Source organism: Gymnodraco acuticeps, unplaced genomic scaffold (assembly GCF_902827175.1).
Source record: "Gymnodraco acuticeps unplaced genomic scaffold, fGymAcu1.1, whole genome shotgun sequence".
In the NCBI taxonomy this organism is placed as follows: domain Eukaryota; kingdom Metazoa; phylum Chordata; class Actinopteri; order Perciformes; family Bathydraconidae; genus Gymnodraco; species Gymnodraco acuticeps.
Window position 1 is genome coordinate 670,943 of NW_022991403.1, and position 125,715 is coordinate 796,657.

The following is a 125,715-nucleotide window of genomic DNA, read 5'->3' on the forward strand; positions in this document are numbered from 1 at the left end:
CTTCACTGCCCAGCCAACAGAAAGTAACCACTTTGATTTAACTAGGCCAGTAGGTAAGGACTTTCCACTGGATAATAACTGCAGCGATGTAATGTATATGTTTTAGCTGAATACATGTTTTTTAACCCTAACTGATGCAGTTAGTCACTTCTTTAATGTTTGTTCTTTCTGATGTAAAGTCAAGGTTGTAACTGTTTGCAATGGTTGTGTGGCGCTGAACTGTTCTTTTGATTCTTTTGATATATGATAGTAATTACTTGTCTTTCAAATTTGAAGGAGGGTGAGCAAGCATCTTGAGGAACATTCATCATTAACTCCTCCAAAAAATATAGTTTATTTAATAATAACACTGAATATGTGAATCATAACAGTGATTGACAGCTGATAGGAATAATATGATTTATATATATGGCTTTCCAAGTTAACATTGATTGATATGACTGCGATTAAATCAGCATGTACTTCTGCCAGGGGATGCCACCCCTGAAATTCTCCTGCCACCCTCTTGCCACCCCATGAATATTTGTCTACATCCGCCCCTGCATGACATCCATCTCTCTTTCCTCATCTGCCCATCCAATCACAGTTATCCTTCAGTCCTGTTTAATGTCTGCAGCCCCCCCGGGGTCAGTGCTGAATTAATCTCTCTGACGAGGACTTCCATCAGCCAATAGCTGGAGGCTGCTCCACTCATTACTACACACACTTTATTCATGCATAGACTTCTCCCAGGGAGGTGGAGAGCTGAGAGTCTGATGAGAGGGTATGCAGAACATATTAACTTGTTGATTACATGGCTTAGTTGAATACTCAATTCTGATTGGTCAATTCGGACATTTCAGAAGTTATTCATTTCACAGAGAGCACTGAGTCTGCCTCCTTCCTTTCATTTTCTTGGAGGAGCAACACATCTATGCTACAGAGCACAATACGATGACACCTAATAATCTAATCTTCTGCAATGGCCAAATGAAATCAGGTCATTCAGTGACACGTCTGATCAGAAGGGAAGTGACACCTGTCGTCATGTGTGTATTTGCTCAGTATGAACACCGTTTTTTACCCATAACTTGCTGACATTGTTGGATATTTCAAAGATGTTTTCTGAAACTGAAGGAAGTGCTGTTCATTCATCCTGAAGCTGCTTCAGTCACATACCAATACTAAACCAGTAACAGTGCTACTGAGGGTTTTTTCACCTTTCTTCTTAAATTATTTCAGCAGTTTTTTCCTCAGCTTTTTGTCCCAGTGTTTCTCTCCCCTTATTTTGACGAAATAAACACTATAATAAGTGTTTAGCTTTAACCACTGCAATACATCTATTATTCATTTACCTGCATTTAAATGAAATAAAGGGTCCGTAAGAGGGGTAAGGTTTTGCTAACGGTCAACTGAAACTGCAGTCACACAGATCAGGGCCAGAGGAAATGGGGAGTGGCATTGTAAAGGAGAGATTAGACATGATGAGACAAAAGTGAGAAAGGCTCCAGAGTTAGCATAATGAAAAGTGAAGTGAGATAAACAGGACAGTGAGTGTGGGCTCCGGGCAGCTGCAGATGAGAGGAGACACGAGTGTGTGTGTGTGTGTGTGTGTGTGTGTGTGTGTGTGTGTGTGTGTGTGTGTGTGTGTGTGTGTGTGTGTGTGTGTGTGTGTGTGTGTGTGTGTGTGTGTGTGTGTGTGTGTGTGTGTGTGTGTGTGTGTGTGTGTGTGTGTGTGTGTGTGTGTGTGTGGCATTCACGAGCCTGTCTTTGTGTTTGTCTTGCAGGAATGTCATGGAGGTGAAGTTAGTCACATAATGAGCACTAAGGCTTAATGATGGTCTAAAATGAGTATCATAGGATTTCAGATAATGACTTAGTTAAAAGTATTGCCTCTTATTTTAATGCTTATCTGTCAATATAATGTAGAAGAATTACTAAACTGGCTTTGGGCTATTGTGGCTATCCTTACAATCGCAACCGAGACAAACTTCCATAATTATGAAATGTAGCATATCACGATGAGATGACAAAAGCCATGATTCCACATCGAGCCAGGGGCGGCAAACATCACCTTCCCATCTTCCCACCCCCCTAATTCTGACGCCCTTGCTGAGATCAGACTAATATTTCACTCTGCCTTCCTTTGGATCTCAACTAAATACCTTTCAAGATTGGCTACTGCATCTCTTAGATTCTCCCTCTGGAGGGAACACAGGGATGTTAGCCTTTGCAGACCATTTACATGCAAAACACTGCAGGAAAGGGAAACCCCCGAGAAGCATTAAAGGGCCTCTTTAAGTCCATATTGAAGACAGATGAAGCCCTTTAAGGACTGCAGGTCGAGTAAAACACAATTAGTTTAATCGCTTGAGTCAAATAAATATACTAAACAAGGCGATTTTATGACTAAATGTGCTTGCAGAGGAAGCAGCTCAGTATCTCCAGGTTTCTGTCCTCATAGCCAGAATCGTTCCCGTAGCTTCCGAAACATGACTCTCCTGTCTGTGCTCAGCCATCATTGCGGGACAGGAACCGTCCAGCCACAGGCGGTGATTTAGAAAGCTGGGAGTGGCAGGAGTGAAATGTGTGCAGGGCTCATGGTTTGAGAGTGCAGTAATAAATTATTGGAGACGTTCTCTGCAATGCTTCAGACATTTAATCAGCCCTCTGATTTATAGTTCCTCTTCCCTGCTGCCGCCCAGAGCAATGCTCACTTTATTCAGCCTCTGCAACCTCCTTGTAAGTCAAAGAATGTGCTACTGTTTCCAGTCTGAGTACAAAATACTCACTTTCCCCTCACCACCCACATACACACACACACACACACACACACACACACACACACACACACACACACACACACACACACACACACACACACACACACACACACACACACACACACACACACACACACACACACACACACACACACACACACACACACTGGAGATCCTGCACCCTTAGCAGGAGTGGACAGATGTTTGATGTAAAACTAACACGAGTAGAACTAACAGTAGAGTCATGGCGCTGCACAGTGGGACATTTTCAGAGCCCCTCACCCCGTGAAAAGTCCACACTACACACAGTTTGATGCTAAAACACCCAGCATGCAACATTAACGTCTGCATGTTTAGTTATTGTGAAAAACAGTTTTGTTTTAGTGGCTGTATAACTGCTCCACTCTGGCACTTCAATGCTACACTCAAAGAAATACAATGTCACATGTGCCTAATTTTCTTAACCAGCTGCACAAATAAGCTAAGTATACTAGATGGGGAAAAGAGTAGGGGAAACATATCATTACTTTTTGTGTTCAAGCAAATGTAACCAAAGCATCTTAATACAATGCTTCATCATACAGTTGAGCACCTAGTGTTCCGGAACTCTCCTAGAGATCCTGTTATAGCTTGATGTTGCATTATGCTAAGGAAAGACAAGAAATGCATGAAAATGTCATCCTGAATTTGGGAAGCAAATATTGTACTTTGTATTCCACTACATTTATTTGAAAGCCTATGTTACTTGTTACTTTACTAAATGAGCTAATGCAACAGCCATTATAGGTTAAGAATATACAGCAACAAAGTAACTAAAACAAGATCGACATACCAGCTGTGATAGATGCATCAACAATTATAATCCAGTTATTAAATGATTCGGAAATGGACCCCAACTTGCAATAAGTACTACTTTTCAGACAGAAGTATACTTTGATGTTAATACTTTTGTAATTTTACTTTACTTTACTTTATTTTACTTTACATTTGATTGCAGGACTTTTTACAATTTACAAGAGAAAGACACACCATCGTTGTGGCAACTTCAAATCAGTTTATGTCCAGAGATGTGATATGTTTTCTATTATCTAATGTGTAATGCATGGCATCCCCCCGGTGTGTGAGCCCCTTCAGTGGGCTACATTGAGCCTTATTTCAGAGCACAGTCAAAGCCATAAAAAGCCCTGTCTGTGCTGGGTGTTCGTTACCTTTAAAATACTCATAGTGTAACAGGGTGACATTATCTTTGACGGTGTGACATCAATCACCTCCAGCTCGACATCAGAAAGACCCAGGAGCTGATGGTGGAGTACAGGCGGAGAGGGAGGGGCCTCCATCACCATCAGAGGGGAGGAAGTGAACAGCAACAACAGCCAATGACAGGCTGGAAAAAGCTCATAAGGAGGGGCTAACCATGTCATTGAAAATAAAGACAACCTGTCTGGGTGAATATCAGACTTTCACTTATACTTGCAACTGCAACTAGTCATGTGTATATTTGTTCAAATGTATTTGGGGATTTATTATTATTATGTGTGATCCCTGTAGGCCATTCAGGTTGTTTGAGCAGCAAAAGTAACAAGATAGAAACACAGGATAGTACAGGAAGAGTTCACACATGGAATAGTTATAAAACTTTTTTTTTTTTTAAATATATACCATTTGAATAATTATGGATATTTTAAAAATATACATGTAAGTACAATTCCAGGTCCAAATAGGTACACTGCAGGTTTTTATGAGTTTTATTACAGAGACCCCTATAATGTCCCCCACCCACTAACTGCAGTCATCTTAAAACCTCCCTGATCTGTTTTATATTACAACACTTCATTATTAAATGTCACAACCCTTCAATACCCCATAACCTCACACATGAATACATTTGAACATGGTTTGTGTTCCAACACTTTTACTTATATGGCATTTTCTTCATTCAGATTTGTGAGGCTTTTTATTGACAATATAGATTGTGTTGTGAAGGACTCAGCCATCCATTGAGGCCAGGTGCTGCTCACACATTGCAGGAACATCACCTCGGACACAATCTGACTCACAGATCACCAGCCAGCACCATGTCAGCCCCCACAATCCCTCACTGCCTCCACTCTCTTCTCTTCAAAGTCCACAGCAGGCCTGGCAGCTGAAACATCACACAGGAGAAACACACACTCAAGGCCTCTGTCCTCTCCAAAAAGTAAATCCTCACTTCTTTCAGATGTTGTTCTGCCAGCTCGAATAATGATGCAAGGATGCAGTCTACTGAGTTGACATCTCTAAGGTGTAGATCATGAGCACAGCCGTCTGATATAGACTACTTTTGTCAATCTGTTCAGTTTTTGTTGAGAGTGATGTTGAAGTGTTTGATTGTGTTATTATTTCCTCCAGCAAGTGCAGAATAATGACACGTTTTGCTCATGTGTGTTCAGACCTTGAATAGATACAATATGTAAAGTGATGCAGCTGAAATCAAACTGGATCAGTACCGTAGCTTGGCCAGGAATCAAGTCCAAAGTAACAGGTAAACAAGTCCATCCATAACATTCATAATCATATAACGAGTACAGTACATCCTTGCTGCATCATTTGACTCAGTGTTGAATCAGACTCTCTGCCATCATGTTCCCTGATCCTTCTTAAATCTTCTGAATGTGTGCTCCACTTCCTTGTGTCCTTCAGGGCTTTCTGGAGCTTCTAACATTCCCTCTTTGTGTTTTTATGACTCTGCTATTCCTCACCTGTCCATTAGATGTCCTCGGTGTGTTTCCCATGTCCATAAGCATTAAGACATCAAACCGTATGAACATTAACACAGTACTAATGTAACTTCATTAGGGTCAGAATAAGGTGTATTTACTATTTACCTTATTTATGTATGAGGAATTTGCTTTGGTGTACAATGATGCTACATAAACAGAATACAAGTAATGTATTTGGAAAAAAAGGAACAAATAAATTAATAATAAGTCAAAAGATATTTAAAAAAACTCAAAGATAAATGTTAACAAAAAATACAAATATACAAAAAAGTAAGTACAAAAAGAATACATGATATCTGACTGCTTATCATAATGTTCACAGATAATATTTAAAATGTGCATATATTAATAATTTTTTGTAATAATATTATTATAATAATTGTAATATTGTATATTCAATAGAGATACTCTAGTCTATACCATAGGTGTCTTTGTCCTGGGGACGCTGCATGGGGACATGTCCCCACCACTTTGCATCAGGATCATTTGTTAAACATGTTGTGAAAATAGCGTGCACAAAGAATTGTACACTTTGAGAGAGGTTTATTTTCACCAGAGAACATGTAGAATCTGGAGGACTGTTCTCACTTTCTGGGCGTGTCTCTGGTGACCCAAGTGGAGCAGTTTGGACCTGACACACGTTTAATATTAGAAGTCATTGAATAGAGAATAGTTTTGAAGCAGCGTAGCAACTATAGTTGTAAGCATATCTATTGGGGCTGCTTAATGCTGTAGTGTTTTTTAAATCTGAAGAATATCCTCATTACTTTTTTAAAACGTTTTAATTTATTTTTCTATTCCCGTGCAATGCCTTGTTTACATGCTGCTGTGCCACAAACATGTCTCAAAACTATGATACAATTAAAATATAGAACATAAATAAGAATATAAATATACACAAATAAGCACAATCAAAATATGATCATTTACTCTGACAAATAAAAATGTGGGAATATTTAAAGTGGCAGAGATATGCAGCATGTATAACATACAGCTTATAATGTGTGTGTAGGGAAGTGGGCGTGGCGTCGTAGCCAGGCAGTGACGTCAGTGGGAGCTGATCAGAGCGGAGTGGTGCTGAAGAGACTCCTCTGCCCCTCCTCTGCCCCTCCTCTCTCCTCCTCTCTCTCTCTCTCTCTCCTCTCTCTCTCTCTCTCCTCCTCTCTCTCTCTCTCCTCTCTCTCTCTCCTCCTCTCCCTCCTCTCTCTGCTCTCACTCACACCGTCGCTCTCTCCCTCCTCTCCCTCCTCTCCCTCCTCTCTCTGCTCTCATTCACACCGTCGCTCTCTCCCTCTTGCCCTCCTCTCTCTGCTCTCACTCACACCGTCGCTCTCTCCCCGGCAGCTGCTCGGTGGACTCTGGATTTCGCCGCCCGCAAAGATCGGTTTTAGCGCTCAGAAACAAAGAGGGAACAGAAGAGAGAAACAGAGCCGTTTACTGTCCATGTGGAAGAGATCTCTAACAAGTAAGTCTCCTCTCTTCTGTCTGTTTCTCTGTCGGGGAGCAGCAGGGATTACTCTACACCTTTACCGGGGTACACACGCTAATAAAGCCCCGGTGTTCCCTCCCGTTCCTCCCCTGCTTGTGCAATGCTACAGATCATCAGCCGAGCGCATGTCTCCCAGCCGCGCCTACATCTTACCCTGTGCCTGCCTGGGGCCACACATTTGATTCATATTTGCATGATCCCATTGTCTCTCTCTCTCTCTCTCTCTCTCTCTCTCTCTCTCTCTCTCTCTCTCTCTCTCTCTCTTCTCTCTCTCTCTCTCTCTCTCTCTCTCTCTCTCTCTCTCTCTCTCTCTCCTCTCTCTCTCTCTCTCTCTCTCTCTCTCTCTCTCCACACACACACACACACACACATACCATGTATACATCACTTCAGGGGACATTACATTGACTTACATGCATTTCCTGGAGCTTTATTCTAACCTTACCCTAAACCAAGTCTTCACCCTAAAATTAATGATTCCCCTCATGGGGACCTCCATTTTGTCCCCATAAGGGAGGCGAGTCCCCACATGTGACTGTGAAAACAGATTTAGGTCCCCACAAGTATAGTAATGGTAGGCCACACACATACACACACACACACACACACACACACACACACTCTTCCTTTGCATGAGATCACAACTCCATGCCTCTGGAATCACAGCACACTCTGTGTCTCATTACCCAGGCGTATGATCTGAACACCTCTCTGTGGCGTGGACCATTGACTTGGTGTTTTCTGTGTACTGGCTGTGTACTAGTGGCTTGAACTGGTGGTTTCACTGGTTTCCAGCAGGAGGCACTGGGACTGGTTAGTGGTGTGTGTTTGCTTTCTTATAGCTACAGCATCTCAGCTTGTGTGTGATCTGTGGAGTTGTGATGTTTAGGTGTGGCCCGGCGTGGCCTCTCCTCTTTTCCTTTCCTCTTCCCTTCTTCTGTTTCTCGTTGCAGCCTCCCTTCTCCTTCCATTACAGAAATAGTGCAATAATGACTCTTATGCACAATACACAATCTCAACACCTATGTTCACTTAGCTTTTCAAATGCTTATTTAAAAAAAAAATCTGTCTTAATTGTTTATGTCTCTGTATGTAATACAAACTTTTAGCAAACTTGTTTTATTTGTATTTGTCCTTTTGCTGTAACGCTGTAAATGTCCCCGCTGTGGGACTAAGGAAGGTTTTCTGGTTCCCTTCTGCTCTCTTCTATTCTCTTTCCTTGTTTCCTCCTCTCCTCCCCTTTCCTTCCTCCTTCCTCCTCCTTCTTGTCTCTCTTGGCTGATGTGCTGAAAAGAGTCAAGCAGCTGCTAAAACTGTCATCAACCTTTATCCACACACTGAAGGCAGTCCGTGTGATTGTCTCTTTGGTTTGCTCTCCTCTGAACATAAATTCAGTAAAGTGGCACTAGATGTAAATCAGTGACTGAAACCGTATTTCTCTCTCATATCAATCATATTTTAAAAGAACATAGTTCCATCCGGCTTGCTCATTTTTCACATCACCAATAGGTTTACACAAATATAGAAATATATGATTCAAATCAAATCAGCTCAGGTATCCTTACTTTGAGTAACTATCCCAAAATGCACCTCAGTTTATACAGAAAGCTTTCTGTAAAACACGTGGACTCAAATATCCCTGATTACACGAGTGTGACATCATCAGACGAATCTCTCCACCAACCATGCCTGCAACCTTTAGAACAACAATGTCATGTATCACTTGTTCATAGAACATTATGGTTATGTTCTGGAAAATCCAGATGTTTTGAACTGCAATCAGCAGCCCGGGAGCAGCTCTCGTGCTTCCTGAAGCCAACACATCTTGACATTTTAGCATGCAGGCAGATATGTGAGAGGTGACGTGCTGACACCATGACAGGGCTGCAGGAGTACTGTTATACATTTAGAGGATCTAAATATAGTGAGATGCAGAGCAGTATCTACAGTTTGTTTAACGGTTTGTTGCCTTACTATTCTAACATTTACCCAATGATCTGTGTTAGTTATCCTGAGCCTTTACCCCACGTTTGCCTTGTACACTGTGAGTTATTAAGAAACTTCTTGGCTTTGCAGCAGCCTTCCCAGGAGCAGAAGCTTCCAATGTGTCCACATCTTTAAACATGTCTGCCTTGCATGAAACATCTTAACCCTTACATGGGCATTCAATATTTTTGAAAATTAACTGATTCCTATATGTTACACCAATATCACACCGTTTGTACACTCTTATTACACATTAATATACCCCTATTAAGTACAACCCTGTTACACCACTGTTACACCCGTTACACCACATACCATTATTATACCCATGTCACACTATAATTGGACCCATGTTACACCCATGTTACACCCATATTACCCGTAATTACACTATTATTACTTCTGTTATAACACCCCTATTGTACCCATATTAAACCCATGTAATACCAAGATTACAATGTAACACTTTTAATTACATTTATTTTCAATTAAAACTATTTTTACACATGGACACAAATAAATGTACCTCCAGGGATACAGAAACCATTTAATTGTTAATATGACCGTTACATAACTTTCTGTTTACACATCAGCTCATTTATGCTGAGTGCCAGTTAATGTTTGAGGATTCTGTCCGCTTTTTGTTTTATCCTCTCCTCTTCTCTACTAACACGTTCTCTTTTTCCCCTTTCTTTTGTTTCCGCTTCTTCCCTATTTGCCAACCTTGTTTCCTCCTCTCCTTTCCCTCTCTCTCTCCTCTTTTCTTGTCTCATTTATATGTCCATATCTTTAAACATTATCTACAGACGAACCTTGTCATTCTGCCTCCCATGAAACTTGAAATGAAATTATTGCTGGCTAATTGACTTTCTGTTTGATATTTGTTTCAACATTTCTTTGAGAGTATGAGCATTACAGTATATCTGATGTGTTATCAAACGAACGGCCTAATTCCTCTCCTAAACTCTGAGAGCAGCTTTGATACTCAACATCTTCTCAACACACAGTTGTGATTTAACCTCTGAACTTGTTAGTTATTCCAACCCTGCATGATACGTGAGGATCAGTGAAGTGCTGTGTCATGAGGGGACCCCCCACATCCAAACCCTTTCTGTTGGTGGACAGGATTAAAAAGGCAGGTGGTTGAGTGGATGGCAGGTGGATGGGCCCCACAGGTGGAGGGGGGGGGGGTTCTGGAGCCCAGGGACACCTGATAGTGCAGGATCTGGTTTCTCTGCCTGAGACATCAGAATACTTGTTATAACTCTGCTGTGCACAGTATGGGGAGATGGGTTCACTGTGGGGTCCCATCATAAAGGCTCCACTCAAAGTGCATTGACTTGTATTAGATAAACCCTTAGGGTGAGCATTCTGAAATGAAAAGCCTCACTGCTCTTTCAGTGCATCCTTACAAACTGTTGTATGTGTTTACTAGATGTTTTATCTGTCGTAGACCGCCACTTTGGCCCCCCCATTGTTGTAGTCGGTTGAAACATTGGTCATAATCCAAAGTACTGTAGAACTTGGTAATAGCGCTAGATAAAGAATAGGGGGATTTAAATCGTTTTTATTTCTGATAACAGTTATCATTTCAGAAAAAATAAATAAAACTTTATTTACGTCACACTTTTTCATCTACAAAAGATAATGGTGATTGATGAAAACACTTTATTCCAACAGAAGTCTATACACTCAGAATGGAATAAAACAAGACCTTAAAACCTTAAAAAAGAATTTATAGCAAGCGAGCCGTCAGGTCCCTCTAGGCCAGGGGTGTCAAACTCAAGGCCCGGGGGCCAAATCCGGCCCGCAACTTCATTTTATGTGTCCCCACAAGAGCTTGCAAAGAATATAATATGTTTATTATACGGTTACATGCTACTTTACAGAAGCACGTTGCCCATAAAATACATGTCCCACAATGCATCTCAAATTTGACTTTTTCTCAGAATGTGACTTTTTTTCTTCAAAATATGCCTTTTTTCTTAGAATTTGCCTTTTTTTCATAAATAGATTTTTGTCTTCAAAATGTTACTTTTTTTTCAAAATGTCTCTTGGCTTTTCTTTTTAAATCATATTTTGACATTCTCACTGAATAGACTTGCAATTATTTGCAAGTCTAGACTTCTGCTTTCAGACGTAGTTAATTATGAAGTTATTACCCTATCCAATAATAATCCAATGCAGAGGCAATAATGTAATACAATTAGGGCTGTCAGTCGATTAAAATAGTTAATCGCGATTAATCGCAAATTAATCGCACATTTTTTTTCTGTTCTAAATGTACCTTAGAGGGATATTTTTCAAGTTTGTAATACTCTTATCAACATATGAGTGGACAAATATGCTTTATGCAAATGTTTGTTTATTATCATTTGAACAATGACAAATATTCTCACGAATATTAAACACAACAACCTCTGAACATTACAAATATTCGCCTCAATTCAACCTGGAACCTCTCTCATACAATAATACAAAGTGTGTGTGTGTGTGTGCGTGTGTGTGTGTGTGTGTGTGTGTGTGTGTGTGTGTGTGTGTGTGTGTGTGTGTGTGTGTGTGTGTGTGTGTGTGTGTGTGTGGCCTAGCATTACTATGCTTGTGGGGACCTAAATCTGTTTACACAGTCACGTGTGGCGACTCGCCTCCCTTATGGGGACAAATTGGAGGTCCCCATGAGGGGCATCCTTAATTTTAGGGTGAAGACTTGATTAGGTTTAGGGTTAGGGTTAGGCATGTGTTGGTTATGGTTAAGGTTAGGATAAGTCTCCAGGAAATGCATGTAAGTCAATGTAATGTCCCCTGAAGTGATGTATACATGGTATGTGTGTGTGTGTGTGTGTGTGTGTGTGTGTGTGTGTGTGTGTGTGTGTGTGTGTGTGTGTATATATACTGTGATGGATCGTTGGAGCTATGTGCAACTCAAGGCATATGCTCGAACGGGAGCTACCTAGACGCTGCAATCATGTTGCGCGCACTATCCGTGCTGAGTGTGCTGACTTTTCGTACAATGTCCCACTGTCTGGCTTCCTGCATAAAGTTAAGTTCTCGGCGCAGTTGTCGGCGAAATGTCACTCCTCTGTTTTCATTGAAACAGCTCCTTATATCCGTTAGCACAGCTAGCTAGCACCAGATGCTAACAACAACAATACACGTAAGGTGTGCGCGTTCTCTCTCTCTCGCTCGCGCCACACATACACATACCCTCCCGATGCCCAGTCGGTGCCTGCCGGTGAGCGTGGAAGTGTGGTCTTCCGCAAGTGGGCAGCAGGAGAGGGGCTGTCAGCCTCAGCTTGTAGATGGTATTTTAAACTCGATGCGCTCTGAAACTACGGGGCGGCCGAGGACAAAAAATACACATGCGTTAATCGCGTTCAAATAATTAGTGGTGTTAGTTTTTTTTTGCGTCAACGCGTTATTAACGCGTTAACTTGACAGCCCTAAATACAATACATTATTTTATATATATTAAATATTTATATATGTATTGTATATAGTCTTAAAGTTACAACCGGCCCTTTGACCATTATGCTGATGTGGCCCGTGATGAAATTGAGTTTGACACCTCTGCTCTAGGCCCTCTCTGAGGGCCTAAAATATTATACTAAATAATATTTAAAAACATTAAAAAATAACTTGATTTAATTGTATTTAAAACAACATTTCCAAATAAATAAATCCTTTGGATCGGCCTATTCAGTTTCTGTTTGAATGTGAAGGGTTAATCCGGCAGTGGCTCAGTCAGTAGGGGCTTGGACTGTGAGCCGTAGGGTCGCCGGTTCAAGTCCCCGACCAGACCTAAAATATGGAGTGTGGACTTCTACTTGGAGAGGTCCCAGTTCACCTCCTGCCCTGCCGTGGTGCCCTTGAGCAAGGCACCCGACATCCCCCTTCCCCCCTCACTCCCATTGCTCCCCGGGCGCTGTACACTAGCTGCCCACTGCTCCTAGTACTAGACTCCTGGCACTAGCTGTGTGCTCTGCATGTGTGACCATTAAAGAGGGTTTCATCCCTCCCAATTGAATGAAATGAAAGAAGCTCGTCTCTGCGAGTTACTGTGAAGATAGGAGCTGATTGGTGGTCCAGCTTTGAATTCACAGAGGGCCAGCTATAGTAACTGAACGAGAGAGTAATCATATCTTCCCTCTAAATGGGTGGGTTTTATTATCGCGGACATTATTACAAGTTCTGCCCGCTGTGAAGCTTTTCTTGTTTCCATAGCAACAACAACTTCCTGTCAAAAGCGTAAACTCGCCTTCAAAATAAAAGCATGTCCACAAAATAGGAAGCCAAGCCAAATTACACTTAAAGTGGACCTATCATGCTATATAGAAACATATCTTGTAGGGCCATACCTATACAAAACATGTCTGTGACATTTTTTGCTTAAAATACGAAACAGATCCCCCATTGTAGCCATGCCTCATATTGCTCATACCGCTCTTTTGAAGCCCTGTTAGAGAAACGCGGATCTTGGGTCCTTAGCTTGAAAAAAAAAAAAGACGAGGAGGCGGAGCTAATGCCTGATCAGAATTCTACCGGAGATAAAGCTAAATTCTGCTGTGATAAAACATCATCCTGTTTAAACCACGTCAAGGATTATTTCTGAAACAGTATGGAGCTCAAATGCTTTTTCTCTTGTGGGTTTATCACAAGGTGAGTTCTTTTTTTATTTCCTGCCTTTTAAACACATGTGCTCTCCAGTACAGGTTAGCTCTGAGTGTTAGCGAGGCTTGCTAATGTAAACAAAGACGAGATTACGTCCAAAACACGTCAGGCATTGTTTCTGATAGCAACTCTCTGTGGGTCCGCTGACGTCAGTTCGGATGGAAATCTGTATCCGCTCGTTGTACACCCGTTTTTAAAAGATTTGGGTACGGGGGGAAAAGAGAGAGGGTTTTATTTTCAGACACTGCGTGAGTTCCCCGACACACCGGGGACACATCTTTATGTTTAAAAGACATCACAAAGTGCATTTTGCAAGATAGGTAATGTAATGTAATGTAATAGGTCCCCTTTAAGACATACAACTGCAATGAAAGTAACAAACACAATGCAATATCCTTTTCAATTTCAAAGAACACAAATTGGCTTATTTACAGGTGTTGTTTTGTGTGGTAGAGGGTCGCTGCCATTGATGCGCTAGTATACGCTGTGACGTAATAACTCTTTTTTTTTTAGGGAAGGGGGGGGGGGTTCAGAGGGCCTAGGTATAAAAGTCACTGCTCGCCACTGATTAATAGTAATAGTAATAATGACTGACAAATAATTTGAATAGAGTTTATAGTCACAACCATTTCCTGCTTAGTTCCATGGCCAGACAGGACTGACTGAGTGTCAAGTAAATGTTAATTTGATAAAAGTTGAAAAAAAGGTTTTAAAGCAGAGCTTTCACATGTGGCTCATGTCTCAGTAACATGTTAGCCTAACTGTTTGAAATGTAAGCACTTTAGTTCCAAAAAATTCCTCTCTGGGGACATTAGTAAATTGCACACTTCCTAACCATGTTGACATTACATATTTGAATCAAGCTGATGCTTTTAGCGACTCACAACAAGTGCAATAAATGAAGAAAGATTCCTGCAAGTGAATTGACTTTTAACAAGTCAAACCATTGTGCTCTGCGTACAGTTCTGGTTTCTTACCGGCCAGGTGCAGCAGAATCAGGTTCGTTTTCACTGTAGGCTTCCTGCTGTCCTGACATCAATGGGGAGCTTGTTCTACCACTTTGGAGGCAGGATATCAAACAGGGGGGCTTTTGATGAGGGTCTACCTGGGTCCAACTCGCAGTGAGGGAGCAGCGAGCCGATTGGCCGATGCAGAGCCAAGTGAAACCAGAGTGTAGGCTCATGTCCTGGATGTTGAAGGCCCTGATCCACTCACAGCACGGTGGCCTGTGATAGTGTCTGATCCAGTATTAACGCCTATTTGTTTAGTTCATATTCATACAGCAATGTTTGGCTCTTCTGGTTATATTTCTCCCCCTGAAGCTAAAATCCCGTCAGCTGACACCCGGATCACTGTCAGGTTTCTCATGGTGTGGACAGTCAGGTCAAGCCTCAGAAAATAAAGTGTGACCTCGCCTGTAGAGCCGGCTTTGGCTCTTTGTTCAACTGAAGCTTTTAGCAGAATAGTAAGCATGTACCCAAATCCACACACCAACATACACGTGCATATGCAAGCTAATATGTGCAGAAACCACAGTTTTTTAAACGTTACAGAGGTCAGGTATATTGGTCCCCACATGTTTCCCAGACACACTTTATGGTGAGAAATCTGCTGAGTGTTGGAGTCAGACTCTCGTAGTGTTCATCTTCACAGTGTGCCAAACTCAGCACACATGGACTGGTGAGAGCTGTCTGTGGGCTCAGAGAGGAGACTGAGAGCTGTGGGATTAGCTATTTCAGAGGATTGTCTCCCTGATCCTCCACGTTTTGTTACGGCTGCTGCTGAAGGCCACATCTGCTCAGCACACTGCTGTGTACGCACATACACAAGTCATTTCATCTGTAGAAATCAAGGTCTGTTTGATTAGGATACAAGTTCTAGATAAAGCTTCGGGTTAAATGTTATATTGTTACCACCAAAACAGCTAACAAAATAGTTTCTATGTTTTCAACACATTTGGAAGGAAAAAGCAGATATTTATAAAGCGGGACATCCTAAATGAATTTGCCAGTAAAATGTAAAGATAGATTCTTAGCAAAGCTTTATAAAAATTAGGCAACAATGTCAAAGTTATTTCAGGAGTTGGGTGAATTTAATAATTTGGTTTGCCATGCTCTCTGCTGTCGAAACTATTACTGTAAATGCAACACAGTTTCTAAATTCAATTATTTGTATGCCTGGATTGAGATTATACCATACATTCATGCACATTCATTTCTGTTGTTCATACTTGCCAGTAAATGTATTTCAGTTTACATTTCTGGTACAAAATGTCCTCTGTGTTTATCGGTTAATCTACACTGGGGAAAAAAACACAAAAAAGGAATTTAGCATCAAAATAACTTAAAACTATAAAAAGGTACACATGCAGCTCAAGCCTCTTGATATCAAACACACACAACACAATGAAAGAGAAGAGGACAACACAGGGGTCCAAACTACTCCACATGTATTCAGTTTTTTTTGGGGGGGGGGGGGGGTCCCAGGGAAATGTATTACTGAATATCTCTTCCAGAGTAACCCAAACCCAAAATGCCTGTACATTTACAAATGACCAAGATATGCGAGTTATTGGGCCTCATGTTATTTTAGGATAAACTTTATTTAATTGTATTTGTCCCACGTCACTGCTTGTGACAGTTTGTGACAGCTTGTGACAGAAGGAGCAATTACAGCAAGATAAACCGGTTTTCAAAATGATATGACTTTTTTTCAGATCATTTATTGGAATATCCTAATTTCAATACACTTAGCTTTGTGTGTGTGTGTGTGTGTGTGTGTGTGTGTGTGTGTGTGTGTGTGTGTGTGTGCGCATGTGCGTGCGTGCGTGTGCGTGTAAAGTGAGATGAGAAGGTGCGGCTGAGCTAACAACGCGTTGGGACTCTAACCCTCTGCATAGTTCATTATGGCAAGAAGAGCAGCTGTTTTGCATTGAAGGACCTCACCCCATCATGTACACGTTAATAAGACTCATGTTAGGAGAACACTCCCTAAAGAGGAATAAAGACTGTGTTTAACTGGCAGCATAACAGTATATATAGATATCTTCATGTATGGACTATATCATTACAGCATGTTACTACTTTGGATTGAAATGAGACCCTGTGAAGCTGATTAGAGAGCAGCCCATGTATCAACATTCACTTTCTCTCCATCCTCACCCTCTCATTTCTACTGTGCGCTCCGTCCTTTCATGCTGCCTTCATGTGGGCGTGTGTCCTTTACATTTCTCTCTCCTCCACCATCCGCCATCCTCCCGTCTTCTCCGTAGCCTCCATCTGGCTGCTTGGTTCCCCACGAGCCAACACGGCAGCCTGGGCGGAGGTCTGCTAAACTCTGGTCCTGTTGGTGGTGAATAGTCCAGAGGAGAGAAGGGCTCTAATTATGAGAGATGGACATACTCTTAAACAGAGCTTGTGTGAGTTTGCTGCAGTTTAAGTCCTCAAAGTAAACGTTTTACAAGGTTTGAGCCTCACCCTGGTCCAGCTCATTCTACCGGGAACATAAAGCAGCTGTAGTGCATTAATTATTGAACCATTTAGTAACGAAAGCTATTACATAATACCCAGGAGGTGGACTTTATTTGTTGAAGTAATTGCTATTATTTAAAATAGATTATTATCACGTTCATGTTGATATTTAAATGGTACTGTGTTTGGAGAGGCTCTGATATTCAGAAAAGGTTCCTAACTTTTCCAGGTGGCTCCGGTTCAGCAAACACGCTGTCTCACTTCATCACTCCAGTAAATAATATATACAGAGGAACTATAGCAATGTGAAAAGGGCACCCTGGGAACTCCAAGGCCATGCCCTATCCCTCAATGTTCACACAAATAATGTGTGTTTGCTTCCTGTGTTTCAAATCTGCTCCAAAAGGTAACGTTTTCTTCATGTAAAACCAGTTTCTGTGCATGTAAATGGTCTGCAAAGGCGAAAATCCCTGTGTTCCCTCCAGAGGGAGTTTTTCTCCCACACACCCCGCCCCCTGCCTGAAACGCCTCCATTGGACTCCTTTGTTTACTTCCGTGACAACATGACATCACTATGTAACACTTGCACTCCTATTGGCTAGCACTCCAACACATTCTACATGATAGGCTCAGGGGAGGGACATCTCTTAGCGGTTGACCAATCACAACAGAGACGGCCAGCTAACCAATCAGAGCAGACTGAGCTCTGGTTTCAGACAGAGGGTGAAAAGAGGTGCTGCAGCACAGGCAGTATGAGAACAATAAAGAGCTTTCTGAACATTAAAGCATGGAGACATGTCCCAGGAGAGACACTGAATACAAACATGAACCTCAACATGAGCAGAATAGGGCCCCTTTAACATCTGTAGTTTTTCTGTTATCCTGCTGAAACAATCTCTAAATCCTTTTCATTTAAAGCTGTAGAAATGTATACCAGCCAAATGAGTCCCCCTGCCACCGAAGAATATTTCGTCTTCTTTTACCTAAAATCTTAAACTAGTCTCAGACGGCATTGAACACACGTCAACAGCAATATACAGCCACAACCTCTTATCTACACTTTACCCTGCTCATTCTCATATTAATAAGTACAGTAGTTCTAATTTACTGACTGAAGAACTTTCCAGTATCACACCTGAAACATCCATCTGTGGTAGCTGCAGCACAACTCTCGAAAAATCACACTCATCAGGAAGTGTGAAAAATGTCCCTGATCTACACCTGTGCACACTTTATGCAACATGTGTGTCACACAATATGGTATTTATTCAATTATACTTACGCTATATTAATGCTAGGTGTTGTTGTTGTTTAAATTACTTAAATTGATTAATACCTAAACGATACTGGCTTCTGCAAGGGTCATCTTGCAATAACAAATTATGTATATTATAATTATATAGAGATACGGCATTGTATTTTAACCCTTCAAACAGACTACAATATCATGTATTCAATGCAAACACACACACACCACACACACACACACACACACACACACACACACACACACACACACACACACACACACACACACACACACACACACACACACACACACAGGTCCAGGTCTCAGTTGGTCATTGTAACAGGGTCTATGACTCAGCATACAGTATATGATACACGTTGACCTCACTCTGTAGGAGATTACATAAACCATCTCATGCATCTTAAATATAATATAGCACATTTAAAAAGACAGTTTGTCCGGGTGGGAAAAAATGATTATGTCTTTCAATTCACCAGTAGTCCAAAATAAGAAATGTGATCTGAAAAGTCAGCATGTAAAGTCCAGCTGAACTGAATCCTCTGCAGACAGATGCTGACCTTTAATCACTAGCTTTGGTAAGTAACCGTATTTGCTCATGTGAAGTGAACGGCCCAAGATTATAGCATCAACATGGTCAAATTGGGTTTTTTCGGGAGGATTTAGAAAGGGGGATGGTTCCTCTTTGTAATCCATCTGAGTGACATTGGCTGAACGATATTTACTCTGGATTATATTCATTCGGATGAAATGTGTGTATCTTGTATCTAAAGTTACATTTAGGGTGGACAGCTGTGCAGTGGATAGTGAGTGTGAGTGCATGAAGGGGGGGTTGGTTGCCGGTCTGCTGCTGTTGGCAGGTCAGTGTGTGTGTGTGTGTGTGTGTGTGTGTGTGTGTGTGTGTGTGTGTGTGTGTGTGTGTGTGTGTGTGTGTGTGTGTGTGTGTGTGTGTGTGTGTGTGTGTGTGTGTGGACACGGAGAGATTATGTTTCCACCACTGGTCTTTTAGGGGACGCACAGAGCAGGATTTGGGTCGGGTTGAGTCAATCTTCCAGTTTCAGGTTTATATTTGGAAACTAAAATGTGTCATCTCTCATCCGTTAGTCCTCTTCTCTGTTAATCGATTCGATCACTAGAACCTGGTATGCTTGGGAGAAGTGGCCTCCACCCTGTCATATCTAGATAGGGGAGATCATTGGTGTTTGGTTACAATACAGTAAATGATTTCCTGCAATCAAATCATTTATTTAGCAGGGACTATCTTTCATCCGTAGTCCCTGGACACGTGTATAGGAAATAACATGTCAATAAAAGAGGCTTGGGAGAGAAACACAGGAACTTTTGCCTTTGCAGACCATTTACATGCACTAAAACCTATAGAGCACACTACAGGGAAGGGAAGACCCCAAAAAGCAGAAGAGGTCCCTTTTAATATGTAATTAAGTAATATAATAAGTAATAAATCAGACACTATGGTTCCATCATTTTCACTCTAACGCAAGTCTAATATAGAGAATCTATCAGGAGTAAAGGGAAAACAATACAATAAGTAATAATGGGAATGGGAACACTGTATTCCCTCCCCCACCCTTACTTTCCTTTTTTTAGTTTTTGCTTGTCCTTGATGTGTTTTTGTTTGTCTGTCTTGGAAAATATATAATGAAATCTAAATGGGAAAAAACGGATTAAATCATCGACACTAGATATAGTTCTTTATTTGTAATGTTTTACACGCCAGTGAAAGAACAATCCACACAGTGCTTTTATTAATTGTGTTATTACAGTCACTTGTTCACTTTTAGACTTTAAGATGGGTATTGTTTGAAATGTATGTTCAAGGTGTATGTGATGTTGTTCTGCGTATGATGAGTGATGTTTTATTTGCCGGTGCCAAAGACAAACGTTCACTGTTGTAAATCTAATGGACTATAAAGTCATCTGAATCTAAATGGACTAACTGACACTTGGCTCTCATTATTTGTCTGCAACTAAAACCATCTGCTTCCATGGTGCTCCTGTTGGCTGCAGCTATGCTTGTGTCTGCCTGAGAGATGCCCTCCTGCTCTTCTCCCAAAGGCCCTAATCTACTCCTCGTCTGAGGTCGGAGGTGCTTTGGGTGGAGTTGCGTGTGTGTGTCAGATGTGGTTGAGCTACAGTATTCAGCTTTAGAAATCCCTGGAGAATCGGCCACACACTGATAACAGGGGGAGGAAAGTCAAACAAACGAGTACATGTGACGACCACACAGTATCCATCTGGAGCTACACACTCTCTCATTAGCTGCAGGGACTATAGGTCGTCTTCTGACCTCAATGAGTGTGTGAGGGTGAGAGGTGGGGAGAGAGGAGGAGAGCAGCCCTGTGGCACTGAGGCAGGGTGGGCTGCGGCTCTTTCTCTGCATGTTAACCTGATGTGTTACTTCCTCATTATTCTCTTTTAGTCTCAGCCTCCCGTGTGGTGAATTCAAAGTGTTTGTGAGTCTGAGAGGATTCAAAAGGCAGAGTTGTGGATGCATACGTGCGCAGCTGGCAGCATTGATTAGGGGGAGGCACAGCTTCTGTGGAGCCAGAGGAAGGAGAGGAGACAGTTCGTGGTGCCGCTGGGCCACCGGCTGTCAGGATACGCTGCTTTGTTAGGGCTTTTCAGTGCAACCCGTGAACCCAAATGTATGCTACTTACAGACAAAACTTAACAAAGCTACACTTATTAATATGTGATGAATCCACAGAGAATCCACAGAGATTCACCACCCAGTCGGGATTTAAAAATAGGAAGTGTTTCGGCAGACGTGCACGATTTGGGCAGCTTGTTCCAAATTGTTGGAATAATAACTAAAAGCTGCTTTTCCATGTTTAGTGGTTATTCTCGGAACAGAGAGCAGACCCGACCCAGAAGACCTGAGACTCCTTGATGCTTCATAGTGATGGAGGAGGTCGTCTATCTACCTCGGTCCTAAGCCATTTAGTGATTTAAAAACTAGCAGTAGTATTTTAAAATCAATTATTTGGCAGACTGGAAGCCAGTACTCGAGCAGCAGCGTTCTGAATCAGCTGCAGCTTTCTGATAGATCTTTTAGTGAGCCCTGTGAATACACTATTGCAGTAGTCGAGTCTACTGAAAATAAAAGCATGGACAAGCTTTTCTAAATCCTGTTGCGCCTTACATTTTGAAACAAGAAAAAGTACTGTTCCATTTTCCCTTAATACAAAAAACAGCAAAAATAATCATTTCCAAATGTGAGCCACTGAATGGACATGTAATGTTCTCTCTCCCTCTCTCTCACTCTAACACTTACCTGTGTTTGTCATAGTTGAACTTTGGACCGTTTCCATGGCAACATCCGAAAAACTGATGACATTGTCAGCCAGCAGTCATTTGCTCCTATCTTCTCTCCACATTCACCGATAATATCTTCCTCTCTGTCCGTCCTTTTCACTGTTCTTTCCATCTATATAATTTGACCATCACATTTGTTAGAGCATGGATTTTTCATGATGATCAGGAGAAAACAATCACTGTCACTGTTTTTTTTTATTGCTACACGCATTCAATTCCAAAAGGCATTGGACAGTATTCAGCAGCTAGATTTTTTAAGGGTGCTTTCCGGAAGGATCCATATACCTGTGTGGCTGAAGTATGGAACATGCATAATGAACCAGGCAGGAAGTGCTGTCACAAGTATGATAAATAATATTTAGATCAGGAAGAGGCTTTGGTTGTCAGGGGAAATATCAGCCGCCTGTAGGGAGGAGGAGGCAGCACTTCTGAGACCGGGGCCTCGCTCCATCCCTGAACATAACATGCATGAATCTTTAAGGGTGGGGGAGGGGACCCATGGGAACAAACTCCATGAAGTCACACCACATACACCATGAGTGAGTTTAGACCCGAGTCACTGATGTCACAGCACGATGCAATAAGACTTTTTCCGCGACTCAATGTGGTTACACAGTGTGGGCTCACAATCTGTCTTTCTAAAGTGCTTATTAAGTTAAAATTAAACTTGTGTTGAAGTAAATTTAAGCAAATAAATGTATTTTTATACTGGCATTAAAGAGGCCATATTCTGCTGAGAGGAAGCATGTTAAAATGTTCTATGAACTTGAGGGGAAACGCAATATTGCCGTTGAAATTTGTTAAACCCTAGAAGGAAAACTGGACCAGCTGTGTTATTTCTCTAGATTTTAAAAGGTTACGATGCTATATATTTTGCAATGCAGGTTAAGAAATGATCCTTCTGATATGCCCCCCAAACACACAAGTGAGGTTAGCCCAGGTTTCTGTCCTGCTTAAAATATAATTTCTCTATTTCTGTTTGTATGTGCAATGCATGTGTTCCCATGTGTTTAAGGAAGTAATGAAGTGTAAGAAAAGGCAACACGCCCACTCAGTGACCTATGTACTAGTTTAAGATACGTAGGGAATAAAAATACTTCACCTTTGCTCAAGTTTCTCAATTTCATGTCATGTTGTTTTAGATCTCTAATGTCAGAGGTACACTCCACCTTAACCACAGTTGAGTCAGAAAAAACGAGGGGTTACGTATGGTAAACCTTGTTATATAAGCACAGGCGGAGCCCTCTACTGGACTCTATGGGTACTACCCCTTGATCATATCATGGAAGCATTCATCCACTGAGACTTCCAAATAACGTAGCCGAACCCGGGGCGGGCCTACCTGAATGTGCGTGCATCCCACCGTATAAAAGGAGGCCTCGCCTCCTGACTGTCATCCTACACTTCTTTTCAGCAAGCAGCATAGGACAGACAGGGCCCCAAGTAGAGGGCTCCGTCTGTGCTTATATAACAAGGGTTACAATACGTAACCCCTCGTTATATCTCTCACAGGCCCTCTACTGGACTCTATGGGTACAGTGGGCGGAGCCCCGATGTATACACTCGCTGTCATCCAACAACACCGTTCCACCTCACTGTCCCTGACCGGCTTTCTGGTTAGCAGCCACTGTGTCTTACTCACCTCTCCCTCGGTTGTATCCGTGGAGAAGTCTGGGCTGCGGCTGACAGAGCACACTCTGACGCGCTTACCTCGCGAAAAGTGTGCTCGGAAAACAGTGCTGAGGGCTCCCCCCCGTCCGCCCATAGGCAGACGGAGAGAGTCCCCAGCCCTGTATGGGCTCACTGTGCACCACCTCTCCCGAGTCCCTAAGGAGCATGGGGAGAGCGCAAGTGCCCCATGTCCCCCACACTCAGACACGCTTACCCCGTGAAGAATGTGTATGGACTATAATGTGGAGGGCTATCCCCTCCTGCCCTGAAGCAGGGGGAAAGAGTCCTTCAGCCCCTTACGGGCCCAGTGCGCGCCACGTCCCCCGGGACCGGGGCCCGGGAAAAAACGTAAGCGCATTGCGCCCGGGGAGGGAGTCAGATGCCCACTGACCCACAGCCCCCCTCCCTCCTCACCAGTCCTGTGTTGCCCCAGCAAGCACAGACGATGAAAAGGAGCCAGACATGTCTAAGAGATACAACTTTATGAAGAGGCCTGGCGTTGACCAAGACGCCGCCGTGCATATGTCCTCCACACTCACACCGCTGAATAAGGCTGTTGACACAGCCACAGCCCGTGTAGAGTGCGCACAGACCCCCGTGGGGAAGGCTCTCCCCGCCTGTCCATAGGCATTTGAGAGGCACTCGCAGAGCCAGCCTGCCAGGCGCTTCTTGGACAGAGCTTTCCCGATCACACCGCTCCCAAAGCACACAAACAGCTGTTCAGTGCGTCTAATGGCAGCCGTGCGCTCTAGATAACATGCTAGCGTACGCACCGGGCAGAGGAGGTGTAATTTAGCCTCCCTGGCCCCACTATCGGGTGGAAGACTAAAGCCCCCCCAACTGAATAGCCCTCGACCTGAACGCACTCCTTAGGCTCTTGGGCACAAAGGAGGGGTTCGGTCTTAGTGTCGCCCCGCTCTGGTCACCCCGGATCAACAAGCAACTTGGGCAGTGGCGTTTTCTCCTGGAGGCCAAGGGAAGCCAGGCTTCCCCTGTTTTTTTGGATTGTAGTTATAATTTTAATAAATAAATAAAAACACTTAGTTTGGTTTCGGTAATTTTTCTGTGCTGTGTGTTGCTGCCGGCCCGTCTCTCCCCCATTCTCATTGAGTATTTTACAAAGAGTGAAACAGCGCCCCTCTAGATGTTATGGTGAAACAGTAGATTGCACTCTCTGTTACGAGAGGAGGCCAGCAGAAATTGGCTTCCCTTGGTGAAAAAAAATGGAGGGATTGACCAATCAGCCAAGGCTCACGTGATGCCCCTGCCAACCTGTGATTAGTCAGGGCCATGCCAAGGGAAGCCAGAGGCGGCTGGCTTCCCTTGCCTCACAATCCAATCAAATCGCATCAATTTAGTGGTGCAGTGACACGTTCTAAAACCCGGAAGTAAGCTGCGCTCGGTTTCCCTCGACAAAAAAGCAATGGGATTTCTCCATAGGATTTTGGAAAATAGCTGGAAATAAGGTCAGTGGAAAACGAACCTGTTAGATAAATGCATGTTTTGTTAAGTCGGATAATATCCACATGTCTACCCTACTTTTATCATTTTCGAATCATAAATCTAATCGAGAGAAGATAGATAGTGTCACTACACCACTCTCACCGCCGTTAGAAAGTAGCAAGCAATTGAAGCAAGTGCAATTATGGAGGGTGGAGATTTGGCGTATTTAACCAAAAATAATTGTACTAAACTTCCGCTACAGCAGCAACAACAAATACAATCTGATGACAGGCCGATGCCCAAACTGGAGCTGTGTACAGCGAGGAAAAAAGGAGCGAATCGGACGTAAAACGTTAAAGGTCTCCTGATTTAGTTTGTGAATGAATGCTTATTAGAGTTTGGGCTGGAGAGTGCGTGCGGACCTGTCGGTTAGATAACAGGCTAACAGTCCTGCATCTGTATGATACAAATGTGTGTAAAATGATACTGGGTGCTGTAATCACTCATCTGGTTACGTTATTACATTGACCACCACACCCCCGACCCAAAAGAAAGGACGTATTATTGGCTTCCCCTAATTTTTTAACCGATAGAGCGCTTAACTCGGACACTCTCTTGGCTGACGTTAAGGCAAGTAGCAATGCTGTCTTCCACGACAGTGCTTTCAGGGAGGAGCGCTCCAGAGGCTCAAATGGTTCTGTGACCAGAGCCTCGAGCACCAGCGGCAGGTCCTACTGCGGGGCGGACGCGTACAGTACACTACTGGCCCCCTGTAAAAACCGCAACATCAGTGGTTGACTAAAGGCTGACCTGCCGCCAAATCCCTCATGGCAGGACGAGATGAGATGGCTGCTGCATACACTTTCACTGTGGAATGAGCAAGCCCTCTGTCCACCAGTAACTAAGTAAGTAAGTAGGACAAAATAGAGCCCAACTCACAAGATAGGGGCTCTATTTTCTGCTCCTCACACCATCGCTGGAATCCCAGCCACTTCGGCCTGTAACAGGCTGTGGTGGATCCAGCTCTAGCTGCCTGGATAGACTGAATAACTCTGTCAGATAATCCACCCTGTCTCAGCCTGTCCCTCTCAGGAGCCAAGCCTGGAGAGGACGGCCCAGAGTGGGTAACGCCCCTATTGCACCTGCCTCTTGAGACATCGCCCCCCAGAACTGGGGAACCGCCCAGGGCTGGCCCACCTTCATCTGTGTCATCTCTGAGTACCACGACGCCCCTGCGTGGTCCGGAGCCACTAGGATGACTGACAGACGTTCTCGCCTCACTCTCCCCAGGAGAGGGAGAATGAGAAGCAGCGGTGGAAAGGCGTATAGCAGCTTCCTTGGCCATGGCTTGTGTGCAAACGCGTCCACCCCCAAGGGCGGGTCGTCGCTCAGGGCCATGGAGAACCACAGGGCACAGTGGTTGTTGCGCCGGCTGGCGAACAGATCCACTTCCGCTCTACTGAACTGGGCCCATATCTGCTTCACCACCTCCGGGTGAAGCGCCCACTCGCCTGGCAGGGGCCCGCCCCTCGACATGAGGTCGGCCCCCCTGTTCTCCAGTCCCGGGATGTAGAGGGCTCTCAGAGATAACACCACCTCTGAAGCCCATAACCACAGTTTCTCTGCTGTGGTCAACAAGGCGGCGGAGCGGACTCCGCCCTGCCTGTTGATATATGCCACTGTGGTGCTGATGGTCACCAGATGCCGTTTGTGCCTCTTGGGATCTAAACGCAGGCTGGAGAACCACCTCTGCAGGCGGCGCATATGCAGTAACCCGAGCAGGACCACAACGTGAGCAGCCACCATGAGACCCAGAGTCTGCATAATAGTCAAAGCTGCCACTGTCGCCCCCTGTTGCAGCCTGCGAACCGCGCGAAGCAGGGACGCGCGTCTGCTCTCTGACAGGGTGGCGCGTAGCACGCCTGCATCGAGCACCACTCCCAACTACAACGCCTGTTGGTGAGGTATGGGGGTGCTCTTCTTCCAATTGATCGCAAAGCCCAACTTGGTTAGGTGTAGGATCAATTGGGCTGTTTGAAACATTGCCCGTTCCCTGGACCTGTCCAGATTAAAAAAAACTCTCATGCCATGGGCGTGCAGCGGCTGGAGCGCTGTGGCCACACATTTGCTGAACGTGCGTGGGGACAGGGAGTAGCCGAACGGTAGTCTGTTGTACTCGTAGGCTACCTTTTCTATTTTTAAAACTCATAAACAACCACTTTCCTTGCTGGTTTGGTTTCAGCAAATACACATTTCCCCTCTCAGCAGAGTGTGATACCATATGGGAACTCATTTTCACAAATTTTCCACAGATTTCCCTCGAAGGTTTATCACTCTAACCCCGTTGTGAAGTCCAAAATAACGTCTAAATGTTAATGTGAATTTTCCCACTGTGGTTTTTCTGTGGCAAAGCTGTCAAGGATTTTCATCTGACATCAAAACATAAATATGACCTTGCTACTGAAAACATGCTGGGATATTACCACAGGCACATGTCTTCTAATTAGGGCCACATGATGATATGTTTCTATCATCTTCGGCTGTTTGGGCGACAAGCCAAACATAATTAAAGTCCTCGGCCAAGCATGTTGGTAAAATGGTGAAAGTGGTCTGGGAACGCTGTGTGGCAAATGGATATCAAATATATTTTCGTGGCATAAATGAGAGTGAAAATGTTCTTGTGTGATTGTGTTTTGACAGTGGAACAGCAAGCAGCTGTAACACATGTAGAGCAAATCAATGCTGACCAATCTATATGTCAGTCTGCAGCCAGGCCACAGAGCAGGGCAGTGTGGAGTGTGTGTGTGAATGATGTATATGTGAGTGTGAGTTTTGGGGCTGGCATAGTGTGTGTTTGTTAGTACTTGTGGGAGTTGATAATGTGCAGCTTAATGCCCCAGTCAAATATTGATGACTTAATGTACGAGAGTGAAAACTCATGTCTGGCTGCATTTTCCAGGCTTGTTATTGTGTGTGTGTGTGTGTGTGTGTGTGTGTGTGTGTGTGTGTGTGTGTGTGTGTGTGTGTGTGTGTGTGTAAAGGCCGTTAGACTCACATGGGGGAGGGGAAAGGTCAGAGTTCAGTAGGACAGAGAAGCATGAAATTGAAAACGGAAGCAGAGAAAGACAAGAGAGAATGAGCGCTGAACGGTAAGAGAAAAACAGAAGGTATATGGTGTGTTTAATGTTGTGTTAGTTGTGTCTCCACATATTTGGTCCATCTGCTGTTCTGCTGGCAGTATTGTGTATTTGACTGTGTGATTATTTGTTATTACCGTCTATATGTCCTCTCCATCTGCTCTTGCATACAGCTTGTATAGAGGTTGTGATACAAATCTCTGGTGTCCAGAAAGTTGTTAATCTGATACTGCTCTATAACTCATCAATGGTACATTAGACGACCATACAGAGGACTAGTTTGTGTTATGTCATGCAACAGAGTTGCAGTGATGATGTATTTCTGAAGTACAAACTAGCATCATAAGGGCTCCCTCGACAAAAAGCACTGGGATTGTTGCATTGTATTTTAGAATATTCCAGAAAATATCATTTTTGGCAACACACGTTTTTTATACCTACAGGTTTTGTTGAGCAGGATAATCTCCACCTATTAACACCACTTTGTGATTTTTGTGATGAAGGTTTGGCGGTCTCATTTAGCTTCTTGTTATGATGCCCACATGTTTTTCAGCAAGGTAACATCTCCATATTGACACCACGTTCATGATTTTGGAAGCTTACATCAGAATCAGAATCCAGTTTAGTGCCAGGTACGTTTACACATACAAGGACTGTGCTTTGGTGTCTGCTGGTGCCAACATAAACAATCTAAGAGAATAAGTTGCAATAGTAGGTCAAACATTTTAAGATAATTAAAAGAAGTCTTTTTAAGAAACTATTTTAAAGAAAAGTGTAGGCCTACACCCAATTTAAATTTAAATATTCAAAGAACCTTAAAAGCTAAAAAGCTATTAGGACAATGAGTATATGACAATATATGGAAAACTGCATTGTATTATATTTTAAGATGGAGGGCTGTGCAGACATGTGTGCAAAAATGTGCAAAAGACAGTCAGAGAGCTGATCCTGAACATGGCTCACATTATATGCTATCACAAGAAGTAAAAAGCTAACATTAGGCTATAAACCACCCCGCTAAGCTAAAGGTAGCTATTCTGCTGTTCGGCGTGATGACGGTTAGCAGTCTAATTTAGCTGCTTAGCAACGGTCGTTTTTAAGACAGATAGAAGCTTCGAAGCTACACCAGTGAGGTATTTATATATTTATATTCATGTCCTAGTACATGAGGTGAACATCTCTTAGGCTTGTGTTAACCACAGATCTTATTTCAAGCTTCAAACCAAACACACATTCCCAAAAAATGTCACTTTGAAAGAGCCGGAACTGGTAAAATACTAACCTTGTTCCGTTTTTCAGGACTCATTCCTGCACCAAGCATATAGAGAAATGAAACCCATCACTCTGAGGTATTGAATCTGGAGGTATATCCACTGAAGCTGGCTGTTGTGGATTACACTGAACAAACAGCCACTCTGCACACATTAACACATTCATGCATACACACAGGCACGTGTACAAAAAGACACACACAAATTGCTCATCTGAGCTCGGCTGTCTGCACTGATAAAAGTGTGGATGGTTGGCCAGAGGCCTGCTGGGTAATTCTGATTTGATCTACTACTGACCTACTGAATGTGAACAATGAAACTGTGACTGCGCTGCTTTGCAGTTCTGAATTAGTGTATTGTCTAGTGGCTGCCATGCTGCTGTGATTGATGAGAGGGATATTATTATTTGTAGAAATAAGTAAGGAAGACATTAGTTAGTATTGTAATTGTAATTGGCTTTATTGAAGCTTTACTGTACTTTGCAGGTTTTCTTTTTAAACTGTATCTTCTTTCAATTATGAGGCCACTCAGTGATGAACACATACTGTTTCTACTTTTTCTCACGTCTCTCATAGGCCCAGGCCCTATTTTTTATTATTATTTTTTTTTTTATGATTACACATTTTTGTATTCACCCATTGAGAATATCCAAGCATTCAAAGTGAAATTTAAGTGAACAAATATCGAGTAGAATTAATGTTGTATGTGTTTTATCCATAGACTGTATATATAAAGGTTTTATCCTCTAAACCAGGCATCCTCAAACTACGGACTCCGGTCCGGATCCGGACCGAACCACCACTGTCTCCGGACTCTGAGCAAATTATACTTTTCATATGTATTATCTCTCTGTATTATATGTGAGACATCGCCACAACGCATTCGCAACGAGTCAAATTCTCCGCTATGTCCACTGCAAACAGCGCTCTGCATGTCTGACTGTTCCACTGTGTTCCACCTGTGTCTGTCAACGCTTTGGTCCAATCACATTCAGCATCCAGTCAGCGTTTTTTCCCCCCAAACAATCTGCGAATCAGAGGCACAGTAGGGCGGGTCTTCGCGGACTACGGGTGGGAAAAATGTGTGTGTCTCTTTCAACCTGTCTAAGTCAGAGCGAGAATTTAAAAAAAAAAATTCAGAGCGAGAGTTAACAGCTCATCTAGTTCCATCTGTACTGTAGCTAGTAGCCTAGTTTCACCTACTGGGGTGGCAACTGACACCCTAAAAATAGGCCTTGCCACTCCAGTTGGCAGCTTTGTTTTGAAAGAAAAGTTGTGGCTCATCGGACATTTATGAGAGAAAGTCTCTAATGTCCGAGTGCAAGTGAATGCAGCACAAGATGCACGTCATGTAACCCCTCCCCCGGTCCTGGCGCGAGCGTGGACATACGATTGGCGGCCATTTCATTTTGAACTGGACGGCGCAAAACGAGAAGCATTTGGACCCAAGCACTGAAGGAATGAGGTATTTGCGGTCTACAATGACAGAGAAGAGACTGTCAGTTTGGCTGTACTCAGCATTGAATCAAAACGTACTAAAGCTGTTGATCTTAATACGTTTGTGAGGCGTTTTGCTGAACAAAATGGTAATCGCCGCATTCAGCTGTAATATACATGCCAACTTGATGCTCTGCTCACGGATGAGCATACACAACTATTAAGATGATGACCTTACGTGTGTAAATATATTTTTTTCTTTGAGGGGGTCTGCCCCCAAAAAACTGTTTTAAGTCCTGAGAAAGTCAAATCAGACGGTGTGTAAAACTACACTGCCCAGCCAACAGAAAGTAACCACTTTGATTTAACTAGGCCAGTAGGTAAGGACTTTCCACTGGATAATAACTGCAGTATAAAAGAATGCATGACTGAAGTGATGGAGACCATGTTGAAGGCAAACAAAAAGAGGAAATAACAGGTCAAATCAAGCAAATCCCCTCTCAGATTCCACAGCAACCAGAAGAACATAAATACTGGCTGGTGATTTGATTCATCAGCTTTGTGATGGAATAAAAAATGCACAGTGCATTTCCTTAGCTGTGGGTGAGTCCACTGACACCACTGACAATGCTCAGTTGCTGGTGTTTGTGAGTTGTTATGATGAGGCAAAGGGGGAGTTTGTTGAAGATGTGTTGGGCCTGACGAACCTCAGTGGACAGACAAGGGGGAATACATTTATAAAGCAATAATGGGAATGCTGAATGAAAGAGGGTGCAGCTGCCTTTATTCATAACTGTGCAGCTCTTACACTGCGACTCTGAGGGGTCAAGCACAGACACAATAACAATGAAAACTGCTGCATACAGATTATTTTTGTTTTTGCAACATCGTGTTAAGAATCTTGTTGCAATTGTTTAAAAGTTTGAATGACCGTAATAAACGGACCTTTGTCTTATTGAAACATTTATTTTGGACCTTTAAGATTTGTATTTGAGTACCCCTGCTCTAAACGGAACTCATTTCCGGTAAAAACTGGTTGTTGGTTCTGGCGCGCGCCCAATTTGTGTTCTGTGAAACTGAAAAGGATGTTACATTGTTTTTGTTACTTTCGTTGCAGTTGTATATGTCTTAAATGTAATTTATGTCAACTTCCTGTTTTATTTAGATGCCTTTATTTTGAAGGCGAGTTTACGCTGTTGACAGGAAGTTGTTGTTGCTATGGAAACAATGTGATGGAGAAAAGGAGCAGAGATTAACGGAGAAAAGTAATATTTACATATAAAGACGGAGAAAGTAAAGTTTATGTTTAAGTTTAGCACCCCCCAAAGAGGCACAAGGTTGGTATTAACTATAATATAAAAATGTGGGTTGTGTCCTAATTCGTTTGTATGCGGTTTTGTAGCTTTGCTGTCTGTTTACAGTTAACATTTGGTAGTATGCTAAAGTGATTCTAATACAGATGGAGCCTAAATGTATTTGTTATTTTTGTGTCTTTATAGCTCTTACGTTGATATTGGAGATTTCAATAAATTCACATCATCAGTCAAGTCTTCGACCATTATTCGGAGGGAAATGCTACAACGATGCTTGGCAATGGGCATTATTATATATTATTATTATTATAGGCCAGGCCTACCTTAAAGTCATTTTTCCCCCTGGAAAAAGCTTGCCCACCCTATTTTATACAGGCCCGCCCTAAAGTACATTTCTGCCTACGTTACTGGCCACACATGATCTTTTTTTTACAAAAAGGTTGAGGATAAGGTTGAGAAACGACAAGGTGGACGATCGAAGTGTCAGTCGTGTGCAGTCGTGTGCAGCTAATGACACAGTGGGCCCTGAGTCTGAAGCAGGTTGATGTTACTAATGCTCTGAGCAGCCTGTGTTCTTGTCAAAGTCCAGAGGTGATGCTGTGTTGTTCTACAGAACTCTTTATTAGATCATGTACAGGAAAGACAAACGGTAAATGGAGGGCAGAGGGCCAGACAGTGCCAGGAAGGATGACGGCATGAAACAAAAGGTCATAGATGCAAAACTGTATGTCACACAGTTAAAAGAGCCTTACGGCCCGTCCACACAGCAGCTTTAGACGATTCTTCCACCGCTTCCAACGCTTCTCTGCCCATTGACTTTGAATGGGGATGACGTCACTTTTCATCGCTTGTCGCCGAACTGCATTGTGGGGGAGCGAAGCGAAAATTTCCAGGATTTCCAGGATGTTCAGGATTCAAAAGTTGAGCAATGTTCAACTTTTGAAGCTGAGCTGGAAGCGTCAGCCAATCAAACCCGTTTATGCAAATCTGACAGTAGAAGCTCTAGCCAATCAAACCGCGTGTAAGCAGGGAGAGCCAGACCGCAGTTCATTTCCTCATATTCCAAACGAGAAATTACGGTAGCAAATCACCCGGTTCTTTACGACCAGACTATTTACCGGGATACAAACCGGAGGAACCAGGCATGGAGGGAGGTGCCAGAGACAGTGGATGAAACTGGTAGGTTTTCGCCTGTTTGGGGAGTTTATATATATATATATATATTGCTCGCATAAAATCCCTGTTTTTTTTTGCTTTGTATGTCGGGGGCGGGAGATTCGTGTGATTGGTTGTTGGTCGTGTTGCTCGCAAAAAATCCCCAAGCTGTCAGACACGCCCAGCTCCAAGATTTTCAAGATTTGTTCAAAGCTGCTGTGTGGACGGGCCGTTAGTGTGCAAATTATGTATATCTAATTTAACCAAAAATCAGATTTTCTTTATGTATTTCCAATGTTTTTTAAAAGGTAGTGGTGGTGTACCTGTTCCGAAGTCTCCCAAAAACAAAGTTCATTTGAGAGCAGCAGTGTTGCTCAAGAGCAGGGGCAGCAGGTCCTGATCACATTCCCGCACTGATTACATTGGGTCTTGTAGTGATGGTATTATACGCTTCCGGTAACCGTGTTAACATCTATAATTACACTGATCGAGCAGACAGAGAGACGGAGACAGGAGGAAGGTGGAATCCCTTGATAGCTCAAGATACTCCTGGATATAAGGTGTAGGAGATAATTAACTTTATAAAACAGATAGAGTGTGAATGTTAAGCAGGGGCGGACTGGCCACCGGGACGTTCGGGACGAATCCCGATGGGCCGGTACTGAAGAAAATAGTTATTAATGAGATAATCTACGAATTATGTTTGTCTAACTGCTACACATGTATTTATACATACATGTAGATATTTATGAACATCTAAATATAGTTGTTAAAGGTTGTATGTCATTGATATGGGCTGGACACCCCTTTTCAATGATCATCATTGACTTTTTTTAACGAAATTAGGAGGGCCAGTCAGGCCACTAATGAGCTCAATAATTCACATTTATTATTATTACTTTGCAAAATTAAGAGTACTTGGGGTCTATTACAAAACCTTTGCAGGAATCGTCATGCATTCTGAATGTTTCTGTACTTTAAAAACAGGCATCATGGCTCATAATCGTGTTCTTGTTTAAGATTATTCATATTCATTTGTGAATTTAACATCCATATTCACTCTTCAAAACTGAAACAACTCAAACATTTTTTTTAAAGCATTGCAGGCCTAAAGCTCCATGTCAGTGACCTATATTTTTATTTCTTCCATCAAACTTTAAAAATGGCAAACCGCATGTTTTTAAAGATTTAATCTTTTAAGAAACAAAATATTAACTTTGAACAGAAGGGTTTAAAAACACGTTTTTAATCCAAATAAACTTGAAACATAAACCTATTTATCATTTCAAAATTCACTTTTATTGTCTGTGTGAAAGGCACAGTAGGCTATGAGCGAAGACATATCAACATTCAAAAATGACAAAGTCGTACAATATATACCATGTGCTACTATCTAGGATTACGTATGGCGAAAGGATTTTGTGTTTTGAATATGTAAAGAGAAAAGTTACATTTACATCAATTAAAATAAATGTATGGGAAGTATGATAAAATGAACATAATGTCAAGACATAGCCAATATACAATCAACATGCTTGAATATAAAGGCAAGAAGAACAATAAACAGATGAATATTTAGGTTTGATGTGTAAATTGTGATAGAGCAAACCATCTTAATACATCGAGCAGTCTAAGACAGCAAACTAAGCTTCTTTGACTGCTGCTAGAACACAGTTTTACCATGGGGTATTTCTAACAAGACCAAAAACATATACAAGGCTTCCAAAACAGAAGAAATCAACTCAATACCGTATTTTAATTTTCTTCAAAACGACAAAAGCACAAATAAAAATCAAATAACAATAACATAGCATAATGTTAGAAATATGAATATAAGACTAACAATTACAGTATGTTTGCTTAATGAGAATATTTGTATCTTATAAAATAATTCCTACAACATCTTCTGTATAACAAGTTATATTCGCAATGACCTAAAAATGGTTTTCAACGCACAAGGTAACCCTTCTCTTGCGTTAGGTCATACCCCCCTTCCCAGGCTATTTTCGGTCAAAATTGTCCCATTTTGATGGTTGACATCTCATTTGAACAGTCAAAGCAAGTAGAATCAAGGGGTGGCAGACAGAATGACCTCAGGGGTGAATTTAATGTTATAATTTTTTGCAGTAAGTTCAAAGATAGTGTTTACAGTACTTGCCATGTAGGCTGTGTTTACTGGAGATGGAAATGCTTTAGTTAGTGTTGTAGCTGATATTCTTCCTGTTCCAATGATGTATGGGATGTATTGATTTGATACAAGCAAGCCAGTGTTTCATTGTGTACTTTCAACTACAGTATATGGTCCAGCAAGTTCAGCATTCACTGCATTCACTGTGATGAATATAAAATAACGGCCCGTCCACACAGCGGCGTGCGTTGTTGCTTGCCGGCGGGCTTGTCTGACACTCGACCAACAACCAATCACATGAATCTCCCGCCCCTGACACACAAGCAGCGGTTTGATTGGCTAGAGCTTGTACTGGCATATTATTCGATTGGCTGACACTCCTGCAGAGGCGTAAAAAGTTGAACATTGCTCAACTTTTGCAGCGAGCCACGCCAGCAATGCTCCGCGTGGCTTCCCACGATGCAGTTCGGCTAAAAGTGGCGTCACCCCATTCAAAGTGAATGGGCAGAAGCGTTGGAAGCTTCAACGCTGTGTGGACGGGCCGTAAGACACTGATACGGTTTTCCTCAATGAACATTTATTGAAAAAATAAACATTCAAAAAAAGACCATAACAGTACATCAACATGGTGTGGGTGTGTGTGTGTGTGTGTGTGTGTGTGTGTGTGTGTGTGTGTGTGTGTGTGTGTGTGTGTGTGTGTGTGTGTGTTTGTGTGTTTGTGTGTGTGTGTATGTTAGTGTGTCAAAATCAGCTGTTTCTCGATGTATTTCTTAGAGGGGCATCATCCAAGCTGATCTGCTCGATATGCGGAAAATAAGTCCTTCCGATCAGTAAGTCTCTGTGGACACGGTCGGCACACGGGTCTCACAAGCTGCCGGACCGAGAGTTTGATCCTGCCTGTGGCGGGAGTAGGCGGTCTGCTCTTGCCTCCTTAAAAAAAAAAAAAAACGTTTTAATAAAACATGTATCTTAACAGAAAAGTAAAGAAACGTTTACAGAAAAACTAAGAATAAAAACTCGTAAATTATTATATAATTTATTTTAAACGTCAGGCCTACAGCATGGCCACAAACCCTATCTACAAACAGAGGCTCTGTCCTAATTACCTGATTGCATCCACCTGGGTTACTTGGCTCAACCAAATAACTTTATATCATTTTACTTTAAACCACACTTAAAGGAATAATATAATTATACATATGTACATGTCTACAGTATAGCAACTAATAAATGTTTTCAATAAATAAACATTCAAATGTGAAAGACTCTCCTTCAATTAATATTTAAAACTAGATTCTTGTAAAATCAGATTCTTGTAAAAATGTGAGTACATGCATTGTTCCATCTGTCAAGCTAAGATATATACATACAGTGGGGCAAAAAAGTATTTAGTCAGCCACCAATTGTGCAAGTTCTCCCACTTAAAAAGATGAGAGAGGCCTGTAATTTTCATCCTAGGTATACTTCAACTATGAGAGACAAAATGGGGGGAAAGAATCCAGGAAATCACATTGTCTGATTTTTAAAGAATTTATTTGCAAATTATGGTGGGAAATAAGTATTTGGTCAATAACAAAAGTTAATCTCAATACTTTGTTATATACCCTTTGTTGGCAATGACAGAGGTCAAACGTTTTCTGTAAGTCTTCACAAGGTTTTCACACACTGTTGCTGGTATTTTGGCCCATTCCTCCATGCAGATCTCCTCTAGAGCAGTGATGTTTTGGGGCTGTCGCTGGACAACACACACTTTCAACTCCCTCCAAAGATTTTCTATGGGGTTCAGATCTGGAGACTGGCTAGGCCACTCCAGGACCTTGGAATGCTTCTTACGAAGCCACTCCTTCATTGCCCGGGCGGTGTGTTTGGGATCATTGTCATGCTGAAAGACCCAGCCATGTTTCATCTTCAATGCCCTTGCTGATGGAAGGAGGTTGTCACTCAAAATCTCACGATACATGGCCCCATTCATTCTTTCCTTTACACGGATCAGTCGTCCTGGTCCCTTTGCAGAAAAATAGCCCCAAAGCATGATGTTTCCACCCCCATGTGTCACAGTAGGTATGGTGTTCTTTGGATGCAACTCAGCATTCTTTCTCCTCCAAACATGTCTAGTTGAGTTTTTACCAAAAAGTTCTATTTTGGTTTCATCTGACCATATAACATTCTCCCAATCCTCTTCTGGATCATCTAAATGCTCTCTAGCAAACTTCAGACGGGCCTGGACATGTACTGGCTTAAGCAGGGGGACACGTCTGGCACTGCAGGATTTGAGTCCCTGGCGGCGTAGTGTGTTAGCCTTTGTTACTTTGGTCCCAGCTCTCTGCAGGTCATTGACTAGGTCCCCCCGTGTGGTTCTGGGATGTTTGCTCACCGTTCTTGTGATCATTTTGACCCCACGGGGTGAGATCTTGCATGGAGCCCCAGATCGAGGGAGATTATCAGTGGTCTTGTATGTCTTCCATTTTCTAATAATTGCTCCCACAGTTGATTTCTTCACACCAAGCTGCTTACCTATTGCAGATTCAGTATTCCAAGCCTGGTGCAGGTCTACAAATTTGTTTCTGGTGTCCTTTGACAGCTCTTTGGTCTTGGCCATAGTGGAGTTTGGAGTGTGACTGTTTGAGGTTGTGGACAGGTGTCTTTTATACTGATAATGAGTTCAAACAGGTGCCATTAATACAGTTAACGAGTGGAGGACAAAGGAGGCTCTTAAAGAAGAAGTTACAGGTATGTGAGAGTCAGAAATCTTGTTTGTTTGTAGGTGACCAAATACTTATTTTACCGAGGAATTTACCAATTAATTCATTAAAAATCCTACAATGTGATTTCCTGGATTATTTCCCCCCATTCTGTCTCTCATAGTTGAAGTGTACCTAGGATGAAAATTACAGGCCTCTCTCATCTTTTTAAGTGGGAGAACGTGCACAATTGGTGGCTGACTAAATACTTTTTGCCCCACTGTATATCTTAGCTCTTAGCTTGCTCGTTCAGTTAGCATGTATGCTAACTGAACATGCTCAGTCATAGCATATATATATAAATATTTAAATATGTATTCTACGGAGCCCCTAAACGGACATGAAAAAAAAAAAAAAAGAGAGAGAAAAAAAGTTGGGATAAAGGGTTAGTATCTCGTGCGCAAGAGAAACCATAGTTCTCATTCATAACACTCCATTCGATGTCTCACTATGGGATGCACCTCAACGCGTATGCAAACAGAAGCATCAATCTAATTACGCCAATCCTGATTGGCTGGTGATCTTGACGTCAACGTCAGGGAATCCACCCACCCTTTAAGTAGCTTGCGCTACGACGCAGTGTCATTCAAACACCTCTTCTCGCTTCAGAGCACATCTAGACTTATCAGTAACCGGGCTTGCTTAACGGTCCATAGACTGAACCCAAAGCTAACATTCGGTCGACGGGCGCTTGCCGGTTACTTTTTTGCTTTGCAAGAAGACTGAGCAATATTAACACACCAGTTAATATTGTAATCTGCCTCGCCGTTCTTTCTGTCGAAATAACGGTAAGGTTTGATTTTTTTCTTCAAGCTAGTAACATACCTGTTGCTAGTTTGTTCTTCCCTCCACACCGACACCACGGTAAAGAGGACGTTCTCTTTTCTCTCTCACACCAGAGGAGACAGAGATACAAAAAAAAAAAGAAAAAAAAAGTTTTAACACACCAGTTAATATTCTTTAAAGAATAAAATCTACACCGTCGCCTTTTTTCCTTTCGGACTAACGGCAAGGTTGGATTTGTTCTCAGTAACGTACCTGTTACTAGCGTGTCCACTCCACGCCGACACCCCGGCGATCGAAGATGGACCCTTCTCTCCCTCACACCAGAGGAGTCAGGGACTCGGAGGCTCGGCTATGCGGCTGCGGGTTTAAGATTTCAGGCACAGACTCACACCAGGTCTGCTCGTCCTGCCTCGGGCTGGAACACGCCCGGGAGGCTATCGATAACCCCGGCTCGTGCGGGCATTGTACCCGCTTCACCATGAAGAGCCTACGCCGACGGTTAGCACGCCAAGCTAGCTTGTCGGGACAGGACCCCCTCATGTCCGCTGATTCGCCGTCCGGCAATAAAGACATGGTGGCGTCCGCCGCAGAGATTGAGCCCCGCGCTGTGTCAGACTGGGGCTCAACAACAGCGACAGCCGCTGAACCGGAGCCCCACGCCGTTTCAGGCTGGGACCCGGTGGCGGCAAGAGCCGCGAGAGCGGAGCCCCGCGCTGTGTCAAGCTGGGGCTCCCAATTGGACCTCACCATGGTTCCACCCGCGGAGGATGTCCTGGAGTTGGACTACATGGAGGACGAAGAGGATACCTCTGAGTTCCGCCTGTCTGACTCGGATGGGGATGACATCTTCGTTTCATCGGCTCAGGTTGCAAAGCCGGGAGCGATGTCCGCTCCCCCGGGCGAGAGCACACCGGCTTCGCCCGTCCTAAGCATGGAATTGCAGGCCGTGTGTCAACGCGCTGCGTCCAGGCTGGACATCCCATGGCCTGAAGTGGCCAAAGAGACCTCCAGATCTCGCTACGAGGGGAAGAACTTGCCCCAAGCAGCGAGGACGAAGAGGCATCTCCTTCCAGTCTTACCGGAGATGCTGGACGAGGTGTCGGTCTCGTGGAGAGACCGTCCCTTCAGCAACAAGGCCCCAATCCAGGGTGCCTCCTCCCTGGACTGTGACGGTATGGAGAGGCTCAGCCTGCTCCGCATACCGCCCATGGAACCGCTGGTGGAGGCCCACCTCCAACCGAGGCTGGCTTTGACACCAAGCAGGAACCCCATGCTACCGACAAAGGCAGACCGGTTCCAGTCAGCGATGACCAAACGGTTCTATAAAGCTGCAGCTTTGTCCGCCAGGGCTCTCAACGTCTCCTCGCTGCTGACCGCCTACCAGGCGGAGCTTTGCGAGGACATGTCGAGCAGACCTGAGCCTGCCGTGTGGGACGAGATCGCAGCGATCACGGACATTTGCCTCCGTGTGCAGCGCTGCGCAGTCCAAGCCACGGGCAAAGCGCTGGGAATGATGGTGGTACAGGAGAGAGCCAGGTGGCTCAACCTGACCAACCTTCCAGACCGGGAAAAAGAGGATGTTCTGGACATGCCTATTGTTCCCGAGGGCATATTTGGCTCCGCTCTAGCTTCAATGCAGCTGAGGTGCGAGTCAAAAAGGAAGGGAGACGAGGCTCTCCAGCTATGTCTCCCCCGAAGGGTCCAGCCACCACCTCCAATGGTCCCGTGGCAGGCCTTCACCCAAGCTGCCTCACGTCCTGCCCGGTTCAAAATACAGAAGCAGCAGAGAACGCAGCCCGTCCCGGGTCCCCAGCCCAGGCACGAGGTAAGAGGGAGCTGGCCAAGAAAATCTCCAGTCCCGGCAGCTGCCGCTCAGGCGCAGCCGACCCAGGTTTTCAGCCACCAGGCGAGGAAGAAGAAGCGGGCGGCCTGACAGCCTCCTCTCCTCTCCTCGATGAAGGAGCTGGAAGTTCCCTGTTCCCCAGCTCCAGAGCATGTTCCAGTGTTGGATGCTCATGTGTTTTCCGGGTGCCACCATGCCCCTATCTTCCCGCCGCCCCGAGTGATGCCAGAACGTCATCCTCAAGTTCGCGCCATCAGGGAAATGGACTTAACATCAAAGACAGCAAGTTCCGCTGCCTGTTTAAGTCACACAAACACATGTCATCATTGTTGTTTCAGAATAAATCATTTTCCACTGTCGTTTCCAGGCTTGAAGCCAAGGGCGCAGTCAATAAAAATGAAAAGAAAAGCAATAAAAACAACAGTCTGTCGTCTGCCCCGCTTTTGAGAGCGGCTCTGGCCTCTCTCAAATGGCGGACAATAGACGGGATTGTGAATGCACCACCGCCACGCGCATGCGCAGTGTCGGCTGGGGTTGTCAACCTGGGGCACCACCGTGTTCAGACACTAGAGGGCCCCATAACACAACAAATAGAGACGCTGATGGCAGACGACAGAGCTGTGACATCTCCGCTCGCTTTGAGAAGCGACAAGTGGAGGATGCTCACAGATTCTGCTTGGGTTTTCAAGACAGTAACACAGGGCTACAGGCTCCAATTCGCTGTCACCCCCCCCTCACTTCTCGGGCATTCTGTATTCACAGACCCGGGGAGAGTCGGCCCATATTCTAGAGCAAGATATTTTCTCGCTCTTAGAAAAGAAGGCTATATCGATAATACCCGCCGAACAGAGTCAGAGCGGCTTTTATTCCAAGTATTTCCTCGTTCCCAAACGGGGAGTTAACGGAATTCGGCCTATACTAGATTTGAGAGCTCTGAACAAATATCTCAAAAGATACAAATTCAGAATGCTCACTCACACATCTCTGTTGCGTCTCGTGCGCCAAAACGACTGGTTCACATCAGTCGACCTGAAAGATGCGTATTTCCACATCCCAGTATATTACCCACACAGGAAATATCTGAGGTTCGCCTTTCAGGGTGTCTGTTACGAGTACAGAGTACTTCCCGTCGGTCTGTCTCTCAGCCCGCGAGTGTTTGTACGGTGTACGGAAGCCGCGATAGCCCCGTTAAGACAACAGGGTATTCGCCTGGCAACTTATCTGGACGATTGGCTCCTTCTCGCACATTCGGAGCAAGAGGCTATTACGCAGACGAATGTCCTCGTAAAACACCTGCTCGACCTGGGTTTTGTAATAAACACAGAAAAGAGCATGTTGTCTCCAGCCCAGACTGTACTCTTCCTGGGCCTACGCCTGAATTCGGTGCCCTTTACAGCCCGCTTGTCAGCGGAGAGAGTGAAAGCCTTCAGGGCTTGCCTCGCTCATTTCCAGCCACGCAAATATGTTCTCTTCAGGTCATGTCTGCGGTTGCTGGGGGTCATGGCGTCAGCCATTCTGGTGGTACGACTGGGACGCTTACACATGAGGGAGTTTCAGCGCTGGGTAGCTGCCCTCAGATTGGACGCCGCGCGTCATGGAGCGCGGAGAGTGATGGTCACTATGAAATGCGTAATGGCTCTGCGCCACTGGCTACACCCGACTTTTCTAGTATGGGGCGTGCCTATGGGTGCTGTCCTATCGCGGAAGGTGGTCACCACAGACGCATGTCTGACGGGCTGGGGGGGTATATACGAAGGTCGACCTGTGAGGGGTCTCTGGAGCAGAGACCTCCAACGGTCACACATAAATTATCTGGAGCTTTTAGCGGTGTTCCTCACCCTAAAACGCTTTCTGCCTTTTCTCAGAGGACATCATGTCCTCGTGAGGACAGACAACACGACCACAATATCGTATATAAATCGCCATGGGGGTTTGCGTTCTCTCCAGTTACACATGCTGGCACGCAAACTGATCTTATGGAGCTGCGGACGTCTCCTCTCTCTGAGAGCAACGCACGTACCAGGAGTGATGAACCTCGGGGCAGATCTACTGTCCAGAGGTATACCACTATATGCAGACTGGACTCTACATCCAAGGATTGTGAGTCAGCTGTGGGTGCGTTACGGCCGAGCCGCGGTAGATCTGTTCGCATCAAAAGAAAATGCTCAATGTCAGCTGTTCTTTTCAATGCGCGAATTAAACGCACCGTTAGGCGTGGACGCGCTCGCGCACGTTTGGCCTCCGGTCCTTCTGTACGCGTTCCCACCCCTGGCTCTGATACCCCCAACTCTGACCAGAGTGAGAGAACAACGCCACACACTTATCCTGATAGCTCCGCACTGGCCTTCAATGTACTGGCTGGCGGAGATATATCAGCTGCTGTGCGGGCAGCCGTGGCAGCTCCCACTACGCAGGGACATACTGTCTCATGCGGGGGGGGGGCGATCTTTCACCCACACCCAGAGCGCTTGACACTATGGGCCTGGCCCGTGAGTGGTACAATCTGAATACAGTGGGGCTCCCTCAGAAGGTGATAAACACTATTCAGAGTGCGAGAGCTTCCTCCACCAGGTCTCTCTATGACTGTAAGTGGAGGGTGTTTGAGGAGTGGTGCCTTCAAAAAGGACACATCTCTTTTCATTGTCCTGTCGGGGTGATTTTATCATTTCTACAGGACTTGATCGATAAACACAGAGCTTTCTCTACGATTAAAGTGTACCTGGCTGCTATTGCTGCATGCCATGTGGGCTTTGAGGGAAAGACGGCTAGCCAACATCCTTTGGTCTGCCGTTTTATGAAAGGGGCTCACAGGCTCCTCCCGGTTTCCAGGTCACTGGTGCCCTTATGGGACTTGGCAGTGGTTTTAGATGGGCTCACTCGACCTCCATTTGAACCCCTGGAAGAAGCTGACATGAAACACCTGTCACTGAAGACAGTGCTGTTACTGGCTCTGGCATCTGCCAAGCGAGTCAGTGACATTCATGCGCTCTCTGTACATCCTTCATGCACTCAGTTTGCCCCGGGGCAAACAAGAGTGTTGCTGAAGCCCAACCCTGCCTTTATACCTAAGGTGGTTGGCTCATGTACCCCAATTGACATTGTGGCATTTCCTCCGCCGCTGTGTTCCTCTGAGGAACAGCGGCCGAATTTGCTGTGTCCAGTTCGTGCTTTACGCATCTTTATGGACAGGTCAAAAGAGTTTTGTTGTAATGACCAACTCTTTATATCCTGGGCTAACCCTCAGAAGGGCAAGCCCGTTACCAGGCAACGGCTCTCCCACTGGATTGTGGAAGCGATTGCTCTGGCTTATACGAGTCAGGGTTTGCAGGCACCAACGGGCCTGCGTGCTCATTCTACTCGTGGACTGGCTACATCCTGGGCTTTGTTCAAGGGTGTTTCCATCCAAGACATTTGTGCAACAGCGAGCTGGTCCTCACCGCTCACTTTTGTCCGCTTTTACAGGCTAGATGTCTCTGCTCCAAGTGTAGCCCGCACAGTGCTGGGCCCCGTGTTGAGACAGCGTTCTACCTGTTAAGTTCTGGTTGTTTTTGGTGATTTTCGAGATAAGCATGTCTAGCAATACGGGAGTTTCAATATCCCATAGTGAGACATCGAACGGAGTGTTATGAATGAGAACTATAGGTTACTTACGTAACCCCAGTTCTCAGAGTAACATGAAGTGAGATGTCTCACCAGACGGCCCTTCTTGCTAAGGCGAAGCGAGAAGAGGTGCTTATTTTGAATGACGCTGCGTCGTAGCGCAAGCTACTTAAAGGGTGGGTGGATTCCCTGACGTTGACGTCAAGATCACCAGCCAATCAGGATTGGGGTAATGAGATTGATGCTTCTGTTTGCATACGCGTTGAGGCGCATCCCATAGTGAGACATCTCACTTCATGTTACTCTGAGAACTGGGGTTACGTAAGTAACCTATAGTATTCCATTCCTTTAAATTGAATATTTAAAATACAAATTAGCTAAATAAAGACAATTACACTGCGCTAAACAGCCAAATCGACAAACAGCCGAGAACCTAAATAGTATGTAATTATATCTAAAACCACAAGACGTTAATTACCTATACTCGGTGCGCCATACTGTATAGAGCACACAAAAACAAACATTTATAGAAAACCTCCTGAGACCAGCGGTAATACGGCTGTGAAATATTGAGTAATTAGCTGTGAGCTTCCCTTTAGCTGATGATTAATAATTTGACAATTGATCCAGTCTAGTTGAGGAGCCAGGGCATCATGGGAGTTGTTGTTCCGCCCCGATGTTCCCAGAGGCCTGAATCAGCCCAGATCACTTTGTTGTTGATGGAAATTTGAAGCCATTGACAAAACCACAGTTCTTAATTGATTGACAAATAACCATCTAGGGAAAAACCTATGACATCACTTGTTTCAAGTTTAAACCCCTGTCCGACTATTTAAACATGAACTTAACACCTGACATGCCTCATCGTGTCCCCACACTACACAGACTCACACTTCAGGATGAGTGTGTCCTGTGTGTGTGTTTCTGTGTGTCTCTGTACACTGTCTGCCCGCCTCACTCGTACAGTTACTAAGTGCATGTGACTGGGTCACCATGACAACAGAACTCCCTGGAGCATGCCGAGAGCAGAGTGACGTCACTGGTGTGTGTGTGTGTGTGTTTGTGACAGTGTGTGTACAATACATGTGGCAATTGCTAAGTGATCTGCTAGTCCTGTAGAAGCTGCTGGAGTACTGTTTGCTGTGTGTGAGAAACAAACACTAGGCATTAGAAGCAGGCAGGACGTAATTACTCTGATGTGCATTCACTATTTTAGTTTCTGCCAGATGGTCTTATTTGTCTTATCAGTTTTCCCTCTGTAGATTTCTGTAGAGCTGTGTGTGTGTGTGTGTGTGTGTGTGTGTGTGTGTGTGTGTGTGTATGTATGTGTGTGTGTGTGTGTGTGTGTGTGTGTGTGTGTGTGTGTGTGTGTGTGTGTGGTGTGTGTGTGTGTGTGTGTGGGGGTGTGTGTGTGTGTGTGATCCCTGCTATGCTCCATACAGCCCCTGCTCTACATTGTACTGACAAACGCACCCACAACATACAGTACATTCACATGAACACACACATAATAGTTCTACATGAAGATACACACCCAAGCTATTGATAGGCTCACGCACAAAAAGTGAACACAACCCTTTTCATACTCACATGCACACGCTCACTCTGAGGCAGCGAGCGCTCGCACACAGTTTTTCTTCGGTTCATCCAGACAGACAGTATTGATCGGGGCTGAAGAGGAACAGTCATTTGAGAAAACTTCAGGTAACCGCAGTTCCCAGGCTGACGCGCCTTCATCCATCACTGCCCCATCTTCAATCTGTGTGTTCTAATGAGCTTCCCAAACAGTGAGGTGTGAAAACCATCAGGCGTGTGTAAGGTGTGATTTTAGCAAGCACCACCCCACAATGATAATTGGTTAAAGGTCAAAGGGATGTAAGGAGAGAGGGATGAAGGGGTCAAAGGTATTAAGGGTGGGAGGGAAAAAAGGATGAATGGATGAAATGATATAGGTAGAGAGACATGAGGGGTCGAACGGATGTAAGGAGGGATGAAGGGATGAATGGATTAAGGAAGGAAGAGTTGTAAGAAGGGATGGATGAAGTGATGTACGGATGGGGGGATGAAGGGGTGTAGGGAGGGAGGGAGAGAGATAGGGAGGGATGATGGGATGTAAGGAATGATGGAGGGAGGGAGGGATGAAGGGACATGGGTAAAGATGAGGTGAAAAGGGAAATGAATGACTGGAGGCCATCTCCTTCAATCTATGTTGCTTTTTGTCTCCCTTAAGTCTGTTAATGCATACTTGTTTATTGAAATACAAAAACCAAGAGGGAGTTATGTATTTATGTTGCTTAGTTCTATTTGTGGTCTAGAAATGAAGACAAATAAGGAGGTAGTAAGTAGAGATCTGCAGCCTCTGTGTGGTCACCAGCTGCTTATATCCCTCATATGTCATATTTCGTTTCATCCCATTCACAGGGTTCATTAAGTATGTAAATGAGGGAGAAGTCATTTTGAAGTTTCATTGCTTTTGGCTTATGGAGAGGCAAACTCCCACACTGCTTGATTAAAGCACCACTCATCAAATTGTACCCCGACACCGGCTGTGAGTTTTCCTCTCTCTGATATGTAAAACAGGGATGTCTGGGGATTCATTAATTGCGGGGCCACATAGAAAACAAAAGAAAATCTGAAAAACAATATTTACAGTGACTATTGGTTCACAGCTCTCATTTTTCAGCCAGAAGTTGGTCAAGCATGACTCGCCATAAGGACACAAAATAACATTTGTGACCTCTCAAATTCTCATCTCTTGCTCCACTGATTTATGTTTGTATCCATAGGTTAACTGACCATATGTAAAATGAAAAGTGTTGCTCAGAGTAATGATCTACTGAGAATTCGCAAAAAAAATTTAGTCCTAATGCCCTACAGTACAGTAGATGTTTTCTGCTTGTTCTGCTGCCCTAAAATGAATTCAATCAACCATACATCTTAACAAACTAAATATAATCATGTCATATGAGCAGAGAACTTTGACAATTGTCTTATTCATGATTCAATTGGGTATACTACATTTAAAAGTGAAATAGTAACACTAGTTTAACTTTAATGTTGATATTTTAAACCTCAACCCGGAGCATGACCACACTATCAATCATCCTGAATCGAGCCTGAACTGCAGAACTCCAATGTCCAATCAGTAGTTTATTTTGGACCAAAAGGGAAACAATCAGGCTCCTCTTACCTTCAGGCTTTGGGGGACCTATCAACACCTAAAGGTTTCATTCTGTACCTTTCTTGTCACGAACTTGGATACACAAGGATAATGACTCAAATGCACGACCCGGGAGTCAGAGGTAAAGTATAATTAATATACTTTATTTTGCACAAAAAAAAAGGTATACAAAAGAAAATCGCTCACAACGTGAGACACTAAACTAATAACAAGTTTCAGGAACATAAGATAGGCTCGAGTCAAAGATAAGTATTTCAGTGACGAGGAGAGTACTGGCATGAGGACAGGACGAACTGACAAAGAACAAAGGGAAGCTGGGGACTATAAACAAAAGGTAACTGGGCACAGGTGGAAACAATCAGGGGCGGGGCTGGTGCTGATGATGGCGGGAAAAACACACAAGGGGAGGAAGAAACAGGGCCTGAAATGAAAGACAAGAGGTAACTACAAAATAAAACAGGAAATGACAGACAAAATACATCAACAAAACTAACACATTTGACGAGACACAACATTTCTGGCCCATGGAACCAAGCAGCCAAGACATTTCTCTGGAGTCTAAAAGTACCAAATGCTTAGCCAGTTGACCCATAAATGTGGAAGGGATCGTTTTTTAAGATAAGTAAAAGAGGAGCAGTATACTCTGTACAATGTCGACATCTTTAAGAATAGAAACACAGACGCAGGGTTTGTCCCCGTTAGTCGACATGGTTCCTCTGGTGGCAGCAGGATTCAGGAAACACTATCTAATTAGCAGACTTCAGCTCCTCCGCATCAGCAGAACAACAACAAATGTATCTGTAAACATGTTTATGTCTGCATGCATAAGTCTAGTCTGTTCTATGGTTGTATGTCTGTAACAATGTGCATGTGATTTCTTGCCACTAAAATGTCTGCAATCATTCTCTTGGATCTTTTGCAGCCGCTGTGTATTTCAGCTCTCTCTGTAAACCCACGTGCTTAGGTATGAATTATGCACTGCTGCGTTTCCCCTGATAACACTAAGTGTGACAGTTTGAGCTTGCTGATATATCAGCTGTGATTGATGGGTGTTTTTCTACGTTTGGTTGATGATGGCAACTGCAATTCCCGAAAAGGCAATCCTTAACAGCATCAGAGGAAAACAGATGAAAAGTAGATGACTTTAAATGTTGTGGGTCATCAGATTTTTCCCTGCCTAATAAAAGAAGCCTGAATTGGAATGAGAGGTTCTCTCTGCCTTCAGCTGGCAGCTTCCACAATGTGATCCTAGTGAGCTGTCTGCCCGAGGAAGGCAGGAAATACAGCAGATCCACAAGGAAAAGCTCGACAAATACACTTTTTTGTTTTCGTGCCAAGAGTTACATATAAAGATCGATATCGCTCTAAGTAACAATCTTCTCATCTTACTTTGGAGAGGAGGCATTTCTGGAATGTCAAACTACTCCTTTAACTCAACTCTGCTTCCTTACATTTTCTGGGTCTTTCAACTGCGTTTTATCTGAGCAAACTCCATCATGTACATTGTAAATAATGCAAGCACACGATACCATCACACACTTTCTGTAACATTGCAATATGTGGCTTTTCTGCTGAATTCCTGTGGTATTGGAATAATCTGAAAAATGAGTTCCCCACTTAGTTGGACTGGTTTGTCTTTAGCTTTAGTGCTGTGTATTTTGGCCCGAGACACTTCGTGGCCACATTCAAGTGGTGAGATGAATGTGTGTATCATCCTCTCTACAGCACATCAATAGTAAAGCACTGTGCTGTGAATATACTGTGGTATATTTCCTATTCGACCATCTAACAGAAGTTGAAACCCATATGAAACCATTTTGTTGGTTTTTGTTCTTAAAACTGTTAAATGTACCCATGCTGGGGTACACTCTCCGTCACTGACTTTCTTTCTGCTCGCTTCATCCTTTGTTTATGCTAAATGCATAGCAGCGTTCCATAGATAAGTGCTTTAACCAATTACCATCAGAGTCATATTCACAATTTCAAATACAGAGTAAGTAAGGGTCATAACCTGTGTCTCAAGTAAAGAACAGAGATTGCCAGGAGGCTGAAGCTAAAAGGAACCTCTGTCTGTTGAACGCTAATCTGCCAGACAGTCAGACGTCAGTTCAGTAAGTCTTTCAGGCAGTAAAACAGTCAGCTGGAAGAACAGAATTAATAGAAGCTTTCACACCGGAGTACTTTTCCCAGTATAGTTCCGATATAGTTCCGAAAATGTGCGTTCACACCAAAGAAATCCGGAACTAGAACTTAGTTCATGAGAACCTTTCCATCCCCTTTTCAGTCCCTATAGAGCAGGTACTTTCATGGGAGAAAAAGGTTCCCATTTCTGATTGGCTGGGCGGATTGCAAACCACGCCCCGTAAAATGCCAAAAAAGGTTTTGTGAAGCCGCCATTTTATTTGCTCGCATTAGCATTATTAGCATTAGCATTAGCCCAGCGCACCAACGGAGAGAGACTAACTTATGGCAACACAAAAGAAAACATGGGAGCGGTGGAGATGAGAAGGTGTCGGCATTCTGGCGATTTACTCTGAAAGCTTCAGTAGAAGCTGCTGGGAGTCCCAGTAGCTTCTACTGAAGCCAGTCCCCAACTCCGGGGACTTCCGGCCGGGGACTTCGGGTGGCAGTATACGCTGTGAAGTTGTTTGCGGCCTGCCAGTAAACCCAAAGCAGAAGAAGTGGTCAGCGGCTTAATTTGCCTAATCCTCCCTCAGGGATGTATGTGTGAACGTGATCAGCTCTTTAGTTCAACAGAACTAAAGAGTTCTGATTAACTAAGTACGGCAAAGTACTTGGTGTGAAAGCGCCTAATGTTAGCCCTACTGGTGAGTCAGCAGGTCATTTATCACCTGGTCAAGCCGCACAAGAAGTAGTTAAACATGAGTGAAAGCTGTTATGTCAAAGTAAACCATTACTGTGAAGGTGTGGACTGTATACGATACGATACGATACGATTACTGATTCTTTGCTATTCTGATAGATACAGGTGTACTATTCAGAGGATTAACTTGTCAAAGAAAATAATGATAATGGGTCTCATAGTGGTGTTTGTACCTTTGATGTTCTTTCAATTGTGACAATATAAGGATAGTTATGATTTAATTTTTACTTACAGGCTTTTCTTAAAAATGTTTGTAAAATACATGGCACAATCATATTATTTGACAGTTTGACATGCTTTACTGGAGATATTGCCTTTACTCTATGTGTTAATATTAGGGCTGTCAAGTTAATGCGTTAATAACGCGTTAACGCAAAAAAAATTAACGCCCTAATTAATTTTAACGCGATTAACGCATGTGCCATTTTTTTGTCCTCGGCCGCCACGTAGTTTCAGAGCGCATCGAGTTTAAAAATACCATCTACAAGCTGATGCTGACAGCCCCGCTCCTGCCGCCCCGCATTGCTGCAGACCACACTTCCACGCTCACCGGCAAGGGCAACCGACTGGCCAACGGGAGGACCGGGAGAGACCTTACTTGTATTGTTGTTGTTAGCATCTGGTGCTAGCTAGCTGCGCTAACGGATATAAGGAGCTGTTTCAATGAAAACCGAGGAGTGACATTTCGCCGACAACTGCGCCGAGCACTTGACTTTATGCAGGAAGCCAGACAGTGGGACATTGTACGAAAAGTCAGCACACTCAGCTCGGATAGTGCGCAACATGATCGCAGCGTCCAGGCAGCTCCCGTTCGAGCATATGCCTCGAGTTGCACATAGCTCCAACGATCACACAAACACACGCACGCACACACACACACAAACACACACACACACACACACACACACACACACACACACACACCATTTGTATTGTATTATTGAATGAGAGAGGTTCCAGGTTGAATTGAGGCGAATATTTGTAATGTTCAGAGGTTGTTGTGTTTAATATTCATGAGAATTGTTGTTATTGTTCAAATGATAATAAACATTTGCATAAAGCATATTTGTCCACTCATATGTTGATAAGAGTATTAAAAACTTGAAAAATATCCCTCTAAGGTACATTTAGAACAGATCAAAAATGTGCGATTAATTTGCGATTAATCGCGATTAACTATGGACAATCATGCGATTAATCGCGATTACATATTTTAATAGACTGACAGCCCTAGTTAATATGTGCTGCCATGTAACACATCTTAACCTAACGTGTGTAGAACATATTGCAACCCAGTCTCACGGCATTTCGTGTTCACCAACACGATTTGTAATCTATTGATTCGTGTTCACCAACACGATTTGCCCCTTTTTTTCGTGTTGCACAGCACGATTTTAAAAGCAATGTATTTCTACTGCCTGCAGCACGTCTTTTTCTCCGGTCGGGTCGTGGGAGACCGGAAGCTGTGTGGTTCATAAAAACATGTTCTTACTCAATATCAAGCCACAATTATTGCTTTTATTTTAAATCGTATCATTTCTGACTTTTGTTGCCGTCTGTGAGGAAAATAAATGGGGCTCAGAGCCTCAGAATACGGAAATCTGTATTTTAAAATATTTTTTTCCTTCTAATTTGTTATTCTTTTCAAAATAACACACTGTTATTTACTCACCAATAACACACAATTATCCTTGCTTTTATTTATTGGTTTAATTCCATAATCTCTGGCTTTTTTGGCGTCCGTCAGGAACTGAATTTCAAAATAAAAATAACCGGAAACAGACGTAGGCCTATAAGGGACATTTCGAGCATCATTGCGATTGTCAACATTTCTGAGTTTAGGATGGCCGAAGACACTACACTACCCATAATCCCTAGCTATCGTTTAGGACTACAGTCCCCGTAAGGTTACGCTGAGCGTCAGACAGCTGTTTGAAATGGAACGAAACCACGCCAGACTATCCAAAACTGGAATCGAACGCCCTCCCCAGAACTACACATGCTGGCTATTGTGTTTCGCAAAATGTTCTATGGGACGTCTCTACTGAACGTTTTCTTTTTTCCCACAATTAGAAGTTGCCAGTATTAAACACATTGGTGTTATCAAATGTAAAACATATAATTAATAAATGGGTGAAAATCGCTTGTGTCCATAATGCGCAGCATTAATACCCACATGACAGCTCATTGTTACTTTGTAATTCTACTCCACTACAATTCAGAGGTTAACCTGGTATTTTTACTCCACTGCATTTATTTGAGTTACTTTGCAGATTCTGATTAATTATGTGAAATATAAACAACCCTTAAAGCAGACTTTAGTTACAGTAAAATTCAGGGAAGGTGATTGTCAAGTGCCAACAATCAGGAGAGATATTTGATAGTTGGTGCTTGAGAAGACTAAACATTTATCTGCAATTGACATGAATGGAAACGAGTAATAAAGTATATTCATTACTCGTTATTCTCTACTAATAGTTCATTAAAGACTGTATATTATGGCTATTTTGCACATCCCTTTCAAGATTTTCAAAGGTTTATTGACATATCATATACACAACTACGGTGTAGTTATGCAATGAATGAAACACTTGGGTCACAGGTTCCTCAACAAGACATCTATCAATATGTGTGTACCTCCACCATCAAACTGTCATATTCTGCAAATGTCTTATTCTATCTACATACATAAGAGTATAATTCATATGTATAATATCAGTTGAAATAAGTGCTTCAACATAGTTAATATTGCAGGAAAGCAATATATTAGACGTTAAGTACTTTGTCAGGCTTAATGTTTATCTGTAGATAGATACCCCCAAAGTGTTTTTCTTATTTAAAAGAAGACCTTAATCTATTATTTAATGTTTAAATAAAGGTTAATTCGTTTTTCTGTTTTGCACCTCCTCCTATTAATATCTTTGTACATTCTGCACTAAACTGTTTTATTGTAGAGATCACTTGGAGTATCTTCTTGATTTTTTACATTCTATATTTATACTTTCCCCCTATGAAAGTATGTACTCTTAATATTTTTTTTATCAAATATAACAATAATTCAATAACGTGCTTTAACCACTAGGAGGTGCACACAAGGTACACACAGCCATAATAACTTTGTATTATAAATGTAGGACACTTATGTTTTCGTACATCTGAAGATGTGTAGTTGTATGCATGCTTTCACATAATTTTACAGCATATTGCTATACTATTTCAGACTCAGTATTTACATTCTTACATTCAAAGAAAATCAGTAATATCTTTAAAAACTACAGTCCTTTTATATCAGCTGAGCACCGTTATGGTGTAAATATAACCTATCTGTGAATTAGATCAAATGTAAAAGTCAGCCGAATTAGTGTTGATACTGCAAGGAGACGTATTGTGTGAAGATACATTGAAGATGTTGTTTAATTGTTGAATATATTTATGATCCACGTCAAGTATTCAGTTTCGGCGGCATTTTCTCAGTTTTTCCAAAGGTCTTCTCATCAGGGCTCTATAAATAAAGAACTACGGCAGATCTGTAATATACAATGCAGCCGAACCGTGTATTACAATGCCGTTATGTGATGACTTTCAAAGAGAAAAGCAAGAGCGCTCGGAATTAAGTATTATTTTATTCTTTTAAAATGTTTTCCGGATTTCATATCATATAAACACCAAATCCCAGCATGCATTGCGGCTAAAACATCCAATAAACGAGCTTAAAACCATAGCTGAGGATCTTGGGTAATCGCTCGAAATGCCTACGTCTGTTTCCGGTTATTTTTATTTTGAAATTCAGTTCCTGACGGACGCCATTAAAGCCCGAGATTATGGAATTAAACCAATAAATAAAAGCAAGGATAATTGTGTGTTATTGGTGAGTAAATAACAGTGTGTTATTTTGAAAAGAATAACAAATTAGAAGGAAAAAAAGATTTAAAAAATACAGATTTCAGTATTCTGAGGCTCTGAGCCCCATTTATTTTCCTCACAGACAGCAACAAAAGTCCGAAATTATACGATTTAAAATAAAAGCAATAACTGTGGCTTAATATTGAGTAAGAACATGTTTTTATGAACCACACAGCTTCCGGTCTCCCACGACCCGACCGGAGAAAAAGACGTGCTGCAGGCAGTAGAAATACATTGCTTTTAAAATCGTGCTGTGCAACACGAAAAAAGGGGGCAAATCGTGTTGGTGAACACGAATCAATAGATTAAAAATCGTGTTGGTGAACACGAAATGCCGTGAGACTGGGTTGCATATAGTGAGCTTCAGCTGTGTGATTGATGGACCATGGAGTCATTTTGCAGTAGAAGTGACACTGTGTTAGCTCAATAAGGTTGTTGCACTGCTCTGGTGGTCCCTGTGGGGTATCTGAGGTTACACTGAGGTCAGCTCTCTTTGTGTCTCACTAAAGCCCTGACTGTTGTCATGAATGAATTCACCCATTCATTATTTATTTATACTGGTGGAATTGATTCTAGCCATGGTGGTTTGTGTTGGTAATATAGTTAATGGAAAAGCATTTACTGTCATCCGTGGGAAGAAAGACATTGAGATGTTTTAAACAGTAGTGTTAGCATCATTTTATTATTATCCTGTTTGTGACCATTTATTTACATTGAGAAAGAAAATGCACTGCTCACTTCCTGATGAAAATGTACCTTGTTGTAATGATTGGTAAAACATGGCAGAAGCTAAGCATAGTGAAATAGCCTTTGTAACAACTTCAATATTGAGAATATAGCTTATATCACTATATGTATCTACAGTTTATTTACAAGTAGGCTATATATCAACAATATTACATCATTTAAATGTAGACACTCAGCTAACCTAATGTAGCATTGCTATAGGCTCATATATGACAGTCGTTTATTCATCAACCCTTCCAGCAGACAGGAAACTAGGAAGGAAACAAGGACGTTTGTGTGTTTACTACATAGCTTATTAGCCCTGCTAGCTAGTTTTTAGTGTGTGCTTCATAACTTAGATAAAAGATTGGATTAGATTCATGTTAAAACTATTAAGCTGACATGAATATCAGGGGCATGTTTTAGAATCTTAAACATAATGTGTCATGGGAAGTGTGATAAGGAATCTTAGCTAGCTGCTTTCAGCTAGCTAAGTGATTTAAAACATTCACATATTATCACATATTTTTTTCTTGACTACATCTTCTTTCTTTTCAAATTAGGTTACATAACATGATACTTATCCTCCAGTCCTGAATTAATTAATGTATAGCGAACACATTTGCAATCTGTTGTTTATGAGCTTGAAGACCAAATAGCAGAGAACATATCAAGAAAATAAACAAGTTCTGCCATTAAAGATTAATGAGGGGTCCTCGCCTACAAGGATACTGGACAAGCATTTTCAAACACCTTACTGAGGCCTTGGACGTGGTATTGACACCATGTGCAGAAACTGCCATTTTTGGAGTACTACCTGGCCACCGAATGTTGAAGAGGAAAACTAAAGACAGTATAGCCTTTGCATCTATCTTAGCACATAGAAGAATACTCCTAGAATGGAAATCTTCTATACCACCTAAAGCATCTCTATGGCTTAAAGATTTAATGTTGTACCTGAACTAGGAGAAGATTAAATGTAACCTGAGGGGCTCCTCAAAACTATTTGAATCTGTCTGGGGCTCTATGATAGCCTACATAGCTGAACTTAAGACACTAAATTAAGAAGAAAGGGGGGAACTACGAATGTATGTGTATGTTTTTTTTCTTTTTTTTCTTCCTTGTGTCTCTTTTTATCTGTTTGTTTTTGTTATATTAATTTTTATTTATTTATCTGTTCTGTCTTTGTATACATGTATGAATGTAGGTACGTGTATGTATGTGCATGTGTACATGTGTGTGGGTATGTACACACACGTATGTGTATGTGTATATGTGGGTATACATATGTGAGTATATGGGTACAAGTATTACTGTTACTATTCTTTATTCCCTTATCTATACATTTTCTTTTAATATTATCTTCTACATTACTTTACTTTTACCTATACATGTATCTATTGTAGTTAGTTAGTTATTTAATTTACTAGCTAGGACCGGGAGGGGGGGAAAGGGGAAAAATAAATAAAAATATTGACTGTATAAATGTAAACTCATTGTGCCTGACTCAATAAAAAAAAGATTTAAAAAAAAAAGATTAATGAGGGTTTCTTAAAGAAAAAGTTAAAACACATAATATATTGGCCAACATTGGTTCTGTCAGGAATAGTTATTGGAGTAATTATTCTAGCAGATTGAGCTATCAAATTCAGTTGTAAGGTGTACATTGTATTTCATGGAACTGTATGCTATTGAATATGACTGCTTTTTTATTCTGTAGATCCAGTATAATGTACGATATTTATCTTCATTAGGAATACATTTAATGAAATGAACTAAGTTTGATGGGCAATAGCATTACTGAACATCTGGATGACCCATCAAAAAACAAACACACGTAAACAGAATACGATTATTTTGGGTACACGGTTCATTTTGCTCTTATGCTTATGTCAAGCCAATTACTGATCTCCTGCCTCTTGTTCCTCCCCCTCCTTATTCTCTTACCTTCTCCAGGTCCTGGGGAAAGGGTGATGTTTAATGGCCGCCCTCTCACATTGGAGTCCTCGCAATCATAGATCCATCATCAACGGAAACGCTCTCATCATGGAAACCACCTACCTCCAGACTGCCCTCCTAGACCCCCCCTGCAGAGCGTGTAATTGCTGAGGGAGGGGCAGTATTACTGAGACAAGCTTGCCTGTGAAGAAGAGAACAAAAACACACAAAACATGTAGTGTACCTCTCTGCAAGTAGGGGGGAGGGTCTACATTTTAGTCTGATTTATGTTTAATTTATTTTCAGTTTATTTTTTATCTCCGCAACAGATTTGTGTAAGCTTGTTAAGAGCGTGTATGTCGGTGTGGACATAGCGTGTGGAGAAAGTGACGGAGAGAAATACAGAGAGAGAAAGGAGGGAAGAGATGGTCCTCCACACCACCCCTTACTCCAGTGCCTGCCTGCACTTCCTGGATGGCCTGTCATGGAGCCTGGTGTTCCCCTGCTACTGGCTCCTGGACCAGCTGCTGGCTTCCTGCGTGGCCACCTCTCTGGAGAAGCGCCAACGCTCCCAGGACCCCTGCTCCTTCCTCACCCTGTGTGTGCTGATCACCGCGCCGCTTTACCTGCTCCTCTTCCTCGCCTCCCTGCCCTTCGCCCTACTGGGTTTCTTCATCTGGGCTCCCCTGCAGGCCGTCCGCCAGCCGTACCTGTACACCTACCACAGGTTAGTGATAACAATTTTCAGCATTAGTATGCTATGCATATAGCTTCTTAAAATAATGTCACTTGTACTGGAACTACACAGTGTGGTAATAATTGGGATTGATACATTGGAGAGTAGGGTTTGTGATAAGATTGAGGCCTTTAGGTGAGGTATGTTCTCCATACAAAAATATGGTTTCCTAAAAAACAAGTAATAACTCAAACTAATGGGCGTAACACACACCTAGTGTAACTGTAGTGTCAAACTATCTGGAAGATTGCTGTGCATACTGTACATGTAGGTTAACATACTAGCGCCCACCCGCCACCCCCGTCGACGTTCGCAATTTTCGAATGGGCTGTTTCCAGGCGAGCTCGATTCATTGTCGATTTGTTCCTGTACCATGCCTCACAATGATTTTCCAAATCTATTTGAGGTGAAAAATAAGCCATTCAGTTGCAGAGTCATGCTTCATGTTATATCTACAGTACCAGTCGTTCCAAAGGTTTGGAGATTTGATGAGGCAGAAAATGAAGTCATTATCTACTGTAAATAGTTTGCTTATGGGTCTGGCTTCCAGCTGCCAGGCTCAATCAGTTCCAGCGAGCGTTTGATTATCCAAACACAAACCAAAATGGCTACCCACTATAACCACACACTTTGAAATACTGTTCAAGCTCTATTAGCTGTGGGAGAGCAGCACTCTCTCTGGGTTACTTGCTTTTCTAGTGGTATCCTAAGTTAAATGTGACATTCCCTTTGTTATCTCTGTTGGTTTCCAGTAACTACTGTGTTGTCCCAACATTGATGTGATGATTGCTGAATGTTATACTACACTGAACAAAAATATAAATGCAACACTTTTGTTTTTGCTCCTATTTTTTATGAGATTAACTCAAAGATCTAAAACATTTTCTATAAACACAAAATAACCATTTCTCTCAAATATTGTTCACAAATCTGAAAAAATCTGTGATAGTGAGCACTTCTCCTTTGCCGAGATAATCCATCCCACCTCACAGGTGTGGCATATCAAGATGCTGATTAGACAGCATGATTATTGCACAGGTGTGCCTTAGGCTGGCCACAATAAAAGGCCACTCTGAAACGTGCAGTTTTGCTTTATTGGGGGGGTCTGGGGGGGTCCGAAAACCAGTCAGTATCTGGTGTGACCACCATTTGCCTCACGCAGTGCAACACATCTCCTTCGCATAGAGTTGATCAGGTTGTTGATTGTGGCCTGTGGAATGTTGGTCCACTCCTCTTCAATGGCTGTGCGAAGTTGCTGGATATTGGCAGGAACTGGAACACGCTGTCGTATACGCCGATCCAGAGCATCCCAAACATGCTCAATGGGTGACATGTCCGGTGAGTATGCTGGCCATGCAAGAACTGGGATGTTTTCAGCCTCCAGGAATTGTGTACAGATCCTTGCAACATGGGGCCGTGCATTATCATGCTGCAACATGAGGTGATGGTCGTGGATGAATGGCACAACAATGGGCCTCAGGATCTTGTCACGGTATCTCTGTGCATTCACAATGCCATCAATAAAATGCACCTGTGTTCGTCGTCCATAACATACGCCTGCCCATACCATAACCCCACCACCACCATGGGTAGGGTTGGGTATCGTTTGAATTTCCAGGATTCTGATTCCGATTCCGATTCTACTTTTCGATTCCGGTTCTTAACGGTTCTCAATTCCGATTCTTTGAGGGGCAGGGTAAAAAAATGATACATGCTTCTTCCACCAAAACAATTACATTTATTCGAGAAACTTTTACACAGGTTAGTTTACAGTAATATTCACATTAATCAGTCTGTTTATATCCACTGCTATGTAACTGTAACCTGAGAACCACTGAAGCTACAACAGTGCAACAATCTAACTTTTAAAGGAAACCCCCCCCATTTAAACAGTTCTTGTTGAGAAAAACAAGCATATCTGCCTTCTCAGGCATACCGGGAAGAAATGTTTGAACATTTTAAAGTAAAATGCTTCAATCTGGTGCACTTTAAGCAGAATTACTAGAGACTAGATCTAGGGGGTACAACTCTAAACACCCATATGAAAAAGATCGGTTTACATTTTAATAATTAAATAAGTATGTGAACATAACCAATAACCTACCATAGCCAATAACAAATACATGTAACGTATTTTATTTTTGTTGTTCATTCATATCTTATTTTACTATTTTATTAATGCATATTTTTTTATCTCTCCAGTTTAAAACGATAAGTCTGGTTTAATGTCCTATAGTATACATTGGAATGATTTAAAACCTGTTTTATCCCAATAATTATAAAGGAGTGCCTTGGAAATATGTGTTTACATAAATTGTGATCAAACCGTTTGAGACCCACTGAGATAACTTAGACTAAAGTGAACTATCTAAACACTCAGAGTCCTTTACCTCACTGAGCTGTAGTTATCAGCCTCTCAGTCTGACTGGAGAGGACTCTCCCTCCACATCATTGTAGAAACATTGTCTTCTTCCGTTAGAGCAGCTAGCACCAGATTCTAATAACAACAGCGCGTACCGGTGCACCCTCCCTTTCTCCCTCGCTCGCTCCCACGCTCACTCGCACTTTAGCTGTGAGCTGCGGGTGCCAGATAAGCCAACATCCCCCATTTTCATCACTTACAGCGCCCATCGTACAGGGCAAATGAAAAGTGTAACCGGGATGAAAAGGGTGTTACATTTACTTCAGTGGCGAGCCGTAACTTTTATACCTAGGCCCTCTGACATTTAACCCTTCACATTCCAACAGAAACTGAACAGGTAGATTCGAAGGATTTATTTCTTTGGAAATATTATTTTAAATAAAATTAAATGAAGTTATTTTGGTAAAACTAATGAAAAATGTAATGTATGGTAGAGAAATGAACTTGCTGACAGCAGGAATGTCCACCAGAGCTGTTGCCCGTGAATTGAATGTTCATTTCTCTACCATAAGCCGTCTCCAAAGGCGTTTCAGAGAATTTGGCAGTACATCCAACCGGCCTCACAACCGCAGACCACGTGTAACCACACCAGCCCAGGACCTCCACATCCAGCATGTTCACCTCCAAGATCGTCTGAGACCAGCCACTCGGACAGCTGCTGCAACAATCGGTTTGCATAACCAAAGAATTTCTGCACAAACTGTCAGAAACCGTCTCATGGAAGCTCATCTGCATGCTCGTCGTCCTCATCGGGGTCTCGACCTGACTCCGGTTCGTCGTCGTAACCGACTTGAGTGGGCAAATGCTCACATTCGATGGCGTCTGGCACGTTGGAGAGGTGTTCTCTTCACGGATGAATCCCGGTGTTCACTGTTCAGGGCAGATGGCAGACAGCGTGTGTGGCGTTGTGTGGGTGAGTGGTTTTCTGATGTCAATGTTGTGAATCGAGTGGCCCATGGTGGTGGTGGGGTTATGGTATGGGCAGGCGTATGTTATGAATGACGAACACAGGTGCATTTTATTGATGGCATTGTGAATGCACAGAGATACCGTGACGAGATCCTGAGGCCCATTATTGTGCCATTCATCCACGACCATCACCTCATGTTGCAGCATGATAATGCACGGCCCCATGTTGCAAGGTTCTGTAGACAATTCCTGGAGGCTGAAAACATCCCAGTTCTTGCATGGCCAGCATACTCACCGGACATGTCACCCATTGAGCATGTTTGGGATGCTCCGGATCGGCGTATACGACAGCGTGTTCCAGTTCCTGCCAATATCCAGCAACTTCGCACTGCCATTGAAGAGGAGTGGACCAACATTCCATAGGCCACAATCAACAACCTGATCAACTCTATGCCAAGGAGATGTGTTGCACTGCGTGAGGCAAATGGTGGTCACACCAGATACTGACTGGTTTTCGGACCCCCCCAGACCCCCCCCAATAAAGCAAAACTGCACGTTTCAGAGTGGCCTTTTATTGTGGCCAGCCTAAGGCACACCTGTGCAATAATCATGGTGTCTAATCAGCATCTTGATATGCCACACCTGTGAGGTGGGATGGATTATCTTGGCAAAGGAGAAGTGCTCACTATCACAGATTTTTTCAGATTTGTGAACAATATTTGAGAGAAATGGTTATTTTGTGTATATAGAAAATGTTTTAGATCTTTGAGTTCATCTCATGAAAAAAAAAAAAAAGAAAAAAAAAAGTGTTGCATTTATATTTTTATTCAGTGTAATTCTTCCATAATATGAGATAAAAATAGCAGTGTTTTTTATGGAATAAATCAGATCTTTTTAAAAAAACATGATAAAATACAAATACATTTGAGTTATAAGGAGGCCAACCACATAACAGAATCAGAAAAGGAAAAAAAAGAAATGTGTGAAAATGGAGGCTTCAGTGACCATAACTGTATTGTAAGTTAGTGAAAACACTATTCTACATTAGTATGTCGATTTGTACCATTAATGTTACTTTACAGGCAGAAACTAAGGGTGACTTTAATAAAATGGGATATTTAGAGCCCAGAGAAGCTGATCGGGCCATTTTAGTCTTTTATGCTAAACTAAGCTAATGTCTGCTGGCTTAACCTTCATGTTTAGCATACAGACATGAGAGTATCTACTTATGTGACCCGCCCAAAAAGGTTAACAAACATGTTTCTCTAAAATCCAGATATTCTTTTAAAATAGGTTTAATAGCGATTTGTGTTCCTCACAGTTTGACTTGACATATAATGTTGCTGCTTACCTTGTGCAGACCAGACAAACACCAGGCCGAGCAGGGCCAGGCCGGGCCGGCGGGTGTCGGGGAATGGAGGCCCCAGGGACGGAGCTTCTGTTTCTGCAGCGCCAACGTGTGCCTGCTGCCCGACTCCTTGGCCAGGTTCAACAATCTGTCAGACACCCACCGGAGGGCCCGCGAGGTCGGGAAGAGGATCCGCAACGGGGCCAGTCGGCCTCAGATCAAAATCTACATCGACTCACCGACCAACACTTCCATCAGGTACGGAGAGTTTGGGTGCTTTCACTTATGTCCTAGCAGTATACATTGTTATCATATTTATACATGTGTATATGTTTACAAGTAAGTGTGTATGTATGTATATGAACAGTGTATGTAAGAGTATATGAATATTTGTGAAATCATCCCTCGGTTTTATTCGACCCTTGACAAAATATGAACTCTATGCAGGTCATCAGTTTTAATGTAACTCTTAATATGTTACTGCTTAGTTGTTAGTTTGTCTTTTTTATATTTTTTTATATTTTGTATTTCAGTTGTATCTTCTTTTTCATGTTTTCTCAGCTGTGATTTATCTATGCTACATAAATAATATGAGTTTATACTCTGAACAAAGTTTATCTGTTTAATGAAATAAACTGATAAATAAAAAGTAAAAAAAGGGATTAAAAACATTTACTTTGATCATAAATTCCAATCAAACAAATCGTTATTTCTCTTCCGTCCTCAGTGCGGTCTCCTTCAGCAGCCTTGCCACAGGGTTCCGCCGTACCTCCTCTCTGGACCAGCGTCCAGACCAAACATACACCACCAACGGTCCGGCCGACACAGAAACAGAACCCCCCACCGAGTGCCCAATCCACCCCTCAGGTGCCCCAGACTGCCCCGTCCACCCCTCTACAGGAGACCAGGGTTCCTCTGACTGCCCCCTGCACCCAGAGGGAGAGGACACGGCGGCGGACTGCCCGCTCCACTCCGCAGAGACCAACGGCAGCTCAGACTGTCCTGTCCACGCCCCGGGGGAGGGTCCGGACTGCCCCCTGCATACTACAGGGCCTCAGAGTGGCCATCATGACTGTCCCATGCATGGGGAAGGGACCCCGACCAAACCTTCCTCAGATTGCCCTGTTCACACCTCAGGGGTTCAGATCAGCATCAGCGCCCCAGAGCCAGACCCTCAGGAGGAGGAGGCTGAGACAGGGAACCACAGGGGTGGGGAGCCGGCGGGGGGAGACACGGGCAGCATGACTGCCTCCAGGGAGTCCCTCACCCGTTACCATGGCGGTGACGGTGTAGGGATATCTTCCAACAACACTCTCTCTCACGTCCCTCGCACGTCAGTCTCTAAGCGTCCTGGGAGAAAACGCCGCCACGGAGACGAGACGTTCGACCACGAGATCTCCGCCTTCTTCCCTGCCAACTTGGATTTTCTGGCTCTACAGGAAGTGTTCGACCACGGATCAACCACTAAACTGCGGCGGCAGTTGCATCGCTACTTCCCCTACGTGCTGAGCGATGTGGGCCGCTACGGCTGGAAAGGATGCTGCTCCAGGTTCAAGTTCCTGAACAGTGGGCTGATGCTGGCCAGCCGATACCCCATCCTGGACGCTCGCTTCGAGTGCTACCCCAACGGGAGGGCGGAGGACGCTCTGGCAGCCAAGGGCGCGCTGTTTGTCAAGGTAAGAAACGTTACCTTCTCAGCCTCTTTGTCTTGCTTTTTATGTACAGTTGCACAATGCAAATTCCACCCATTAGAAATGTGTTGGAAGAGTTGGATGAGAAATGCAATGACCCTCTACTTCACCACAGCCAGAAGATGCTCATCTTAGCTTAGCATACAAACGGAAATGGAAAAAAAGCTTCTTTGGCTCTCTCTGTTAGAATTGTAGATGTTTAGGCAGCCTCACTGTGGCACCTTTTGTCTCAAAATAATCTCACATATAACACCAACCAAAAACTCATTTAAGTTAAAAGCGTATTTTGTTCAGATTTAAGTTAATGGGATATTTTTCTCTTGAAGAAAGGCAGGCTTTTAGTCACTAATTGCATCTAGTCTTTATATTTTTGCCTACACGTGCACGAAGGTGTACAATTGTCATTTACATTTTCAAAAACATTGTTGTTTTTTTGCCATGGTTTCGCTCTCACTGAGACCAATTTCAGTGAACATAATTACACTGCCTTAATTCTTGTTGAATCATTTCAAAATCAGACAGCATGTCATTCTAATTACATTGCAGATGTAACGGGGAAAATATCCTTGTTTCTTCCTCTCATTTCCTTTCAGTCTGATCTGAATTAGGAGCTCATGTTGTGCCTCTCCTGCAGCAGGAATGTGTCTGAGCTCTGATCGCTGCCATTTCAGACAAAAGCTAATCATGTCATCTCTGGTGCATCTCATCTGTAACTTTGGCAAGGCGGTAATTGAATCATTAGGTCTATTTATACTAAATGAACTTATAATACATTGTTAGAAAGTGTGAAAGAGAGCATTAAAGAGGGACAGAGAGACAGAGTTCAAATGAGCTTCCAGCTGTTTGCAATATTTAATGTAGATCTCCGTAGTATGATAAAGGGTTCATAATGTAAAGACTTTGATTCAGCAATATCTGTCTGCACTGCTCCATAACCCATCTGGTTTGGTTTGTTTGTTTGATGTGTTAAAACACTCATGGACACCCACTTTAATTCACACATTACACATCTGTCATTGTGAGCGCACGCAGCAGTAATTACAGAACACTCACAACCTTTCCACCTCTCCCACTGTTCCGTGGAAAAAGCAAACAAAAAAAGCATGTCCCCATGTTCAAGGTCTTCAGCATTACATGTTTTTAAAGAGGACATATAATGCTTATCTTTAGGTGTATATTAGTATTTAGTGCCTCTAATGCAGTGGTTCTCAACCTTTTTCTGGCATTCCCCACTTTGAACAGGTGGGCCTTTTCAAGCCCCCCCTGTTCCTCATCGCTCCAATAAAATGGTAGGCCAAGCTTAAAATTGTCAAATGTATCGTTCTATAACAGGGGTCTCCAACCTTTTTGAGGATGAGAGCTACTTTCAAAAAATAAAACAAGTCGTGAGCTACTTTTACTCCTCTTTTTTTTGTTTTTTGCAGTGTATATATTTAGCACATTTTAACATTATGATATGCTGACCTTTAACCTCTGTGTGTACCGTTTGGGTCTGTGGGACCCTTTTCGGTATTTACTGAAAGAAAATGTATGCAATTTAATTAATTTAACCTGCTTTTTTTGGGGGTGGACCTCACATCCTCTAGGGGGGTCCGGGGGCATGCACCCCCGCAAAGTTTATTGTTTTTAAATGTTGAAGTTAAATCATCATCAATCTGGAGCACTTTGAGCACAACATGAATTTATGGATACAGCTCTCAACACTCAGATGAAAGGGAGCTGTATACTTTTCAATAATCCAAACATCTTTAGAATATGATCACAACCAATAACAAATCATTTAAACATTTTTATTCTTATCTTATGTTACCTATAGTTAGTATTCCTTCTTTTTATTTATGCATATTTTACTAATCACTCCCCTTGTAAACTGTATTTTGTTTTACTGTCCTATAGTAGCCTATACACATTGGAATGATTTCTTACTTTATTTTTTACAACTATATGAATAGATAAAGGTGTGCGAAAGCGTAGTGTCTGCTCTCTCCTATCTATCGACTCTCTGCAGGATGATCTTCTATCGTCTATTATTTCACTATCTCGCTCGCATATCTCTCATCTTATCTCTCTCTATCTCTCTCTCTCGAATCTATCAGATCGCGCTATCTCTCTCTCTCTATATTTATATCTCGAGTTCTGATCTCCTCTCTCTCTCTCGCTCTCTCGTCTCTCTTCTTTCTTTCTATGTCTGTGATTTGGTTTCAGTTGTGTGTGTGTGAGCAGGCTCGGATTGGAAGTCCGGCGGCTCCGAAAGTCCACCGCCATTGCGAGGGCCCAGGTTCGATTCCGTGTTTCAGAATATATATAACACTATATTTGTTAAAGAAATATGCATAATTCCCCATGATTTTATAGTGTAATGAAAACACATTGATTGGTAGGTAACACGGCGCATAGTACAGTTCACAACTGAAGTGTTCAATTTAAATTAAATGTTTACATTTATTTAGAAATTATTTTATATATTTAAATGGACATTTGGGAGCAACACAGCTCAAACATGACTGTTGGGTATTATACATTCTACATAGCCAACAGATAACACATGTATTTAACCTGTGTATTTTCACAGTTGTAGACCTAGAGGTTATTGGCCACTACAAATTCCTCACAGACCTGTTAAAGATGTGTGTACAGTGGGAAAAACACAATACAATTACAAGATAGACAGTCCAAATGACAAATTATAGAACATAATCTCATGTTAGGCTGATTTATGATTCTTTTAAAATGTAGTCCTTTTTATAAGAAAACAAACAGAATCCCTATTAGAAAAAAGCAGTAGTGCAGGGTGTAAAGCAGTGACCATCAACTGGTGGCCCGCGGGCCACATCCGGCCCGCCAGACATTCTCATCCGGCCCGCACGGCGGGGGTGACTGTGGCGTTGGCGGAGTGGTTAGTGCGTTCGCCCCCCACTCAGGGGCGGCGGGTGCTGTAGGCTAGGGAAGGCTAAGCCTTCTCAAATATTTGTGTAACTGCATCCTGGTAAAATAAAAATATAATGTCTTTGACATTAGCGCTGCTATGCAGCCAGCTGTGCCCTGTACCACGAAGCCAGTTCAACAGACCCTGGATATGCTTGAGTTATCTTAACTAACCCTAACAAACGCGATCTCGCTAAACGGTCCTTCGGCGCTGGTTATCAACTCGGTAAATCAAGCCAGGGTTTCTCTCTCCAGCTGAGAACGCGTTCACGTGAAAGGGGCGGGGTTAGCTACATTTGACTAATCACAAACAGGGACAAGTGTACTGACAGCGCAACATCATACTTCATTAATGAAAAGTAAACTAATATTAGACAAATATGAACTTTAAACATCCATGATGACTTAAACATATAATCCAGGATACAAGCCACATAGTTGCACCTGCAAGGAGAATACAGAACAACTCGTTAAAAAATAAACTACCGAGTGTTTGAAAGCGTACAACAGTTTTATGATACTGCCCCATCTAAAACACGAGGGGATCTGACTTTATTACATTTGAGTTGAGTGTTTCGTCAACTTAATGTGTTGCTTAAAATAATACGTCTGCATACATACTAGTATATGTGACAATGTAACTAAGTGTTGCACGGCCAGATACGGCTCGAGAAGCTGACTCAGATAAGGAAATATTGTGATATCGATGTGAGATCGATGATCTGATTGATGATGTGATAAGTGCACGTCGGCGTCTTCTCTGCATACGGCAGTTTAAACTGCATTTCCTTTCTCCTGTAATATGACTTGATAGATTTAAACTCCGCACACTGAGCTCTGATCGGTCAGCAGACGGTGCTTTCACTGAGTTGATCTCTTTTCTATAGACGCCGGAGGCGGGCAGCGTAAGATGAAAAAAAAAGTTATTTAGCCTTCCCAAACCTGAGCCTCACGCGCCGCCTATGCCCCCACTCATTTTTTAACAACGTCTCTTGAGTAATGTGCAGTACCGGAGTCCAACAGAGAGGCAGCAGCTGCGGGACAGTAGCCTGCGTACTGCGTAGCCTTCCCTGCCCTGAAGAAGTGATCCTTTGTTAGCGTGAAGAGTCTGCTTTACGCGCAGTAGCCCCGCTACGAGGCTCCAGCAAGTTGACAGTCCCCCCCCCCCCCTCGTCAACAACTTCCAAAATTCTGGGCTATTTATAAAGATCGCTGGCCCCCGAAAGTGTCTCTTGGATTAGTGCAGAGTGTGTGTGCATTTATCAGCCCCGTACTGTGGTTGTCATGATGTGAGCTTGGATCAGATCCAGTACTCTGTATGTGTCCTGATGCTGATGATGGGTACTTACTGTATGTGTGTGTGTCCAAACATGCCCTCACATATACAGTAACAGATCTAATTAAGACCTGCTAAATCACAGCTTGCTTGCTGACAGACCCCCTCTGTTTGCCCTGCTGCCTGCTGACTGTCACTGTGGTTTACAAGCTGGTCTCACATCCCGTCTCACCTCCTCCTCCTGTCTGAGGTCATCCCAGGTCCTCCTGACACCTGGCTGTCAGCCAGCTGGCAGCTACCTGTACCAAGGCAAGCTGCTTACTGCCACCAGAGAAGGAAATCAAACAATGTTAGACTAAATTATTTCCCCTCCTGACAGGAAATGCTTATTTAGACTGCAGCCAAACCCACATGTCTCCCAATCCAGCATGTCTGTGCCTTTGCTCTAAATTCATACTAACTTCTTTATTCATACTTCTTTAACACATAAATAATTGGCACAGTCACTGAAAAGCATTGTGTGGGATTGATTGTCACTAGTCTGTAAAGATGTGTCCACTTACTTTGGCTGCTGGGTTCGCATCCTTCACACATTTAGAAGCAGAAAAATATAAATGTATTTGAATTGAAAATTATTTTTCGACTTTGGCAATAGTGATTTGATCAAGTAATCTTAAATAAAGAGACTCTAACAAAGGGTTTTCATTTGCATAATGAAGTATTATGGTTCAGTAGTTATCAACTGATCATAAAGCATAACATTGACGGTTGATGACCAGTTTTGAATCTTCAAATGCATATACAAATTCTTTAAGAGGCTGAGTGACCAAAAATCTACATCACCTCTTAAACCTGAGAATGACATAATATTACCGGTTATAGAAGCTGAACTTCTATAGTAGACTGTGGGCTCATTGGTTGGTTGAAAGTCTGCTTAGATGTGTTATCTTTGCAGCAGTTGTTAATTGAATGATATGACATTACCACAATGTATAATGTAGATTGGTATAAGGTTAGTCAATAGTCAATGTTAGTAAGTGATTTCCGAGTTTAATTCGCTATATTTTAAATACCAAGCAAAGTAATTTGTTATGTCATGCTCCCAACCACCAGTATGTGGTGCAGAAAAGAGTTAGCGTTTTTTTTTACCACTTCCAGTTCCCTCATCTCCAAGTCAATTTTTTTATTTATTTTTGACCTATTTTGGTTCAATATCCAAACTAAAGGTGCATTCACATGATACGCGACTGTGTGTTTGCTCACTATGTTGTTGGTTGCAGAAGTAAAACAGCCAGTTAATCTTTGTTTCTATGGTAACCACCACTGTTAGCTTGGGTTAGGGTTGTACATACAGTTGTGATCTGATTTGTTTCACATGGAAAAATTAAGCAGTAACTTGTTTAAAGTTGAAATAATAAAAACTTTGAGCACAGCACTCGCTGACAATTCGGAGCTGTGTGCAACGCCAGGGGTAGCACTTAGTCTTGCCGTACTGCAGTGTTCCCTCTACGGAATCACAACGCCAGCGTAGAGCCGTTTTTCTGTTTGTCATGTGAATGCAGCATAGGTTTACAGAAGTTTATGAGATTAAAAAAAAAAATTCTACGACAAATACTTCAATAAATACCCCGCTGGTGAATGTTGGAAGCTTCTATGTGTGGAAGAACAGTGCTTGCTAGAAAGCGACTAAATTAGATGGCTAACGGCATCACACCGAACATGAGCGCCTTGAGCTTAGCGGTGCAATAGTTTAAGTAGCTTGTTTAAAGCCTAAATTAACTTTTAGTTCTGGCAATGTACACTTCAAAAAAGTTTTAAAGATCTCCTATTATGCAATTTGTAGGCATATATTATGGGTCTCAGATATATACAAATATATAAAAACATGTCTATGATGTGTTTTGCTCAAAATACAGATCATGCATTTTAGAATCCCTCATATCCCTCTATTTCAGCCCTGTTAGAGAAATGCTGATTCTGGGTCCTTAAGAAGAAAAGAGGAGGGGGAGCTAATGCCTGCTCAGAATTCTACCGGCAGATACAGTTAAATGCTACCGTGATTAAACGCCATCATGTTCCAAACCACGTCAAGGATTATTAACAGTCTGGAGCTCAAATGCTTTTTCTCTTGCCAGTTTACCACAAGGTGAGTTCCTTTTTATATTTCCTGCTTCTTCACACATGTGCTCTACACAGTACAGGTTAGCTCTGAGTGTTAGCGAGGCTTGCTAATGTAAACAAAGACCATATTACGTCCAAAACACCTCAGGCATGGTTTCTGATAGCAACTTTCTGATAGTGCCGTGGGTCCGCATTCCCAGCTAGAAATGTTTTGTTCTAAAAACATTCTGAGAATTTTACAGTCATTGTTCTAGGAAGGTTTTCAGCGGGAAGTTTTCTTTTGGTTCCCAGAACGTTCTTCTGAAAGGTAGGATAACGTTCTCTAAAAACATTCTTAAAATATTTGGTGATAACATTGTTAGAACATTATGCCCTACTGTTCTTAAAATGTTTTCAGCTGCAAGTTAGATTTGTTTATCTTGCCAGAATGTTATCAACACCAAACAAAAATGTTAAGAATGTTTTTAGAGAAAGTTATCCTACCTTTCAGAAGAACATTCTGGGAACCAAAATAAAACGTCCCGCTGAAAACATTCCTAGAACAACGAATGGTAACAAACATGTCTAGCTGGGAACTCACACATGCCACCGCAAACATGCAATATCTGCTTACAGCTTATCATGAATTACGGGCTTGTTTGTTTTTTTCAAAAGGAAAATATGGTGACATCCGATTTTTTTTAAAACATCCTTTTCAAACAAATGCAAGTTTGTTTTTTAAAGCGCTCTAGAAATAAATCTGACGTTGACCATGACCGTGTTAATATTTTCCATCACAGGAACGTTTTATAAAAAAAGAATAACATCCTGAAAACATTATCAGAATATTTCTTGGAGAATGTTCTTCATATATTATCATGTAACATTGAGGGAACGTTTTATAAAGAACATCTTTAATGTGTTACCCAACAACGTCCAAAACACATCCTTAGAATGTTGCAGGCAAAACGTTCCACCTTTGTTAACATATCACATTAAAGGAACGTTTTATAAATAAACTTTCTGTCATCTCAGGCCTCAATAACATCCTGAAAACATCCTCTGAATGTTGCAGATAAAACATTATGTCTTAGTTAACCTTAAACCTTATAGGAACATTATTTGAAATAATAAACATCCTAAAAAGGTTCTTTGAACATCAGATTAAAACGTTTCTTTAAAACCTTATTAGAACCAATAGGTAACGTTAGACAAAGTTGTGAGAACGTTCCCCGCTAGCTGGGTTACCACGCAAATCTGGATCAACTCCGCTGTAGCCTACCCCCATTTTTAGAGATTTGGGTACGGAGGGAAAGAGAGGGTTTTATTTTTCGCTTTGTGAGTTCCCTGACACACCGGGGACACATATTTATGCATAAAAGACATCAGAAAGTGCATTTTGCATGATAGGTCCCTTTTAATGCATGGAGATTAACTCGCTGATTTTATTTTCTGCAAAATCCAATGCGGATCCAATGGAAATTCCCGTTGCTTGCCCCTTGAGATGCTCACATCCGATACGGACTACAAAGATTGTTTCATGGACACACTGTTTATCTCTGCAGTATATTCTGTTCTGACTGTGTGTTGTTGATCTTATGGTGGTACAGTGCTCATTGGCTTTTGATAGCCCTTTCATACGACCCATATCTCGCAGCCAGCTGCAGGCTTTGATGTGCCCCCCCCCCCTTCCTCCCAAGTGTCTCGGCAGCCTTCCAAAGCATTATCTTGTTATGAACCCTGGCTTCCCTTCCATGAACCTTTGGTCATTCTGGCTCATTACTACCCTGCCAGCTGGGATGCATCTCATTAGCAGTTCATTTGATGTACCTGATGTTCACGCTGATCCCTCTTCACAGCCTGCAGACACTGTGTTTTCATGTTCAAAACAAACAATGCCTTCTGTCATTTTAGATGACAGAAGGCATTGTTAAAGCGATGATCCCTTAAAATGATTCTCGTTTTCAATGATGTGTTGTTGCACTCATTAGCATTTTGCACTTTCCCAGACAGCACTTGTCAGTCAAAACATTGCAGGGACTATAATTATCCTCCATGGATTTTCTTCTCTTTGTCTGTTCAGCAATTATAGCTATCATCTTCATGCTAAGTACTCAGTTATTCTGTTTACTTCATAACATGTCCTGTGCCACAGTAAGGAGCGAGCAGACATCAGGAGACATATATAAACAGCTGATTAATCCCCCTACATTCAAGCTCATTTACATGATCACAATTTCACATGTGCTAATAGTGCATAATCATGTGTATGCACGGCTTCATAAATCTGACAAAGAGAATGCTTATGCATGTTTCTGTTAAACACAGATTTGAACCTACATCATACATTTTGACATAGTTGTTGAGTACACCAAATGTAAAAATGTTCCAATTGGTATCAGTTTCAAGCCTTTTGTTGCTCAATATGCATATGTTTTAATGGAAAATACCACATTGTACGGGCTAATGGACAATAATGGACATCTCTTAGTTCTTGACCAATCACAACAGAGTCGGCCAGCTAACCAGAGCAGACTGGGCTCAGGTTTCAGCACAGGCAGTATGAGATAAATAAAGAGCTTTCTGAACATTAAAGCATGGATACATGTCACAGTAGAAACACAATATACTAATATACACCTGAAAGCAAAGCAATAGGCCCAGTTAATACATTGTTGTTACACTATTGAACATTATTAGGGGTTTACACAATCAATTAATGTTGATGTTTTTATCTGGCAGTATAAGATTAGTCTACTATATTCAAATGTATGTATCACTTCATTTCACTTTGGGTAGTTTTTGTATATAGCACATCATGTGTATTCTTACAATGAAATGGATTGTATACTAAATAAGCCACTGATGTAAAAGATCTGCCTCCAGCCTCACTCTGATATCGTTCCCAGGTTAATTTCAATTAATTGTAAAACGCTGTTCTTATATAAATACAGTCTTTAAAACAAACCTACGTCAGAGCACATTCTCATAATTTCCCTGTGGATATATATATAGAAATGTTATTCATTGGGATAAACCCCTTGAGATGCACCATCTCGTTTTCAAGGGGGTCCCGAGAATAGCAACAACTTACAGACATACATAAACAAAAAGACAAAATGCAAAACATGACACACAAGACAAACCACATACAGTCTGTTAAGTGAAATTCAAGCAATGCATACAATCATTACAATTTGAGACAGTCGAGCAAATCCGTTTCATCAATATCAGTTAATAACATGTAGCCTACAGACCAGTTGAAAGTGAGATAACAATGTATTTACCTGGAGAGCAGCAGCAGGTCACACATATAACTCTGAATTCTCTCTTGAGGGGAAGTGATGAAGTAGAAAGAGAGAGGCAGAGATGGAATATTAATTAAAAACAATTCCCTAAAGAGAGAGCCAGCTCTGACTCTGTAATTAAAGCTCTTCAGTCCCAACATTTATCTCCTCTTATAATTATTTTAAACGGCTAAGTGCAAGATTGAACTGTGTGTGTGTGTGTATTTATGTGTGTATTAATTAAAAAAAATGTGTTCTGAGAAAAAAGTCAGAATTCTGACTTTAATCTCAGAATTCTGACTTTTTCTCAGAATTCTGAAAAAAAATCATGTGGCCCTAATCCTCTTCCGTAGTTTCAGATTAACTTTTGTATTAACGTTCTTATGTTGAACATGAATACATTTCATGTACGTATTTCTTCTTTCATAGCAATTTTCCTTCATACTTTCTTGCCGTGAAATAGGTCTTAAATTCTATTCAAAGTGGTCTTAAAAAGGTCTTAAAAAGTCTTACATTTGAGTTGGTGAAACTTGCAGGAACCCTGCTACCTGCACCTCAGCCACCTGGCAATGCACCCCCAGCGCCACGCCTCTCCCATTGCAACCTCTCCTCCTTCTCCCCTGTGGATGCTCTCCAAGTGGCCAAACTGGTCAGCTCGGCCAAGACCTCCACCTGCTCCCTGGAATCCATGCCCACAGCCCTGGTCAAGGACTGCCTACCCACCCTCTGTCCCTACATGGTGGTTATCATCAACGCTTCTCTGGCTCCTGGTATAGTCCCCACCTGCTTCAAAATGGCCTTAGTCACCCCCATCCTCAAAAAAACCTGGCCTGGACCCCGACGACCTCCACAACCAGCGTCCGATCTCCAACCTTCCCTTCCTAAGTAAAACTCTGGAAAGAGTGGTCGCCGGCCAACTCTTTCTGTATATGTCCAACCATGAGCTCTATGAGCCCTTCCAATCCGGCTTCAGACATCAACACAGCACCGAGACCGCCCTCATCAAGATCACCAACGATCTCCTCATTGCTGCTGACTCTGGCCGCCTCAGCATCCTCATCCTCCTGGACCTCTCTGCAGCGTTTGACACCATCTCCCACACCATCCTACTCACCCGCCTATCTGACCTCCTAGGTGTCACTGGCACAGCCCTGTCCTGGTTCACATCCTACCTCCATAACAGGGAACAGTTTGTAACCATTAATGGGTCAAATTCACCCTCGGCCCCAGTCAATCACGGTGTACCCCAGGGTTCTGTGCTTGGCCCCCTCCTGGTCACCATTTACATGGACTCAATTTCCACTGCTACGCTGATGATACCCAATTATATCTCAGCACTACTCCATCCTCCCAGCTCCCCCCTCCAGTCTCTCGTCAACTGCCTGCACGACATAAAAACCTGGATGTCATCCAACTATCTCAAATTGAACATCAGGAAAACAGAGCTCATGGTTGTGGCACCCAAGGCGCTGCTCCGGAAGGTTGGTGACTTCATCCTTGAGGTTGATGGCTGCTCCATCTGCTCATCTCCTGAAGCCCGCAACCTGGGTGTCATCCTTGACTCCACCCTTTCCTTCCACTCCCACTTCAAGTCTGTTACCAAATCGGCCTTTTTCCATCTAAGGAACATTGCCAGACTCCGACCGTTACTCTCGGAGTCGGTTGCAGAAACCCTAGTCCATGCTTTCGTCACCTCTCGCTTGGACTACTGCAATGGTGTCCTGTTTGGGGTCCCCAAAAAACCCCTGGACAGGCTCCAGTATGTTCAAAACTGTGCTGCTAGGGTACTCACTCATACAAAGCCGTGGCAGCACATCACTCCCACCCTCATCCACCTCCTCCTCACCTACAAGTCCCTCCATGCCCATGCCCCCCAGTACTTATCGGACATCCTTCGCCCACATGCCCCACCCCGGAACCTGCGGTCTTCAGACTCCGGCTTGCTTATCGCCCCCCGCACCAACCTGCGAACCTTCAGGGACAGAGCCTTCAGTGTGGCAGCCCCCACCCTCTGGAACGCTCCCCTGCGGAGATCTGCAACATCCCCACGCTTGACGCCTTCAAAAGGGCCCTCAAGACCCATCTGTTTGCTAAAGCCTTTGGCCCCTAATCTATTTGTTGTTTTGTCTGTCTGACTGGTTGTCTGACTGCCTTTTGTTATGTTTGTTTCTACTCCTGTTCTTCTCTGTAAAGCGACCTTGGGTCTCATGAAAGGCGCTATATAAATCCAAGCTATTATTATTATTATTATTATTATTATTATTATCCAAGGCTTGAATGGAACTTTTCCCAACTGACCTGTAACCTCGCTTGAGCTTGTCTCAAATGACTTGAGTCTAACATTGAACTGATCTTGATCAACTTAACACTTGAACTTGTCTCAGCTGCATATAGAATGGAGCTGAACCAGACCTAACTGACTCAAGACTTGACTTGAACTTTGTTGTGTGGGACATGGAATGGATATGACACAACTTAAAGACTTCAACTCATCCATAACTTACATTTTCTCAATTGAATGGTGATTTGGTTTGATTTTGTCTCAATTGCCCAAGAACTGCATCTTAACTTAAAAATAGCTCAGTGATGTAACAAATGGGAATAGATTGCAACTTTGAGGAGCAATTGAGATATTATTTGGACTTGAAGGTTCTTCAAGTTAATCAAGAACATATTGACTGTAAAGCCAGTCAGCTACAGGCTGGATTCTACCGAGACACCAGTAAATCCTTAGCACTGTGTAGGATTTACAGCAGCAAAACGCTCTTTAAATACATTACATTCTCTAAAGATAACACTGCTGCCAGGCTTATATAGAAAAGACACACAAGATATGAAAGTCTGTGGTGTTGTTTACGGTCAAACCACACCACAGCTCATCTGTCATCCGTCTGCTTTCTGTCATCATCACAAGAGTTTGGCTGCTTGAAAGTGAATTGATCAAACTCATGTGAGTAATGCGTGGTGAAACCTCAGCTCTCTTGGTCTGATGGTAAAGCTTAGGTAATTAATTTCAGCAGTCTTGGAACTCTTGGTTTGCTTCCAGTGTGAAATCGCCTCGCAGCTCCATTCAGTTCCGCTCATTCTATCTCGACGCTGTTTAATGAGAGGAAGCCTTTGCACGTTTTATCATCTTATATCCTGCTTTCTGACTCATTTGCTGTTATATTTTTGAAGAAATGCAGTTAATTCCATTTGATATTATCTTAACTCATACAGAGCAGAAGGGAAAAAACACTTTCAACTGATTTCAGCATAAATTGCTGCTAGTTGAGCTCTCCTCCGTCACTACCCAGAACTCCAATCATCGCTTGCATCATCTCAACTTCGTCTTCTGCTCAGACCGCAGACAATACAAACACATTTCAAGTCCATTCATTGTTATATGCATGAGTGCATGCACACACGTAAGAATCCCTTCTGGCCTCTTGTCAGTTTCAGGGTGCCCACACACCTATTGAAGCGTAGATAAGCCTCTGAAATATGAATACAGAGCATGGCATGCAGATGGAGCGAACAGCAGAGGGGAAGGAAGAGTGAGAAGGAGCAACAGAAAGAAAAATAAATAGGAGTTTGTGAGATGCAGGAAATATTTTATTAAGGATGATAAGATGGAACTTAAAGGCAAAAAAACGGAAAAAAAACAAGGTGTATTAGCCTTGTGATATAGACAAATATTAGTTTGAGGGTTAGGGTTAGAGTCAGGATTAGGGTAACTTTTCAGTTTGTAACACATAGACTGAGTAAGAGAGACCAACATCTATTGATGGTACATTGTGGCACTCTAAATTCTTTATGCTAAGCTAAGCTGACTGTCTCCTGGCCGATGAACAGACAAACATGAGAGATCTATCCATCTAACTCTTTGTGAAAGGGTGCTTCCACACATTACCCCATTGGTGATTTTAGCATGGTTTCAAAGTTAAACCAACATCTTTTAAATCCTTGTATAATACATATAATATAATATAATACAATTATATACATCATCCCTCCCCCAGGGAGGGAGGGGGAAGAAAAGGCTAGGACCTAAGGGTGATGTAAAGGTAACCCGAACATCAGTCTTCATACAGCTGCATAGGAACTGTGCCAGGCAAGGGTCAGCCAGATGTGCTCGTACTTTGTCATTTTATTTAGTCCATTAAAAAGTGTGTGACAGCAGCGCTGCAGTAATAGCCCTGAATCATTACTCTTAGTCATTATTCATATCATGTGGTTCATTTGCAGCCCTTTGATGGTTTCAATCAGTTATTTGTTTATGAGCTCTATCTGATACCAAAGGACGTACAGTAAATATACAGATCAGAAAAATGAAAGTGCTGCATAAGCTTCTGTCAGTCAATGAATAAGAATTCCCCATGACTTTGAGTGATGTATAACTGTCCAATCAAAAACGTTTCCACCAAGTCTGGGGAAGTTCTTGTTTTCCTCTATTTGGTTTGTTTGTAAAAATGACCCAGAATGTCAAAATTATTAGGACCGAACTAAAAAACAACAATATATATACTGTGAGATTCTGGCGTCTGAACCCAAATTCACACACATTTTCATTGACTCTCTTTAAGTTAATATACCATCTGACGATAAATGAAACAAAAGTGGATGAGTCTTTCGTGCTTTTTTTGCTTTTCTATTCTTACAACACACTCCATTCAGAAAAATTGAATGAACATCCGCATATTCGGGGTGATGAATATCCTTTGCTGTGAGGTGTATTTACTGCATTTCAGTCTACTTTGCAAGATTTGTGTATAGTCAAAGTAATTTGGCTAATGTGTTATTGTGGCCAAAACCGCCATCCTATTATTGCCAATCAGTCTTCATTTGCCAAAATGAAAGCCCTCCCCTCTGTGGGGTGCTTTAACTCTGTGGTTTATGTACTGGAGAGGAAAATGCTGACTTATATCCTCATTAAAGTAGACATGAATTGATCCTAAATAATGCACATACATTTTAGTGAATTCAAGCATTTCTCAAAAAGCATGTCGTGAAGTCAATGAAGGGGAAAGGGAAGTTAAGGGGAGAAGTGAGCAGCCAAAAATCACAATAGTTGGATAAATGAACTCAAAATCCAGCAAGAATTCACATTTTAACAGAAGGTTTTGACCTTGTTCTAGTATAGGTAATAACGCCAGGTTATTTTTAGCATTTTACTCACCTGCTTCATAACTGTAATGTAGACATATGACATATGACATAGATATATTTTGGGCAAATATAAAGGGCTTTACTTTCAAGCTGCAAGGTGTCAGGTTGTTATGACGGACCAACAAAGAATCCATCACCAGACTGCAGTTCTCCTAAACTCTACGGAGCTTGTTTTAGCTACTTTTAAGTCATTGTTTTTGTTTCAAAACCACAGTCACAGTCTCACTGGTGTTAGAAACCTTTTCCAGCAGGCAGCTGTTTTCAGGGGACAAGCTTAACAGACGGACTAAGAAAACCCCTAGCTGTTTGATTAGCATCTAGTGCTAAGGCGTCGATTCAGTAGTAACTTCATTTCCATAATATGTTACAGCTCATTATGCCACCCCCAATTGCTCTTATGTCACTCTGCTTTGCAAAAAAAGATTTGGAAATGGCAGACACACATGAACACTGCATCACACATGGTGACATTTTGTGTCTGTTTTTAACCCAACCCGTGGGAACATTAGGAACAGTGGCCAGCTCACTATACAGTGATTGTGGGACAGTGTGCATTGCTAGAGGACACCTCTGCAGTACCACTCAAAGTATCTGTCCACTCCCTTTACTTTGTCCAATCTGGGAATTGAACCGGCGACCCTTCAGTGCAATGCCAAATCCCTACAAACTGAGCCACTACATATTTAATGGACTGCATATTCAAGCTGTGGCTACTGGACACAGATCTTGAAGTGTGGTGTCTAAAGTTTTGTTGCAGGAGAGTTAGTCAGAGTTAGTGGATCTGATGGCGCTAACATTTGAACTCTTTCCTCTTCATCCATCTTTAATCTGCACCACCCGTTCGTTGAGAGATGAAAAGTGCTGGGGTTTAGCTCTCTTTCTGGGTGCACATTGGACAGAGAACCAGTCACGCAGTAACAGCAAATCAACTGGAGATAATTATTGTTGGTTAAAGAATATGTATTCATATAGAAATGTAAATAGCCTTTGGCGATTAGATCCCATCATGGTATCCTAATCGAAAAGAGGAGGTGCAGCCCCCCACCAAGGGGTTTAGATGCTGGTGGTGATGTTAATGGGATTAAGAGCATGCTGAAGATCTGGATTTGAGCAGTTAACCTCGTCTAAAACTCTCCAAGGCTGTCTGTGCTGGCCTTTAAACAGGATCTATTCTCTCTTGTTATAGATATGCTCCTTCCCGCTTCAACCCAAACCCTTCACAATCACCATCTCCCTTTCTTAGCGACGCTTTATTCCTCCTCCTCCTCCTCCTCCTCCTCCTCCTCCTCCTCCTCCTCCTCCTCCTCCTCCTCCTCCTCCTCCTCCTCCTCCTCCTCCTCCTCCTCCTCCTCCTCCTCCTCAGTCTGCTTCCACCCACGGACACTTCAGAGCGGCCAGCCTCCGTCCTTCATCCCTCTCTCTGTGTTGAAGGACTTCCAAACACTGATGCTAAAGGTGTCTGATTAAATCTCAAGTAATGTTGCGTTTTTGTGCAGCCTAATCTCTCTGCTGCTCAGAGAATGAAAAAATGGAGGCCTCTGTCTTATAGGGATCATCATTTACAAATTTCAACTGTGAAATTTGACAGTTCACAAGAAGTTACATTTGCATCTTTATTTAACTGTTGCTCATAAATGCCCTATTATGTATCGAGGCACAAAATACTAATATGAACCTAAGAATCAGCAAAACATGTCCTCTTCAAATTACATTAGATAGTCTTATTTTCCCTGAAAGGGTAAACTCAACAAATGTTTTACATGTAAGTCATTCAATGAAGGGTTATTTGAAAAAACTGAAAATGTTATGGTGTAGAAAAGTTGTACCACCTCTTTGTTCACTCTGATTAATAGCTGACATTTTCTATTACCATTTTCTATCCGTGTAAAAAAAGACCATGTCCCTGGGACCATGGGAGACCATTCGTAATGGCAACCGTTTTATGGGGGAATTTTGTTCTACTTATAATAATAAATCAAATCACTTTTGCGTGTGAAATAAAATGATACTTCTTATGCTAGGTATTAATTCCTATTGGCACAAAAATATATTTGAAATTAGAAAATGACTATATAATAAACACCTTGGGTGGCAGGTATACAGGCTTTGTTTGGGAACCAAAGGGTGGCAGGATCAAGTCCCAGAACAGACCAAGCACCAAGACACTCCCGTTTCCTTTCTTGGAGTGTTGTTCTTCTTGTGATTGAGTGTCTGCTCTTCATAAACTCACATGAGGCAGACACCGTGTCTGGATGTTGGGGGGGGGGGGGGGGGGTGCTGATCCGTAGAGCAGCAGGCTGACTGACAGCAGGTTTCCAGCTCTGCTCCCTGCTCCTGCATCTGGTGTTTTATCAACATCAGTTACTGCAGGGAATGACCTGCAAACAGCCATCAGGGCACACACTGCAGGAAGTGGAGCGCACACTTTTCTTACATGACATATACTTACATTGCATGAGTTTTAGTCACACACTAACATTGTTAGTCATTTAAAATACTCTTTTTTAATTATCTGATTTGCTCTTACTCCATGTGTTGATAATTTTCAAATCTTTCTGATTAGGGCTGAACGATTAATAACCTGTTAAGCCCGAGAGACCCCGGTACCGGGGCCCTCCTGCAACATCTTGCAGGAAACAGTGTCTGAGGGCATGTTCATTTAATAAACTGAATGTTTTATATCCATGTAATGGGAAGAAACTCATCTAACTGATTATTTAAAAAAAAAAAAAAAAACACAATGCTAACGCTGAGCCTCTGAATTAGCAACGAGCTAAAAATGCTAACAGATGACGCCACGGAAATTCACAAAACCTTATTATTTATCTTTGCTGCACATCCAACCCATCGTTTCACATCGTGAGGTGACACAAAATCAAAGGGTACCCTTCATTATCACTCAATTATACGAACTTGCGGAGGTAATAACAAGAACAGACATCAAAACATATGGCGCTAGGTAGCTAAAAACGCTAACATGGCTTACCTGTGTCGTAGTCTGGTCAAAAGCAGTGCTGGAATTGGGCCGGTACTCACCGGTACGCAGCACCGGCACTTCTGGTTCTGACCCATGGAGTACCGGCACTTCTTGCTCAGTACCGGCATGCTGGCGGTACTCCGGTACTCATGCACCGTGCCAGTACTCAACACTCTCCCGCCGTTCTTATTATACATCCATATATATATATATATATACAGCCGCCCGGTACTCAGTAGATGCGTCATGAGGTGCCGAACGGACATTCTCATCGCTCTAACCGCTGGAGTTTCACAGCGGCTGTCAGCTGTTTACTCCTGTCATTCAAACAGAACGTGCTGGAGAGGGGGCGGGGCTTATCTTCTCCATGTAAATACTGTGGTGGAAACGACTATGTCAAAATTAACCTATTTGACCGTGATTTAATAGTAATACACGTTTCAAAATAATAATAATAATAATGCCGAAGTAACAACATACTGAAAACTGTTAGTAAAACCATGTTTTAATGCTTTACAATTTACATACCTAGATGCACGTGTGTTGTGTTTATGCAGTGCAACTCCCACCCAGTGGGTGGCTATGTAGAGTGATAGAACAGAGCAGGCACGCCCCCGAGAGAAGGAAAGCACGTCACAAATTAGCATTTCTAAAATGTTAGCATGGATTAATAAAAGTGCAAAAAGACAGCGGTTGTCGCCGGAAGAAACTTCAAATACAGAGAATGCTGTGCCTGTGTTGGAAATTGTGTCTGATGGGGAGCTTTCTTTGGTTGATCCTCCTGCTCCAAGTTCTAGTGCATTAGCATTAGCACTAGCTCCGCCGCCTCCTCCAGAGCCTCTAACGTTAGCTGCTGCTGGCGCAACTGCCACCACCAACACCGGGCAAAGCGATGCACCTGACTGCTGGACAACGGACCAGGTGCAATATTTTTGCAAGACCAATGCATGGCTCCTTCTTAAAGATAAGAAGCTAGGATGTCGGATATGCAGATATGTCAAATATTTGGGAATACACACTGGACAAGGACTGAAACTGTCAACTGAATGGGGTGAGTGTGCAGTGTTTCATTTCGGTGTTGACAAGGGCAAACAACAAGCTAGCCTGAGAAAAAAAATCAAAGAACATAAAGAATCACAAGCCCATGTAAAAGCTGCTGACATCCTTACATCTGCTTCACGTGAAACTATTCAACATCAAGTGCAGTCTATGCATAAATCTGAATTAGACACCACTATCAGAGTTTTTCGAACGGCATATAAAATTGACAAACATAGCCGGCCATTCACAGACATGCCAATTGATTTGAATGTACAGAAACTGAATGGGCTGAACGTGGGCAGGGTTTTGCACTCCAATAAAACCTGTGGCGAAATCATCGACCACATAGCTCATGAGCTGAAGAAAAAAATGGCAAAAGACATTACAGAAAACCAAAGAAAACTCTGTGTTTTGGTCGATGAATCTACCACTATTAGTGGTAAAACGGTGCTTGTTGTGTGTCTACGCTCAGCATTAGCTGATGCTGAGCCCGAAACGTTTTTTTGGGAGCTGATCGAGTTGGATGGAACAACGGCTGATGACATCACAAAGGCGTTAATGGAGTGTCTTGGAAGAGATTTTAACGAGGACTTTTTAGGTCAGTGTTTCGTTTCTTTTGCATGTGATGGGGCTTCAGTCATGCTAGGGAAGAGAACAGGCGTTGCTACCCAGTTGTGTAGTAAATTCCCAAGCCTGTTTGTGTGGCACTGCTCCAATCATCGTCTAGAGCTGGCAGTTGGGGATGTGGTCAAGGAGGTCTCAGGGCTCAATCATTTCCAGATCTTTTTTGACAAACTCTATTCCTTGTTCCATGCCTCCCCCAAAAATCAGAGGCAGTTAGCGCAGTGTGCGCAAGCAGTCGGACAGCGTCTCCTGGTGATAGGGCGTGTTTTGTCCATCCGCTGGGTGGCTTCAAGTGAAAGGAGCGTCAGAGCAGTCTGGGAAAACTACCGAGTGCTTCATGATCACTTCACAAATGCTGCAAACGACACGAGCAGGGATTCCAGAGACAGAGCAAAGTACAAGGGCCTGGATGATGTGCTCACATCTGCAACGTTTGTCAGCAATCTGGGACTGATGTACGATGCGCTCACAGAGCTCAGCGACCTCTCTCGGCAACTCCAAAAAAGAGAGATGACACTGCCTACAGCAGATAGGCTCTTAACTCGAGAAATACGAGTTTTTGAATCCATGGTCACCATGCCTGGCCCACACATGACTACAGTTCATACAGCTCTAGCTGAGAAGTCCTTCAAGGGTGTTGCCCTGCGTGAGAATGGCAGGCTTGTACAGATTCATGCAGGTCAGTTTTTCCGCAGTATGGTAGAGAATCTGAGACACAGAATGACTTCCACAACCTCCTCTCATGTCAGCACAAGAGAAATCCCATTACATGGCCGGGAGGCCCGGGACAATCAGCTAATCCAGGACATGAAAGTTATCCATCCTGGAAGTTGGCCTGAAGAGGAGTTAGACGTACAGTATGGGGACGTAGAGGTGCTACGTTTGTGCGAAGTGCTGAAAGTGGACAGAAGAGAGACTGTTCAGGGCTTTCGCGAATACAAGGAAACCAGGGCATCCCGTACACCTGCTGCCATGGAGCCTCTACTGAAAACAGTCCGAACCATCGCTGTCTCCACTAGTGAGTGTGAGCGGGCATTCAGCTGCATGAACGATATCCTTACTGCAAAAAGGAATGCTCTCTCTGTCAGCCGACTGTCCAGCCTGGTTTTCATTAAATGTAATGGACCATCACTAGGACAGTTCAATCCGGAACAGTATGTGAGGTCCTGGCTGGCAAAGGGAAGGAGAAGTGCTGATGAAAGAGCCTGTCCAGCTCCAGTCCCTGATACTGATGTCCCCAAGGCCTTCTGGAGCCTTTTCTAACAATGTGAAGTATATTGCAAAGCAGCTCACCCAGTGAGAAGACTTTTGGCATAATGTGCCGATTTGTACAGATCCTGGAGATAGAAGGACTTCAGACCAACCAGGGAGTTATCTGATCAGCTTGGTGTTCAATGTAACTCTTTACCATGGCTCAGACTTTGTTACTTGCAGTTACAGTTTCTCATTTTAGATTGTGCAAATTTTGCATTTGTTTTTACATGTTCTTTGTTCATGCTCTTTATCATTTTTCTGAGTTGGAAAGTTAGATTGCATCATAGTTTACTTTATACATATTTGTATTCTTCAGTGGTGAAGTATATTGCAAAGCAGCTCAGCCATGTGAGAAGACTTTTGGCACTTTTTCGTTTTTCGTTTTCTGAGTTGGAAAGTTAGATTGCATTCAAAATGTACAGAAATACTTAATTTTGTTAAAGCTTTTTATAAAAAATGCTTCTGACCAGAGCTTTGTTTCCTTGTCATTAATGTTGAACACCACCAGAGGGGCTCTCACCTGAAAGGTCTCTGCTTCATGTGTCTTCAGCAGAAGATCTAGACTTTGATTGCTATATTTTCAGTTAATATTGACCTTACTGAGCTTTAGCCATATCCGCTGCCTATCATAAAAAATGTTAAGTACAGTGAACCTTTCTAAAATATACAGTAGTAAAGAGACAAACCCACCAGCATTATAGTAGCCAAATTCTTGTTTGTGGGCTGTATATATAAAATTGACTTGAAAAAGTTGCTGATTTTAGAGTACTGGCACCTTTTTCATTCCAATTCAAGCACTGGTCAAAAGTGGTCTTCAATGGCATTAAAACGATAAAAAACGCTGCTGAAGTTAATCCATAGGTTAATCCAATGTGTCTGTGTCCCCTTGAAATGATTTCCGATAATTCATGAGCAATAAACCTGCTTTTCGGTTTTCAGATGTCAGACCTAGAGACAGCTTCACTCTGGTGCAAAACTGTGTGCGCAAAGCCCCCACCTTTTTTGTTTTACCATGTGTGTGAGTGGGGAGTTTCCCCTTCGATTCTATTGGCTCTAACGGCCAGAAAGAGATGACAATCACCAAAATCGACCAATGGGTTCCAGAGAAACGGTAAAACCCCCATTTCCACCCAAATCACCTCAGAGGTGGAGTTTATTTTGCTAAACCTCTCTAAAAAGGTCAAATGTCACTTGTTTTGCATTAATCTTGATACAGGGTACTTATTATATGTTGTACTTTGGATTCCTAAAGCATTTAGTCTACCTTACCATCATCCAAGGGTAGTTTTCACTATAAGTAAAAAAAAACTATACACACACTATAATTTACAGTTTTTTACTATGTTCAATCTGAATTTTCTTTAAAATAAAAAACATCTATATTGATTCTGACTTTTCTACATCCAACTCACAGGTTTATCATTACTTTGAGAAAAAAGATTATTAATTTAACCTTTTTAGAAGGGAAGATATGGTCATTTGTTCTGAGAATGTCATTTTCGAGCCTGAGACCTGAAAAACAGGCTCAGGGCTAAACTGGTTAAATTATGCAATTATCAAATCGCAAAGCCTGCGATTTTTTTTTGTGTTTTGTTTTTCTTGTCTGTCAGTCATCCACACCAATCAGAAGTGATGTGCTCCACATGTACCAGCCATTGTTAACCAATCAGAAGTGGCCAATGATAGAAGGTGATAGACAGATTGATCCAATCACCTGCCAAGTATTTTCAACCCAGTCTCACAAAAAAACGTGTAATAACTACGTTGGTCCACAACGTAGGACGTAGTATATCTACAAAAACGCCTCTGAAATTGTAAGATGCCTACGTTTTTGTTCACCATTCCTTCCAATGGCTGGCTTCTATGTCACGTGATCTTCAAATTTCTCCCTGCAGAAAAAAAAACATGGCCGACCTTCGTTTTATTCTCGGTGTAAAATGCCTATTTTAAGGTTAGTTTGGTCATTAAAATGCGTTTTGATGTCATTTCATGCGAGAAATATGAGTTGTTATTTAAGATTATGTGTGCAGTGGGTGTACATGATCTTTAGTTTGCTAGTTATTACGAAGATTACTTCAGGAAATTGTGTCTATACAACGTTTTCATTGTTACCAAGATGGTTGCTAGGGACGCTGCTATCGATATTATTTCTGTTATGTTGTGTAAAATGGTGTTATCTTTATTGCTACCCCTTTCCCCGTCAATGTATAGTGTTGGTCCACAGTGCAAACGTATTAGTTATTAGCTAGACTTTTATTTAGCATCTCAAAACACATGTAAACAGCTTCATGCCCGGGAGGCGAAGACCGGCAGTCCGGCTCACTAAAATGTCCGTGCAGAACAATACCCTGGCCTAACCCATAGATCCGTGGGTGAATAATGTCAATCACCACAATAGATACGTTATTTTCCGTTACCAACACCGTTATTAGTGTTGGTCCACTGCTTTTCTCTTTGAAAGTCATCACATAACGGCATTGTAATACACGGTTCGGCTGCATTAAATGTTACATATCTGCTGTAGTTCTCTATTTATAGAGCCTTGATGAGACAAACATGATGAACTGGAAACGTGACATGGATCATAAATATATCAGTAATTAAACAACATCTTACATTTATTTTCACACAATACATCTCCTTGCAGTATCAACACTAATTCGGCTGACTTTTATATTTGATCCAATTGGTAGATAGGCTGTATTTACACCATAAAGGTGCACACCTGATATAAAGGGACACCTAGTGGTTAAAGCATGTTATTGAATTTCATTATTTTTATTATTAGACATTAATAGAATCCCTATAAAATATGTTCATTACTCGTTATTCTCTACTAATAGTTAATTAAAGACTGTATATAATGACTATTTTGCACATCCCTTTCAATATGTTCTAAGGTTTATTGACATATTCACAAATGGTGTAGTTATGCAATGAATGTCAAACTTTGTGTATACCTCCAGGAATGTTAACTATGTTGAAGCACTTATTTTAACTGATATTATACATATGTATTATACTCTTATAAGATGTAGATAGTATAAGAAATGTGCAGAATACGACAATTTAATGGTGGAGGTACACAAATATTGAAAGATGTCTTGTGATGCACTGTTGAGGAACCTGTGACCCAAGTTTTTCATCTCCGGCCTTGTCAGGTATTGAACAATCAATAAATAAAGAACAGAGAATTATTAAATATAAAACACAGAATTTGTGTGATTATACTAAATGATTTACAAATAAACACCACTGCATATGTACAACTATACACATGCTGATGTAACGCAAATGTTTCCAACTTGGGATCAATAAAGTATATCTTATCTTAAGCTGATCGATGGCTACTGCCAGATTTGCAAAATGTGCCTCTGAACCTTGACAAGTGCATGTTTCAGGCTTATCAATGAACAACAGGAGGGTTCACAGACATAAGACCAGCTGTTAAATAAAGCTCTTCTGACCTTAGCTGTTGTGTGGGTATATATTAATGCTGCCCATTGGGCACAAGCAATTTTCACCCATTTATTAATTATATATTTTTAATTTGAGTGTTTCCTATCCCCTAAACCTCCAAAATCAAATCAAATCAAGTTTTATTTATATAGCACATTTATAAACGATTTTTGGTCGAGCCAAAGTGCTGTACATATAATAAAATTAACCTACAGTAGAGACACTTTACAGCAAATACAACAGCACAGATTGTTCAGAATATCAGTATGAGAAAAACGACACCCTCTGTCCTCCAGGGATGTACACAGTTTAATACTGGCAACTTCTTATTATGGGAAATATGAAAACGTCTTTTAAAACTACAATTCCCAGTAGAGACGTGCCAGCATGTGTAGTTCTGGGGACGGGGTGGGGGAGGGGGGGACACGGTGGACCCGTTCAAATCCAGTTTTGGACAGTCTGCCGTGGTCCCATCCCATTTCATGGGTATTGTTCTGCACGGACATTTTAGTGAGCCGGACTGCCGGTCTTCGCCTCCCGGGCATGAAGCTGTTTACATGTGTTTTGAGATGCTAAATAAAAGTCTAGCTAATAACTAATACGTTTGCACTGTGGACCAACACTATACATTGACGGGGAAGGGGGTAGCAATAAAGATAACACCATTTTACACAACATAACAGAAATAATATCGATAGCAGCGTCCCTAGCAACCATCTTGGTAACAATGAAAACGTTGTATAGACACAATTTCCTGAAGTAATCTTCGTAATAACTAGCAAACTAAAGATCATGTACACCCACTGCACACATAATCTTAAATAACAACTCATATTTCTCGCATGAAATGACATCAAAACGCATTTTAATGACCAAACTAACCTTAAAATAGGCATTTTACACCGAGAATAAAATGAAGGTCGGCCATGTTTTTTTTTCTGCAGGGAGAAATTTGAAGATCACGTGACATAGAAGCCAGCCATTGGAAGGAATGGTGAAAAAAAACGTAGGCATCTTACAATTTCAGAGGCGTTTTTGTAGATATACTACGTCCTACGTTGTGGACCAACGTAGTTATTACACGTTTTTTTGTGAGACTGGGTTGAAAATACTTGGCAGGTGATTGGATCAATCTGTCTATCACCTTCTATCATTGGCCACTTCTGATTGGTTAACAATGGCTGGTACATGTGGAGCACATCACTTCTGATTGGTGTGGATGACTGACAGACAAGAAAAACAAAACACAAAAAAAAATCGCAGGCTTTGCGATTTGATAATTGCATAATTTAACCAGTTTAGCCCTGAGCCTGTTTTTCAGGTCTCAGGCTCGAAAATGACATTCTCAGAACAAATGACCATATCTTCCCTTCTAAAAGGGTTAAATTAATAATCTTTTTTCTCAAAGTAATGATAAACCTGTGAGTTGGATGTAGAAAAGTCAGAATCAATATAGATGTTTTTTATTTTAAAGAAAATTCAGATTGAACATAGTAAAAAACTGTAAATTATAGTGTGTGTATAGTTTTTTTTTACTTATAGTGAAAACTACCCTTGGATAAGGGTAAGGTAGACTAAATGCTTTAGGAATCCAAAGTACAACATATAATAAGTACCCTGTATCAAGATTAATGCAAAACAAGTGACATTTGACCTTTTTAGAGAGGTTTAGCAAAATAAACTCCACCTCTGAGGTGATTTGGGTGGAAATGGGGGTTTTACCGTTTCTCTGGAACCCATTGGTCGATTTTGGTGATTGTCATCTCTTTCTGGCCATTAGAGCCAATAGAATCGAAGGGGAAACTCCCCACTCACACACATGGTAAAACAAAAAAGGTGGGGGCTTTGCGCACACAGTTTTGCACCAGAGTGAAGCTGTCTCTAGGTCTGACATCTGAAAACCGAAAAGCAGGTTTATTGCTCATGAATTATCGGAAATCATTTCAAGGGGACACAGACACATTGGATTAACCTATGGATTAACTTCAGCAGCGTTTTTATCGTTTTAATGCCATTGAAGACCACTTTTGACCAGACTACGACACAGGTGAGCCATGTTAGCGTTTTTAGCTACCTAGCGCCATATGTTTTGATGTCTGTTCTTGTTATTACCTCCGCGAGTTCGTATAATTGAGTGATAATGAAGGGTACCCTTCGATTTTGTGTCACCTCACGATGGGTTGGATGTGCAGCAAAGATAAATAATAAGGTTTTGTGAATTTCCGTGGAGTCATCTGTTAGCATTTTTAGCTCGTTGCTAATTCAGAGGCTCAGCGTTAGCATTGTGGGTTTTTTTATTTTTTTAAATAATCAGTTAGATGAGTTTCTTCCCATTACATGGATATAAAACATTCAGTTTATTAAATGAACATGCCCTCAGATACTGTTTCCTGCAAGATGTTGCAGGAGGGCCCCGGTACCGGGGTCTCTCGGGCTTAACAGGTTATTAATCGTTCAGCTCTAATCAGAAAGATTTGAAAATTATCAACACATGGAGTAAGAGCAAATCAGATAATTAAAAAAGAGTATTTTAAATGACTAACAATGTTAGTGTGTGACTAAAACTCATGCAATGTAAGTATATGTCATGTAAGAAAAGTGTGCGCTCCACTTCCTGCAGTGTGTGCCCTGATGGCTGTTTGCAGGTCATTCACTGCAGTAACTGATGTTGATAAAACACCAGATGCAGGAGCAGGGAGCAGAGCTGGAAACCTGCTGTCAGTCAGCCTGCTGCTCTTTTTTCTGCAGGGAGAAATTTGAAGATCACGTGACATAGAAGCCAGCCATTGGAATGAATGGTGAAAAAAAACGTAGGCATCTTACAATTTCAGAGGCGTTTTTGTAGATATACTACGTCCTACGTTGTAGACCAACGTAGTTATTACACGTTTTTTTGTGAGACTGGGTTGGTATTTTTGAAAGTGCCTGCCCTTTCCAAATGGCTTCCAATGGAGCTTTTCTAGATGGTTTGGTGAAACAAAGCATCTGAGTCAGGTTAGTACTGCTCCATCACATGTTTCTATTACAGGGTGAATCTTAAACTGAAGCTTGACTTTAAAGCAACCCAACGGAAGTTTCATATAAGTTTAGTTCTTTCACTCGTAGCTCGGGCTGCGGGGGTGCTAGAGACGGGAGCATGTTGATGCGACCTTCCTAGCCGGAGACGTGGCCGCATTTTACAATAAACTTCCGTTGTGTCTCTTAAAAACAAATATCACGAATCGCAATCGCAATATCTGTCAGAAAAATCGCAATTAGATTATTTCCCCAAATCGTGCAGCCCTACTTCTGATCTGACATGTGGTTTTTCTCTACTGTATTTGCATACAGTACAGCAAATACAAATTATTGGAGACAATATCTCATAATTAGAACGTCTACCAATTCTGAAAAAAGCTCTCCTAATTACAAGAACCCTATCTCATAATAAAAAGAAAAAAGATCTTATAATTATGAAATTAGGATCTCGGTATTACGGGGACCTTATCTCATAATTATGCCATACAGTATAAGTATAAATATATAGTTAGATCTTGTAATCAGTAAATAATATATATTTGTCTTGTAGTAATTTTTACTATTGTTTATGAGGTAACACAATATAACAATACAATATATCCCTATATTAATATATTATAGGGATATCATTATTGCAATGGACCTTGTTACTACAATAACTATGAGTTAATTGTTTTGTAATTTTGAAATACAGATGTAACAATGATCATGAGCTGGTAAAATAAAGAAGTCATTATTGTTTTACATGACTCCTTCTCCATGCTGCTGTGTATTTGCATAGTCTCCACTAATGTTCTTGCCTCATTGATGTCATGTAGCACAACCTAATGGCTGCGTTAAGTGACTGCTCTGATGAGTGTTTCCCAGAGGGATGGACTCAGCTCTCCTGTAGGATCTGAGTGCTGCTGTGTTTCCTGGTCTGCTCCACACAAACACACCCAGGCTCTGATGCTGCTGTGTGAACTCTCAGTAACATCATGTCATATCTCTCTGCCCCCCTGCAGGTTCACGTGGGCACCTCCCATCAGGAGCAAAGGGTTGTGGGATATCTCACGAGTACGCACCTCCACGCCATAGAAGGTACAGTTGCCTGTTCTACTCAACCTCTCTGTCTGTCTCATTAACACACAGCTGAATGCACTCATAAAATGATGTGGAGTATATCTAATTTCAGAATAAGAATCAGGTTTATTGCCAGGTAAGTTTACACATACAAGGAGTTTGATTTGATGTATGATGATGCAAACATAAACAACATAAGAAAATAGGTTGTAAGAGAAGGTCAGAAATATAACGGTTATAAAAAGAAAATAATTTTAAAAAACGATTTAGCATTAAAAAAGAATAAAGTTAAGTATTTACACCAAATTTCAATATACAAAATACACTTAAAAACGTAGTACAATGAGTATATGACAAACTGTAGTGTTATATTTTAAAGTATTTTGTGTCTCTAGAGAACACCAGGGTTGGGAGGGTTACTTTAGAAAGGTAACCTGTTACAATTACCTGTAAAAATGTTATATATCTCAAAGGCTCCACCCTCTACTGGACTCTATGGGTACTACCTTATCATGCAAGCATTCATCTACTGAGATTTCTGTAGAGTGGTGAAGTCCCTCCCCTTCCGGGGGAGCTCCATGGGACCTTATTTCGGAAAAATTATGTATTGAAGTCAATGGAGAGAGAAAGATTATCTTTTGATCCCGTTTGAATTGTGCCACGAATTACACATATGATGTTTGTCAATTTAAAAGATAACTTTGCAAGTCAAAAAAAAAAAGTGTCGTAAAACTGTGAAGTAACACATTTTTTTGTGTGAAACGCTGAATGAACTACATCTCTGGTCTCGCACAACAACACACGTCACCAAGATGGCCGTCACTACTGTCTTGAAAAAAAAGGGATTGACTATCCTCACTATCACCACAATGAAACACGTCCAGAAGAATGTCATGCAAAGCTGCCTGCCTGCCTTCCTTTGATTCTCTCTGAACTGCCTGATCTTTTTAATGTTTAATGTCAACCATTTGTGCAGATAGCATGAAGTGGAACAGATCGCCGGTGCTAATGTAGCGTTAACGTTAGCATTTCTCCCCCGGGCTTAAATTGTGTATTATAGAATGATCACACCGGTGTGACAGTACTCTTCAAAGGGTTCACGAAATATGACTACTACTCTTACTGTTTAACATTTTGGGTTACTTGATGTTACTTCTTCATATTAAGGCTAATAAAAATGACATGGCTAACTAAGACTGTAATGCTAACTAACGTGCTTGCTACTAGCTAGGTAGCTAACTTGTCCAGCCACTCCTGGTCCTTTCATCAGACGGGAAGCGAAAGAACGAGCAAGACCGATTGCTGGTATGATAACAACCTGGTACTAAGCACACAGGCATCTTGTTAATTAACCTGTTAAGCCCAAACGTCCCCGTCGGCGGGGACCCTGTTTTTTTTTCCACGACACTGTGTCTCAGGGGATCTTAATATTTAAGAACCTATTAATGTGTTATACCAGATTAACGGGAATAATCTCAGCTAACTGACGATTAGGGTTGGGAACCGAAACTCGGTTCCAGATGAGAACCGATAAGAAAATACCGGGTACCGGGTACCCATACAAAATACACAATTTCGGTTCTGCTTAACGGTTCCTAAACGCGGTAGACCCTGTATTCCAGCGGGTCCGTCTGCACCGCGGTGCTGCGGTGACCCGGTGGAATACAGGGCGGACCTGGAGAATCACAGAACGGCCGGTCGTCAGCGGGCCGTTGACGGCCGGCTCGGTACGCTGACGGCCGGCACTGCCCTTCATTTTTTTAAACGGCATCATATAAATTGCGCTGACAGGCGACAGAGGTCCACAGTTGCCCCGCAGCGATGCTCCCCCGCCCTCCCGTAGACATTTCACGAGCTCAGTCACTTCATAACACCAAAGATAGGTCGCGGTAAACACTCTGAAGTGAGGCTCCACTACACTAAAAAAGAAAAAGAAAAGGCAAAGTGTAATGCCTGTTAATAGCTTGCCACAGGCATAGCTCAGTTAAAATAAAGCACAGCTATTGTGCAATACATTTGTATTGCATGTATATGTTTTAGTAACAATTTCAGTTAAAGCTTTTAAGAATAAATATATTTTTGTTATCTAAACGTTTGACCTCTTTATTTTTACAATTTTGGAATCGAAACGGGGAATCGATAAGAACCGGAATCGATAAGCAGAACCGGAATCGAAATCGGAATCGATAAATTTCAAACGATACCCATCCCTACTGACGATACAAACCATTTTTACCAAAACAGAACACAAATCTCATAAGAAGCATCTAAATGACCCCTTAGCGAAAAATGCTAACGGACATTGGCACAGAACTCAAGATAAAAGTACCATTATTACTTATCGTAGCTGCACATACAAGATATCCGATTAAAGCTGAGGTTCCACCGATTATTTAGGTATATAATATCATCACTGAGTGATCCGAACTCGCGACAGGGGAAGCAAGCACAGACATCACAACACGTACCTTTACGGAGCTTCTAGGGAGATCGTCTCACCGTAGCTGTCAATCTGATCAAAAGACGTGTTCAATGGCATTAAAACGAGAAAAAACGTGGCTGAATCGGTTGATCCATAGGTTTTTAACGTCTCTGTATAAAAAAAATATTTCATTTATAATCCATAATTCCATTTTTATGTAAAAATCGGAGAGCAAAAGTTAGCTGCTAATGGTAGCTACCAGAGTGGCTGCTGCTTCCGGTCTTGGCTATGCGGTAGTCTCACACACACACATTACCAAATAAGGACTATGTGGGAGTTCCCCTCGATTCCATTGGCTCTGACGGTCAGAAAGAGATGTCAAATGTCAAAATCCAGCAAGGGGGGCCAGAGATATGAAAAATCCACCCAAATGGCCCCAGAAGAGGTTTTTTTTTGCTAAATCTGTCTAAAAAGGTAAAATATCACTTGTTTTGCATCAATCTTGATACAGGGTACTTATTATATGTTGTACTTTGGATTCCTAAAGCTTTTAGTCTACTAACCCATCATCCAAGGTTAGTTTCACTATAAGTACAACATGTTTTTTGGACGGACACTATAATTTACAGTTTTTTACCATGTTCAATCTGAATTTTCTTTAAAATAAAAAACATCTATATTGAATCTGACTTTTCTACAACCAACTCACAGGTTTATTATTACTTTGAGAAAAAAGATTATTAATTTAACCCTTTTAGAAGGGAAGATGTGGTCATTTGTTCTGGGAATGTCATTTTCGAGCCTGAAACCTGAAAAACAGGCTCGGGGCTTAACAGGTTGTTAAAGTTATCTTATCTTAGCTATCTCTTATTTGGTGGAGGAAAACAATTGTGACATCAGTTATGACATCACTTACGCGACTCTGGGATTTGTAGTCTTTCTAGTTGCGTATTTTTCATAGTCTTATATTACAACAGTTTTACGACAAACTGTGACTTTTTTACATGGAATTGATTTGTTAAGATTGACAAACATCATATGTGTAATTCATGGCACAATTCAAACGGGATCGAAAGATACATTTTCTCTCTTCATTGACTTCAATACATAATTTTTCCGAAATAAGGTCCCATGGAGCTCCCCCGGAAGGGGAGGGACTTCGCCACTTCGCCACTCTATCTACTTCCGCCCCATGGGACCTTATTTCTGAAAAATTATGTATTGAAGTCAATGGAGAGAGAAAACGTATCTTTCGATCCCGTTTGAATTGTGCCATGAATTACACATATGATGTTTGTCAATCTTAAAAAAATAATTTCCGTGTCAAAAAAGTCACAGTTTGTCTTAAAACTGTTGAAATATAAGACTATGAAAAATCCGCAACTAGAAAGAAACGTCCTCCCCCCCTTCAAGACAGCATCTGCTGTTTCCGAAGCCTGATAAGGATGTGTATCAAAGTGTTAAAAATAGGAGTCGGGTACCCTATCGAAGTGTTCTTACTAATTGATATATTACAATTGTGCACATGGTTTAGGTGTCCGGGACCCTAAGAAGTGTTAAAAATACGAGTCGGGGACCCGATCGGAAAGGAGAAAAAACGAAGAATAGGGCAAGAAATTAGTGTAAAGAGCAAAGGATCATATTTTAAACTGCACTGTAACTTTTATTCATGTATTTTTTCTTTTAATGTTTATTTTATTATCTTTGCTTTTTAATGACTGTTTTTAAATGCGATTTTCTAAAACCACTTTGAATTGCCTTGTGTTGAAAGGTGCTATATAAATAAACTTGCCTTGCCTTACAGAATCGTCATTTATAAATGTTTTAGTTGAATACATTTCAAAGCAAACACAGTGTTTTGTATGATAAATCAGGTGATCACCAACTGCATAAAAGAACACGTATAGTAAAACACTCCAGCTACATCCAGTGTGTGTGTGTGTGTGTGTGTGTGTGTGTGTGTGTGTGTGTGTGTGTGTGTGTGTGTGTGTGTGTGTGTGTGTGTGTGTGTGTGTGTGTGTGTGTGTGTGTGTGTGTGTGTGTGTGTGTGTGTGTGTGTGTGTGTGTGTGTGTGTGTGTGTGTGTGTGTGTGTGTGTGTGTGTGTGTGTGTGTGTGTGTGTGTGTGTGTGTGTGTGTGTGTGTCCAGATAGATAAAAGGGTTCTTCAAAACCTCTGCATGCCTCCTCCTGCTGTTCCCATGGCGACTGGCTCAAACTGTTTACGCCGTCACGGTCCTATTTAAAGCCTCTGGTCGATGCCACCCTAATTTTTTACAGAAGACACGACTCCCCTGTTTGCTTCTATTCTGGGCTCCTCCTACGCTTCTCTGGGTCTAAATATAGCCGGGCTGCTTCTAAAGACACACCCAACATAAAGCCTCGGGGGGGATTACAATCCTCTCGATAACAGTGGTTATCATACACATTTGTATGTGTTCGTTAGAAAAATACATATATATTTTTGTTTTACTTTGCTGATGTCTTTTTTCCAATGTTACTCAATGTGAAAACTTCTTTTTGGTAAGATGACTGAAACAAAAGTTATTGTACCACTGTTTGGCCACTATAGAAATTTGCTTCAACACCCTGCTCACTTTTTGGGGGCTTGGTCCACGTAGGGAGGAGGTCCAGACTTGATGGGTCAAGTAACCAGACGGAGAGCCTCCGAGGCCAGACAAAGAGATTTGGAGGAGAAATATAGAATACAACTGTTTTGCCATATTTTGACTTAATAAATCAATACTTGGCACTCAGTTAGAATAGTTATACTGTTGAGTTACAGCTCTGAACAAATATCATCGAAGTTTTCCTGGTACAGTAGTCTTTAACAGCTTTTTAAGGAGTATTCAGATGTTTTACTTAAGTAAGATTAGCAATTATACATTTTAAAAGTACTTTGTTACAATTAAAAGTCCTTCATTCAAAAGCTTATTAAGTAAAAGTACAAAGTATCAGCATCAAAATATACTTAAAGTACCAAAAGTAAAAATACTCGTTATATGTAATGGCCCATTTCAGAATCGAATATATAAATTGAGTTGCTGGGTGACTATTAGGATTATTCTAGTGTGTTTATCACAGGTGGATAATGTAGAGCTAACATAAACTGCCAATACACAAGCGCGAACGAATAAAGACTCATGCACAGGTGAATGTACAGCAAACCTCCTCTTTATATAACTTGAAGTGATCCACTAACACAAAAGGAATAAACAGCGTTGCATTTTGTATTTGAGCTGAAGTAATCAAAGCCAAAACCACCTACTCACCCACCGATATCTTGACACCTCTTTGTTTCTCACACTCTCCACTGCTCAGCTGTTATTTCTCTCACACACTCCCCTCTTCCCCTCCCTGTAACTCCAATTAATTTGTACTGGCAGGGTGCAGAGGGAGAAAACACTGCCAAAGCAATATAGTACCACCAGTGGCTCGATATTAGGGCTCTAATATTAGTTACATAATACAGCTTAAAAGCTTAGTGATAACAGCCAAGTAAGGAACAACGTAGCGGTAAAGATGCAGTTACAATCAGAACCAGAATACCTCTATTCGGGACATTTACATTGTTACAGCAAAAGTGAAGAAATCAAATAAAACACAATAAGAAAAAGGGCGTGCACATAATATTTAAAATGTAAAAGTGTAAAAGTTATTCCAATTTACATATTGAGTTTCAATCCCAATACATTTTCCAATTCCTTTAAGCAATGCCACTTTAATGCTGTATTGATAATGTATTTAACCAACTTTATACAGAAATGTCTATCTCTTAACCAGCTTAATGCCCCCCCCCCCCCTCTTTACCAGTAGTCTTTAACTGTGTGTATCTGCTCTTTGATTGCTGAGCAGGTAGTGTACAGAGGCCTTATCGGAACCTTTTGATTGAAAACAAGTGACCCCACTGAAATCACACGTCATTAATTGAACTAATGTTCAAATAAAAAAATGACAGGGAAAGCTTTAAAAATCAATAAGTAATAATAATAATAATTCCTTACATTTATTATAGCGCTTTATCAATGACTCAAAGCGCTTTACATATACACACATTACACATATATCATACATGCAATGGTCAGATACTGTGGACAATACCCACAGGAGCAAGTTTAGGTGAAGTGTCTTGCCCAAGGACACACCGGCAGTAGTAGTAGTAGAAGTGTAGTGAGTGTAACAAAATAACAGGGGGTTCCTAATCCCTTTTGGCAATGATGAACATTTAAAAGACTTGGGAGGACATTGAAAGATGGATTTAAAAAAAGGTGAAAGTGTAAAATATTTGTTTTATTTTTAAATAATGGAAACAATTATATATGTGACTGGATGACAAATGCAAAACCGCTTCCGGCTGATGTCGAAAACGTACAAAATGAGAAAGCAGACACTTTAAAAAGGAAAAACATAAATGTAGTATTACTTAGAGTGTCAGAAAATATATTATGCAGCACATTTATGAAGCTCTATAGATGGAGCAAGGCCACACAATTACCCAACATGCAATGTGTGTGAGTTTGGCAAATGTGTACATAATTGTGTGGGTAGGGATACATTAACACTGTTCCTGATCAAATGGTTTTTGATTCTATGATTTTGTATGTATGTAGTTTTGAAGTAACATGCTGAAAGGTTGAATGTTGGACATTCAAAACCTTACTCACTGTCAAATTCTAATTATATATCATTTTAAAAAATGACACCCCGACCTCTAACTCCCTCTCATGTAGATCAGTTCTGGGCACTTTATCTGAAACATGTATTAATTTGTCTTCTTCTTTTGTCCTGCTCCTCCCTCTCTCCACGACCCACAATGCACTCTGTTCCAGGGGATGCCTCTGTGCGCTGTGAGCAGCTGGACCTATTGCTCCAGTGGGGGGCGGAGTTTCGCCAGGCCTCGTCCCAACCCCCTGAAGGAGAGAAGGTTCTGGAGGACCTGGTGGCCTTCGATGTGGTCCTGGGAGACCTCAACTTTGATAACTGCTCTTCAGGTGAGCAAACATATTGGCTAAATCACTATATGCTTTACTTTACACTTTGTTTTGTTTTGTTTGATGCAGATTAGTTCAAACAAATTATGGAGGTTATCTTTGTGCTTCTTTCACCTGGATAATGTTTGAACCCAGGAAACAGTCACTTGTCCATAATGTATCACTGATTTAATGACATCTAAGACCTCTGATAGCTCTGACAGGATATTTGCACAGTGCCTGGGCTTTTATAGAGGTAACTTATAAAATATGAAAGTACGTAGCATTAACTGTGAAAGCTAAAGGTGAACATATAGAGACACCTGACTCATCACTAACATGTTACATGACTCATCACTAACATGTTACATGACTCATCACTAACATGTTACATGACTCATCACTAACATGTTACATGACTCATCACTAACATGTTACATGACTCATCACTAACATGTTACATGACTCATCACTAACATAGTATATGACTCATCACTAACATGTTATATGACTCATCACTAACATGTTACTCATCACTAACATAGTATATGACTCATCACTAACATGTTATATGACTCATCACTAACATGTTACTCATCACTAACATAGTATATGACTCATCACTAACATGTTATATGACTCATCACTAACATGTTACTCATCACTAACATGTTACATGACTCATCACTAACATGTTACATGACTCATCACTAACATGTTACATGACTCATCACTAACATGTTACATGACTCATCACTAACATGTTACTCATCACTAACATGTTATATGACTCATCACTAACATGTTACATGACTCATCACTAACATGTTACTCATCACTAACATGTTATATGACTCATCACTAACATGTTACTCATCACTAACATGTTACATGACTCATCACTAACATGTTACATGACTCATCACTAACATGTTACTCATCACTAACATGTTACATGACTCATCACTAACATGTTATATGACTCACCACTAACATGTTACTTATCACTAATATGTTACATGACTCATCACTAACATGTTATATGACTCATCACTAACATGTTACATGACTCATCACTAACATGTTACATGACTCATCACTAACATGTTATATGACTCATCACTAACATGTAGGGTTGGGAACCAAAACTCGGTTCCAGATGATAACCGATAAGAAAATGCCGGGTACCGGGTACCCATACAAAATACACAATTTCGGTTCTGCTTAACGGTTCCTAAACGCGGTAGACCCTGTATTCCACCGGGTCCATCTGCGCCGCGGGTCCGTCTGCGCCGCGGGTCCGTCTGCGCCGCGGGTCCGTCTGCGCCGCGGGGCCCCGGTGGAATACAGCCAGAGTAAGGGCGGACTGGCCATCTGTGCGTTCTGGAGAATCACAGAACGGCCGGTCGTCAGCGGGTCGTCAGCGGGCCGTTGACGGCCGGCTCGGTACGCTGACGGCCGGCACCGACCTTAATTTTTTTAAACGGCATCATGTAAGTTGCGGCGACAGAGGTCCACAGTTTCCCCGCAGCGAGGCTCCCCCGCCCTGCCGTAGACAGTTCACGAGCTCAGTCACTTCATAACACCAAAGATAGGTCGTGGTAAACGCTCTAAAGTGAGGCTCCACTACACTAAAAAAGAAAAAGACAAGGCACAGTGTAATGCCTGCTAATAGCTTGCCACAGGCATAGCTCAGTTAAAATAAAGCACAGCTATTGTGCAACACATTTGTATTGCATGTATATTTTTTATTTGTAAAAATGTCAGTTAAAGCTTAAAAAAATTAAGATATTTTTGTTATCTAAACGTTTGACCTCTTTCTTTTACAATTTTGGAATCGAAACGGGGAATCGATAAGAACCGGAATCGATAAGCAGAACCGGAATCGGAATCGATACATTTCAAACGATCCCATCCCTACTAACATGTTACATGACTCATCACTAACATGTTACATAACTCATCACTAACATGTTACTCATCACTAACATGTTACATGACTCATCACTAACATGTTACATGACTCATCAGTTACATGTTATGGTAAGATGACTGCTTTTCCCACAAATAGAGTGGAATCAATTTCTCTCTCAGGTACAAATACATTTTACAGTTTGTAATTCTCATGCTATAATTATCATAATTACATAACTATCATTCAGATCACTTTTAATTGAGTATTATTCATATTTCATAGTTAGTTTTTAACCCTTAAAACGTTCATATATAAACATTGGCAAACGACTTTTTAGTTATTCTCTCTAAAGACTGAATAAATTGTGTAAGAATAATATTAAACGTATGGGAGAGTATTAATTAATTGAAATATTTATAATTAACATATTTATTATCAAATCTAATACATAATATGCAAAATGTAGTGATGCCAAATGGGAATTGGGAAATGTCCCATTATGTTTCCTGTTCATTGAAACTCATACCACCCTGTTCTCAGGCAGTAATAACTAATAAGGAAGAATTTCATTTCATTTCAATCTTTATTTCGAACAGATTAAAAAAATAACAATTGTGAAAAAGAGAATACCGTATTGTTAAAATACAGTATTTATCCACATTCATGATAATATTTATATATTCAACAAAAAAAAGTCTTCATATTAATAATAAAAAATCATATGTGTCCGAAAGGGAGTAGGAGGAAGCAAATGCTTATTAATTCCCACCCCTTACTTGATCAATGATTGTCCTTTAAATCATTATGCAAGTTATTCCTACTTACATTTACATTAATACATACATATACAATCATTTCTCATCTTCAATCACCTCTCTTCATTCTCATATTTTTCCAAAAAAGTGTTTCTGTACATCCTTTTAAACTGAATTATGCTTGTGCTTTGTTTGAACTCCTGCTCCAAACCATTCCATAAAATCACCCCACAGATTGTTAAACTCATACTTCTCAGAGTTGTTCTGACCTTGAGTTGTTTAAAATGTAGATTTCCTCTCAAATTATACCCACCCTCTCTGTCTATGAACAATGTTTTTAATTTCCTAGGAAGTAGATTATGTCTGGCTCTGTACATGATTTGTGCCGTTTTAAATTTAACCAGATCAGTGAACTTCAATATGTGTGACTTCAAAAATAATACATTAGTGTGTTCAAGATATCCAACATTATTGATAACTCTTACAGCCCTTTTCTGTAATGTGCATAACGGCTGTAGGTTGGTTTTGTACGTGTTTCCCCAAATCTCCACACGGTAACTCATGGCAATATGAGTGTATCATACAGAGTATATAATGATTTGTACTCCAGAATGTGTCTTGCTTTCCCCAATATTGCGATAGTCTTAGCCAGTTTTGCTTCCAGCTGATTGTGTGCTCTAAAACCACACCAAGGAACTTATTTACATATACTCTTTCTATGTTTATGTTGTCTAGTATTAATTGCACCTGAGGATTTGTTTTATGTTTTCCAAATAGCATAATCTTTGTTTTGCTTATATTTAATGATAATTTGTTTGTGTCAAACCAATGTTTCACTTTAATAATTTCTGCTGTTATTACCTCCATTAGCTCTTTCAAATTGTCACCGGAACAAAAAATATTACTGTCATCTGCAAATAAAATACATTTCAATATATTTGATACTCTGCAAATGTCGTTGATGTATATTATGAACAGCTTTGGACCCAACACAGACCCCTGAGGTACTCCACAAGTTATGTTCATGTCTTCTGATTTATGTTCACCAATTTCAACAAATTGTTGTCTGTTGCTTAAATAATCTCTCACCCAGTTTAATCCCACCCCTCTGATGCCATACCGTTCCAGTTTTATCAGTAAAATGTTGTGATCTATGGTGTCACATGCTTTTTGTAGGTCTATACATGTTCCCACTGCTCGTTTTTTATTGTCCAGGCAGTTTGCTATTTCCTCACTTAATTCTATTAGTGCCATAGATGTTGATCTATCTTTCCTGAATCCATATCGACTCTCGTCCAAAAGCTGATGTGTTTTCATGAAACTGTCAAGTCTTTTTGTAAAAACCTTTTCAAGGATCTTGGAAAACTGAGAGAGCAATGAAACCGGTCTGTAATTTGTGTAACGATGTTTATCCCCAGTTTTATGAAATGGTATAACTTTAGCTATTTTCATTTTATTTGGGAATTTACCAGATTGAAAAGACAAGTTAAAGAGATGTGTCAATGGTTCTGCAATTTCTTCAATAATGTTTTTTACTATAATCATATCAATATTATTCCAATCGGTCGAGGATTTACTTTTACATTTCCGTACAGTGTCTATGATTTATTTTTCATGTGCCAGATCTGGCAGAAAAGAATCAGAGATGTGTTACTCTTGTGTTTGGACTGAAGTCTAAATTAATCTCTGCCTGTGCTCCGGTGTTTTCCAGAGGACAAGCTGGAGCAGCAGCATGCACTTTTTACTCAATACAAGGACCCCTGTCGCCTGGGGCCGGGGGAGGACAAACCATGGGCTCTGGGTAACCACACTCACACACAAACACACACACACACACAAACACACACACACACCTCAGAACCAAGCAATAGGGGGCTAAAACTGATACACAATCCAAACTGTGTTTAAAAATAATAAGGGAAAGTATAAGAATGAATTGTATCCCTTCCACACGCCACACACACACACACACACACACATTAGATCTGGGACACCATCACATGTACTGTATTTCTAATATATCCAACACATGTATGCATTCACAGATAAAAAAGACCTAAATACCCCAAACTAATCCTCAAAACAGGATTTAATGTTACACAATAAAAGGGAGGTCCTGCTACACACACACATCAGTGTGTTGATCCATACACACAGATTGATCTAAATCAGGTTGCACCTACTGTGGGAATATAAATGCTGCGTGCTGACACATGGCCTTAGTGACGTAAACACTGGAGGGTTTTGGTCTGGATGCAAAATGTTATTTAGGCCAGCGGTATTTCTGGGACAGTGTGGGCAGGACAGAGTGAAAGGGCTCGTTTAGAGAAGGGCTTATTTATTTGGACAGGGACATTTTGCGCAGTGAGCCAGAGGAATAGACCTGAGCCTCCCGTTTGGCTGCTATTAGACAAGAGAGGAAGAAAGAAGCAGGAGAAGAAGTGCGGATCAGTGAACCAATGAAATAAAGGGGAGAAAGCTTATCAGATTTCATAAAGCTTCAAAAAGAGACACAGAGAGCATGTTGTTCTGATGGTGTCCATAGATTTCATAAACTCTGAGAACTGCTGGAACCTTCTAATTCTGACGACCCAGCCAGCCAAATAAACAGGAAAATTATGCTGCATTCAAATCCCCTTGGAATGATGGCATGCATGCCTCCGACCACTCAATGGTTAAAAGTGGGGATACTGAAGTAAAACTCACACGTTTGAAGTTGTGAAAATTAAATGTTTCAGTAAAAATCTCTCATCGTTCCTCATCTTTTCCCATCATAACTGACAAAGCTGTTTTGGTGATGTGTTTTCATGTCTGATTGCAGATTAAACATGTAAACCAACAAACCAACAAAAGTATCTGTGCAATCCCATGTTTTTTAGGAGTTGTGGTCAAAATTGACATAAGAAAACAATATTTATTTACTCCCCACACATATACTACAGCTTTTTGGTGAGGCCACAAGTTATAGAGTGGAGCAGTGATGACGTATTTTTCTGGGCGACCAAGAAGTTAGCATCACAAGGGCTCTCGACCAAAAGCAATGGGTTTTTCAGAAAAGGGCAGAAAATAACATATGTGGCAAACACATATGACAATAACGTCAGAAGTAAGCTAACTTTAGGCTATAAAGGAACCACAACAGGTTCACATGACTTTACTTAAACACCGCTAAGCTAAGGACAGCTAATGTTTGGCGTGATGACATACAGTGGTCTCATTTAGACAATTGTTAGCAACCGCTGTTTTTAAGGCACATAGAAACTTCAGACATTTACTAGTGGAGTATTTACTGATGTATTTTATGTCGTAGAACAAAACGTGAAAATCTTCTCAGCTTATGTCAACCACGGATCCTATTTCAGGCTTCTAGCTAAAAAGACAATCAGAAAAAATGTAACTTCAAGTCCAGGGAACAGGTAGTGGTAAATTGCTAACACAATTTTGGATTGTATGACTCATTCCTGCACTACTCTTTTAGGGCAGAGTACCTGTAGATATGTTAGCCCCCTGAAGCTGAAAGTAGTACAGCAGTGTGTCGAGGCTGTGCATCATGCTCACTTGTGAATTGACTGCTGTAACTTCAGAGTGCTGTTCTCTTCATCGGGGCATTATAACCATATTATCCAGCCCACAGCCTGACATCCTCTCCGTCAAAAGGATCTCTGAGTGCTCCTCTCTCTGCTATATTTCTGGATGACAGGCGAGTGGAAGATAAAGATGGAGCTCTAAGCTCTCAGAACAAAGTCGGCTGACGACGCCTACTTTGCCACAATGAAAAGCACTAGTGGTACTTTTAGCTACAAAGGAAGAAGCTGGTCCTCATAGTGAGGGGGAGGATTGTAAAGCATACACTAGATCAATGTGAACGGCACAGAAACAAATAAAACCCAGCCAAAAAAACACTTCTATCTCCAGGGTGCAGGCCGATCACACAGACTGCGCGGGGGCCTCACCTCGCGGAGGGGGCCTCATCTTGCGCAGGGATCTTCATTTTGCGGAGGGAGGCGCAAATGCGGCGCACCTACAGTCTAAGCGCGCCACAGTTTTGCCCGAGGCTCCACTAGCACGTCGACGCTCGCGACACAGAGGGCCTCATCATATAACTTTGCGTGGGGCCAAAAGTTGGCCAGGGGCAGCCCAGGGTGCCTTCACTGGACTCAAGGAAGCTCAGAACCGACAATAGGGGGCTAAAACTGATACACAATCCACACTGTGTTTAAAAATGATAATGGAAAGTATAAGAATTAATTGTGTCTCCCCCACACGGCACCCTCTAGTGGGGGTATTTAATGAGGGGTTAAGAGGAGAGTGGACTTGTCAGTAAAAAATAATCAGGAAAATGTGTCTGTCTGCGTAGTGATACATTTAACTGTCTCTTCCAACAGGTACTCTACTGGATCCCAGCGGCCTTTATGACGACGAGGTCAGCTCACCTGAAAGTTTACAAAAGTGAGTCACACAAACACACACACACACACACACACACACACACACACACACACACACACACACACTTCTACAAACCTTGAACACAACCACTACAGACAGGTCTCTAACTTAACTAGATCGTAAGCCTTTATTCTAAAAATAAGTTAAAGTAGTCCTCCATTAATTCCCTAACCTATAACTTAACATCAACAATGATTCAACTTTCAAATGCTTTTTGTCATATGCACAATAGCTACAGCGTAGTTTTGGCAATGACAATTAAAGACCCAGGCTCCTAAGACAACACAGTATACTTAACACAAAAAAAGACATAAAGCAGTGCAATAGAGTAACTATAGCTTAATTATTTCAGATGATTGTGTTATCTCTGACTGAAATTACTAACTTGTTGGTCAAAAGTGTATCAGTTTAAGTGCAGGGTATATGATGAGTTGTCTTTTGCCAGAATGGAAATTGAAGGGATCATATTGCAGTGCCTTACACTATTCTGTAAAAATGTTGGTGGACAGCACTAGAATGTAGTACACTCAGCAGCAGCTCTGTGACTGGAAATAGAACTAAAGGCATCAGGAAAAATATACTATTAAACTTCATTAGAACTCTAATGCTGTGACTCAAATCACATACTTCTGCCTGCATGTGTCATTTTGAGCATTTAAGTGTGTCCCAATGCGTAATATGGCAAAATGCACTATGAGTAGGCCTACCCGGATGGTGTTCTCATAGCAGTCAACACGTTTAGTGTGGAACACTGTACACACTGTACAAAGAAAAGTTATACATGTGGGGTTTTTTCTGTTGTAAAGAAGCCAGCGTTAATGTTATATGGTTAATTGAGCCATCTGTAATGATTTGCTACTGCGAACAAGCATTGCTCGCTAGCTAGAGTTATGTCTGGAGAGGGCACAGCAGCTGTGTACGGTTTGATGCAACACTACACAGTGGAAATTCAAGCACTGCATTCTTGTTCACAATGCACAACCTGGCAGTGTACTAAGGGAAGTATCCGAATTGAAATGCTAGTCCAAAACTGATCTCTGACCTAAACACTACAGTCCAAATGTGTGAAGCACACAACTCTGTAATATTTTTTGTTATTACGTTTTACTACCAGCAACTCCTGTGTGTTACCTTACATTTGCTGATCCATCCCTTTGTGTCTCAGAGTGATGGAGAACGAGGAGGGGAGGAAGGAGTACCTGGTGTTTCCTCCCAGTAAGAGCCAGTGTCCGGCCAGCAGTCAGAAGGGGAGGAAGATCCCGCTGAAGGGCAACGGGCGGCGGATCGACTACATGCTGTACAGCGACGAGGGCCTGCAGCCGGACTGGAAACTGGTATGGTTCAGAGCATTATAGGAAAAGAATGTGTGGACATCAAGCCTACCGTTATTAATTGTATCAAATTAAGACCAGAAATGTAACTCCTTGACATCCAGTTTTATTTCTTTCAAGTTACGATAACAAATATTTTATCCAGGGAAATTAGCTTATTTGCTTTCTTGATAGCATGCTATTTATTTCATAAACAGATCTAATGTCAGATGGTACTGGATTAATAGATAGCATACAGATATGAGTAATCCATCTTCTCATCTAACTTTTGGAATAAAAAACTAAAAACTTACATCCCAGAGTATTCTGGTATGTGTCATCACATAAATCTGTGAATCAAAATTAATTTCACTATTGAATAAGGCTGGTAATAGGGGGGAAATGGTTGTTTCCATTTACAGAAACTAAGTGCACAAACTGTTGAATTGCCTATCATTTTCTTGTCAGCGGGGAGGTGATGTGCCTTATTCTGCCCTGATTCATTTCCTGGCAACAAGACACTTTTTGTTCCTGAGCCAAGGGAAATGATCTCATTATGCAGGAGAACATTGGACTTGTTAAAGGGATAAAAAGATTGAAAGACATTACATTTAGAGAGGAGACACTGAAAAACATCCACAGGGTGGAGAGAAGAGGAATGAGGGCAGCACTGTCCTGGCTGCCTGTCTGTGTGAGGGATTGGAGAGGATTGAAAAAACAAACCAATCATTTACAGAGAGCACATCTCCCTTCCTCTCGCTCTCCTGATGCCCCCTGCTGCCCCAACGTAGTAACTGCGACATCATTTCACTTCACACTGACTGCTGCTGAGCAAATCAGCAAATATAATGTGGTTATCCTTCCTCATAACTACACCTCAAACCCTGTTTCTTTACACATGTTATTGCACCATTGTTGTTTCTGTGTACTCATTTTATGTCGGAGCACTCCTTGTAGTATTGCCACATGATTAAACTCATTCCATTGATGCTAATACAGATCTGAAAACATTCAATCAAAACAGATAGTATAAAATGTCAATTATTATGGCAATATTTGTGATGATAGAAGAAGAAGCAGTAGGCTACATACATTTAATTAAAAGCCCACAACTAGTATTCATAGAAATAGTGATAGTAAAAGTAATAGTAATACAAATAGTGATATTATATTAGTGGCCAGATTCTGTTGATCATGTAGTGTAGTAGTTGAACTAGAACCATTCTTCATTAAAACAGCAATATATAAACATGTGTTTATTTTAAGATTCTAATATGTCGTTGTAATCGAATATAAGAACATTTTAAGTGTATACTATTCAGTTTTATTTATATATAATAATAATTTAACCTATTAAGAAATATGTAATTTTATGTTTGACTATAAATGATCTGGTATATGGCAGCCTCCACTGTAAGGTGCCTTACTGGAGGAGTTATTTATTGACAAAAACATTAGTAAAGACTTGTATCTGCTTACAACTAGCTACTTACTGTATACATGTATTCAATGTCTATTCTATGAATTCTAAAAAGGGGGGAATTAAAGTAATGGGATGCCATATTTCTTAAATTATTAATGGATCAGCTTTATTATGTATAATGTGAAAGATGTTACTCTTTCTTACATATTTACAGAGTTCAAAGCTGCAGTTCTCTCTAACTCTCCAAAACCTTCAGTTTGGAAGCTTGTTCATTGCACACTGACCACATGGTTTAAAACAATTCTAGTGTTGATATATGTAAATACACTATGTGCTAACATCTTAGCTTTAAGTAATGTACCACTATACTGATGTCGAAAAAGATGCCACTGGTCATTGTATCGGGTAAATTGAGCAGTCTATAATGATTTGGTATGATTATTGCTATCTAGCTACTAGCAAGCTAACAGCAACAATTGTCATTCCAGTGAGGATACAGCAGCTGGGTGCGGTTGGAAAAACCCTACCCAGGTTAAATGCAAACACTACACAAGTGTTCACTGTGCACAACATGGCTATGTACTAAGGGGAGTTTCCAAAGACACATCACAAGTACATGTCAAAAGCTGACCTTGGATCTAAGCGCTACATTCATTTTTATTTTATTTTTTAAATGTTTACTGCCTGCAATATATAACTGCCTGTGTGTGTAGAAGCCACTGGTCATTTTATAGGGTAAATTGAACATTGGGTAAATTAAGCAGTCTATTTGGTACTGTTAATGAGCATTGCTAGCTAGCTAACACCAGCTGTCTTTTCAGTGTCATTTGAGAAAATCAATATTTTAAAGCAAAAACCATGACTGTTCGCTTACGCCTTCGCTATAACAACTTTACATGATGGTATGTGAGAAGTTTTCAGCTTGTTACGTTGTCTTCAATTGGCTACAAAATCCATTGAGCAAAGTTTACATTTCCCCAGAATAAAGGAGATCTTGATGACGGTTATTTTCTCTTCCTCCTGCAGGACATCGAGGAGTTCAGTTTCGTTACCCAGTTGGCCGGCCTCACTGACCACCTCTCTGTGGCCATGCGGTTGGCTGTTTCCACGGGGGAAGAGGAACCTTAGATTGACCGCCTGAGCTTTTTTAAAATACTGCCATGGAGGAGTGACAGATGACCAAGAGGAGAAGAGGAGATGAAGAGTTTACAAATACGGAGCTGCATGAGAGAGACAAAATTCAGTTTTGCCAGAGGATTGAGGGGAAAGCAAATGGATGGATGAATCAGTGCGAGAGCGCTCAGTGGATGAATGGATTTAAAGGAGGTGGAGGAGATCAGCAGCAGAGGAGTGATTTCAAAGAGAAAGACTCTGGAGGGGAGAGATAAGCAGGGGAGTTCAGTTTGGAAAGCCAGAAAGATTTGTTATCTTCCTGGGTAAACCACCCACACACATACTACATTCAGTAGATAAAACACAAACACAATGTGACATTTTGACTGTTGAATATTCCACACTCTTCTCCTCCAACACTGAACTGAATCCATAGGGTTTTATTTAGCGTGAATTGTTTTATGTAGCCAATTTAAACCCACTTCTTTTATGGGATCTGTTTAGCCGTAGTTATGATTATGATTCTTTTTTTTTATGATTCTTCCTTCAGGGACAGTTGGATATACTTTAGTGACTGTGTATAAAAGAAAAACACACATAATATAAGTGATAGGAGAGAAGCGTACAGCTATGACTGGCCTTTACACTGACCGTGTGTGTCCTTGTGTCGTGCTCCTTCCTGAATGGCTGTCGGTCATTCATCCTGCTACTCCCCCCTCATTCCCAGGAACCTCAACAAGTGTCTTTTTTTCTAAAAAACAAAACTAGTCTTTCTAAAAGGGAGAAAAATAATAAGATACAATTTCTATTGTCGCTACACCACTTTTATAGGGAGTTTAAATGCCTGTTTAATACTATATGGTATGTTTCTAAAAAGAGGTATTGTATAAAGAGACATCAAATTGGAGAAAAAGTTATTTGATGGATGCCTTTCAATGGTTTTAGATAGTTTTTTAGCCATGACTGGTACAGATAGACCAGAATTGTTGGTGTAATAACAGGAACTGAGGCTTTGCGGATGCATGATGGCAAACGGTATCAGTTTACAACATTAATATAGAGTCTTGATACACTTGCTTGCTTGAGTCTGGCTGCTTGATGAGTCAAGAAGCATTTTGCCCTGAAACACACAGTTACTGTATACCAGTGTGACATACTGTACGTGCATGTGAGAATTCACTCTACCGATGAATACACATAAAGGGATTCACAGAAACATTCAAAGGCACACATTATGTACAGGGGGTCTTCAGGTGATGTCAAATACCCTCTGGCAGCCATATTGAAACTTCTCAAATGACAACATTTGACTTGGATATCTTTGAGAGAATCGATATCGTTTAACTAGCTTTAGCTGTCAAACCAATGTAGCTATCTGGTTAGCAAGCAATCACTGGCCGTTTCTCAATCTCGAGGATACTGGCTTCCAAGCCAATATTTCAAGGATACTACGTCATCGAGTGCCGCCGAAGGACTGTTCCAATCTCCAGCATACTTGGAATTCCACCGAGGCCGCGTCCTTGGTTTGGGGGAAATTTCGAGGCTGCACATGGGTAGACTTCGCGTCCTTAAAATCCCCACAATGCTTTGCGCACGGACCAATTTCAAAAACCCTTGCGGAGAATGGCTGAACTGACGCAGCACACATTTAAATGTAAGTATGTAGTGGCGTAGAACATGTGTTGGTAAATATGTTACTTTGTTACATTTGTTTGTTATCACCAAAAATGTGTTCCGTGAAAGTAAAGCAAGTTCATAATTAGATAGACATCGTGAGGTATTTACTTTCGGTACAGTTTATGTTGAAACCGTTAGAGAGAGTGGCACACTTGTTAATCTGTTCCATTCTTCTTCGTTTTCCGAAGCCGTGGCTTGGAAGCATACTGGCTTTGTTTCTGAAGGAAGTGACTTGGAAGTACACGACTACCAAGCCGGCATCCTCGCGATTGAGAAACGGCCCTCGTCTTGTCTGATTTGATCATAGGCCAACATACAGTATCCAGGCAGGTTTTCGGTTTGAGCGCAGCCAGCTGTCGAATGGAAGGGCATGATAACATTGTGACGCAACTGCAAAACATCTTAATACAGAAACATCTTGGGGACATTTTTGACAATATGCCAAGTTTAGGTACACAAAAAATGTAAACAGTCACAGAGATGAAGACAACCAAAAGGTAATAAATACATAAACATCATAGCAAGTACATTAATAGATGAAATGTATTACTACAATGCCACATAACTTCAGGTGTGTTCAGACTGAATGTAAGGCTTTATGGTTCTAACTCATAAACTAACTACAAATATACTCAAAATAGGAGAAAGATTTGTTAAAAAACAAGGAATAACTGGGCTAGAAGTCATATCTTGTACTTATGTTGCTAGCAAGTTACAGCTAGCGGTTGTCAGCTATGAACTAATAGCTTTTTGAGGCAAATAAACAAACTGTGCACATAGTCCAGCATTCAACATTGCACAAATAGCACAAGGCTAAAAATGTGCTTCTCATTCAGTCTAAACACACCTTCAGAGTTCTTCTCCCTCACCAGTCCTTACGTTACTTTATCCCCACACTGCTTCAGTTGCTGGTCGGACAACAGTGCACTTAAAACATTATAACTCATAATAATGACATTACAGCATCATCTATAAATGATCCTTTAACTCCCAATCTGTTACAGGCCATGGTGTCAAACAGGAGCTGGAACTTTTTAAAGAGCAGTGATCAGTCAGTAACCATTGAGACACATGTAGATACTAAAACTGCAGAAATGTTTCTTTGGTGTGAACAGCTGTATTGAGTGGTAGGCCACTACCATCACCTCAAACTTTAAAAAACAATGGCAGGACTCCAGAACTATAATATACTGTACTGGGAACATATGGATTATGGTTGTGCCCATGTAGTCATCAGTCAATAGGAGACAACTACCAAACTGTGCTGTATATTACTTTTAGGGATGTGTATGGGAAATGAAGAAGCCTGTTTGTCTCAATAAAAACATGCATTACAGAAAGAGTTTAGGTTTACAGACACTGTTTGATTTCCATGGTCTGCACGGAGAAAAATGTTTACAACCGTTACATGGCACCAGAGAGGATTTTATTACATTTCAACACGGATGTTTGTGTATATTTGGACATCTCTTGTGTTAGTTTTTTCAAAACAAATGTGCCAATTTGGTATTTCTCGGATAACACTGTGCTGAGTGGTAACAAAGGATAAACACACAAGGTTTCAGGAGTATAAAACTGCTTATTATGTGACCGTATTAGTTGTTCTGTCATTTTCACATGCAGTATGAGTCTACATGTCACCTGGCTGCTATGACACTCTTTGTATGAGTCATTGTGAAAATAATGACTAATATACGTATCTGTGCTTTTTTCAATTTATGTTTTTTTTAAAGGATGACTTCTCAGATATGGGTCCAGAGGGATTACATTTCAGTTATTGGTAAGAAGTCATGTATATACTCTACAATCTATGGTGAGTAACAGAAAGTTGCCACCATTTCCCAGAGAATCTGCTTTTAGGGTAAACACGCTGTTACAAGCACAGTAGTAGCCAATGTAAATATGTATTCTGAACCTTTCCTTTTAAATTTAATTACACAATCTGAATACTGCCAAAACATTCATAATCAAGCATGGAGAGATCTGAAGTGTCCACACGATGGCATTTCTTGTTATAGTCACGAAATTAATCTATTGATTCGTGTTCACCAACACGATTTCCCCATTTTTTTCGTGTCACACAGAACAATTTTAAAAGCAATGTAAATAATAACAAATTAGAAGGAAAAACAGATTTGAAAAAATACAGATTTCAGTATTCTGACAGAACGATTTTAGAAGCAATGTATTTCTATTGGTAGTATGTTTCGTGCCTGCACCAAATAATAACAAATTAGAAGGAAAAAAATATTTAAAAAATACAAATTTCAGTATTCTGAGGCTCTGAGCCCCATTTATTTTCCTCGTGGATGGCAAAAAAAGTCCGACATTATACAATTTAAAAATAAAAACAATAATCGTGGCTTGATATTGAGTAAGAAGACCCGACCGGACAAAAAGACGTGGTGCAGGCACAAAACACACTACCAATAGAAATACATTGCTTTTAAAATCGTTCTGTGTGACACAAAAAAAATGGGAAGATCGTGTTGGTGAACACGAATCAATAGATTCAATTAATTTCGTGACTATTACACGAAATGCCGTGAGACTGGGTTGACTCGTTGGGGTATTATATTCAATAGTTTGGAGTCTATTGTCTTTTTCTATTTTTTCTGTTTTAGTATTTTTTTATACCAGCTGAAGAAAGTGGTGGGCAACAAAGCTGATTAAAGGTGAAAGTGTAATGGCGGACGATTGGTTTGTGTCGGTGTTGTGTGTTCATTCTGAGCTCTAACCTAAGGTTAAATGATGGGAGGCCCTGACACCTCAGTAACGTAGGGACTTGTTCAAGTTTTGGGAGAAAATATGAACTCCCAAGGTTGAAGGCAATCTTCCTAATGATAACTATGATGAAAATGTGTTAGCTAGGTGCAGGGGCGGACTGGCCATCTGTAGAATCTGGAGAACCACAGAACGGCCGGTCGTCAAGGGCCGTTGACGGCCCTTTTAAAAAAAAATGGTTTAACGTCATAATTTAAGTTGCGCTGACGGCCGACAGAGGGCGACAGCGGCCGCTAATGCAGTTGTGTGGTTCTTATCTGTCAAATAATCACACACAAAGAAGAAAAAATACCGGCCACACGAAGAGAAGGGATTAGACGCCGCGGCAAACAGGGAGAATGAAAAAACATGGATACAAATCAAAGAAAACGAAAACGAAAAAGGTGGGCCGAGAAGGCAAGAGAATAAAAGGTGAAGTCACTCGCAGGTGAAGCATATAAATGTCGCAAATTGACAGACCTTTTTGGCAGCAGTGCTGCTCCAAGCACTATCATCAGCAGCAGCTTAGAACACGTGCAAGATGATGAAGAGAATGATGAGGGTGCAAGTTCAGATATACAGCCAGCCTCTTGCGTTCATGATGAGGGTAGAGAGTTGAGCTGCTGGAAGAACCATCTCAACTGGCACACGTGCAGGGCAAGAGCAAGAGGTGGGTGAGAATTATCCCTTGAACTCAGTGGCGTTTTCTCCTGGAGGCAAAGGGCCTGGTTTCCCCTGAATTTTGGATTGTAGTTATAATTTTAATAAATAAATAAAAACACTTAGTTTACTTTCGGTAATTATTCTGCCGGCCCATCTTTCCCCCATTCTCATTGAGTATTTTACAAAGAGTGAAACAGCGCCCCTCTAGATGTTATGGTGAAACAGTAGATTGCACTCTGTTGCGAGAGGAGGCTAGCCGAAATTGGCTTCCCTTGGTGAAAAAAAATGGAGGGATTGACCAATCAGATGAGGCTCACTTCATGCCTCACAATCCAATCAAATCGCATCAACTTCAGTTCGTACTGTATCACCGCCCTTAAAAAGTAGCAAGCAACTGAAGCAAATGCAATTATGGAGGGTGGAGATTTGGAGTATTTCATAACAAATAATTGTACTAAACTTCCGCTACAGCAGCAACTAAAAATGAAATCTTACGACAGGCCAATGCCCAAACTGGAGCTGTGTACAGAGAGGAAAAAAGGAGTGAATCGGACGTAAAACTTTAAATAATAAACAGTGGATTTCTAACATTTGACATTTCATGTGGCCGGACTGGGTCAGTTTCCAGGGCTGAATTTTAGTCCCATTCCGCCCCTGGCTAGGTGTAGTAAAGTAACAAAATCCAAGTGAGATGCCTCCATTCAAGCTGCAGTGGCGGGTCCAAGAAAATAGTTGTTTCTTAAATGCTAAATGTTCCGCTAGCGAATGTTCAATTTCTGTTTACTAGCTAATACTCACTAGCTAATGTCGGTACCACTTTACAATAACCTCCTAATCCCACCAGGAGCGTCTGCGCTGCGCTGCGTTGCGCTGCGGCTGCGGCATTTTTAGCGATCACGGCCACTCTAGTCAATGGGTGCTATTCCACCAGACACGCTGCGCCGCGGCTCGAAGCGTCCCAGAAGCTCCTCGCCGCAAGGAATTTCTAAAATATAGGATGAATCCTATTTTTGACGCGGCGCAGCGCGGCGCAGGCAGGAAGTGGAATCTTCATCCAACAACTGCGAGGCTGCACACACGACGCTCCGCTTCCGCAACGTTTTGAAACGCGCCTGGTGGGTTAGGACGCAGGAGGAGGACGCAGGAGGAGGTCGCAGCGCGGCGCAGCCGCAGCGCAGACGCTTCCAGTGGGATCAGGGGGTTAGACTACCCTTATTAAGGGTTTACGAATATTTTGCAATTCATTTATTAATTAGGTTGTGAACACTTTATAAATCATTAATAAGCTTGTATAAGATAAACAGGGCAACTGTGACCGGTTGCTTGCCAAATAGTGAGCCAACATCTATCTGTACTAGGGATGGGAACGATTAATCGAATATTCGAAATTATTCAGGTATTCAAATAATTATTCATGTATTCGAATATGAGTTATGAATATTTTTATTACATTTTTTTTTTTTTTGGGAGTGATGCCTAAGTTGATTACATATTATCAAATTGAATAATTCAATGTATACGACAGTCCCATAGCTACATGTGTTTATTGACGTCTAAAGGTGTGTTTTTCTCCGCTCACCGGTCCCTCACAGCGGGCAGAGCTGCAGGTGCTGATCTCTCTCTCTCGCGTCCGGTTATACTTCACTCGTGTTTATGTCCAAATCCATCAGATCTAGCTAGTTCTAGCTAATGATATGGCTGCTGCCCCTCCCTACACGCAGATCACGCAGACTCAAACCTCATCTTAGGCCCAAATGTGGCGCAAATGCGCTCCGCAGCCGTTGTGATGTTCTGGCGCTAACAGTTCATGAGCGTGCTCCCCCGCCCCCTGTCAACACTCGCGACACATGAGTGGCCAGCCTAAACAACAATAAGCGCTGCTTGGCAACCGTGTGTGGCGGCAAAGTACATAGACATTTTGACTGGAGAGATTTCGTTTTGCCGGTATTCAACATATTTTACATAGTCCGGTAATTATTTACACTCTAAGAAGAGTCCTACACAACAGACATGGCGTCAAAAAGGAGTAATGTGTGGAAATATTTCGACCAGGTTAGTGAGTGCGGTGTAGAGGTCAAACTATGCCAAATTAAACTTATATATACATGCTATACCCGCAACCTCCGTTCCAGCTGAGAGGGTCTTCTCTACAGCTGGGCTGATTGTGAATCGCCTCTGCACATGAAAGCTGTAGGCCTATAGCTGTCACCAGTTCAATACATTTGACAAATTCGACTTGGTTTCTACACTTATTTGAACATGTATGTAATTATTTCCAAAAATTATTGAAAAGAAATTGGGTAAAAACATTTAAAAAAAATTCTGAAAAAAATTTTAAAAATTTTTTTTTACCCAATTTTTTTTTTATAGGATATGTACATTTCGGTTAACCGGTTAACCGTTTTTTGGGGGGTCGAATATTCGAATATACATTTGCTTTCGAATTCCCATCCCTAATCTGTACTGCTAAGCCTTATATTGACTACTTAGCTTACTTCGTCTTCTTCATCAGCCAGCATCCTTGGTATCTGTTGCTCACTGAGTTGATTCTCGCTAAGTAGCCAATACAAGGCTTAGTCATCTTGCCAAATAGTTAGCCTGTGTTGATGTATGAAAACTATGTTAGAACTGGTTTATAAATGGTTCTTAATGATTAATAAAGTGTTTACAACCTAATTCATAACCTAATAATAAACCCTTTATGAATCCTTTATAAGGGTAGCCTTATTGTAAAGTGGTACCCTAATGTCTACTATATGTTCATCAGCTAATGTTTACCAACTAATGTGTACTAGCTAAGTTCACTAGCTAATGTTAACTAGCTAATGTTCACTAGCTAATGTTAACTAGCTAATGTTCACTAGCTAATGTTAACTAGTTAATGTTTACCAGCTAATGTTCATTAGCTAATGTTTGTTGTTGGAAACGTCATTTCACGTCTGTACACACAAACTGAAAGATTGACATTAAAGTTGACTTTGACTTTGACCAGCTAATCTTTACTAGCTGTCTCCTGTCTGGTGCTGTATATGTAGTGGGTTAATCTGATGTTATTTCATTGAAATCAGTTGTATGTGATGCTGAGCTACATTGATGAGAGCTAGACAGAATCAAATCAGTACATTTTGAGTTAAAGAAATGTGCTGGGAGATGCTAAAACGCACCGAGTGTAACTTTTTATCAGTCGTGCAACCTCTTTTACATTACAAATAGTCAATTTCCCCAATTAAATATTAAGGGATATGTCATTGTGCAGCTTATTACAAATTATTAACTGAGTAAAATGACCACTATAAAAGTAATATGTGGCATCCATGATAAAGATGGTGGAATGCTTCATTTCTTATCTCTGAGCAGAACTGGAACATTTCAAAGGACAATTAAAGGTGAAAAGGCAGGAACATTACAAACAACGTCAGATGCACATCAATAACAACCACCTTAGCATAATGAGGCATGGCCTCGTTTCGTTCTCACCGTTTAAGTAAATTATGTCTTTTGCTACTTTACCCTCGCCTAATGTCATACAAAGATTGCCAGTTACAAAGACTTCAAACGTGATTGTTGAGTGAAATGTGTTAGTTCTATTATAAAGCCATTATGTAAACTATGGTGATAGTATATTATGGATCAGGGCTTTTCCACAGAGGTATAGTGTTTCATTGTTATTTGGGGAGCAGAAATCACCTCTGCCTCATGAAACTGTTGCTAGAGACAATCAAGCAACCAGAGTGAAGCAGTCCTAGCATTTAAATGATTTCTTAGCCTCAACAGGCGCCACACAGACCCACACACAGCTCACAGTAGGTTAACCTGAAGGAGCTGTGGCTATGGATATTAAACATAAGTACTAACATGTATTGTGATGCATCACTTTGCTATACTTTTTCTGGTTTAGATTTTCTATGATTTGTTTCTATTCATGTTTTTTTTTATTGATCTTTTTCTACTTGATTTAATTTTTTGTTCAATACTGTCATTTCTGTAATGATTATGAAATCGATGCTTTTCTCTTTCTTAGCTTCTTTAACAAACTGCTTGTTTTCTTCTGCTTTTTTAAAACAAATACGTTTCTCTCTTTATATGTGTCTTTGTGTCGTTTTTTGTTTAGCTCTGTGCATTCTCGGTTCATTTTCATTTCATACTTTAGACAACTATTTATTTCAACAGCTAAAAGTGATTGCTATATTTGTACCACTGACTTGTGGTTAGTTGAAGCACTGGCTGACCACAAGTTTTACTGAGGTATAAATATCATGTATCATGAATATCACATATGAAATATCACTGGGTCTAAGGCATTCATATGAGGCCGCTATTTAAAACAACATTAAGGTCAACCCAAAAAGGAACCTCTTTTAAAGGACTATATGAAGAAGTGAAAGAAGATGTTTAGAGGTCCTTCTGCTTTTCATGAACAGAGGGAAAGGTCTAGCATTAGAGATTTACATAGGATGCTTTGTGAAGCGTAAAAACTCCCCTTACACCGAAACTAAAGTCCTCGCAGATATGTATGACTAACACAAGATCATAACACAGAAATATTTCAGGGGGCTTTGTTTTATTTCCAAATAACTCCCAGTAGAATTTATGACAAGTTAATTGTACAGGCATTATAATAGAGAAGAACCCAGCAAGTATTATGTAACTCTGCAGTCCTACCAATCTTTATACCTTTGGTTTGGTTTTATTGTTTGGGTTCAGCCTTGTCGCTCACATTAACATGTTTCAGCAGCAGCATGCAGTTGATAGTGAAAAAGCTCACTGTACTCTACCTGCCCAGCACCAAACAGTCAAGCTCAGCAGAGCTAACATCTACTGTAGCTGCTGGACAACAGAGCCAGACATTTAAAATCAAGCTTTCCAGAAACACAACCTTAAGTGAACGCTTTGTGTTTGCTGGATGTGTAAATAGTCCACGTCAGAGAAAAAAACAACTTCATACAGTAATAGTAAATGAAAATATTGTGTCTTCAGCTTGTTTCACTGTCCCAAGTGTACATAATGAAATCAATTGAAGTTGCACTGATTACCTTCTGTTTGAACAATAGATCAAAAGACTACTTTTAAATTGAAAGTGATTGCTTTTTTGCTTTAGGTATTCATCCAGACATCCATCTTTCACCGCTTACTGTGTCAGGGTGCGGAGATAGTAGTTCCAGCATAGGGCCCCAAACTTCCTTTTCCACTGGCTACATCAACCAGCTTTGACTGGGGGATTCCAAGGCCCCTCCAGGCCAGCATGGAACTATAATCCCTTCCCCCTAGTCCTGGGTCTGGCCCTCGGTCTCCTCCCAGCTGGACGTGCCTGGAACACCTCCCTAAGGAGGCGCCCAGGTACATCCAGACCAGGTGCCCGAACCACATCACCTGGCTACTTGCGACTCAAAGGTCAAAGGAAAAGCGGTTCTGCTCCGAATCCCTTCCGGATGATTGAACTTCTCACTTTATCCCTAAGGGAGATGACACTCTGAAGAAAACCCTTTTCGGCTACTTGTATCCGCAATCTTTTTCTTTCGGTTATGGCGCATCTTTCATGACCACAGGTGAGACACACGAGGTGGATTTTTAGGTTCTACTACCAGTAAATGTACTTAGTTGGGTGGGTAGAAGGGGGTATCATGCATCCCCCTGAAATATACTTCTAATCAGCTTTTCTAGATTGGAAAAATTGTGTAGAAAACGATTATTATTACGTTCAAAAGTTGGCAAATTGTCCCACGTATATTTTTTTCCCAAATTAGTTTTTATTTACCCTAAAAATGTCACTCTTTTTACACCTTTCACTATATCTCAGCCATTATTGCAGATAACTGAACAAATAAGGTATCCAGATCCATGTTTTGAGGGTCAAGGAACACAATACAACTATTCTTAAAGTGATCACATGTGTCTGTGGCAAGCTATTATGCTAATTAGTGCCACGATTACAAGAAAATTGCATTTTAGTCTTGTACTAAGAAGGGTGTATTTTGTACAGACACAGAAATATACTTATAATTGTGTTTCCTAAATGGAAAAAGTATGTAGAAAATGATGAGCTATGTTAAAATGTTGTCTGGATGTCCCACATGTATTTGTTATGCAAATTTGTGCCACCATTACCAAAAACGGAATTTTCACACTTTTCAGCCAATATTGCAGATAAATGAAAAGATAATGTGTCTTCTAGAGCCATGTTTTGATGGTCAAAGATCACAATAAAACTATATATCCCTATATGGGAGTTTGTGTGTGTGCTCACACACCGACTCACAGCCTCGCCGCGTCCCGCCGTCTCAGGCAAAAAAAATCGGCGGAGCTGCAGCTGAGAAAAGATTGAGTGTGTGTGTGAGGAAGTCAATTTGGTCAATTTGGACCAATCCACGGCCTTAACGTAACGGCTCCACGGATTGGTCCATTTGGACCAATGGATCCATTTGGGTATGGGCACGTCACTGTACCCAGGAAGAAAAAGATAAATGTCCAACGAGGCGTTCTGGGGCAGCATAGACAGGTCTTCTCGGTAGTGATGGCAGTTTGACACTGAAGCTTCGAACGGAGCTTCAACCCTGGACTTCCTATTCCATAGAAGCAGTGCTTCGAAGCTTGCTTCAAATCACGTGACATATGACGTACGAAGCAGCAACTGCTTCAAATCACGTGACATGTGACGTCCGAAGCAGCAACTGCTTAATTTCCTGAATGAATCACTTGACTGGTTCGCGGTCCATTCACGCGATTCAATGCACTGCCTCGTCTCGATTCTGACAGGTTTCAAATTTGAGCGCTTCAACACTTTATGACCGCTCTAAACAATGCGCAATGTGTGGGTTGTTGTCGTAGTTTGCGTTGTTGCTGTTGAGTTGTTGTTGGTATTGCATTTGATATCATTATAGAGCAAGCCAGTAAGAAAGATAGGTCGTTCTGGCTCGGGAAACACTTCGAAATGTGGAGAAGTTGTGAACAAAAAGACAATTATCAGTAATATAAAAACAGTTAAATATTTCAAGGAATAGATAGCCCAGTGGGTAGAGCCGGCGGCCCGAATGCGGTGATGTCCTCCGCTCAGCTGGTTCAAAGCCCAGAATGGATGTATTTTAATAATTTCTTTTCAACTTTAATAACTGATAAAAGGCCCTCTCCTCCCAAAAAATTTTCCAGCACTCTCTAGTCTCTTCTCAATAACCCAATACACACAATTATCAATCTTTAATTGCAAATAGAACATGATATTCAGTCTTAGTGTGTGTGTGCATCGAATATTTTTCAAGGCAAAGATACGTTAAACCCACTGCAGCCTTGCACTTCGCCAGGAGAGGTCGCTGTAACTGAAGCTTCGAGAAATGAACCTATTTCCGACACAATTGTCCAAGTGGTTCGACGCTTCATTCAAAGCTTCATTTTGCCATCACTACTTCTCAGTGTTCGAGTTTTACTCGCTACAGGGTGTACTTTGAGGGTTTGTGACTCTGCAGACCGTTTACATGCAGAAAAACCTTCATAACCAACACACTCTCACTCCCTAAGCGTCCAGGAGCGACGTTTGGTCAGTGTCCGTGGCGTCCAGTTGTGACGCTCCTAGGCTCCTTCAGCGTCATAAAGGGACGCAAATAGCTTTCAACTGATTGCAATGTATTCCTATCTGCGGCGGGATTTGACGCTCATGGAAGCACGGCATTCGTTTGTGTCGGCTGCCCTTAAAGGCAATGTGAGTGTCCATGCCCATTGGATAACGGAGAATTGTACACCCGGAAGTAAGTATTCCTCTTACTGTCGATTGATTTTACAGTGATATCTGCACTACTCATCGACTAAAAAACACCAGATTATCCTTGTTAATTACACAACATTGATTGGTTTAAATTGTGTGCAATGCTTTTGTATTTTTCCCCTTCGATTCGGAGAAACAAATGTTTTTTCTGAGTAAAGGATGGCAGAAGACACTACACTACCCAGAATCCCCAGCTATCGTTTGGACTACACCATGTGCTCTGTTTGACAAACCCCGTGATAGTCCTCAAGCTCTGTGATTGGAGAGTGTGCTCCGAGGGTTACGCCGATTCTCGAACAGCACTTGAAATGGGATGGAACCATGCACGGCAGACTGTCCAAAACTGGATTTGAACGGGTCCACCGCGTCCCCCCCTCCCCCACCCCATCCCCAGAACTATACATGCTGGCTATTCTGTTTCGCAACATGTTCTCTATCTATGGCACGTCTCTACTGGCAGTTGTAGTTTTAATAGACGTTTTCGTATTTCCCATAATAAGAAGTTGCCAGTATTAAACTGTGTACATCCCTGGAGGTTTAGGGGATAGGAAACACTCACATTTAAAACATATAATTAATAAATGGGTGAAAATTGCTTGTGCCCATAATGGGCAGCATTAATATATATACACACATGCCAGCTAAGGTCAGAAGAGCTTTATTTAACAGCTGGTCTTATGTTTGTGACCCCTGTTGTTAATTGATAACATTACATTACATTAATTGATAAGCCTGAAAAATGCACTTGTCAAGGTTCAGAGGCAAATTTTGCAAATATGGCAGTAGCCATCGATCAGCTTAAAATAAGATATACTTTATTGATCCCAAGTTGGAACATTTGCGTTACATCAGCATGTGTAACAGTTGTAAATATGCAGTGGTGTTTATTTGTAAATCATTTAGTATAATCACACAAATTCTGTGTTTTATATTGAACAATTCTGTGTTCTTTATTTATTGATTGTTCAATACCTGACAAGGCCGGAGATGAAATATCTACATACATCTTATAAGAGTATAATACATTATGTATAATATCAGTTAAAATAAGTGCTTCAACATAGTTAACATTGCTGGAGGTATGCACAAATATTGATAGATGTCTTGTAATGCACTAATGAGGAACCTGCGACCCAAGTTTTTCATTCAATGCAGAACTACACCATAGTTGTGTAGGCCTATATGATATGTCAATAAACCTTAGAAAATCTTGAAAGGGATGTGCAAAATAGTCATTATATACGGTCTTTAATTAACTATTAGTAGAGAATAACGAGTAATGAATATACTTTATAGGGATCCTATTAATATCTAATAATAAAAATAATGAAATTCAATAACATGCTTTAACCACTAGGTGTCCCTTTATATCAGCTGTGCACCTTTATGGTGTAAATACAGCCTATCTACCAATTGGATCAAATATAAAAGTCAGCCGAATTAGTGTTGATACTGCAAGGAGACGTATTGTGTGAAAAGAAATGTAAGATGTTGTTTAATGGCTGATATATTTATGATCCACGTCACGTTTTCAGTTCCTCATGTTTGTCTATAAGTCTTCTCATCAGGGCTCTATACATACAGAACTACGGCAGATATGTAATATTTAATGCAGCCGAACCGTGTATTACAATGCCGTTATGTGATGACTTTCAAAGAGAAAAGCAAGCACACTCGGAATAAAGTATTATTTTTAGGGCCGGGACTTTAACGCGTTAATTAAGATTAATTAATTACACAAAAATTAACGCGTTAAAAAACTTAACGCATTTTAATCGCACTTATTTTTGCACCGCGGAACGTTTCTCACTGGATGAGTTTCAGGCGTACCGATCATACTGGAGCACCAACTAACGTTCATGACTTCAGACAACAACAAACCACAGTGAACAACAGTGGGAAATGTTGTTTTAAAAAACGGACGGATGGAAGCGTTGATAAGAGCACGGTTGTGTGCAAATTATGCAAAAAGGAATTCACATATCACCGCAGCACATCAAGCCTCAAGTATCACCTCAATGCAAAACATATAGCAGCTAGCGTGGAAGCTAGCGTGGACGTTAGCCTCTTTTATCGCGTTCACACCATACAGTCTATGGTTCACACCAAAAAGAGCCGGTACTAAAATTAGTTCATGAGAACCTTTTTACCCCCACGAAAGTCCCTGCTAGAGAGCAGAGAGCTGCTAGAGAGCAGGGACTTTCGTACGGCTCTCTTGTGAGAAAAGAGCTATATTTCTGATTGGCTGGGCGGATTGCAAACCACGCCCCGTAAAAACTCCCAAAAAGTTGGTGAAGCCGCCATTTTATTATCCTCGCATTAGCATTATTAGCAT

The 125,715-nt window shown here is 41.5% G+C and overlaps 1 protein-coding gene across 2 annotated transcripts; it reads left to right on the forward strand.

The window, feature by feature from the left end:
- The first annotated feature begins 6,769 nt into the window (after positions 1-6,769).
- smpd3 (sphingomyelin phosphodiesterase 3) lies at positions 6,770-111,437 on the forward strand. Of its 2 annotated transcripts, XM_034195744.1 has the most exons (11): positions 6,770-6,986; positions 56,912-57,128; positions 57,223-57,620; positions 62,321-62,566; positions 63,036-63,984; positions 92,113-92,188; positions 99,419-99,580; positions 103,941-104,030; positions 106,615-106,678; positions 107,844-108,012; positions 110,438-111,437. In XM_034195744.1, the coding sequence occupies exons 3-11, from the start codon at positions 57,319-57,321 to the stop codon at positions 110,537-110,539; spliced, it is 2,160 nt and encodes a 719-aa protein (XP_034051635.1). In that variant the 5' UTR covers positions 6,770-6,986; positions 56,912-57,128; positions 57,223-57,318; the 3' UTR covers positions 110,540-111,437. The 2 variants fall into 2 exon arrangements, with proteins under 2 accessions (XP_034051635.1, XP_034051636.1); XM_034195745.1 differs by lacking the exon at positions 6,770-6,986 and adding an exon at positions 27,937-28,000 and having other exon boundaries at positions 56,912-57,620.
- The last annotated feature ends 14,278 nt before the right edge of the window (positions 111,438-125,715 follow it).

What these genes read in the sequence shown, in the direction of transcription:
- smpd3 (XM_034195744.1), top strand. Translation starts at nt 57,319, where the DNA reads ATGGTCCTCCACACCACCCCTTACTCCAGTGCCTGCCTGCACTTCCTG. An exon ending in CTTTGATAACTGCTCTTCAG is followed by an intron (nt 99,581 to 103,940) that starts GTGAGCAAACAT and finishes GGTGTTTTCCAG; the next exon opens with AGGACAAGCTGGAGCAGCAG. An exon ending in TCACCTGAAAGTTTACAAAA is followed by an intron (nt 106,679 to 107,843) that starts GTGAGTCACACA and finishes TTTGTGTCTCAG; the next exon opens with AGTGATGGAGAACGAGGAGG.